The following is a 141,915-nucleotide window of genomic DNA, read 5'->3' on the forward strand; positions in this document are numbered from 1 at the left end:
ATTTCTTGTTCTGTGCTGTTTTCACACACATATATTATGAAGATGGATGAAGAGTGTTGAGTTTCTAAGTCATCATTCACTCCTGTAAATCTGGAATAGGATTTACAAGTCCAAGAAACAGAATAAAAAAAATAAAATATAATAAAAGATTTATACAATGAGACCAATGTATGTAAGTGTGCATAATGAGCATAAGCGTTTTGCTTGAGATTGCATGAATGTTATAACTCCAAACTGCTTATAGACAGAATCTACAACAAAAACAAGCCTTTCTTTTATGTGCCACACAGATCTGTCATGAGTACTAAATGTTTGCTCTTGGACTTTTTAAACTGGAATATTACAAGTTTTGCATTTCATATATATTTTAACACTGTACAATCACTTTAGAAACACATTCTTTAATTCTTATTTGATATGGATCAGTTTGTGAAAATTAATTTACACTAATCTGTATATACTAAGAATATTAACTGAATTTTCATTGTAGACTCCATAAAATAAAATATTCTGTGCTTCTGTAGACTATAGTGTAGACTATATATGTAGCTTAAAGTGAACACTATATTTAACATAATTATGTTTGCATCTTGAATGCATTCAATTAAATGCATCTTGATAGTCTGGGTTAATGACATTTAAAAATGTCTGGAAAAAAAATCAATGTGTTTTTTTGTTAAGGGTATAATTGTTTTTTATATGCAGGTGTTTGTACACTTTTGTTGTTGAGTTTTGTCACGTTTAGTAAATTATATGTCGGGAAGAGTTTGGTACTATTTAAAACGACCAGTATTAATGTAATCAATTAATTAATTTAAATAGCAAAGTATTACAATTACATGATTAAATGTCTATTAAATAGCCTACCATTTAGAAGTGTAACTAAATATTTGCAGTGAACTAAAATGTGACCTATCCATCCAAGGAGCTCATTTGATCAACTGGATGAAGGAAGGTTTTGGAGTGTGAAAGAAGTCGAATGAGGGGAGGAGTTCTTTGAGAGGGAGGGAGAAGGAGACAGTAGGAGGAACAGAAGTAGACCAAGCAAATTATGTTTAGTGCGCGCACCAGAGCAAAAAAAAAATACTGAGATATAACAGACAGAGAGCATGAGAATGACATTTAGACGCAGTTTTCTGTTTGATCTGAAAGCTGAACAGACAGGAACCCATTAAAAATGTGTAGGTAAAATTAGCTTAGCCTGACAGCACAGAATATTTTGGCAATATAATAATTTATTTTACATAATTGCCAAACAAAGTTACAATGGTAGACTGCAGATATCTAAAACTGATTCAGTGTCAACGCGGACGTGGCATGGACAGGGCATTATATGGATTAGTTCGTGAAGAAAACTGTGGATTACATCGCAAAGTGAAATACATACAGTGAAGAAACGGCGCTGGCTGATGGTGAGTGCTGCTAATCAATCTGCGCGTTCATATAGAGCTCTCCCTTCGCGCGCGCCACTGTCACTCACGTGCTCGCTACAATGCTTTAATATTGTTGCATACATGTATTGGATTACTGTTATATACTGAGTATTCAATAACTTACATAAATAGCGATCCTGCTTTCCCAATGTGTAAAAATAATCTAAACTAAAATGATAGCCTGTAGCTAAATATTATAGCATACCTTTTTCAAAGGACCTGAGGACCAGCTAGGTGAGTCGCAAATGTGTTTTTAAATTAACTCAAATGGATGTGTCGGTCCAGCAAAATACAAAAAGAAAAGTCACGTGGAGATCGAGTAGGCATGATTTCTGACTTTATGATTTTCTGATACTTTAAAATTTTCGTACTTTGGACAGAAAAATACTGTAATATACTATAGTAAAATAACTGGCAATTTACCTTAGCTTAAATGACTGTATAGGCTAATATATGTTTTTGTAGCAAAGTAAAATCAGTCACTTGATAGGCTAAACAGTAAAAGGACGTTTCGAATTCCCTGTCATGCGTCACATTTAATAACATTTTATTTAAAAGGGTTTAGGTAACAATAACATTTGAAACTGCTCAGTTGTTTATTGCATTATGACTGTCATGTGTTTGTGTGGGTAATACTATAGTAAATGCTCCTGTCTTCATGAGCTTTGTTTCATCGTCTAATGTTTTAATACCTCAAGTAGGCTGATATATTACTGTATTATACAGCCGCCACAATGCCATCTTGAAATGCCTGAAACACTGTCATCATTATTTGTGAATTTCTGGCAAACATATAGTTGCCAGGATTTGACAATATCTGAATTTTTTTTACATTGTAGAATATGGGCAGCATATGCATGAATGTAGCAGTCCATTAGAGTCAATGCAGTACAATGTTTAAATAATTAACTTTAGAACACAATATTTCATACAATTTTTGTGTTTCATTTCGAGGTAAATGTCCATTCAGAACTGTGTGTTTTGATGGCTGAGGTCAGCTGGAACAATCACAGTACATCTATCCATCATCTTCATGTACTCACACAGGAGCCTCTGTGTTTCAGAACGATGCTAACTGCACTTGATGTTTTTCATTTTCCTCTTAATTAAGATTCTAAAGTGCTTTACTGTCTTTCATATAAAGCTTTACTCATGAACAGCGGCTGAGTCACTAGACATTTGGTCTTTGTGATTATGTGGGGCAGTCACATTTATGATTGATTGACTTAGGAAGGATTTTGTGACATTACATGCATTAAACCAGAGAACAAAATCTTAATGCAGTGACTCTTGAGAGCATTGCATGCTTAATTGTTCAGGATTTAGAAAACAAAAGTAGCTATGCAATGGAACCTGTTAACACTGCAAAACTGGAATCACAGTCGTCTTAAGTAAACATGGTTGACCTGCTTTTGTTGAAACCTCACAAAGCTTTATAAATCTGTGAACTGAGACACAGCTGTTCCGAATCTCAATGGCGATTACCACAGTTGCATTAACGCAAACTGGGTGCAAGCCTCCCGAAGAACTTTGAAATCATGGACAGAATCCCCTTATAAGTAAACAATCACATAGCTTCTCACCGTGAACCTGAGAGGTTTCAAAGTCCACTGATGCCTGATGCATTCACTTATGCTTTCCTTGTGTATGACCCAGAATATTCACAGTAAAACAGGACAATAGGGTATATGGACTGTTTGCTCATATAGCTTTTTTTAGTTTCAGTTACTATAATTTTTTTCATGGTTTCAGTGTGCGTTTAAAAACTGCCAGACTGTGATCTGTTTGAACAGGAATATAAATGAGTTAATGAGTAAATGTGGGGTAGTCATGCATGAACCCGTTTCCAAGATCTGGGTGTCTTCATTCTCATACATACCCCTTCATATGTCATATATACAGTTTTCACCTACCTGAAAAGACTAATTAAAAATTAAATATCTGGGGAAAAAACACTGTCAGTGTTGGAGGAATACAGGTGCATTCTTGGGAGGGACCTGAGAACAGAACAGAGCTGAAACATGAAAAGACAGTGGTAATGGGTTAGAAAAACAAAAGCGTTCACAGATCCTTAACTCATCCTTCCTGTGGAGTGGAGTTTTCCTGTGATTGACAAGACGTAAAATAAAAGAGCGAGATGTAGTTGCAAGTGTTTTTTTTTTTCCTCCTTGGAAACAGTTAGAAATACTCAGTAAAAGCCACAGCTATGTAGAATTACTTTTTAGAAAGTTTTTTCTCAAAGTAAGATATGTGTACACTACATGATGTTTTAAACAACAAGTGAAAATGCTTCTATTTTGAATTATTTTCTAATATATATATATATATATATATATATATATATATATATATATATATATATATATATATATATACATACATACATACATTATCAGCATCACAAATTAAAAAAAGTTATCCAGCATACTTTGATCCAAAGAGCATCTTGAGCTTCATGAGTATATCTGACCATCTGTACAAACGGAGACATGTCACAAAAATATTTCTTTTTAATTGTACATCATAACTTTTCTTTGTTTATCATATTTTAATTACTTCCAGGCTTCACTGGGAAAATACAGATTTGAATGTGGTCTCAGACTTTCAGATATGCTGCACTACACAGCAGCTTCTCCTGCTGTGAGGTATTCCTGGGAGACGTTCATAAATTAGGGATTACTTTCCTTACACGTCTTTTCCACCTAGTCCACCAGACACGCACACACACAGATTCCAGTGTAGTCACATAATAACCTCTTCTGATGTGCTGACATACATTGATAAATTCCTTATCAGCACTTCTCCACTGCTCAGCGTGAGATCAGTTCACTCTTACTCAGTGGCAGATGGATAAAATAAACCAACCTGGTCAACCGTCTAAACCTTTTCATTTGAATATGTAACATAGTCTTTGCTGCACAATTAACTGTACATTAACTCCACATTTAAATTGTAAATTTAATTTATTAGGTCATAGTGATGTCTGTGCCTGGGGCAAGACTTGGGTTCCCAGCATTCACTGGGTCAAAATAAATCATTGCTTTACTGGTCACTGTTTACTTGTTGAGAGTAGTATTCTGTCTAAAAGCTCACAGACCAACTGACCCTTTTTTAAGCCCTGCATTAAAGACATTACTGACCAGTCCTACTTTAGAAACTGCAGTCATCTGCTATTTTCTCAGTCAAGCCTTTTCTCTGTTTTAATGTAGGTCTTTGAGGAGGATTTGTGTTTTACCAGTTTTAAGTGCAATTCTACCAAAATGCAGAAAACAGAAAATTGTTTTTGTATAGAAATAACAGACCATAAGTTAACATTAGAAACTCACTAGATAGTGCGGACCACAAAACCTAATCGAAAAACCGGCTGTGACCAATTTCAGCTATCATATCATAGTTTTTCCACATGAAATATAATACATTTCTGAAACTACATTTACAATACAAAGACAAAGATTCTTGCATGTACAGTATGGTTTAAGAAAATTTATTTTTTGAAATATATTTTGGACAATATAAATATATTCTGATACATTTTTGAGACATATAAATGGTCAGGGATCGGGCTGTCGAGGCCCCCGCCTCCGACTGCCGCCCGATTTTCTAAGCACCGGCCCCTTACGGTCCCTCCTGTAGGTGGTGAGCCCACGGGAAGGCGGCCCCACGTTGCTCCTTCGGGCTGAGCCCGGCCGGACCCCGTGGGGGGAGGCCCGGCCACCAGGCGCTCGCATACGAGCCCCAACCCCGGGCCTGGCTCCAGGGTGTGGCCCCGGCTGCGCCATACCGGGCGACGTCACGGTCCTATGATTTGGTCTCTTCATAAGGGTTTTCTGAACCGCTCTTAGTCTGACCCATCGCCTAGGACTTGTTTGCCTTGGGAGACCCTACCAGGGGCATATAGCCCCGGACAACATAGCTCCTAGGGTCATTCGGGTACTCAAACCCCTCCACCACGTTAAGGTGGCAGTTCAAGGAGGGGACTCCTCCACATCGAGAGGGGTCAGCTGAGGTGGCTCGGGCATCTGTTCCGGATGCCTCCTGGACGCCTTCCCGGGAAGGTGTTCCGGGCGCGTCCCACTGGGAGGAGACCACGGGGAAGACCTAGGACACGCTGGAGAGACTATGTCTCCCGGCTGGCCTGGGAACGCCTCGGTGTCCCCCCAGAAGAGCTGGAGGAAGTGTCTAGGGAGAGGGAAGTCTGGGGTTCTCTGCTTAGACTGCTCCCCTCGCGACCCGGCCCCGGATAAGCGGAAGAAGATAGATGGATGGATGGATAAATGGTCAAAAAAAGAGAAAAGAAAATTTTTATATTAAATTTCTATATTAGCCATTTTTGCCCATTTTACCATATTAAATTACCAAATACAATTTATTTTTTACTGTTAATTTAACCAATTATATAGTATTGTATATAAATATTTATATAAATTAAAAAATCATAAAAATATCTTGATTCAACATTTTGGATTTTTTAATTAATTCCATTTCCAATGCACATTTCTATGTATTCCCTCACAATTTCTAGTATTTCTTCTAAAATTTTTCACCATATATATTTATTTGATGGCAAAAGGCACCTTTAGAAAGAGCGCTTAAGGGTCATGGGCTCAAGTCCCAGTGCACCCCATTGCTGTGCCTTGAACCTTTCCTCCTGTCATATGACCCCGGGCTGGCACTGAGCATTTTGTGAAAGGCACAGGTCTGGGAAGCATCACTTTTAAAACCCATTCAGCAGATGAGATCTGAAAGGAAGTAATTACATCTGACCATTGTGAAGAACCAGGTTGAGTTTTGCTAAAACTGTTACTGCGCCATTGCTGGAATAGATTAGGATATATCAAGGACAGGCTGGTAAAGGGATCTGGTAAAAGGATGATATTTACATGGAAGTCAGATATTGTAAACAATAGTGGTGAACAGAGAGAGGACACTAACTGAGAGAGGAGCAAAGGAGCGAGAGAGATGGGTGAGTGCACTGCTGCTCTCCACAGTTGGCTTTCACGTCCTCCACTCTCATTTCCTCTTTCCACTGCCCCTTTGACCTCTAAGCAGAGCACCATGGGAAACGTGAAATACATTAGTTTCTAGGAGACATGTGACAAATGAAAACAATATGTGTTCTAAAGTGTATGATATCCTCCGACTAGATGGAATCAGATTCTGGAGCAGAGTCTGTGAACATCATACACTATGTGATTTTCTATTAAATCTGTCTGCTCAACGCTGCAGACTGGCTCTGATTTAAATAACTGGCTCTAACTGTAAATAAGCGGAAAATCGGGCCACAAATAGTGGACCATTTTTGATTCCCCAAAGATCCTTTTGGCGAACAGTTCTTAAAAGAGCCATTAACATTTAAAAAATCTGAAGAACCTTTTTCTACTATTAAGAACCTTTTGTAGAATGGAAAGTTTCAATGGATGCAAACAAACAAGTGTTATTAAAATCTCTGACATTTGATCGCAGATTCTGATATCTTGACAAATCTGACCACATCGTGTGAAAATATTGCAATTGCCTTTAAACCTTAGGAAAGACACATCTTCATGGATATTTCTGAAGATTTTCTTAGTAGAAAAATCGGAGATGGAGATTCTATTTGCTGTCCGTGTAATCTCAACATGAGAAACAAAAGAGATATGAATCCAATTTTTATACTTCACCTTGCGGGAAGACTTGGTTCAGCGCTCCATGCACACATGCCCAGCAGGGGCACATCACAGAGCCACTTTTAGCCTCTTGATGAATAGCCTATGTTAGCACACGTGCAGCAGACACATTTAAAAAAAAACAGAGCGTGTGAGGAGGCTCTTTCTCTAATTTCCCAGGAGGTATCAAAGTAGGTAATGGAAAGTAGTTGGGACATGCAAAGAGAGCAAACAGACCACAAACTGGACTGCAAGAGCAACTGAGGGGCTTTCCGCAGGCAACGTCAAAGGAAGACCTTGCCAGGCTTTGTGTTAAAAATTGGAAGGATTTCATTAGGACTCCAGCACAGCTCTGAAGTGGTTATTTCTGTTGTGAATTGATTATGCAAATGCAAGATGAAAACCACCACTCCAGATGGATGAAGAGAATTAGAGCAGGAAGAGTGAGTGAGGGAGTGAAATATGAATGAACTGAATGAAATATTGCAGGTCTCAAAGATTTGGACTTGAATCAAGAGCTAAATTTAAAATGAACCGGATACGAAAGCTTTCTGGTTCCATTCTTGCTAATCCTCGCATAAATCATTAACACACTGACAGGAATACACTCATGGAAGGCTAAACAGCACATATGAGCTAGAACAAAAACCAGAAGAATCAAAGAAAATATCAGGAAAAAAAAAAAAAACAGTTTTTTGTTTTCCAGTGCCCACAAGATTCTTTTAAATGTTTGAATGATTTACACTACCATTCAGAAGTTTCAGTTCAGTAAGACTTTTTAAATTTTTAAAAAATAAGTCTCTTATGCTCACCAAAGCTGCGGGATTTAAAATTGTTCCCATATCTCTTTCATATTTTTTTCCTCAGTGTTACCACAAATATGTTTAGGGTCTGGAGAGAGACAAAGGTTGAGTAAACACTCTCAGATTTATCTTTCAGATATTTGCTAAATAAATCTGCTTAAATTAGTTTTAGCAGCTGTTTATAACAATCCATGCAGCATCTCAATGAGGCAGATATAAAGAGATCGGAGGGGTTTCTAAATGTTTTATGTGGAGATTGCGGTGTTCAAAATTGAAAGACGATGATTCAAAGCTGTCTTTAATAAATTCATAAACAATTTAATTATTTATGTTTTCTCGTTTCCTTTTGTTCCAAATGTCAAAACTAACATCAAAACTCTGTTGAGTACATGTGTACATTTCTTGTTGTTTCAGCTAAAAAAAAAAAAATGGTGTTTTAAGAGCATTCTCTAAAAACATCCCCAAAAACAGAAGCAGAGATGGATAATTTAATTTGAGATGATATGGGAGACAACCTAATGACTTCATTTGATTTAGACGCCACCATTCCTTTACTGTTGCAGAAGAGCTACAGAAATAGCCAACAAAATAAAATGAATTTGAAACTTAATTTTATTACAATGATTTACAACTGTTTGTTCATCGATTGAGGCCAGAGAGGGATCAGTATTAGGATGTTTTGGTTTTGCCTCTCATTTCTGTCCTTCTCGTTGTAGGTCATGAGGATGGCCTCTTGGGAAGAGAATTTGGGTCAGCCCAGTCACTCTGTGCTGGAGATGGAGGGGTCACCAGACGTGTCCAGCTCCCTCTTCAATCTCAGCAGCAGTTATGGGGGCACGGAGGCTTTCCTCTGGCTGTATCCGTCAGAGAACATCACATGGACCACAGCGTGGCCCACAGTCCAGCCAGTTGCCCCTCCACGGGTACGGAACCAAGCCTTGGCCCAGGCAGAGATCGGGGTGCTGGGGTTGGTGCTTGCTCTCACTGCTCTGGGTAATGGATTCGTGCTGTGGGTGCTGCTGCGTAGGAAAAAACATCACGCTCCCATGCACCTCTTCATGGTCAATCTATGTGTAGCTGACCTAGTAGTGGCCTTCTTTCAGGTAACAGCCTCTTGAAAATATAAAAAATGATGAGTGCTTTGGAATGAGCTTATACGGTTAAGTAATCATTGACCTGAATGGAAAAATACAGTGAGACTACATTTATTAAAATGCAGTTGAAGTATCAGGTGTGGGAGTAATGTTGTGTCAGCAGGGAGGTTTTCTATATCATGAGAGTTGCATGGTTTATTGAAATAAAATTAAAATTGTGATAGGGCTTTGTGCAATTATCAAATCTCAATAACTGAAATATCATAATAATAAATAAATGTGCTGCATGTTTATGAGTATAGTGCAGCACTGTTTTCTTTTACATGATTTAACGTTTGAAAAAAATTAAGTTTAGACAGCCATAGATATTAATATTATAATTTTACAGTAAAATAAAAGTATTAGTTGTTGTTGTAGTAGTAGTAATTCATAGTAATATATTTTGTTTCTTATGTTTATTTAGTAATAATAATACCATCGAGATATAATCACAAACAATTTTGGCCAAATTGTACAGCCCTACAAACAAGCACAGGAAACATTATTTTCAACATACTGTACATTATTGTTTCTCCTCTATGCCCCAACTTTCTGAAACGCGTCGTTTTTTACAAAGCTCATCATTCTGAAAAGCAAGGTGTGCTCTGATTGGCCAGCTATCCAGTGCATGCTGACTGGCTGAATGCCTGAAGCTTGTGAGGGAAATGTAACGCCCCTCACCGTACTGTGATGCAGTGTCCCGGTCAGAACACCTGTGCCACAAGACGAAAATAATAAAGCCCATTACAAACGAGCCATCCAGTGGGGACATAATTATCTATTATAATGATCATCGCGCCGCGTAAAGATAAAACCATGTCTGCATTTGTGATCGGAGAAATGACAAACAACACGCGTTGGTCTACACTGCTCAAAACTCAGGTTTGAATCATCATTGCCAATTTCTTTAAATATGTAAACGTACTTACAAACTTTGAGTCAGAACAGCCGGCATTGTAGTCTTCTCTCCCAGGTTCAGGAAACAGTCCTCCATGAAATCCACTGCACACATCTGAATATTTTAAGTTGAACTGTTCTGGAACAGTGGTGTTAATACAAATTAACCACTGATTTCTATTTGTGTCCTCTTTTGTAAGGCCAAACAAAGTATTTTTGCAGCTTTCACAACGAAACAGCATCTCCACGACAACAGCGAGAATCAAAGTTTTCACCTTCTTTCCTTGCGTGGACATTTGGGCGATGTTATGCAAATCTTCCCACATCATGATGTAGACATGTGGGAGCGTGTTTAAATGAGGTGTTTTAGGAGGGTGAGGATGAGTTTTAACTTTTATAAAAAATATCTCTTTGGGTTTGAGACTTTAGTCTTTGCAACTTTACAGATCTTATTTATGCACCAAGAGCTTGTAACACTCCAAAGTGAAAGGAACACTTGAAATCATATGACCCCTTAAAAAAAAAACAAATTCTGCCGAGGGAGGTGTAGGGTTGTGACTTCATTGGTTGTAGAATCAGCAAAGGCCAATCAGCTTGTGCCATGTATTAAATGTCTTGACTGCATGTAAAAGGACCTATTAGCCTGCACCATCTAGACTTTTGTGCCTAAATTAGATATATGTCTTAATTTTGTCCAAGGTGCTGCCGCAGTTGGTATGGGACATCACAGAGCACTTCCAGGGGCCTGACGCTCTGTGTCGCTCTGTCAAGTATTTGCAGATCGTCGGGATGTTTGCATCCTCCTATATGATCGTTGCCATGACTGTGGATCGGCACTATGCCATCTGCTGCCCCCTTCAAGCATATCGTGGAGGTACGCCCTCCTGCTGGAACACCCCCATTATGGTTGCGTGGGGCCTGGCCCTACTGCTTAGTTTGCCACAGGTGAGGAGTAAACAATCTCAGATCATACCTGACTGATTTTTTTAATTGCATCACAACTATTTTTTCAGGCTCATGATTGTCTATTTGCTTGCACACAGGTGTTTATCTTTTCACGGTCAGAGGTGTCCCCTGGGGTGTTCGAATGCTGGGGCCACTTTGCTGAGCCATGGGGTCTTAAAGCATATGTCACCTGGATGACTGTGGCTGTATTCGTATTACCAGCCTTAATCATCACTGTCTGTCAGGTGTCTCCAGCTTTTTTCCCCTCAAGCTCTCACACATTTTTTTTATTATTAAATATTTGGTTTTGACAAATCTTGTCTAAAATTGTTTCATAGCATAAGAACATGGTGTATATTATCCAAATGTCAAAGATTTGGTATGTTCATTAGGAATTAGATGTACTGCGGGGTACAACCTGATGGATGTGCCAGTATTGGTTGAAATTCAGAATTTAATAATTGGCTTCTTTTCAATACATGCGTTGGACATGACTTTGAACAACAGGAAGAGCAATGTACTTAATTGCAATTCAAAGGAATTCACTGTAACACCACAGAGGAATTTCTGTAGTCCAGAACAAGTTTGCTAATAATTTTGATGGCTTTCTTTTTACTTATTTACTTAGTGTCATGTGACCCTGTGCACAATCTAAGAACACGATTTCCTCAACAGATTAGCCATATTTATCTGAATTAAGTTTATTTAAGGTTAATACGGTCAAAACAAGGATTTTAATTTTCCCATACAGCACCATAAAATGTCAACCACACGCTACTGCACTTAGCAAAAAAGTGTTAGTTCAATTCTAAATGGCACATGACTCTTGATCATTATAGGAATATTTTTACATTGATGTATCTCTTTCATCCCAGGTTCGCATCTTCAGAGAAATCCATGACAACATCTACCTGAAGTCTGAGCGGATGGTGACAGCAGAATTTAAGAGGAACTCTGTCTTCTTCCACTTTGCTCAGCGAGAGGGGGGCAGTGGACGAGGCAGGGAGAGAAACAGACAGAGCAGACACAGTCACCATGTTAACAGCAGTCTCAGTCAAGCTCACTGCAGCCCCTCACATCATGCAGGAGAGGAAGTGTGCTCCTCAAGTCTATATGATGACTATTCTCAGACTGTAACCTGTAAGAGCTCTATCTGCGAGCCCCGCCCAACTTCAGACAGCTCCTCCCCTTCCATCCAAACTCATCTGCAAAACACCCCCAAACATCTCTCAGACCTCTCTCATTCTCAGTCATTATCAGCCAATAGCATGTGTGCACTGGCTGGACACCCAAATAGCTCTGCAGCTTCTGAACTTTGGCCAGATGCTTTTCCCCTTCCGACCGATTATTCGCACCCACCGCCTCTCCCAGGTGTGACTAAGGCCATGTCTAAGACAGTGAGGATGACTCTTGTCATTGTGCTGGTCTACACCATCTGCTGGTCTCCTTTCTTCATTGTTCAGTTATGGGCAGCCTGGGACCCCAACCCACCAAACCAAGGTCAGACATTAGCAAACAGATGAATATACTGGTCCCGTACAGTAACACAATAATGCTTCTTGAAAGCTAAAAACACTATGATGTATTTTTAAATGGGTTCATATCATAATTGGCAATGTTCTGAAATAGGAAGTTGCTGTACTGTATTTCAAATAATTGCCCTTTCTAATCATCAGAAAATCCAGAAAAAATGTTTCCAGAATAAAATATGAAGCAAGTTTTTGACATTGAAAATAATAAGAGATGTTTCCTGAGCAACAAATCAGCATATTATAATTATTTCTGAAGGATTATTAGACACTGAAGACTGGAGTAATGATAGCTTTGCTGTCAGCAGGCTGGTGTTCATAACAAAACAAGCAACACATTCTCCAGGAATATCTCAAAAACAGTGATGCCTGTTCTCGGAAATCTACCTTCCAGCAGAGTTTAGTTCCAGGTACAAACAAAAACACTTGAATCTGTTCACCAGGATCTTCAAGGTTGCTTGGAAATTGTAGGCAGGTGTGTTAGAGCCTGACTGAAACTGAAGTATACAGGAGGGGAGATCTCCAGGAGCAGAAATAATCAATCATGTGTTCAATGTGTCCCCTTTTTTTGTTATTTCTCTCTTTATTTAACTGTCCCCTGCTTTCTTTCCGCTTAACACGTAAACAGACAAACACCTGCTCACTCACCTGAGTGTTGGGTAATCTCATTGGTATTTACACCTCTGTATTAGACTGGGCTTTCTGCACAGTTTGACCAGCCACCAGGCAACCAAATCATATGAAAATCTATATATGACCTATAATATATGATGAATATGGAAACTTCTTCAGACAGTGCTAGAATATATATATATATAAAATCCTCTGACTTTTTCTGCCACTATTATTATTTTCACTGATTGCAGTACAGGCTTTAATGCTAATACTTTACTTTCACCTGATAGATGATATTGTTGAGCTGTCAATGCAGTAATAAATGCAAATGTTATTTCCTGGCTTTGAGTTTGCCTTTCTCTCATGCAGGGGCTGCTTTCACTATCCTGATGCTTCTAGCCAGTCTAAACTCCTGCACTAACCCATGGATCTACACAGCCTTCTCCAACAGTGTGTCCCGTGAGCTGGTCACACTGCTGCACTGCCACACCGGATCCCCACGCAGAGGTTCACTGCCGGACGACTCAACCACAACTCACATGTCAACCAACACCAAGGACTCCACATACTGACCTCTGGCCTGACTCGACTACACACACGCACACACCATGGCGTTATGGGCTAGACTCTGTCCCAAATGCTACTCTTTGCCCACATGTTGATGAAATAATAGTGCATAAACTGTCAGCTGGGCTCGTAAACAGCTTTTTCAGAATTTAAAATGACAAATGATATACCCTACGGTCTTGTGAACTTCATGGACAAGTGCCAGCTGCACAAGCGTGCAAAAAGTGTGCCATTTGATACAGGGCTAGGAAATGTCCTGGCTACTTTAGATTCAGTTACACAATCTGAAAAGCAGATCTGTCATCAACACTGTTACACCAGTTACAAAGATAAAATCACATTACCATGCCCAGTGCATTTTACAGATAGCCGTCTACTCAGTTACATGAAAGCAGACTGGAGTGATGAAGGAAGAGGAAGAGGAGGCGGAGGGTCGGAGGTCCTCCATTCTTCTCCTTCTCTCTTTATGTCTCAGCCAAGTGTTTTCATAGATTAGGGTTGCAGGATTATATCAGACTTTACAGTACAAAGCAAGAGTGGAAGATGCAAGAAAAAAGGCATGTGATCAGTGCATACAGAATGGATGAAAAGGTTACCTGGCTGTACTCCGGACAGCTTCAGGAGACCAGTGGCAAGATGCTGTAAATGAGAGTGTCAGAAACTTAAAGGAACATATCCACCACCAGCAAGAATGCTATGAAAATTTCAGCCTGATTGTGGGAAACAAACACAGTGGCAGCTTTGTAACACAGTGACTTTCTGAATCATATTTAAACTATATATCAAATGTAAAGTGTTCAGAAGACACTGTGAGTTGAATTGGTCTACAGTATCAGCTATTAATAGATTAGAAGTGCTGGCAGTGGGCAGGAATCTATATTTGACTGCCGCTGGACACAAAAGCCAAGCAGAATGAAATTTCATTCTCTGTGTTGCTCATTTTAGTAGTTTAATGTACCAAAGCAAAGAAATAACACATTGTTTAGAAGCTGTTGATTGTGTATTGCATTTGAGTACAATCATTACCATGTACATATCCTCACAGTCCTGGGAAATCCTTGTGAAAATCATTGAGAAAAAAAAAAGCATTTAATTTTTTCCTTTTTGTATGCTTAAGGTGAGAAATAACTTTTTTTAACAGAAGAAATGATAATGGCAAATGAACAGCAATATACAAGTACATCTAAATATTTGTAGGTATCAAAATCTCTACGTTATGTATATATGTACACACACTAATCACACCGATTTCAGTCTCACTCATTAACTTGTCACTCTTTTAGCGCTACCTCTGGTATTTGCTTGTTTTTGTGTTACTTTTTTTTCTCATCTGGAATCGGGACCATTTACATGCTTCAGAGTAACTTATTTGTACAGAAAATATTCTAAACATTATAAATATAATAAACGTGTTGAAGGATTAAGAAACTAATTATTACATTACAACTTATTATATTATATACATATGCGTATCTTTGTATCGCACAGATTCTTGAGGTACAAGAATTCAGTAGTGTCTAGTTCAGTCTCACACTTTTGCTTGCTAATCCCAACCCTGCAAATTATTATTATAAACATGCATTTCAAACATAAATTCATTCTTGAAGTCCAAAACTCGCTTACTCTTAGTCTACACAGCTTGAGAAGAACTAAATTCCCATTTTAGGGACATTTTTTGAAGTTTTGAAACATATTGACCTATCATGTTTCACATTTCAAAAGGACTGAAATTTGGAAATGCATTAATATTTTTCCCCACTTAACAGAAAGGAATTTGCAACAAATCATGTAATATCCATGAACAGGCAGTTTTGATTTGGACAAATATACAATATGATGTTTATTGTCTAAGAGTATATCAGTGACTGTGGTTAACTGTAAATGACTAACCATTAGATATCAGTGAGATGATCAGATATTGGAAACATTGAGAAAACTAACTGCTAGTGAACTTTTTGTTATACTTAATGCATAATGACGGATAATCCAGTACCTAAAATATGATCAACATTGCAATAAATTATTTTCTTTTTTTATCAATTTAATTTTTGTTGTTGTTTATTTTGGTCCTTCTTAACTTCTTCATAAGGCAAACATTTGTTTATAGGATGAGCCAATAACGGCTGGAAACCTTGTTCACTTCCAATAACCAATAACAGTTAAAATCCTGGATATTTTGTGGCATGCGAATGGCCCTATGTTGTAGGAAGGGCTTATGAAACAATACAACTCCAAAAGGGCATGCATTAGATATGGATTCCAGTGCAGAGAGGACAGAAGAAACTGTCTGCTTGTGGATTTGCTTTCAGTTTACTCTGCCTCTTCTGACTGGCGTGCTTTATCTCACAGGAGATGAGGGGCAGATGGGTGCCGTGTCTGGGGTCAAAAGAGGGGGCCGCATGGACCTGTCTCTTTCCTTTATGCAAAGAAACCTCACATTATCTCTATTACATCTCTATTATATCTAAATCAAACAAACAACATGACTTTCTTTTCCAATCTCTGCATCTCAAACAAGAAAGCCACACTGCAGCTTGACTGTATAAGGAGATGCTTCTGTGTTTTAAGGGAAAATGTTTAATTCCATCTGACATTGCTGGCATAAGAGTATAAGAAAATGCGTACACTGTGGTTCCTCTATTAATCTAAAATCTTAGTTTGAGTGCTACTACAGGACACTCTACAAAGATGACGTGATCATCACCATCAGAGGACACTTAGAAAGAAAAGATTGACTGTAATGCACACCACATTCGTACATGTGTGTTAAACCCTGTTAACTGGTTATTCTAGCCTGCGTGTCAACTCTTAAAGAGCCACATGAGAAACTTAGAGTGAAATGGATGACTGGATATGTCCGTAATTACATACTAGCTTGCTTACTGAACACTGTGTAGTCGGGAAGTTGTGGCCTAGTGGTTAGAGAGCTTGACTCCTAACCCTAGGGTTGTGGGTTCGAATCCTGGGCCGGCAATAACATGACTTAGGTGCCCTTGAGCAAGGCATTGAACCCCCAACTGCTCCCTGGGCGCTGCAGCATAAATTGCTGCCCACTGCTCCGGGTGTGTGTTCATGGTTTGTGTGTGTGCACTTTGGATGGGTTAAATGCAGAGCACGAATTCTGAGTATGGGTCACCATACTTGGCTGAATGTCATGTTACTGTGTAGAGGTGCATACAGTATAATAATCATATAACACAAAAATGTTCAAAAGTTTAGGGTTGGTAAGATTTAAAATTGTTTTTGTTTTTTTTAAGTATCTTATGTTCATCAAAAACTGCATTTATTTGATCAAAAATACAGTAAAAACTGATTTTAATACTCTATTAAAACATTATTTGGTCCACTTTATCTTATGGTCCAATTCCCGTGATTAACAAACCATTAAATATGATTTTGCCTCAATAAACTCCCAATTTGCTGCTTATTAATTGTTAGTAAGGTAGTTGTTAAGTTTAGGTTTGGGGTAGGATTTGGAATGTAGAATATAGTCATGCAGAATAAGTGCTTTATAAGTACTAATAAACAACCTATATGTTAATAATAGACATGCTAATAAGCAACTAGGTAAAAGTGAGAATTGGCCACTAAAATAAAGTGTAACCCATTATTTTTTATGATTTATATAAAATTGAAAGTGTGAAATATAAAAAATCTTCTGTAACATAAATTTCTTTACTGTCACTTTTGATCAATTTAATGCATCCTTACTGAATACAGTCCATTTCTTCAGTTAATATATAGCAGCCTGCTATCTCACTTTGCCATCTCAACAAGACAAAAAGGTGATCTTTTCGAGTGTTAGACCACTCAGTCTTCATGTCTAGAAACTGAAAACGGCTGCAAAAGGTATTTTTGGAGATTGGCTGAAAAAAATGCAATTACATCAGAGGCAGTTGTTGTGTTCCATCTATGCAGACCCTTTGGGGCTCATGCTCTCCACACAGAACTCACAAACCATCATGTGTTATCCAACTTTACTCAAACTCACATGACATATTGTTACTACTCGTGCAACAGATTGCCAGATCACACACTTAAATCTCTATATCTATCTAAGGCTGAGTACACATTTTGATTCATTTGAAAAGTTGTAGTAAAGTAAACTTTGCTAACATAAAGAATCTTTTTTTTACCAGTCCTAATCAACACAGAAACATGTTATAAACAGTGATGAAAATGACCTTTATGTGCTATTTAATGCACAAACAGACAAGACTCTGCTGTACTGGGAGCTTTAGTACAGAAAGTAACACTGGTCCTACAAGGGTTCTGCTGAACAGGTTTAGACTGGGCATGGTGTCAGGGTCCGGGAACAGAAAATGAGTGGAATCACAAACTCTTAAAATATTTCCTCGCTGAGATCAGACTCTGCACCAAAAAAGACATTATGAAAAAGAAAAGGGGGGTTTCAGAATGTGAGAGGGAAAAACTAAATATGCACACATGAGCAATTATGAATCTTCCTCTTCCTCTGCTGTCATAAACAAACCAGATGATAGCGGGAGAAGATCTGGTAAACAAAATATTTTAGGTCAATTAAAATGACAGATGATGATTTATAATGGTCTAATTGCAGATTCAAGCAAGGAGAGTAGAAAAGGAGAACAAAAAAGGACAAAACCTAAAGGTGAAAACAAGGACGGTGTAGATGGAAGAATTCCACCTGCACAAATTCCTATATATTATCATATTGCACTGTTACACATACTTGAGCATTGGAATAGTCTTATTATTCTGAGGGAGACTTTTTACTTCTTTTTATGGATGGATACATAAAGCTGTCTAGATATTGATGTGGTGGTGTTGGCGCAGTGGATAAGACACATGCCTTTGGCGTGAGAGACCCGGGTTCAAATCCACTGTGTGACACCAATGTGTCAATGAGCAAGACACTTAACCCCTAGTTGCTCCAGAGGCATGCAACCTCTGACATATATAGCAATTAATTGTAAGTCGCTTTGGATAAAAGCGTCAGCTAAATGAATAAATGTAAATGTATATTTGGAGACATAGAGATCTAGAAGGTTTTTTGAGCTGGAGTGCACGAGGTGACAAACACAAATGTATTCTCCAGTACTAAACTTTTCTCTGTGTGAACCTACACAAAATGTGATTTAATATGTAAGTTAACTTAAAGAAAATAAAAATCTTCCTTCATATTATCTCAGATTTCATACAAATTCATAAATGAGTCAGCCTTAATCTGTTCATTGGCAGAAGATGAAAAAAATCTGTTTCTGATCATCATGTACATTTATGACCACTATGTTCATTTGTTTTGTTTTTTTCAGTTTTCCCTTTGCTCAAAAAACAACTGCCATACACTCAAAAATGCATTGTTTATCAAATACTCAATGTAGCCGTCATTTATTGCATCTGAGGTTGTTGTTTTTTTTTTTTTTAAAGTAATCTGAAACAGCATGATGCTGAGACAAGCCAATGCATAAAGAAAATAAAGCAAAGGATCTGTTGGCCATTTCCATCTTTCAATGTTGCACTCTGCTGACACATGGTGGTGAACCATGTGCAACACATCTAGACTTTCAAAGACCATGAATCAACCTTCAAAACAGCTTCAAAGATTAACAGAGTCAGTTTAGAGAAATTACAGGTTTATTGAGTCTCAATGTTTAATGAATGAAAACTGCAATGACAAAACCAGTGGCAAGTGAATGATCATGTCAGATCAGCCTATCCCTTCCTAACTAACATCAACCTCACCCGTCCCATGAGCTGGGGTTAAAGAGAGAGGTGTCATAAACAGGACTGTGGACACTGCTGTTCTATCCCAGCCATTCAATTGGCACAACAGGCCTTCTGGGCTCACCCGCTGGACCAGAGAAAGCTGCTCAACCCTTTCTCAGATACAAGAGGGAGAACCAGACTACCTTATCTTCTGCTCAAAGTCAACAGACTGAATGAGAGCGAAGAAAAAGAGTTTACGATGCACATCATCCATATGACTCAACACAAACATTCAGAATGAACTTCTGCTCCTAAAACCATGACACGTTGTCCATATTCTAATGAATAAAGAACCAGTCTAAGCTAATCTAACCATTTTGCCAGACATATGTCAATGTTACAACAATGTCCTACTAAGACAAGTGAAAAATTCAGACTTATGTGGACTACACAAGATCAACAACACATGAAAAACACTTGAAATTTGGATAATTGCATTTAAATCTTTGAGACAAAATAAATATTGATTGTACAATTAAATATCTTGATTAAACCAACAATTGAGATCCAGGCCCCAGGATGCATTTCTGTGAGTGTCTCCAGCTTTGACACATAAGTCAGATGGCTTAAAAGAAAACACTTTGATTGTCGTTTTAGGATCACTGCTGTTCAAAGTGTTTGATGGATCAGGAACTCATTGGAATGTTTTCTTAGTAAGCCTGGCTTTATTTTAATGTGAGGTCTCAAAGCCTCCACCTCATAAAGCCGAAAGAATTGAGCTCTGGATATAGTTTAAGCTTATTTATGGAAAATAAAAAGTCCCAAAAACTTTTTTTGGTCACACGTTTTCTAAAGAAAGGGATCCCCAATAATGTAAATTTTATTTCTTTATTTACTCAACCTCATGTTATTTTAAACCTGTATGTTGTTATTTTTTCAGAGGAACATGAAATGAGAATTTTGAGAACTTCATTTAACCATAATTACTTGTTGTTTACTGACAGAAAAACATGACTTTGTCACTCAGCATTTTTTTTATATTCCAGCTCAAATATCTATACATTCAATATTTCCCTAAGAAGCATTAAGGAAAGATTTTTTTTTGTTTCTGGAAAAAAAGGGTGATTTTAAACTTAAAACAAGTGGTAAGAAAAGTGATTGTAAGAAAAAAAAAACTTGATTTCCCCTTGAATTAAGCATGACCAACTCATTTTCAATAATTTTTTTAGAAACAAGATGTCATTTTGCTTCTCAGGTAAATGTTTCTTGATTGAAGAAAATGTAGATGTGTGCGCTTAAAAAAATCTATAAAAAAAAGTGGAGTAGACAAACCATTTTTTCCCCCAGTGTCTGGCCTCAAAAGGACCACTGTTGTGTCATTTCTTGATAGACACGGTCAATATGATCGGTTGTTCAGGAAACTAGCCTGTGTTCCACGAAAATGTAAAACAATTAACATACAGCAGCACACAGGTTTTTAGCAACATGAGGGGAAATAACTAGGCTGTTTCATGTTTGGGTGTTCTATTCTTTTAAAGAACAGCTGGTAAACATTGAAAAACAGCTCAATCAAAAAAGGCAAACAAAGTGGAGGTGTGTGTGTTTGAAAGAATGAGATGGAGAATGAGAGATGAAAATGTTGGCTTGTTGTCCATTCCATCTCCCACCAGGTAAATTAAAACATTTTTGGTCTGTTGCTCTCAACCCTTTGGTTGAACAGGGGGAGGAAATGGACAGCAGAAGTTACCACACATACTCTGTCCTTCACACAACACCATGTCTGTTATGACCACACGCATTCAAATCTATCAAGCCCTCTGAGGACATAGTAAGGGACAGGGTAAAGAACGTTGATCACTGAGAGACTCTCCGTGGCGCTGTGTAGCTGTTATGTCAGCTGCACCTCAGGAGGACTGGCATTATTGTTGCTCCCCTCCGATGCGCTGACCACAGAGCCACGGTACGGGACCTCGATGATCCGAGGTTTGTCAATGATGCGGGCGCAGCGATTGCCCTTCTCCACAATGCCAATGATCCAAGCCTGTTGCCCATCGCCTGCCCCTCCGTCCTGCCCCATTGCTCCCGACAAACCCACACGACTGGACTTCATCTCGGCACAAAACCGGGCTGCCTGCTCCCGCGGTAAGCAGATCAACAGACCACCTGAGAGAGAGGCAGGAAACAGATTTGTACCTACCCAAGAGCTTTACTGACAGGAATGTCCATTTTTAGGAATGTTTATAAATGATTAATTGATTATTCATTCATATTAATACTGCAAAACCTCTGGAAAATTGTTAATATTATGTGTATTTATTTTTATTCAACTTTAACCAAACAAATGTAAGTAGTGATATTGTTAGTCCACTGTATTTGAATATAATTAGGCTGTGCAAGGTAAAACAAAAAATTTTCTTTTAATTTATGATTAATTTATTAATAATAACATAAAAATAAAGATACAAATCTTTCTCTATTTAAACTTCATTTTGAACATTTCTTTTCACTTTGCCTTAAAGATTGTCGGTTGGGATGATGCAGGGAAACCAAAGGAGGAGAAGTGCTTTTTGTTAAAATATCTGAAGTGAAAGAAATTTTTATTTATGAGGAAATTATCCAAAACTGATCATGTTAAGGCACTTCAGGTTTTAGTGTAATTTCAAAGTTATAACAATTATTGGTTCACTTTAAAACAATTGTGTCTGTGCACTGAGCTGTGACTCTCACCTGATGTTTCAGAAGAGGTGCCCTGCAAAAGCCCAAACAGGTTACCACCAGCTTTGCTGATTGCAGCCATTTTGGAGATAATCGGAAGATTGTGAATGACAAAGGCAACGTCATTTTTCTGCTGCTGGGCGAGATTCCGTGCATGACCTATGATCCCAAAGCCTGTGACATCTGTGGCAGCGTGTGCATTAAATTTGTGCATTAAGGCAGCAGCTGGAGAAAGAGAGAGAGAAAATAACATTTGCAAACAACAAAAACAGTTGTATTTGGATTTTTTTTTTAAATCATTTAAACTGCTTAATTTACCCTACACTCAACAGCTCAAAAGTCAGCATTTTTTGTTTTTAAAAACTGTCATGCTCACAAAGGCTGCATTTATTGATCAAAAATATTCCAGAAACAGTAATATTATGAATTATTCCAATGTAATATTATCCTACTGAACCCAAAGTTTTGAACAGTGGTGAATATACCTAAAAGGGTCTTGTAGAAATGTTTTTCCTTTCTTTTTCCTCACCATTTGTCTGTGTAGTGAATATTGGTGCCACAGTTAAAATGAATCCGCACTAAGTTGCTTATACAATGACATACCAGTGCGATTGAGTGTGGCCATATTGAGCATAGCCTCTTGATAAGCTTGCTCCACCTCCTCCCTGGATATCACCAACTTTATCTTGTTCCATTTCTCAGGCTAAATAAATTAAGTAGAAACGTAAAAGAGATACATAAAGAAATGAGATGAGGTTACAGAGATGTAACGCAAACATGTTAAGTTGTGATCTCCTTGTAATGCCTACACAAAAAGGGGGAAGAACCACAAAAGCAATCATTCCAAAGATGTCAGTCATATTTGAGGCTGGTACAGAGAGGTACTCACTATATCCAGCCACTGATGGGCATTCACTGCTACTTGAGTTCCCAGAGGTTTAGTCAGAACTAACACATCTCCAGGTACAGCACTATCAGGCCTGCATGGAAACAAACATGTGTGACCATTTACAAAATTCAAAATGTGAAGTGTAACACAGCGTTTATACACAAATATAATTTCAGTAAATATCTATTAAGTGAAAAACTGGATCATTCAAAACCAAATGTACAGACACACAGTCTTTTGATTCATGAGAGAGCAGACAGGCACTCACATGATGAAATCATTGGGCTGGCACACCACAGAGGCCACGCCCCCGACGATGATCCAGGGATTGATGACTGTTTGTCCCCCGGTTACCGAAGTCCCAGCCTCCTCTGCTGCATCACGGAAGCCCTTCATCATCAGAGGCATCACCTGTTCTCTCTCCTGAGAGAACAACACCGAGTACAAAGAAAATGAACCATTTCACAATCAGCATCTTGAATTTGCAAAAACCTTTATATAGTAAATATCCAAATAAAACGTTAAAATTATTTTAAAAACTATACGTCTGAGAAAAATGAAAGCAGAGAGATCCCAGCTCACCTTCTCATTCATCTTCTGACTGACACTGAGAAGCATGAGCATGTTGTCACACTCAGTGATGCCCATGGCGTACAGATCACTCAGAACATTTGCACAGGCAATTCGTCCCTATAAACAAAAGGCTGTGAGTCCCACTTATTTGTAAGTTCTATGCTAGCATTTCCCAAATACTGATAGGGAGCACCCACCATCATGTAAGGATCCTCCACTAAAGGATAGAAGAAATCTGTGGTTTGGACCAGGGAAAGACTACCATGCCTCAGAGGGATCACACACGAGTCCATCCCAATACCTTAAACCAGGAAAGAACAGAGACCCTCTGTAATTTTATGCACAGTGTGCATGCATTTTTAAAGAAGCTTTGAATAACCTCATAATACAGGTTCTTAAATCTTCAGTTGGCAATGGTAAGAGGTATTTTAGTTAGATTACTTATGATCCATTTTGCAGGGTAACGCATTAACTTTTAGCCTGGGTCCATAGTTCACATCTCTTTAAAATGATTGCATTATAGTTCAAGTTCAAGTCTGCTTTTTTGTCAATTCTTCCAAATGTACAGTACATACATACAGAGAATCGAAATTGCGTTACTCTCAGACCCCCGGTGCATACAGATAACATTAACAGTAGAGCCTAAAAATCTAGATCAAAATATAAAATGTAGATACAACTATACAATAAAGGAATGTTAAAAAAAGACATAATACAATTAAAAATAAAGTTAAATAAAGCAGCGCAAGGCAAAAGGCAGATAGAGTGCAAATCAATGAAGTGAACAACAGTGCAGATAAAAGATTATTAAGTGCAAAAACAAAAGCTTATTAAGTCTGATTAAAGTGGCAAAGGGCTCAAGAGCAGTTATTTTATTTAATTGACTGATGAGGTAATGGAATGATGTCAGTTCCATGGAGAATGAGGTAGTGAGCAGATCAATGATGCACAAAGTGACTGGTGCATGTCATCGTATATGGGGGGGAGGGATCTGGGGGGGAAAGGGTTCATGGTTCAGTGGTGCCTGGGGCAGAAGAGGGGAGGGGGGGCAAGTTCGGGAGTGAGTTCAGCTTCCTGACAGCCTGGTGGATGAAGCTGTCCTTCAGTCTGCTGGTCCTGGCCTGGAGACTCCGCAGTCTCCTCAATGATGGCAGCAGACTGAAGAAGCTGTGTGATGGGTGGGTGGGATCACCTGCGATGCAGAGGGCTTTGCGGGTGAGACGGGTTCCATAAATGTCCTGGAGGGAGGGGAGAGAGACACCAATGATCTTCTCAACTGCTCTCACTATGCGTTGCAGAGTCTTTCGGCATGACGCGTTGCAGGCACCATACCACACAGTGATGCAACTCGATGCTCTTGACAGGATGCTCTCGATGGTGCCTCTGTAGAAGGTGCACATGATGGGGGGCGGGGCTCTGGCTCTCCTCAGTTTGCAGAGGAAGTAGAGACGCTGATTTGATTTCTTGGCCAGTGCTGCTGTTTTCAGTCCAAGAGATGTCCTCTGTGATGTGCACACCCAGGAACTTGGTGCTGCTCACTCTCTCCACAGTCGCACCGTTGATGGTCAGAGGAATGTGCTGAGTGTGTGTGCTCCTGAAGTCTACAACAATCTCCTTCGTCTTCTCCACGTTCAGAGAGATTGTTGACACTGCACCACCCGGCCATGCGGCTCACCTCGCTCCTGTAGTTTGTCTCATCTTTGTTGCTAATGAGACCCACCACAGTCGTGTCATCTGCAAACTTAATAAAAAGGTTGTAGTTGTGTGAAGGTGTGCAGTCATGGGTCAGCAGAGTGAAGAGGAGGGGGCTCAGCACACATCCTTGGGGGGCCCCAGTGTTCAGTGTGATGGTGCTGGATGTGTTGCTGCCGACCCGTACTGCCTGAGGTCTTCCAGTCAGAAAGTCCAACAGCCAGTTGCACAGCGTGTTGAGTCACAAGTGTTGAGTCCCAGTTGGATCAGTTTTTTTGTCCAGATGTGTGAGTGCTGAGTGGAGGGTAGTGGAGATGGCATCATCGGTCGAGTGGTTGGACCGATATGGAAACTGGAAGGGGTCCAGGGGGGGGGGGGGGGGCAGACTTGATGTGGTGCATGACTAGCCGTTCAAAGCACTTCATGAGGATGGGGGTAAGTGCAACCGGACGGTAGTCATTGAAGCAGGATGGAGATGGCTTCTTCGGGACTGGAATGATGGTGGTAGTTCCTAGTTCTTAACTATACTTCCTAGTTCTTAATTAACAGGATAAGCCAAAGGTTAAACAAAAAGTTTAATAACAAAATGTTACGCAATTTTTGAGATCGAGACTTATGAATAACATAAAAACAACAATATTTTGCAGTTCTGTGTTATACATAAATAGACGGCAACATGTAGCATGCTGAATAAAGTATATAATAATAATAGTAAATTAATATAGTCATTATACAGTCAGGTTAATCAGGGTATAAAGGACTGGTACAAGAAAACTATACAGTTTCTATTTTGGCAATTTTACGGCAAAAAAATGTTGCAATAAACAAGGCTTTCTTTGCAAAACCAGCTGGTTAACTATCAAGTACCTGCTGTCAGACCTGTCTATAAACACAGATAACATGAACGCATTCGTTATTTCAGTTTGGCATTTGGCAATGATAGGAAGTCCGACTAATTTCTGTGACTCAGTTCTTTTTAAACAGTTTGTTTCCTTGAATCGGTTCACAAAACCGATTCAATTATTATTATTATTATTATTATTATAATATCACAATACAGTTATGGACTCATAGCCAAAAGTTTTGGCAGTGACAAATTTTGTGTTTTGCAAAGTTGTATTATTTTTATAAAAGTTAATTTTTTTCTCACATGTTTCTATGGTATACTGAAAAATATTGATTAGCATATCATAAGTTTTAAAAGACTTTTAGGCTCTGCAATGCTGGATATCAGCCTCTGGGCCAAATCCTGACTGATGGCAATCTATTCTTTCCTTATTAGTTCTCAGAGTTGATCACAATTTGTGGGCACCCGCTTGTCCTCTCACCTTTTGAGGACTGACCCCAGGTTCTCTATGGGACTGAAATCCGGAGAGATGCCTGGCCATGGATCCAAAATTTCAATCTAAAGATCTTTGAGCCACTTCTTTATCTCTCTTTGGACATGGTGCTCATGCTGGAAAATGCATCACCAAATTGCTCATGGATCATTGGAAGAAGTCGCTCTTGCAGGACGTTTTGATACCATTCTTTATTCATGGCAGTGTTATGGGGCAGAATTATGAGAGTGCCCACTCCCTTGGTTTAAAAGCAACTCCACACATGGATGATCTCAGGATGCTTCACTGTTGGCATGTCACAGGACTCATGGCAGCGTTCACCTTTTCTTCTTGGAGAGAAAGGCTTCTTTTGCTGCCCTTCTTGACACCAGGCTGATATCCAAAATTCTTGGCCTCACTGTGTGTGCAGATGCTCTCACACCAACCTGCTTTCATTCCTGAGCAAGCTCTGCACTGGTGACATGATTCTGTAGCTGACTCATCAGGAGGAGACGGTCCTTACGCTTGCTGGACACTCTGGGACATCCTGAAGACTTCTTCACTGCAATCGAACCTCTCTCTGGAAGTCGTGACCTAGTGGTTAGAGAGTTTGACTCCTAACCCTAGGGTTGTGGGTTCGAGTCTCCGACCGGCAATACCATGACTGAGGTGCTCTTGAACAACGCACCGAACCCCCAACTGCTCCCTGGGCGCCGCAGCATAAATGTGTGTTCATGGTGTGTGTGTGTTCACTGCTGTATGTGTGCGCAATTTGTATGGGTTAAATGCAGAGCACAAATTCTGAGTATGGGTCACCATACTTGGCTGTATGTCATGTCACTGTCACTCTCCTTGAAGTTGTTGATGATCCGGTAAATGGTTATTTCAGATCCAATATTCTTTTTAGCAATTTTCTTGCATGTGAGGCAATTTCGATGCAAAGCGATGATGGCTGCATGTCTTTCTTTGGAGGTAACTATTGCCAACAAGAACACAATGATTGGAAGCACTGCTTCCCTCCTTTTATCAGTCTGCTCTAACGGTCTATATAGTTTGATAGTGATTTCACCTGATTAGTACTCATTCACACTTTCACATGTACTGCTGATATGATTGGTCAATTGTTAGCTGGTTTGTGTCAGGATCAAAAAACAACTAGTTTGTTTTTGTTTTTTGGCCAATTAAGCTGTTAGCAATTATTTAAAACGCAACTGATCACTATAGAAACAATGTAATAGAAAAACACAACAGCTTAAGCAGCAAACTTTTTAAAACACAAAATGTCACTGCCAAAACTTTTGGCCATGACTGTTGAGCATAAGTATTCAACATTTTACTGCTTATTAATGTTGTTGTTGTTTCTATCAACCAATGTTTGTCGTAATTAATTTATTAAATTCACTTTTTTTTAATTCCATCATATAATCAAGTCCAAAATATATTCCCATTATGTTTTATTCATACAATTGTGATTTTGGCTATTTAAGTAATCAGATTTCGCCCTATATGTCAAATGCACCAACTATCAGTAAAAGCAAACTCGCAGTTCAATTGCTGATTTTTGAAACGGTTCAACAGATTGAACAATGGAAAAGATCGGACTCAACAGAACGATATTTGACAGTGATGGTGTGACAGGTCACTTTACCTAGTCGAGGACCCTGAGCAAGTGAAACAAGTTGCCCGAATTCAGCGGTCTCGTCTCCAACACCCGTCCCCGAACCGCCGTCCTCTCCGGTTGGACGGTCCGGCTCTAGTCCCTGCAGGAGTTTGAGCAGAGTCTCCTGCGGGACTTTACACCCTCATCCTTTCATGTCAGAGAAGGCCGTGAGTCGGAAGCCGCGGTCTAGGCCGTGCTCCTCCGGGTTCAGCGCCTGGTATCCGGCCGGGTAAAAGGCTCCATACCCTCCCGCTCCGCCAGAGTCCACTGACGGTGACTCAGAAACTGACATGGCTATAGTGAACCTGTTTTATTCCGCAGTCAGGTAGTGAAACACGGAGAGATGGGACAGAAGTGTGAGTCGTTTCACGGGATAAATGGCTGACAGAGACAGAGAGCGTGGTTTACCTTCAGGACACGCTTGGTCATAGAAACTAGTGTGTACGCGGCGCGCTTGCGGACTAAACCATCTCACCTTGCAAAGGGGAGTTGAGAGTCACGTAATGACACAACTGAAGACAATTCATCGCTGACAGACAAATTACTGACAGACTACACTTACACCGGCACAGAAAGTGTAGGAAAATTAATCTTGCACAAAAATGAACCAACTCGAGGATTTTTGAATTTGACTGGTCACACTGAAACCCTCTCAGAAATACACATCGTATTGTGAGCTCCGCCTATTGATAGTTTTCACGTGACGTCACACACATAGGATTGCAAGTTGATTAATATGGATTGCAAATGGACAAAACTTGCATTTTGGTCACATACATTTGGTTTATTATTTTGAGAGGTTATCTAAATATTTGCGGCTGTGAAACAGATGGGAAATTGACCAGCTTGTGCTGCAGTCCTATGGATATTTTGCCCTCCAGGTCTTCGAGCCGGTCACGAGACTGAAAACTATCAGTTGTGTTTCTGCAATAAAGATGCAAATATACTGACATTCGCATATATACTCGAAGCAAATTATGTCCACGTTACATTTGCTTCCTAAAAAATATAGAAATTACTAAAAATAATGAAGTGTGTGTGATAACTGATGTCAGAATGTTAATGGGGTAGGTTGGTAAATTAAACAATCTTATATATATATGTGTATATATATATATATATATATATATATATATATATATGTATGTATATATAAATGTATGTATATATAAATGTATGTATATATAAATGTATGTATATATGTATGCATGTATATATATATATATATGTATGTATATATAAATGTATGTATATATAAATGTATGTATGCATGTATGTATGTATGTATGTATGTATGTATGTATGTATATATATATATATATATGTGTATGTATGTATATATGTGTGTATGTATGTATATATATGTGTATGTATGTGGGTGTGTGTGTGTGTGTGTGTGTGGGTGTGTGTGTGTGTGGGTGTGTATATATATATATATATATATATATATATATATATATATATATAGAAATAAATAAATAAAAAACAAGTCAGGAAAAGTTGTTTATTCCCATAGTCAATGAATTTCATCGATATTTGGGACCTTTCACAATACAGAACTGGACTATGATAAGTCACAGATAATCACCTTAGTGTTTGTCTTTCTAAGGTTTAATATTAATAGCACAAATGAAAACTTATTTCTTAAATTTGAGTTTGTAAAAAAAAAAAAAAAAAATTACATAACACCAACTTTGGCTGTTATAATTAATGTCCGTATTTATATTTTCACTCAAGCTCTACAACAAACCAGTCTCATGTTTGCATGAGCTGCAATCTGCATATTAAAATGTCAGAATACGGAATGACAAAAGAGCAGTATTAACAGTGTGGTGGAAAAAATCTCAAGCCTGGATTGCACTTTTAGTGCTGTAAGCCAGGTAGTAGACCAAAATGCCAATCAGAGCAGCCAAGACCTCCGTGGACACCCAGGGACCACTCCATGCACCCTGCAATTCACAAATACACGGATAAATAAACATACAGAGACAAATTATACAAAATCATAGAGAGGAAACAAGTAGTAGCACCACAATCCCATGTGGAGGTATATTTTTGTTAATATTGGTTTATAGGTTTTTCTATAAACGGGGAAGTCATGGCCTAATGGTTAGAGAGTCGGACTCCCAATCGAAAGGTTGTGAGTTCGAGTCCCGGGCAGGCAGGAATTGTGGGTGGGGGGAGTGCATGTACAGTTCTCTCTCCACCCTCAATACCACGACTTAGGTGCCCTTGAGCAAGGCATCGAACCCCCAACTGCTCCCCGGGCGCCGCAGCATAAATGGCTGCCCACTGCTCCGGGTGTGTGCTCACAGTGTGTGTGTGTGTTCACTGCTCTGTGTGTGTGCATTTTGGATGGGTTAAATGCAGAGCACAAATTCTGAGTATGGGTCACCATACTTGGCTGAATGTCACTTCACTTCACTCACTTCGGCCTAGTCATTACAAAAACAAGGTGATAGTTGACAATGAAGATTCGTATGCATATTTACCCTGTGATCCACATTGACCAAGAACAAAGGCTTGATGGCATCAACATCTTCATTGTTTCTCTGAGCCTGAAAGCATTAACATTTTCATCAGCACTGTTGAATATACAGTTCTCTTCAACAGTGACGGAGCCAGAAGGGTGTTCAGGGTCACACTGGCCACTCCGGGCGCCATCCCAAAATTTAATACACAACTCTTTCATTTTCTTTGTCTAATCGTACTGAAAGCAGCATTTATTTTAGCCTTGAACAGGAACGTACCTAGCTTCTGCTAACTCTCATACCATGCATTCATTTCTTATGTAGTGAAAAACATCACAGAGCCAAGAGGACACTGACAGACAAAACCGAGTAGGTCACTTTTAATAATAGAGGGGAAAAGTCTCAGCATTTAAATTTGGTCACATAACCTCAAAAACTCCATTCAGTGTCCATAAACTAGAGAACAATGTACTATAGAGAGGGGAATTTTGCACACAAAAAAAACTTTTACTCTTATAATTACTATTATAATTGATAAAAATGCATATCCTGTACATGACATTTGTATAAAAATGGTCTTGTATGAACTTGCATACAAATCTATTATTACATTTAACCTTAAAGGGTTAGTTCACCCAGATAGCAAAATTATGTTATTAATAACTTACCCTCATGTTGTTCCAAACCCGTAAGACCTCCGTTCATCTTTGGAACACAGTTTAAGATATTTTAGATTAAGTCCGAGAGCTCTCAGTCCCTCCATTGAAGCTGTGTATACGGTCTACTGTCCATGTCCAGAAAGGTAATAAAAACCATCAAAGTAGTCCATGTGACATCAGAGGGTCAGTTAGAATTTTTTGAAGCATCGAAAATACATTTTGGTCCAAAAATAGCAAAAACGACAACTTTATTCAGCATCGTCTTCTCTTCCGTGTCTGTTGTGTGAGAGAGAACTGAAGATGAACACCGAGCCAAGCCAGATAATTAACAAAAGACTGACTCGTTCACGAGTCAAGAACCGGTTGCATCGGTTTTCGGATCACCAGTAGTTCTTTCTGACAGTTCGATTCAATAAACCGGTTGAAGAAAACGGTTCACCGGTTCTTTTGCGGTCGACGTAAATGGCGTCATTTGCGATGATTGCCCTTGATTCAAGCCTTCGGTTTACCTGGGCTCATAACATTAGCACAGAATCAATTCAGAATCAATCACCAAAAGAATCAGTTCAGTTCCGCTGTGTGTCAGTCTGCTTCACGCTGAATCACACATGCGCTGTATCATCAGCTCCTCGATTCTTCTTATCTGGCTCGGTGTTCATCTTCAGTTCTATCTTCACAGCAGTTCAGTCAGTGTACTGTTTGAGTAAATGAATTACTCCGGGATATTGGTTTGTTTTAACTCAGAGGGAGTGTCAGCCACATTAAAAAAGTTAACAGCTTAAGTCATTTGCGGATTAATGCTTATTGGAGACGCGAACCGTTTCAAACGATTCAGTTCGATTTGGTGAACTGAATGATTCGTTCGCGAACCGGATATCCAGACTGCTTTGTTTTGAACTCTCTCACACAACAGACACGGAAGAGAAGACAATGCTGAATAAAGCCGTCGTTTTTGTTATTTTTGGACCAAAATGTATTTTCGATGCTTCAATAAATTCTAACCGACCCTCTGATGTCACAAGGAGTACTTTGATGATGTTTTTCTTACCTTTCTGGACATGGACAGTAGACCGTACACACAGTTTCAAAGGAGGGACTGAGAGCTCTCGGACTAAATCTAAAATATCTTAAACTGTGTTCCAAAGATACGGGTCTTACGGGTTTGAAACAACATGAGGGTAAGTTATTAATTACATAATTTTGCTATCTGGGTGAACTAACCCTTTAATAAACTTGACAGCCCTGTTTAAAGTAAGATGAAGTTTTAGGATTCCTGAACATTTACAAAATTCTGTGTAAGTTAATGTTAGATATTTTGCTTAAACTGCTGGTTAATCAGATGATTGAAATAAGTTAGACTAACATTTGAAGTTATGGTATGAATGTATAGGTAATGTGTGGTAATGTGAAGTAATGGTAGGATTTATTAATGATTTTTTTTAATGCCAGGTCATAGTTATACATGGTCTATGGACCCCTTGAATAAACCTCAGCCACCCCATGTATAAAACTCTAGCTCTGCCATTACTCACCAAGTATTTTAAATAGATAACTAACCCAGAAATGTAAACGGTCATTATTTACTCACCGACAAGTTATTCCAAACATGTACTCATTTCTTTCTTATGCAAAACACACAAAAAAACAATATTTTTAAGAGCACTGGTAACCAAACTATATTGGTGCACGTTGGACATCCTTCACAAAAGATGATATTTTATGCTCCACAGAAGTCATATAGGTTTGCAATAACATGTGGGTGCACAAATGATGACAGAACTTAATCTATGGAGGAATTATCCCAATCACTCCTTAATTTGACCAACCTTTCTTAGAGTACTGTAAGACTCCTCATCAAAGAATTTGACTTGATATGTGCCTGAGCTGGCCTGCTTATGAGGAACACTCCAGGAGACCTGGACAAACATAAACGAAGCAGTTGCTTAATGTTACACGGGGGAAATCTTGCATGTATGGCTTTGTTAGAAGAGCTTAAATCCTCTGTAACTGCACCTGGTATTTGCCAACATCTTGGCCTCTGGTCACAGGAAACTGCTTGCCATGGACGTCAGCATACAGAGCAACACTCTACAAACAAAACACAAGTCTGGTCAGCATACATTTCTGTACCAAAGAAACGTGAATATATGAGACGGGTTAAGAACCGTTCCTCCACTCACCTGAGCTCCGTTTGAGCAGACCAGACTCAGCTCGACGATGAAGACGGTCTCTGAGGAGATGAGCGCGTCTGTCGTCGTGTATGAAGACGGAGAAATGACTGGCTCTGTGCAAGTCTCAGCTGAGAAGAGAAAACACCGCTCACACTACAACCCGTGCGAATAAAATTTACACGTCACACAAGTTTGGTCGCTTTAGTAAATAAAGTGATCTATAAAGGTTTGTAATAGATAACTGTGATAAAACAAAACCAGTTTCACGTTAGCTTCAGACCTCTCGATGTTAGCCTGACGATCGGCGGAAAGATCGAAAGCCATGAATGAATGGTGTTGTATATCTATTTCTAATTAAAAGAGAATGACCAATTACGTTACCTGCACAAAGGCTCAGACAAAGAGCCAAAATAGCTGTTATAACTCGCATCATGTTGATCCCTTGGCAGTCGACTTTACCTGAACTCACTCAAACCTGAGGAAAAAGACAGACACGTCACCTCAGCGGAAGCATGACGTATATGAGCGCGAGAGCGGCCTCTGGTGGAAGCCGCCGGAACTGATCTCCAAAGCGGGGTGGGAGCTCCAAAATAGGGCGTGGCTTCCTCCCACAGACAGACGGGCACATGACACGCATGCGCAATCCCCCTCTCCTCTCCAGTTTCCCTCCCTTTCAGGATTTTATAAACTGTCTCTGGTTCAAGTGGATATAACTCCAGACCGGAGATCTCCAAAATGGGGCGTGAACTCCAAAATTGGGCAGAACCTCCAAAATGGGGCGGGGTCTCCTTTCGCAAATACTTTCACCATTGGCTGTGGCTTCAGCCAATTGTTACTGTTTCAATTGTTACTTTAATTTATAAAACTTTATAAATTAAACATTGTTTCTAGTTCATCTAAAATAAAATATGCTATATAAATAAATGTTCTCCTTGAGAGCAGAGCCCAAATCTAGTGGCCAGTGGTGTTTGAACCCAAGTCTGAACCTCTGCTTCATGATATAAACGGGAATCAGTCAGGAGTCGTCGCAGCGGAGGGGAAATATTTTACTCTATTGTTTTATTCCAAGCAATGGGGCCGTCCCGGGTCATGATATTCGCAGACTAGGAGGGGGTAGTGATGCTGGGTGTAACTAAAAAGGTGCCACTGTCCGGTGAGTCTCATATCGCATGATCTTATTAACTGTTTATCTCCTGAACAACTTTCTTTACCACACTATTCAGCGCCAATCCTGCCATTTAGTCAATTTCACTGGTTAAGGTAAGGTGTTAGGTAGGTTTAGGGGTTAGCGTTTTTTGTTGCATAGTGTAGGAAACACTTTAACTGACACAACCAATAAAAACTTCAGAATCAGCTGTGGGGCGGAGTTTGCACTGAAGTGGATTGGGGGGAAATTGTGCATGTGTAATTGAGTCATGCGCCTGTCTCTCAATGAGAGGAAGCCACGCCCTATTTTGGAGCTCCCACCCCGTTTTGGGGTTCCCGCCCCTATTTGAAGATCTGCAGGCAGCAGTTATACCCTTCTCCCCCAGTTCAGTGCAAACTCCACCCCACATCTGATTCTAAAGATTTTATTGGTCATGTCAACTACAGTGTTGATTTCCTACTCCATGCTTCCAAAAAGGCTAACCCCTAAACCTAGCCCACACCTGACCCAACTGACTGCTCGTGCAGAGCATGGGGCAGAAGTTCACACTCCAGTCCGAACACCACTAGTCTCCCAATAGTTCACGCCCATTTTTTAGATCTTGGGCCTGGAACCGTCTGGAGCCACTAGGGAGGACTTAGAAAGTTTCCAAGAGATTTCAGTGATTCACAATAATATATAACTATTAATATAATTGATGTTAATATAACTATTACATCTAAATAATCACACTTAACATGCTGAAAAAATGCATACAAATATTATTTAGGCTACTATTAATTTTTTTTCATATTAAACCAAATAAAAAGTGTTGGAAAGTGAGGGGACCACTAGTCCACTAGTCTATAAAATATCTGAAAGTTGAGGAGACACTTCAAAAGAAGTTGTAATCTCCAGAGAAATTTTAAAATGCATTTTAATTGCTAACGATTGCCACATCTGCATAATGTTTTTCCACATACCATCATTAATACTTTTAACAACTGGACAAGGTATTTTTTTTAAATTAAATGTTAGTATTATGCATTGCAATGTAATAAATATTTGATATTTACAGATACAAAAATATTTCAAATTCAACACACACACACACATAAAAACTCAAACATTTGTGAAATGTTCTGCTTGTCCAAATTAACAAAAACATAAAATAAATTTCACTTGGTTTGCTATTTGTAACTACTTCAGTGACAGAAAATATTAGTATGCAATTAGATAGGATTTCATTTGATCAATTAATTAGTGAATCAGAATTCAACTGGAATTTTTAATTAACATTTCTAGTAATATTGTAATAAAATAAAAATGTTATTCTATAATATTTGGTCTAAATAAGAAAAATAGATGTTTTGAGATTTGCTAAAGATTCCAGTTATTGGTTTTAAGTTATTTAAAAAAATATCCAAAACTGACCAAAACCAATGAAAACAAAATATAATAAAATAACTATTATTTCTATAAAATCTTGACGAGTGCCTTATTCAGCTACTGCTGCAACTCTTGCTTCTCATAAATGTACATGAATTTGAAAATACACAGTCGTATGCAGCACACACAGTATGTGCGGTCCAAAAGAAAAAAAAAAGTATTCATATTCATACTTTTATTTCATTAAATTTTCCATAACAATAGTCTGTACAAAGGTTTTTTTTTTTCATATTCACTTTGGCTGATAATACAACATATTAATACAGATGTACATCCAGAGAAACAAATACCACAAGAATAAAGGAAACATTGTCACTGTCAGATGTGTGCAGACATCAAGCAGACACAAACATTCACTCGTGCAGTACATTACACTACGCTGTCACAGAAAGGCAGTACAGATGAGCTTTTTTTTGTAAAGAGATACACCCACTAGGGTACAGAAACATGGTGGCTGCTCTAGAACCACATCATAAAAACATCTGCTATCAGTCTACTTCAAGTCAATCTGCAGCAGGGTTAAATGTTCAAAGTCCTTAGATACATCTTGTGTTCTTGATTTTCTCTTCTGATATTTAGTTTTTTTAGTTTGTTGTTATAGTTCACTTAGGTGTCAAGAGAACACCTGAACATCTCCTCTCACTGGATACAGTCCATGACGTGAATCTGCAGTGTGTCCATGTCTGGTGCCTTGTACATACATTTGGGACAGCGGTAGTCAGGCAGCTCGTCTTGATCATCATCTCTTCTGCGTGCAGATGGAGGTTGTGCTGGGTTGAACATGGCTGCTCCTGCGAAAGGTGCTTCAAAAGCAGAAATTTCCAAAACATGTTAAGGTGAAGATTAATATAAATGGACTATAAGACAGAAATCTTGCATTCGCCATGTAGTCAGTGAAACTAACAACAATTATTTAAAAAAAAAAGAAGGTGTTTTACCGGTTGGAGGAGGCGGGTGTGGACGAGGCCTGTAGTCCTCCAAGTGTCTCTGTTGCATCTCCTCAATGCGAGCTCTGTGAGGAAACAACATTCACACATGTAACTCTTGGACATCTGGAGGTTTTTATAAATGAAGGTGCATATCTATGTGATTCATTTCAATTGAATTTGATCAATTGGCATTATCATCTAATTATTTCAACTAAAATTTTCAATAGACATTTCTAATATGAACATGATAAAAAATTAGATACTTTTTGGTTTAAATAAAAATAAAATTCCATTATTGTAAATGCTCAGAAAAAAAATAAAAATTAGGTTTAAGATTTGTATTCAGATTAGTGTTGTCAAAATTAACGCGTTAAAGTATGCAATGCATTTTTTTCGGTTTAATGCAAAAAATATTAAAACGCAATTAATGCATGGGTGGAGCTATGGTTGGCCACCCAACTCATAACTGCTCCTTCCGTCTCTTTTTCCTTGACAAGAACTGCATTTATTGAGACGACAGAACGTCTTTACGACCACATCAAATTTTCCAGACGCGCACTCCATTTTCACCTCAGCACCAGGCCCGAGTCAAAAAAGTACTAACAAAATAAAAGGTACGGTGAGGAGGGAGCTTCAATAGAACATGTCTCTGAAATTGCAGTGGTTTTCAAAACTGTCCTGGAGCACCCTGCACGGTCTCCCTCATCTAACACCCGATTCAACTGGTCAGCTCATTAGTAGAGACTTAAAGAGCTGAAGAGAGTCAGCTAGAGAGCTATGAGAAAATATGATGCGTGTCAGATTAGCAAATCCAGCTGCTGTGATGTATGTTTATCAAAGATCAAAAGAAAATGAGGAGATCAACAACTTCTGTAGATTTAAGGATTTATCTATATTTCATTTAGAATTTGGTGATTGATAACTTTATACAATTTCTGTATATTTGAAGATTGAATGTGAAATTATTGCAATACATTTTAATGTAAAGTGGGAATAATCGCAATAAATCCGTGATACATTTCAGAAAAAATTATTAATTAGTTAAACTTTTTTAATCGATTGACAGCACTAATTCAGATTCAAATGTAAAAAAACATTTCATGTTATTTCAAGATTAATCTTTGTTAAATCTACTAAGTGAAGTAAAGAGCACTATTTTGTTATTTGATTAACATTAATGAAAGAAAGCAGCAGGTAAATTAGGCTCCTGTCACTTTAAGACCAAATGCAAGGATAGATATAATGTTACACATCTGATTTCCTTCTCAACTGTGTACGGTCACCTATGTCATAACCAACTGTGTTTACAAGGATACTCACCAAGATCATTTTGTGTCTGTTCAAGCACAAGAAGGCACAAAAGAGAATTTGGTGCTTGAATTTTAAATTGTGTTCTCTTTTGCACCTTCTTGCACTTGAATGGTTTAAAATCGGTGGAATGTTTGATTTTGCCAAGACTTAAAAACATGCGAAAATGATAAACATTTGCTCAGTGATAGTTAAACTTTGCAATTAATTCACGAGTCACATACTGAACATACAGATCATGGAATGACTGTGATCCATTACACCCCTATTAGTTAATCCTTAAAAAACAAGAATAATTTATTAAGTAACATTAAATGATAGGACAGGTCATCTAAATGTAAAAATAAAGGAAATTAGCAACTGAACATCCAATGTGATGGATACCAATAAATAAAAAATAAAAAAAAAACACACTCTAATAACATTCAATAACATAAATGATATAATAGTCACTCTGTCCATCTCTTTTCGTACCGTGAAGTTCCTTCTTGCTTGAGTCTGTCTATCTCAACTAATGCCTTACTTAGCTCCTCCTGCAACTCTTCCTTCTTTTGATTGAGTTTCTCTCTAGCTTCCCTCTCAGCCAGGAAGTCCATCTTATAGATCTCTGCCTGCAAAAATAAAATGTGCGATTGTGTTTGTGTTATTATATATGCAGCAAGTATGTAAAACGAGTATTTATAGCAGGCTTTGAATGCAGAGTAATGCCACTGTAACATGAGTGTGTAGGTCTTATTTTTACCTGAGCGTTCAGCACCGGTATAGTCTCTAATGTAGCTCTCAGCTGCTCCGTTTCATCCTTGAGTTTATCAATGAGATCCTGTTTCAAGGCCAGAGCTTTCTCAGCCTCTGCTAATCTGTTAGCTAGCGTGTCCGCCTCTCCACCCTGAAATGGAAATAACCACATGTACACTTTTCCGTTCACAAGTTTTAGTGCGAACCATGCACTGACCTATTTTCAAAAGTGCTTACCACATCCCTCAAACAGTCATTTTTTAGTTTTGTAGCATTTAAATGAAGACTAATGACTAATAAGGGTGTCCACCATAAAGGAAAGGAAAATATCTTAAAATCTAGTAAAAAAAAAAAAAAGTACCGTATTTTTCGGACTATAAGTCACATCAGTCCAAAAATACGTGATGACTAGGAAAAAAACATATATAAGTCGCACTGAACTATAAGTTGCATTTATTTAGAACCAAGAGAAAACATTACCATCTACAGCCGCGAGAGGGCGCTCTATGCTTTCAGTGTAGACTACAGGAGCACTGAGCAGCATCGCTGGCAGCATAGAGCGCCCTCTGGCGGCCGTAGACGGTAATGTTTTCTCTTGGTTCATTTCTCTCGGTTCATGTCAAATTAATTTTGAAAAATAAGGACCAGCCAAACTATGAAAAAAAGTGTGACTTATAGTCCGGAAAATACGGTATTTATTACAAATATTATGGATTATTAAAAATATTTAAGCTTATTGACTTTCACAAACAATCCCAAGTGTCCGCATGTGTTTTTATTGATATAAATGTACTATTTTATGTTTTTTTTAACAGTATTTTGGTTGCAAAATATCAGTCTTATTGTTAACTAAAACTAAAACTATTACAATTCGCTTTCGATAACTGTAGAAGTATATATACATTTTGATGAAAAACTTGAAAAAAAAATTCTTAACTGAAATAAAAATAAATCTCAACAAAAAAAAAACTATGATAGCACATAACAAAATTTTTTAAAAAATTACTATATTTTTAGTAAACAGATAATACAAAAATAAAACCATATGACTTTGCTTTAGCATTACTTTATCAAATATTAATAAACAACTGTGTAAATTTTATTTTTGCTAGAAAAACTATAAAAGATTTTTATGAGTCTTATTTTTCTTTAATATGTTATTTGGACGGTTGTGTGATTATCATTGACTCACACATTGAAATGCTGAAAATTCTTTATTAATAACCAAAAATAAATAAATAGATAAAAAACCACAAACAGCAAATACCTACCCTCAGATTGGCTTGCTTTTCACTTTTAAGCTTTTTATCGTAATCCTGAAACAGACATGTGTACGCATGCTGGAGTTGGGCCAGCTTCCTCCTAGGTGAGGAAGAGCAACAGGAATTGTGGGTTACTGATACAACCATAACAGTGAGGGAAAAAAAGGAAGCTGCGTTTGCTACAGGGCTCTCCAACCAGCTAAACTCACCTCTCCTCCACTATGACTAGCCTCTCGTTCTTCAGTGCTGTTTCTAGGTTCTGTGTCTGCAGTAAAAGATTGTCCACTGTCACACTGTGCTGCTTCTTCTGTTGCTCCAGCTCTCTCTCTAAAATCTGCAGGCGTTCGGTCTTCTTGCCCAACCTGAGAGATCAAACAGGTCTTGTACACATAGCTGCTGACTCTCATACACAAACACATGCACAAGGACTAAGAGATTCACTCACATATCCTCTAAAATTCTTCTCTCTGCTTCACTTTTCTCCAGCCAGTTTTGTCGTTCATTCAACTCTCCGAGGAGGGACGTGACCTGAGCTCTCAGAGCTTCACTATCCTTTGTCAGCTACAAACCCAAAGATGATGATTACTCATCCAAAGCTACTGCGAATACTGCCACAGCTCAGCATAGAGAGGAGTGGCATTCACCTACTGAATCACAGGTTGCATCTGTTTATGTACCTGAATAAAGTCCTTCTCTTTCTGTTTGAGTAGAGCCTCGGTTCTGTCTCTCTGCACAGAGTTCTTCTGAAGGCAGTCCAGCTTCTCCTGGAGCTCCCTGTACCTACGTCACAGCAAAGACACAAACTGGATTAACCGTCCATCCATCTCACTGCAGTTCACCACCAAATGCACTACCAGTTTGCACACCAATTGATTCCTTATTATAAGCATTTTCTACATTTCAGTAAGTTCATCAAAATTAAAAATTAAAAATAAATAAATGGAAGTGTGGGGGATATGAAATTACCAAAACACTAAAAAATTTTTTTACATATATATGCCAATAAATAAATAACAAAATAAATACATATAACATTATAAATTCTTTATTTCTAAAATATATGAATAAAAAAAAATATTATACACTACTGTTCAAAAGTTTGGGATTTGTAAGATTTTTTTTGTGTTTTCAAAGAGGTCTCTTATGGTCAACAAAAGGCTGCATTTATTTGATCAAAAACACAGTTAAAACAGTAAATAACTATAGTTTTAAAAATCATTGATGTCTCTACGGTCACTTTTAAACAATTTAATGGGTCCTTGATGAATAAAAGTATTCATTTCTTTATTTAAACTTCTGAACAGTAGTCTCATTCCAATCAGAGAGACCGTGTTCTGGGAATACCAACTGGGAGATGGACACTGGAGCACACGCACAGTGAGACATAGTTCCCCTCACCTGCCTTGTGTAGCCTGAAGCTGCTCAGTTAGTTTAGCCAAGTGAGAGCTAAGCAGACACATGGATCAAGACAGAAGACAGAAAAGAGAGATTCCAAACCATCCACATTAAAAGAGAGGAAGCCGAAGCACTTTGAGATTTTTTACAATAGAAACCAAGCATGCAGAGTTGATCTGAACTGCCTGCAGGGAGAAAGAGCAGTGTAAACTGAACATCTGAGACTACCTTTCTGCAGGAACGGTGAGAGCACATGTCTGCTGAACTGACTCTTCAGTAACACCTACATTCTGACAAAGAAAACAAAGAATCAATTACATAATTAATAAAGTTAGTTACCTCCTAAACTCATCCAAAGTGTAATAAAATATAAACAGGATTAGCTATTTAAATTTTTGTAATACAATAGTAACAATAGTGTCCTGTGGTAGGATGTGCTACAGACCCATTCAAAAGTTTGAGGTCAGTAAGATTTTTTTATTTTTTCCGCCAAGGATGCATTAAATCGATCAAAAGTGACATTAATAACATTTATAATGTTATAAAAGATTACCATTTCACATAAATGCTGTTGATTTGACATTTCTATTTAAAGAATCCTTTAAAAAAAAAAAATTATCAAAGTTTCCAGAAAAAGCATCACAAATGTTGATAACATTAAGAAATGTTTCTCGAGCAGCAAATCAGCACATCAGAATGATTTCTGAAGGATCATGTGACACTGAAGACTGGTTAAATGGCTGCTGAAAAGTCAACTTTGCCCTCACCTTCATAAATTACATTATAAAATATATTCACGTTATTTTGAATATTACTGTTTTACAGTATTTTAGACTAAATAAATAAAGCCTTGGTGAAAATAAGACATCTTTCAAAACAAATAAATCGTACCCACCCCAAACGTTCGAACACTACTGTATATCATTTAGAACTGATCCAAATAATAATAATTATTATACATGCAGTTATGACCTTGTTACAGTTGAGAAACTATTACACTGTAGTATTAACTCCAAAAAAGCCTAAAGAGAAAATTAATAAATAAAATAAAATAATACAAATTATTCAAGTGAAAGGTGTTGGACATGTTATCTGTAGACCCATGAGATGTGTCTAATTGTATCAATAAACAAATGGAAAATAAATGCTCTACCTGAGTGAGTTTGGAGCGTAACTGCTCCACAGTGGTGAGGAGATTTTCTCTCTCTTTCTTATTCTCGTACTTCTCCTTCTCCAGCTCCTCATTCCTCCTTCTCAGTGCCCTCATCCCTTCCTCCAGCTTCTCTTTGTGGCTTTTCAGCAATTTCAGAAATTCATTAGAGCCCTCAACAGGCTAAAGAGCAAAGAGATTTGTAAAGATGACCTTATGTTTAGCTACATTTGGTGTGTATTTTAATACAGTAAAAACGAGGAGGATAAAACACACCACACCCAAAAGAAGTCAAAGCAGATTAGATTAGCACTTAATGCTGATAAAGCTCTGTTGTTCAGACAAACTCATTGTTACATTGCACATATAGAATGGGGTAAATTACCAAACTTTGAGGCATTGTGTGTCTGTCAGCATCTCCTTCAGCTCGGTCTGTCAGTGTAGCTTCATTTAATACCTGTTGAATGAAACAAACAAGGGATGTTCATTTTTTATTCAATGATCTTACAACTTGCTGCAAGCTGCAAATGCTTCACAACAGAACCTACTTCTGGTGAGTCCATGAGGACAATCTTCTCTGCATTGGTGCACTTCAGCTCTTGGTCCTGGCTTTGATTTCCAGTCTCTTTACAGATGCCGACACTTGGACTCCCTGTTTGACTGATGCTGTGGTTGAGCTGTCCCAACAGGCTCTGGTTTTCCTGTGCCAGTCGCTGCACTAAAGTTCTGGCTTCACGAAATCTACAGCTCAGGAACTCGCGCTCCTCTCTCGACCTACGCTGCCACCCCTCCATCTCTTCACATCTCTCTTTGAGGGCATCATTGCTTCGCTTCAGCACCTCTGTGGAACGTTTAGAGTTGTTAATGCAGTTTTATGTTATCAATAGTCAATGTGTCTGGCATAGACCATCTCTTAAGTCTCACCTCGTAGCTGATGATTATCTGCTATGAGTCGATTAACCACTTCATTTCCCGCTAATTCAGGAGGGACCCTCATAGACCCCTGTGAATTGGCCATTAGTGACCCTTGACCCTCTGCACCTACAGTCTCCTCTCCAGTCAGCTCCCACTGCAGTGTGCAGCCACCTGACGGCTGCGGTTGGACCATGATCCTGAGAGACAAAAGACCAGCCAATAATAAACATCTGGAGCTCTGAAACGCCATTCATTTTACAGTTGTTTGTGATTGTTGGATAAGGATATTGAATCTGTTTGTAGCGACTGCTGCAGCAGATAATGAGCATTTATTAAGTGCATTTACAGTATTTATTCATCTTTGTCAGTCAATAAAAATACAACTATTTAATATTAGTTCATGTTATCTCAGGTTTATTAAATTATATTAAGAGATACAACTTTTGATTTTAAGAATGTATTAGTAAAAGTTGAAAAATACACCTAATTAATTTATTATTATTTTTATTATTATTATTATTATTATTGTGATTTACATCTGTGCCATTACATTTATGCAAAATTCTTCTGCATTCAAAATGCAAAAAGTTATTTTCATCTCCGTTCAGCTCACTTGAGAGTGAATGACTTTAAATGTATTATTATACAGCTCAGGTTCATATAAATAATATCCACAAGTACAACTTTTGATTTTAATATTTTTATTAAAAGCTGAATTTGACATTAACTAAGATTAATAAATTCTTAAGTATGACGTATTTTTCAGTTTTAATTGCAGATTTAGTTTAGATTAGTTTTAGATTTAGATGATTAGTTAACAACTTATATTCCCCAAAAGGTCATTATTATTATTTAACAAAATTATTAATTTCTAAGGCTTTTCAGTTACGGATTATACTGTATTATTGATTATGTTATTCTAAACCCTCACAATAAGTTTAAAATTGCAATAGATGGGGAAAAAATAAGATTTCTGCTGTTAACAACCCTACAGTTCATATGAAATAATCACTCCAAGCATTTTTAAGTTGACAAAAACTATAGTCTACAGAGTTTCATGATCCTTTCCCATTAAAACCCGGTTTACTGTTTCTCAGTTTGGAGTTGCTCTAAAACAAACACCTAAAAAACAACGGTTAAGTCTAATATTGAGCTGATAATTAGATCTTATTGACAAGTTTATTTTAAACAACTTCTCACACCTTCTGAAAAGCAAGATCCAATGTTTTGTTTACAGGTTCCTGACAGACGTCTTCAGCTAACAACACGACTAGCATCAGCGCATTTAAAACACTAAAACATTCAAAACCACAGACTGACACGAGTCAAATTCATTAGACATACATCAATTATGTGATAAACATATCGGAGGATGTAATAGGTAAGTAATTACTACCTTTTTAAGCCGTTCACGGTGTTTAACCTACTGCGCTAACACAGATCCACTGTGGTAGGTCGGTCTTCCGCCGAGGAAACACGGCCCGGTTTATACTCAACCACAGACGCTGAGCTCGGAAAACATCTTCAGCCTCACCGAGCTCAACAGTTAAAACTGAGTTTAATAAAGTAAATGAGCTAAAAACGTCCAGAAAAGCTCGGACGAGAGCAGAATGTCGAGGAATTCCCCCGCGACACTTCCGCGCTTCATCACTCTGTGTGCGCTGTTTCCGGGGAGAGGAATCATGGGAAGACACATACAGTAAAAACTCACAAGAAACTTCTTAGGCATGATTGTTTGTGGTACAAAATAAGTCTTTAAACCCTTTTAATATCTAAGGTCTTTTCTGACATGATTTCGATCAAGAATACGCAAGAGATCTCGCTCCCACCAATTTTTTTTCAGTACTAGTAAAGAGTAGCTATTTATGTTTTGACGCAATAAGAAAATAGGGGCCTATATGCATTAGAAATATTATTAATAATAATTATTATTAGATCTCTAGATGAGATTATTAGGTCTACTTTACCTATAAAGACAGTTGTTTTGTGTTAAACAAACACTTTCTTTAGAGATCCACTAAATAGGCTATTGGTAGTTCTGATATTAGAAAAATTATAACTGATTAAGTATAAAGGTGTTAATGTTGATTAAAAAAAAATATCAAACTGATACCCTTTCAGCATTGGGATTTCATCATGCTATGGGTATTTTTTAAAGGAATGGAATTGTTGCAATGGATGGGAATATTGACTTCCATTACAAAGATTTATTTGTTAAAAATGCAATTAAATATGTTCTCTTATTACCATACAGACACAGATACTATTATTATTATTATTATTATTATTATATTCAAAATAAAAGCTGTTCTTTTTAACTTTCTATTAATCAAATAATCCTGAAAAAACTTCATTGAGAAGCACAACTGTTTTCAACATTGATTATACTTAATAAATGTTTCTTGAGCAGCAAATCAGCATATTAGAATGGAGACAGGAGTAAATAAGAGAGTTTACAGCTTGTTTACAAAGATGCAGGCTACATGGTTTTAATCAAATACATGTATGACACGGCATTAAAGCAGACATTCATTATATCAAACATCTGGAAAAAGAAAAATCAACAGATTTTGTGTAAAAAGGTTATATTGTAATTTCGTATATAAGACAAACCTGTGCAGAGTTTGTTAGATTAAGATTAATTAAAAATAAATATAAAAGGTTATTAAATAAAAATCTATTTAATAACATGTAATCCTCTTCTTTGAATGTCTCATGGTTATTTAAACATAGCTTCAAAAAAAATAAAAAAAAATAAAATCCATTCAGGTATTCCAAGAATTCATGTTTTGTTTTGTTATTTAATTGAGAGAAATGCAGTTTGACAAGCTTCCTCAAATTCCTTCCTGTTTTTCATCACTCTTTGGAGAACACCACATATACGCCACTGCAACAGCGAGCCACAGATGTGCAGAACGGAGCGATGAAGATATTAACCGCACTCATCCACAGTGACCTCACACAGGGCAGGCAGCTATGACACACCTGGATACAGGGCATCACACACCTATGGCAAGACACAGTGACGTTACTTTTGACTGAAACCTTTCTTTTTTTCCTTTAAGTAACAGATTTCATAAATAACTGCCATAACAGCTTACCAGATGTGCATACAGGCCAGGAGGGCAAAGAGACAGCCACAGAGACAGGAGAGGGGAACCGCACACAGCGCTGTGAGGCAGCGGTAACCCCACAGCCGCGTGGACTCGAACCCAATGCCGCTGTACACCCACACGCGGTCGTAGCTGTGTGTGGACACGGGCTCCGCCAGAACATCGCTAAACTCTATCTGGTGTCACAGTGAACAGGAAGTTAGTGCCATTTTATTGCATGTTTATTTCACTTATAACCCCCCCATAAACGTATCCATCCTTGGGATAAGAAGTGAGTGTTGTATTCACCTTCAAATGTTTGTTGATGCCAAAGGGATCTCTGATCTCACCCCAAGTGAGGGACGGGGTGGAGGAGAACTGTGGAGGAGGAGGTGGAGACGGGTGCATCTCCTTCACATCATCATCTTTATCATCATCATCATCATCATCATCAATATTACACTCCACCAAATACTCGTCTGACATCATATTGACTGCAAAGCAGATCGCAGGGTTTGTGTGTGTGTGTGCAATGTCTCATTCACATCTCCAAATCAGTGCTGAACCAAACAGGACAGTATTAGTCTTTTCTATGATCGTTTAGTTTTTTAGCATATCTGTGGGTTAAATGGTTTAGTTAACAGTAGACAAACTACAGCAGTGGTTCTCAAACATTTTGATTGCAAGGCCCCCATTGTCAAATAAGATATTTGAAGACCTCCCAAGATATAACTGATACTTCTGGTATAATGACAAAGCTGCACATTTTCAAACTTTTCAGGATAATGAAATTCACTTGGGGTAGCAATGAATAAAATTAAATAATTCATTTTATATTCCCAATAACTGAGTATTCTTCATGATTTACACTTTTTATTAATTTACATGACTTTTCAAGTTGGTAAATACAGTGCGTTTTAATTACTTTTCACAAATATAAATTTTTAGCAATACAATAATATATGACATGAGAGGGCTTAATATAATTTCATAACAAAAAAATTTAAATGACCCTAGAGGGTCCTGGTCCCCTGGTTGAGAACCACTGAACTAACGTGACAAACATGTGACAAATACAACTCAGATCAGATGAGACACATCCTGGCAAATCTTGCTCACTATTTTGACTCATATGCCATACTGTAATATAACTGAGAAGTGATGAGATGAACTCATCAGTACTGGATGGATGTAAATGTCAACATCTGATATTTAATACATTTTTGCATTTTTTAAAATAAATAAATCACAAAAATATTTAGTAATTAAAACAATACACAGAAAGAACTGAAAGACATTGCGTTTCTTTTTTATAGAAAATAAATATGATGGTTATTATCATTACCAAATATTTATTAAGAGACTTTATTATTCAATTTAGGAATACCCATGAGTGCAAAATATTTGCCAATTACTAATATTTAATACTTACCTTATTCAATAGTCCTGGTCCAAAAATAAACTGTAATCCTGGTGCAGGTCAAAAAAGTAACTTTAGCAATAGCAACTATTTTGATCTATCTGAGAGACACTGCCAATCTTCAATCTCGTCATCCACATCTAACAGATGAATATGTGGCCTGTATCAAACTATAACTGTGCAGCAGCAGGCATGGAGGGGACTTACAGTATGGAGGTGCGACCTCACTCGTTCTGCCTGGTGTTTTTTGCCATAGTCTGGTGTGTGGAAGTGTCTGTACCCAGTGAAGAATTAGAGGGTGAGTGTAGAGTTATTTTGGGGAGAGGAGTGGAGAGGGCACCACTGATCAGGTTACTGGACAGACACACACAGCCTGTTTCCTCACAGATATTTAAAACAATTACCAGTTTTTTTTCTTTTTAGGAAACATGCATGCTTCAAAAATATTTAGAAACTTAAAAATGTATGTAATTGTATTACAGTGTTGTTACTGTATTGTTATAAATAATCTATGTATGATGAAACATCTGGCAAGCCGACAGTATTTTAGAATCAATATAATTTATTTTGATAATACTGTAATCCACACATCAATGGTGACATCATCTACAAGAGACACACACTGCTAAAGGGAATGCATGACGGGGGTGGAAGTCGAAGGAGACCAGTGACCGGGGGCACTAATGTGCAGCTAAAAGGAAGTGAGTGCCATTGTACTTCCTGCATGTGCTATTTCACAGTTTGAGCTTTTCTCCAGTCAGTTCTCTGTTGGACAGTTTCTGAGCTGCTCTGAGTGGCACTTGTCTTCACAGTTGTCTTTCCATTTTTCATATTTGACAGAGAGAACATGGAGCTGTAGGGGTAAAATGGGCTCCAGAGCTGTGCTTAATTTGGCCGCTCCACCTGTTCCCACACGAGACTATCCGCATCAGTGTGTTTGCATGCATGTGTGCTGCTTCCTTTATGATAGAATGTTTTTTAAAGAATAATCCATTGTAATGCAAATAATGGTAAAAATAGTAATGTAATTGAATGCAAAAAATAAAAATAAAAAATTAAATAGCAAATAAAAAATCCTAAATCAGTCTTCAAAAATGGAAAACTGGATCATTTTAATATTAATCATGTCGTACCTTGAACTATTTGAGCTATGCATAATATCAAAAAGCAATTTAAAAAAAAGCGTAAATCTGAGGGTAACATTTGCCTTCATAAATTCTGGGTGACGCTTCTATATCTAAAATAACAATGTGGACTCTGCCTGTCATGGATGTCATTCCCACAGTTCACTTGTCCATCCGAATCTATGTGCTTTGAGGGACTCAACACTTGTTTTCCTGGTACTCCATGAATATATCATCAGCAAATACTTATGTTTTGCCAAATGAACACAGTCTACACTACAGTCAAAAACACATTGGACATCACTGCGATGAATGATTAGATAGGAAGTGGGAGATTCTTGACTGATGGCCAGATTAACAGTTGATAAAGCTAAAACACAAATACAACCAATAATAGGATCAATGACAATGACAAAACCATATTAGCCACTGTCAACTGAAATATTTTAGAATACACTTTAGTTAATAAGGCGTAAAGAGAAACATATCGTGTATGTCTGGAAAAATATATTCATATCTGTGATGAGTTTGCTGTTCCCCCACAACACTCATATTCAGATTCACTCGTCTTTCGTCCCTTCATCTCCCTCAGTCCTGTTGGTCTTGGGTTTTGAAGAGAACTCTGCTGCGCAGGCCGAAGCCTCCCTTCTTCACCGGAGGTCGAGCAGCAGCAGAGGGTCCCGATGGGACAGATGTGGGAGGAGAGGAAGGAGGAGGGTTCGAACCCGAGGCTTCCAGAGGAGGCTGACGGGACAACAGCTCCTTAAACACGGAGTTCATCTGGCGACTGACCTCCTGTGAGAAACAGAGAATCATACATAAGGATATCCATTTCTATCTGATTAAATAGTTTAGAGTTAAAACTTAAAATTTTCATGATTTTCCAGGTCTAGAAATCACATTTTTACCTAGGTTTTGCAAAGACTTTGGGAACCCTGCTTCTTAAAAAAAAAAAAGACGGTTTTTGAGGTATATGAAATAAAATAAAAGAATATGACGTCAGTTTATATCTAGAGATTTAGCTTATATTAATGCACATCTTTTTAAGCCATCTTGCTGCCCCCATGGAATTGTGCCGAGGCCCCCTCGTGGGTCCCAGTCTCCAGGATGACAACCACTTTGACTTTACTTATTAGTGTAGAAATGTGGCCGAAGCGACAAAAGATTCTGAGATTTGAATATGGTTCAGTGGATAATTCGGCTTTCTAAGAATTCATGCAGAACAATTTAGATTCATTATATAAATTGCCATAACTGTTGAGATTTTAATTACATTTCCCTGACCTTCCCAAGCCTGGAAAAAATAATTTAGCAATTTCCTAGTGTATATCCAGATTGTCCATAAGTGGGGAATCCCTAGTGTGTGTTTAAATATGGCATGGCCAGTTCAGATTTGATGTCAACGATACAGAATGCCGTTGATTATGTGTCTTGTAATTGACTGATGTGCTTAATTTGACATATACAAATAACATTTGAAAGCTACAAGATTGTCAATGAATGATGATTCTGTTCATCTCATAAAGCTATTATATGGTGACATAACATGAATATAGACCATAAATCATACGGCTTATTTTTCTGGGGCTTTATGGTTATTCTACCGTTCTTTTTGTTATTTGTCAAGCTTGAAGGTCCTTGCTCACTCGTATGCTTTCACTGTATATGAAAGAGTTCTTTAAGACTCCTCATTCTCCTTATTAACGTTTGAGCAAACTATTCCTTCAGTGGAAATATGAGTAAAAGAATGAGACCTTGTCGATATGTACTGTCTGTTTGTCTGCTGGTCCCACTATTGGCCTCAGAGTGTCTAAAGTGTGTCTGCGCTCCTGATGACTGAAGAGAAAGAAAGACAGACAAATAAATAAAATGTTCAATTGCTTATAACAATACACACTACAGTTCAAAAGCTTGTGGTCAGTAAGATGTTCTTTAAAGAATGTTAAGGCTCAACAGGGCTGCACTTAAAAAAAGAAATTCCTGAAATAGTGAACTGTTACACTGAACAAGGCAGATACCGGAAACATTTTTGATACAGTTTTTATCCCCTGCTTTAAACATAATAAATATTTTAAGATTGCCGACTTTTTTTTTTTGATTAAAAATACAGTTAAAACAGAAATTGTGTCAAATATTATTATAATTTAAACTGTTTTCTATTTAAATATATTTTAAACTATAATTTATTCCTGTGATGACAAAGCAGGATTTTCAGCATCATTACTCCAGTGTCACATGATCCTTCAGAAATCATACTAATATGCTGCTTTATTGCTCAGGACTTACTTATGGTGAAAACATTTTAACTTTTACTGACACTTTTGAATAATGCATCCTTGCTAAATAAATGTATAAATTTCTTAAAAAACTAAAAAATACAAATTAGTTTTTGATTTTGCATAAACACTGTTTTGGTCATCTCCAGAATAATTCTGTATGCTCATTGAGATTAATGGTGGAAATACACTCGTCAACACATGACTTTCAGCAGCAGGTACCATCAAAACAACTTCTGTTCTCCTACCCTGAGAAATGCCGTGCAACTGCAGTTGTCTGAGGAGGAAGGATGAATCGTCCCTCGGGCACCTGCAGGATCTTCCGTATGGGGCTTACACTCCCATTGTTGCCTCCAACTATACTGCTGCCTCCGCTGCCTGTCCTTTGCCTGCCGGGCAAAGACGCGCTGTCACTGTTCACTCTCATACTGGGGAATGACAGCAGACACAGTACAGTTAAGATCTCACTGAGCCTGATATGAACATGCAAGGTGAATTATTATCAGCGGACTGAGTGAATGTACCGGGTGCTGGGTTCAGACAGCTGCTGTTCCTCAGATAGGTTTCCTGTGCTCCCTCTGCTGTCCTCTTTCTTCCCTCGTTCTTTTCGCTCTGCCCTGAGAATGAGAAGACAACAAGATGAGGACACCAAAGCTAGTAGTAAGGTTATGGCTGCCAAGATGTTGTTTAAGAAGTAAAACAGTATGTTTAGCTATTATGTGTTTTCCTAGTCACATGTCTCCGCAATAGATTTTGTAGACTTAAGTTAGTGTAGACACCATATTTGATTTGACACAACTAAAGACCGGGATGTGAGGAACGGAATTTAATGGGTCTGTTCAATAAGATATGATTTAAATATTGTTGTTGTTCTTGTGTTTCATGAATGGGGTCCATTATGTTTGCATACCTGGATGTCGACCTGCTACCAGAAAATTACATGTAACCTTGGACCTTATTTTCAGAATCACAGCTGTTTTGGTTAGCAAACTATACTCATTAGCTCTGTTGCAAAACCTAATGGGTTGCCCACAGAGGCAAGATTCATTACTGTGAGAATACTGATAATTCAGGTTAATTGATTATTTTACCCAGTGTTTGTGTATGCTATGCATTTGTGTCTATAAAGTGTATAGTGTTCTAAATCACTGTATTATTAAGTCAGGATCTTGTCTGTGTAGCCAGTAAGAAATAAGCTTTGAAACTTTAACTAACTGCAGTTAAAATTTATGGTGAAGTTTGTTTATGGTCTCACCCCTCTACCACACTGATGTAATTATGGGGGATCAGGCCTTTCACCCCTCCTGCTTCCCCTCTCCACCAATCAGCAGTGGCCTTGCTGTGTAGTAGGAGGTGGTCACCCTGCTTGAATGACAGCTCGGCTGCAGAACGTGCAACATAATCAAACATGGCCACAGCCTCCCATTCTGTACATACAATGCACATATACAAACACACAACACAAAGCATGGCAACAAAAATGCCACATATGCCAAAGTCCAACATTGAATGGCCACAATGCAACCACAGGACACAGAAACCCAACATGGAACACACATGGAAACATTTAGATAAGATTTTCATTAAAACTTCAAAGGTTTAAAAAAATTCATTGGCATAATGTATGTGTTGTGTTTTCTTACCATCTTCGCTGGGAAGATGTTCAGGGTCTCCCTCGCCCTCCTCTGCAATGGGTTCACTGGAAAAAGAGGTTGGAGTTACATAAAATGAGAAAAAAAAAAACACTAGAATAATTCTGACAAGAACTGATCAAAAGAATAGTTTGCTGGAAAGAAAACGCTAAAAATTTACTCACCTTCAGGCCATCCGACATGTAGATGAGTTTGTTCATCAAAACAGAGAAATTTAGCATTACATCACTTGCTCACCAATGGATCCTCTGTAGTGAATGGGTGCCGTCGAAATGAGAGTCCAAACAGCTGATAAAAACATGACAAGTAACCCACACCACTCCAGTCCATCAATTAACGCCTTGTGAGGTGAAAAGCTGCATGTTTTTAAGAAACAAATCCATCATTAAGAGCTTTTAACTTCAAACTGTTGCTTCTGGCTAAAATACTATAGTTCTCTATTCATAACATTGCTTTCTCCAGTGAAAAAGTCATCTGAAACAGTTCTGAACAAATATATCGGTTGATTTTGATGTGAGAGGACAACATAGGACGAACTTTTTCACTGGAGGAAGCATTATTATTGATTATGAATTTGTGTTTTGGCCAGAAGCAATGGTTTAAAGTTCAACACATTAATGATGGTTTTATTACAAACACGCAGTTTTTCAATTCAAAAGATGTTAATTCATATGGGCTGGAGGTGTGTGGATTATTGTAATGTGTTTATAAGCATGGACTCTCATTCCGACGGCACCCATTCACTACAGACGACTAATTGGTGAGTAAATGATGTAATGCAAAATTTACTGCAAAATGTATCTGTTCTTACAAACAAACAAACTATTTGATGGCCTGAAGGTGAGTAAGCTTTCAGCAAATTTTCATTTTTGGGTGAACAGTAAGATTTTTTGCAGGACACCCAAAAATTAGAGCAAAGGGGTTTGAAACAACATGAAATGATGACAGAATTGTCTTTTTTTGCTAAACTCTCCCTTTAAGGCTCACCAATACTGCTCTAGAGTCATGCATTTCTCATAGATGGGGCCCGGGAGTTCGGACGGCCCCGGGATAATGTTCTCATGATCGATGATCATGGTCTTAACAAGGTCATTGATCTGAGGTGCCAGTGTCACTTCATCACCACCCATTTCAGTCCCTCGGAGCAGACTGGGGCCGAAGCACACGGCCAGGTTATACGGCTGCATCATGTTCTCATCACTGTACTGAGAGACACTGAACAAACACAAACAAAACAGGTTACGGACTGTAACACTGCACACAGTTTTATCAGGTTTAAATGATTACGAGAGCCTTTAAAAAAAAATAGCAGGACTTACTGATGAAGGAAGGCGAAGAGATACCGTATCACTATGATGACGGGTCTGGGGAAGGACGAGACTACTGTCTTTAGCTGCGCTACTTTTTCTGTCATGTTTTCCATCTCTGAGAGAGACAGAGTTAACAGAATTTAGACAACAAGAATAGTACATTTATTAAAAATAACTAGTGATATACACTACCATTCATATGTTTGGTGGCAGCAAGCTTTTTTAATTAATTTGAAAGAGGTCTCTTATGCTTAATATGGCTGCATGTATTTAATAAAAAATACAGTAAAAGACAGCAATACTGTGAAATTTATTAACAATTAAAAATAACTGTTTTCCATTTTAATATATTTCAAAATATAATTTATTCCTTGTGATGTAAAGCTGAAATTTCCAGGCTTCAGTGTCACATGATCCTTCAAAAATCATTCAAATATGCTGATTGGTGCTCAAGAAACATTCATTATTATTATTATTATTATTATTTAAATGTTGAAAACATCTGTGCTGCTTAGTATTTTTTTTAAGAAACCAATTTTCTTTTTTTAGAATTTTTTAATGAATATAAAGTTCAAAAGAACATTTATTTCAAATTGATTTTTTTTTATAAATTGTAAATGTCTTTAAATGTCACATCTGATGAATATACATTATTGTACATGTGATTAATGTAAATTTAAATGTAGTCATTATTGAGTAAAAGTAATCATCATATTTGTCATATTTTATTTGACTCCATACATTTGAAACGTGTTAGCTTGTGACTATTTGGCTTAAATTCATTGTAAATGCCATAATTTTCTGAGAAATGCTCTATCATTATTCGCTTGCAGATGCCACTACGTTTGATATGTTGTTATCTAATGCAAATTAAATGTCAAAATACTTTTATGGGGGACTGAATGTGCACACAATCCCACAGAAGCAGAGAGAATACATGGCAAGGCATCTTACGGACACACTCCATCAGCTGGCTAAAGCTCTCCTCAGGGAACAGTGGTTTCTCCAGACCTCTGAAATAGAGCTTCAGAACCCCTGCCACTGAATCAATGTCACACTCGCTGTCGGTGAGCGGGTCCTCTCCTAAAAAACAAACAAAAAAACAGAGAAGAACAGTCAGAGAGAAGACAAAACAGACAAGAGACTGAAAGAAAGGCATATTTGTAAATAAACAGAAGGAAAAGAAAAAGAAGGATCTTATACTGACCGAGGCTGCAGTTATTAAAAATGCAGTAAAAACAGTAATATTGTGAAATATTATTACAATTTAAATGATCTCTTTTCTATTGTAATAGTTTTAAAATATACTATATTCCTGTGATGGCAAAGCTGAATATTCAGAAGCCATTACCCCAGGCTTCATTGTCACATGATCCTTCAGAAATCATTTTAATATGCTGATTTGCAAATGTACGTTATACTTCTTGTTACTTTATACAGTGCATTCATCAATATGAACATAACTGTACCTCTTTCAAAGGCATCCCTTATATGATTGACTTCAGTCTGGGATCCTGGAACTCTAAAAATGCCTTCATGATGCAGACCTGTTTAAAAACATTACAATCACATGCACACAACTACTCAGTCCAATACATTCATCCTACCTGCATTAAAGGTGCATACAGTAAATATTGCTTTTGACTACAGTCATCATCGTACATGAATGTACTTCATTTCATGTACATTTTAAAAAGTATTATGGTGTAATTTCAATACATTTGTGAAACCTTTTTTTTTTTTATAAGGAAAAATAACAGTGCAATTATAATAAGAGATTGTCTTACCGTGCAGGTTGATGAAGCGAATGCAGCTCTCCACCACCAGAGGGATCTGTTGCCCTGAGCTCTGACAAGAGAGAGAATGAAGGGAAATCGGAGAAAAAAACTAATAATTATGCACATCTGGATAGAACTATAGTTGTATAGAAATAATAAAAGGAATTTATTAAGTACAGTAAAAATAGTGCACCAAGAGAGAGTCAAAGAGAGCCGACAGCACAGAAATACATTAACCCACACAAACAGATGCCAGACAGATGCATGATTGACAGGGGAGACAGCTGTACCTGAGTCCTCGACATCCGCCTCCTCCTTCTACAGTCACAGCCAGCCAAGCAAGGAAAGAAAGAGACAGGAGGGACGTATAAAGGAGGAGCAGATTGTATGGCATGATCAGAAGGAGTGTAACATGAAAAATAGGGAGAACAGCAAACAAAAGGAAAAGCAGTCAGAAAAAGGGGAGAGAAATCAGGGTGAGGAGAAAAAGACAAAAGCAGAGAACAAGGAGTTTAGATGAAAAGCAACATGTCAGGGACGCTCTGTTTTAATTTAGATGTGGCTAGATATGAATAATGTGCTTAAAAACTGCATTCAATCAAAATTAGTTCATGTATTTAGTGTACTCTTGGACATTGATGAAATACACTTTTAGAAGATATATAAACTATTGTTCAAAAGTTTGAAGTCAGAAAGTTTTGTTTTTCAGAAATTAAGTTTTATTTAGCATGGATGCATAAAAATTGACCAAAAGCAACAGAAATGCTTTGTAACATTATAGATCCGGATCAGGTGACACTGAAGATTAAGTAATGACGCAATGAAAATACAGACTTGCCATCACAGGAATAAATTACATTTCTAAATATATTAAAACAGAAAACAGTCATTTTAAATTGTAATAGTATTTCACAATATTACTTCTTACTATATTTTTTATCAAATAAATGCATCTTTGGTGAGTATAAGAGACTGCTTTCAAAAACCCAAACTTTTGAAGGTTGTGTGCACTTTTTTCTTATAGGAAATGGATTGATGACTCATGCCGCACTACACAGATTTTTGTCCAATTAAATGCTCTCTAGAATGAGAACTACCCTCCCCCAAAACCACCTGCCACTGATTAGCAAATGGTGTTTCATGTCTGTTATTTAACTGAAGCCTATTTTGATTTATTTATTGAAAAAGGAGCAATTACTTAAATATATCCCAGCCATAAATCCTGTTTCAATGGGAAATATGTCAATATAGGACACAAAACTATCATCGTTATGAAATTTGTGATTGTGTCAGAAACAACATGTTATTCCAATCATGTTTCTAAATCAGATTTCAATCCACTTAGCCAGAAAAATGTCCATTTTCAACCAATCGAGACAAAAAAAAAAGTGTTGGTGGCAAAGCAGTTCTGTGGCTCTGACTGCATTATCCAATTATTAGCGGTGTAACGAGAGTGCAAATCTCATAGATTTACTGTCCACTTAAAATGAAGAGATGCACCAGCCATTACTAATGCAGGACACTCCACCACAATAGAATAAAAGTGTGAGAGAATGGAAGTGAGCGGATGAGAGAGGGAAGTCGTTTCTCATGGTGCAGAGAGCCAGATGGCAGAGCAGTGCTCTACAGGCCTGAGCTCCCAGGAATAGAGAGGGACAGAGAGAGACAAGGTGGGAATCTCAGAGAATAGAGTGCACCCTGCTGAAACCACTAGCATGACTGCTCACCAGCATAAGCTGTCTGGTTGATGCTGGCATCCCCAATAGTCTTCTAAAAATAGCTTAACCAGCGAGATTACCACCGCTGACCAGCTTCACCAGAATGACCATGCTGGTTGACCAATCTGACCTTCTATATTTGCTATACATACTCAAACCAACAATAATCACCCTAGACTAGCTTTGAAATGGAAAGTTGACATCAAAGTTCAGTGTCTTCTACTGCCCGAATGCATGCTGGCCAAGCTGGTCTTTCCAGCAGGGTGGACTGGTGTTGGTGGTCTTCTAAGGACACTGCTAATGAGCCAAGAACATCAAGTGTAGATAAGCAAGACAGCAAAAATGACACCTCTTAGATGGTGCAGAATTTAGTAGGTACAATGCACCCCTCTGCTTTAACAGCTAGGGTATAAACTCAAAAAACTGAAAGTGTGAAGTCTGGAGTTCCCCATGCAGCGCTATCAGAGGGCCACATCCTGAAACTGCTCTGAGTCTTATTCTTAGTTTCTGCAACACTTTGTAAGAAGAGTAAATGAGAGTTGAAATGAAAGCCATAAGTGTAATTTTAATTGTAACATTTTTAAAGCGGACATCGGATACACATTTTAAGTTGGTATGATTCTTTAGAGTCTTAATGAAATGTCTGCAACATATTTTGGTTAAAATTCCTCAGCGATCATGTACAACAACACCCTTTTACCTTGTCAAAAACAGCTTTGTTCACAGCGACCAGTTTCGGTGCATGTCTCTTTAAATGCTAATGAGCTCTGCTCACCCTACCCCTCTCTTATGTGGTATAAGCGATCTGCTTAAAATCTAAAGTGTGGGACTTACTTCTTTTGGAGGTGCAGCTGGATCACAAAAGATGGGTAATGATCCATCCTTGAGTTCTAACTTTTTTAGCAAAACCTGCCTTGAATTATCCCTCGTTCAGAAAGCTGGAGTAAAATGATTAGTACAGACATTACTGCATTTAGGTAGATCGGGGGGCGCATTCCCTTCAGAAACAAAAGTAATCCACTGTGTCTTCAGCGGCTCAGATGTCAGGAATGAATGACAACTGCTATGTTCATTCTTATATCCAACAACAAAACACATCAACTGCTTAGGAGCCATTCTTGTCTCCATCTGCTGTGGCATCGAAACAATGATGGGCTGTTTACAGCTCACTCAGGACGGGTCTATGCTAAAACACCTGTGTCCGTCAACAGTCGTGGGACGTCATCACTTTGCCAAGAATCTGTGAACGGCTTGTTCTGAGAAACTGCTTATGATTTGTGGTGATTTAAAAACAAGTACTGGCTGGATTTGTATTATTATAGGGTGGTTGTGTACATATACTGCCTACACACATTTAAGTTCAAACACTGTGTAAAAGTGAATTTTGCATCCGATGTCCCCTTTAAAGGGTTAGTTCATCGAAAAATGAAAATTATGTCATTAATGACTTACTCTTATGTCGTTTCAAACCTGTGAGACCTCCGTTCATCTTTGGAACACAGTTTAAGATATTTTAGATTTAGTCCGAGAGCTCTCAGTCCCTCCTTTGAAACTGTGTGAACGGTATACTGTCCATGTCCAGAAAGGTAAGAAAAACTGAACTGCTGTGAAGAGAGAACTGAAGATGAACAGCGAGCCGAGCCAGATAACGAACGAATGACTGATTGACTCGTTCATGAGTCAAGAACCGGTTGCATCGGTTTTCGGATCACCAGTAGTTCTTTCAGACAGTTTGATTCAATAAACCGGTTGAAGAAAACGGTTCACCGGCTCTTTTGCACTCGACGTAATGGCGTCATTGGCGATGATTGCCCTTGATTCAAGCCTTCGGTTTACCTGGGCTCATAAAATTAGCACAGAATCAGTTCTGAATCAATCACCAAAAGAATCAGTTCAGTTCAGATCCGCTGTGTGTCCGTCTGCTTCACGCTGAATCACACATGCGCAGTATCATCAGCTCCTCGGTTCTCGAATCAAACGCGTCCGACAGAAACGGTTCTTGATGAGTCGAGAACGAGTCAGTCTGTTGTTTGCTATCTGGCTCGGCTCGGTGTTCATCTTCAGTTCTCTCTTCACAGCAGCTCTCTTCAACAGTGTACTGTTTGAGTAAATGAATTACTCCGGGATATTGGTTTGTTTGAACTCAGAGGAAGTGTCAGCCACATTAAAAAAGTTAACAGCTTAAGTAATTTGTGGATTAATGCATATTGGAGACGCGAACCGTTTCAAACGATTCAGTTCAATTTGGTGAACTGGTTCAAGAAGATCCGGTTACATCGAGTGATTCGTTCGCGAACCGGATATCACTACACTGCAGTGAACGCACTCACAACAGACACGGAAGAGAAGACAATGATGAATAAAGTCGTAGTTTTTGCTATTTTTGGACCAAAATTTATCTTCGATGCTTCAAAAAATTCTAGCTGACCCTCTGATGTCACATGGACTACTTTGAAGATGTTTTTCTTACCTTTCTGGACATGGACAGTAGACCGTACACACAGCTTCAATGGAGGGACTGAGAGCTCTCGGACTAAATCTAAAATATCTTAAACTGTGTTCCAAAGATGAACGGAGGTCTCACATGTTTGAAACGACATGAGAGTAAGTCATTAATGACATAATTTTCATTTTTCGATGAACTAACCCTATTAGAGAAAATGTGTTTAACAGGTAAATTTCCCAGTGAAGAACTATAGTACCCATAAATACAGGGAGCTCCACCAATCACACAGAAGTAGAAATTGTGTCAAAAAGTAGCTCAAGAGCAACAACCCCCTCCCATTATGATTATATAAGATGTAATGAAGAAGTAAATTAATGATGCATTTACACACACAAACTAGTTATGGTTTTATAAATAAAATTAATTAATAAAATTAGTATTCTGCATTGTGTATGTTATAGCCTATGAAAACAATGCACCTTCTCATTGAAAGTAAAGCATAACATGGAAAAGGCAATAAATACAAGCATCACCAAGCATTTCACTGAGGAAGAGGCTTGGATAAGCACTGAAAAATGACTGCAGTATTCAGAGAACAGCGCAATTGATCTTATGAGCACGAACATGCATAAAAATTATGCATGACTTCACTCACACACACAAGTGAACACACATTTTTGTTGGCTAACATATGGATTGTTAGGCTGCACAGATGCCTGGAGAGGAAACTGTGAACACGTCTGTCTCATCCGATTTTATAAGCAGCCATGTCACTTCATGGAAATAACGAAGCATGACATTTCAAATAAGTCAAACCAAAAGGTAACGATTCACAAATAATCATAAACAGGCCACATTAATAAACCTGATGTGTTATTGTGTCACAGGCCATAATCAGACGAAGGGGTTGTCATGCTTAAAGCCATACCAGAAGTGTACAAATGCAACACACATGAGCAGAAACACAGGCACCAGTGTTAAGGAAGCCATGGCGGGAATGAAGTTATAGGAAGGAACACAGCAAGAACATTACAGAACTTTATCTGTAACGGATCAGAGGGCTGTCAGCCTCAGGGTTATACCTGAATGAATGAGAGCATATCTCCAGAGAAGAGTTTGTAGTGGTACTGGGAGCAGGGCCTGGCTTTCCGCACACGCACTGCCCTACCAGGTTGCGTTCTGGGAAATATATACACCAGCACTCTACTGTGACACTATGGCATCAGTGTACTCATGCAAACATGCTAACATAACAGTAATTCACACAGAACAGACAACAACACAACAGAAATGTACTGTAGAGCATGCACTAAGTTTTGGGTGAAAAAACACACTCTATTCATCCCACAATGAGATGTTTTAGCCTCATTATGAAACTGATTGTGATTCATTCGATCACTCGAGTCATTTAAACCGATGATTAAATTTCTCAATGGACCCGTCTACATTTCTGCTGAACACGCAAAGACCTCCGGCCAGGAAACAAGAGCAGATGTTTGCTGGACTGCGGCCAATGTTTTCAGCAGATAGTCACAGAGAGACAGATGGGATGGGAAACATACCTGGAGGGATCACTATTAATGGCCTCAGCTGCAAAAGAGACAGAAAGGGAAGATAAGGATAAAAAAAAACTTACAGTTAAGTTGACAGTTACACCATCACAAAGTTTCCACCAAAGATCTATAGTTACTAAAGTCACTGTTGCTACTTTAGTGTTGCAACTTTTATTGTGATAAGACATCTTACACCATCGTACCCAATATTTTATTAGAACACAGTGACAACCTTCTTTCACATATGCATTTTTTTTTTTCATTTCTTATTTACCTTCTTTCTTTCTTTTTATTATTATTTAAAGAGCTGGTTAGTTGTGGTTAGTTACCTTTCTGTATGGCCTCTTTAAGTAGGTCATGCTTGGCTTGGAGTTTCGAGACAAGAGAGCTGCCACTTACATGCTCCTTCACTTTCTGAAAAATAATAATAAAAAAATCCACTGAATACACGAATGCTTATGTTATTGTTAGTCATCAAGTAATTAACTTTTCTGCTCTAAGATTTGCATGGAAATAATATGCCCAAAAGTATAACTACTGTTCAAAAGTTTGAGGTTGGTAAGATTTTTAAAATGTTTTTGAAAGACGTTTTCTATGCCTGCCAAGGCTGCATTTATTTGATTAATTAACTTATTTGATTAATTAATATAGTTTGCAGATCTTTTTTCTATCATTTGATGTATCTTTTGATCTCTTGCACCTGGCCAAGACATTTTTGGATGTGCGTATTTTGATCCTTTCTTTATATTAATTAATAGACTAAAAATAGTGAAATATTATTACAATTTAAAATACCTGTTGTCCATTTAAATATATGTTAAATTATAATTTATTCCTGTGATGCAAATCTGTGTTTTCAGCATCATTACTCCGGTCTTCAGTGTCACATGATCCTTCAGAAATCATTCTAAAATGCTGATTTGCTTCTCAGAAACATTTCTTATTATTAATGTTAAAAACAGTTATGCTGCTTAATATTTCTGTGTAAACCATGATAAATTTGACGGATAGAAAGTTTAAAAGTATTTTTGGTCATAAAGCACATTAATTCTTGGACAAATGGAGGGTATCTTACTGTGAAGTAGAAGGTCTCTGTGTCCTGTTGATTGGCTCTGCGTTTGGCGAGGCTGGCTTTGGTTCCTGTGCCATCACCTGTGCTCTCCACTGATGGGGTGGCAGAGGCATCAGGGGTGGGGTTGCAGTCATCATCGCAGATGCTCTCCAGAAGATTTGAGAGTGTTGTCTTAAGTGTCTTACTGATCTGAAGGAATTCCACAAGTTTAAGATATATGAGTAGCAAAAAGGGGCTGTTCACAAATCCGCTTGAAAAACCAAAATAATAAGAGTCAGAGAAATGCACAGTACTGCTATGAGCAACTCTGAAGGAGTGCACAAAAATAAAGAGTGCTGCACAGATTTTACCTCCTCAGTTTCCAAGGTAACAGATGCCAGTCTGGACTGAAGCTGCTGGAATCTGGTCTCGAGCTCATACCTCACCTGACCTTCTGCGCTCACCTCACACACCTGTCACATACACCAGATATTTTAATTAGGGGTGCTCCAATCAGGATTTTGTATATTAATAATATACAATGTATATTAATAATTATTTAATAATTATTAATTTGTATGTTAATAATTGTAATTATTATTTTTACACAGTACAGTAATACAATCTTTATCAATCTCTATATATATATTAGAGGTGGGCATAGATAATTTTTTTTAATCTAGATTAATCTCACTGTGATCTTGAAATTAATCTAGATTAAAATGGCTCATTTGAATTCTGCCGAAGGCATTCAGAATATGTGTGTTACCCAAATAAAATTGACAAACAGTAAGTCTTTGAGAAGGGGTTTATCAAGCTAGGTGGTGCATTACAAAAGGGGCTCATCTCCTGTTTCCAAAATGCATCACAAAGTGCTTGAAAAAGCTGTAAACTGGTGTTTTTTAGTTCTTTTTTTTTGTTGCTTTTTGTTTTGGAGGCTTTGGGAGAAGGAAAAACTACATTTTATTTTATTATTATGTGATGGTACAAAAACTTGAAATATTGTCACTGAATGTAAACGGTCTTGGAAATGCAATCAAAAGAGCAAAGGTAATGACAAAAATAAAGAAAGAAAATAAGCACGTTATCTTTCTGCAGGAGACCCATTTGTCGCCACAAGAGCACAAGAAACTAAAAAAATTTGGATATGAGGAAATATACTACAGCTCTCACGTTCAAAGCCACAAAAGAGGTGTAGCCATCCTCATCTCGAAGTCATTGAAACTAGACGTATATAAAGAAATAAAAGACAAAGAGGGGCGCTTTGTTATAGTGAAGGGCAAAGTTGGAAATAGCATATTGACTTTAGTTTGTATATATGCACCTCCAAATAGTGATAGATCTTTTTTTAAAGACTTATTTGATGTGATCTCCCTAGAATCTGAGGGAATTTGTATTTGTGGTGGGGATTTCAATGTAATACTGAATTATAATCTGGACACAACTAGTCAAACCAGAAATAAAAAATCAATTGGAAAATTTGTAAACAATACACTTAAAGAAACTGGACTTGTAGATGTATGGAGGCTATTACACCCCACGCAAAGAGACTATACACATTACTCTATTCCGCACTCTGTACATACGCGGATTGATTATTTTCTAATGCAAAAGGAAACATGCTACAGAGTGTTGGATTGTAAAATTGGAGTCGCTGATATCTCTGATCATAATGCAATTTTCTTAACTATCCAAATAGACGTTGCACCCAAAAACTCTGTTTGGCGGCTCAATGTGGGTATTCTTAACAACGAAAGAATTGTGAATGATATTAAGCAGGAAATTGATACATTTCTTAGAGAAAATGATAATGGGGAAGTTGACCCTTTAATTCTTTGGGATGCGTTGAAGGCTGTGGTGCGGGGAAAACTAATAGCTATAAATGCACAACTCAAGAGAGTTAGAAAAGAGAAATATGAAAAATTGATGAATACTTTGAAAGAGTTAGAAAATAAATTTAAACATAATAGAGAATTAGATACACAAAAACAGATAATGGAAGTAAAAACACAAATAGAAGAATTACTTAATCAAGAAGTAGAAAAAAAGGCAAGATACGTCAAGCAAAGTTATTATGAACTTGGTCCCAAGTCAGCAAAGTTACTTGCTCGTAGATTGCGGAAACAACAAATGAATACTGCAATTCATAAAATTAAAAATCCAATATCACAGAAAATTGAAACTAAGCCTGAGGAGATTGAAAAGATTTTTAGAGATTACTATCAAAAACTTTATTCACAAGACGAGACCGTGAACAAGTGTTACATAAGGAATTTTCTCTATTCATTAGATTTACCTAGCATTGGGATGATACAGAACAAAACAATCACCAAAGAGATTTCACTAGAAGAATTAAATAAAGCGCTGGGTAAAATGAAGACTAATAAAACTCCGGGTGGTGATGGGTTTCCTGCGGAATGGTACAGAAAATTTCGTGACAATCTGAACCCAATTTTATTAAGATCTTTTAACTGGACGATAAAGGAAGGCCGCATTCCACCATCTTGGAAAGAGGCCATTGTGTCTCTGATTCCTAAAGAGGGGAAAGATAGAGATGATTGTGTTAATTACAGACCCATTTCCATTTTGAACGTGGACTATAAATTGTATACTTCAATTATTGCTAAAAGACTGGAATCATTTGTTACAGATTTGATCGATGAAGATCAGAGTGGGTTCATTCCAGGGAGACAAACACAGGATAATATTAGAAGAACCCTACACATACTCGGAAAAATCAAGAGAGATAAATTAAGTGCAGCTCTTATAAGTCTGGATGCTGAAAAGGCATTCGACAGGGTGGGGTGGGAATTTCTGTATCAGACGCTGGAAAGATTTGGATTCGATCAAGACTCAATAAAAATTATTAGGGCAATTTACCAACAGCCTACTGCCAGAATCAAGGTAAATGGGTCTCTAGCAGATCGTTTCTATTTGAGCAGAGGAACGAGGCAAGGCTGCTGTCTGAGCCCCATCCTCTTTGCTCTGTATATTGAGCCACTGGCGCAGGCTATCAGACAAGAGGAGGGATTAAAGGGTATCACCATGGGACATATGGAGCACAAAATAGGATTGTTTGCTGACGACGTTATGCTATACTTGCAGGACTTGGACACCTCTCTCCCTAAACTTTTAGAGGTGATTGAACAGTTTCATGCTTGCTCTGGTTATAAACTAAATATCACAAAAACTCAAATTATTCATTTTAATTACTGTCCAGGAGAAGAAATTAAAAATAAATTAAATGTAAATTGGAAAACAAAAACACTGAAATATTTAGGTGTAAACATAACAAAGAACCCTGAGCTGATATACAAAGCAAACTATAAGCCAATAAATAATAACATAAAAAAAGATTTGGAGAGATGGTCGACCTACCCGTTAGATTTTAGTAGCAGAATAAATGTAATTAAAATGAATATTATGCCAAGGCTCCTGTACCTGTTTCAGTCGCTCCCAGTCGAAATACCACTCCAACAATTTGCACAATGGGACAAAATGGTGTCAAGGTTCATATGGGGGGGGAAACGCCCCAGAATACGTCTCTCTACGTTGCATCTCCCAAAAGAGAAAGGTGGGATGGCTTTGCCAAACTTAAAACTGTACTTTCAAGCTGCACAACTACGACCTTTATGCCTTTGGTGTGATAACTCTTATATTGCAAGATGGAAAGATATTGAGATTTATAATGTACCAGACTATAATGTTCAAACCCTGTTGGGGGAGGAAGGCCTAGACGACAATCTAAGGAAGGGTCTGAATCCGATAGTTAAGTTTTCCCTTGAGATATGGTTCTCTCTGATTAAGCAATTTAAACCTAAAAATGATCAAAAAATACTGAGATGGATCGCAATGGACAATAGATTTAAGCCGGGTACTTATGACAGGACTTTTAAGGATTGGATGAATAGAGGCCTGACGGCTTTCTGCATAGCTATCAAAAACAACAAGATGAAGAGTTTCCAGGAGCTAAAGGATAGTTTTGATCTAAATAACCATGATCTATTCAGGTATTTTCAGTTGAGAGATTATTACTGCAAGGAAATTAAGGGGATTTCTTCCGACGTGGTAAACCCTCTTATTGAAACAATGTGTGGTGCTTATCAACAAAAGACTAACAAGATTGTGTCTAAACTCTATCGCAGTCTGCTGGAGAACTTGAAAAACACTACACTCTATGTAAAAGCAAAATGGGAGTGTGAATTAAAAACTGCTCTCACAGAGGAGGAATGGTATCAAACATGCAGTCTACTCCAGACCTCGACGAACTCCCAACAGTGGAGAGAGTTTAATTGGAAGTGTTGTATAAGGTTTTTCATCACTCCTTACCTGAAGAGTAAACAACTTGGGATACCTCAAGACTGCTGGAGGAACTGTGGTAGTAGTAAGGCAAATCACGCCCACATCTTTTGGACATGTCCTAAAATTCAACCATTTTGGACTATGGTTAACAATTCTTTACAGAAGGTGCTGGGATACACGATCCCAAAGGATTGTAAAGTTATGTTCCTTGGAAACATCACAGAAAGCGTGCGGAAGGAGGACCTTTATTTAACCAAGATTTTGTTATCTGCGGCACGAAAGGCTATTACTAGACTTTGGCTCAAACCAAACATCCCAGATCATCAGCAATGGACAAGCATAATTCAAAGCATTTTTATAATGGAAAAATTTACCTACACTATACAATTAAAGGATTCATTATTTAAAGAAAAATGGGAAAAGTGGTCCAATTTTCTGACATTAGAATCAGCTTAATTGTTTCTCCCAATATGACTGTATGGTGTGTTTTAAGTTTGTAAGACTCTACGGATGGTGATTGGGTAAACTTGCACAAAAGATGGTAGAACTCAGGTAGATGGGTGGTTCATTTATCAGTATTTCCAAAGACTACAAGTTGACTTATTTCTGTCTTCAATGTACTAGATACCTCCTCCTTGACCTCCTTTGATTTGGTTCAATGTATTATTGTTTATTTTATTTTATTCTTGTTATGGCTGTCATAAAACTCCAATAAAGATGAAAGTTGAAAAAAAAAAAAGAAAAAGCTGTAAACTGATTCCTCATTGCACAAGGTGCAAACAACCTTACGCCTGTTTCACACATACTCCGTCTGCAGTGTGTATGCGTTTTGTATTTTTTTACACACCCATGTTAACGGATTCCAGCGTTCATGCGGTTGCGGTCCGTCAGTGTGTTCCAGGAGCGTTGCGTCTGCAGCAGTGCAGCGATCGTTTACATACCGAGTAGCGAACTGCAAACGCGTCCTGTGTGAAAGCACATCGAGTCCATGCTGCACCACATACGTAACGCACACGGACTGTATACGCACTGTAGACGGAGTATATGTGAAACAGGCATGAGCAGGCCGTAGCTGGGGTCAGCGGGGACCCGGTGAAGGTTGTACCAGTGGGCCCTGTTTGAAATTGTTTAATTTGTATGTTCGTTTATTTTTATTTATTTGTGCTATTTACACAATGTTTAAGTTTTTTTTAAGTATTTCGGTGTCAAGGTACAGAAACCAAATAATTAAATGTAAAATAGGACTGGACAGTCTTCAATGTAAAAATGAAATATACAATCAAACCTACATTTATTCAGACACCTTCAACATTACAGTTTTGCTATATATATATATATAAAAAAATATATCTGTTGTCTGAATAATTTTTGGTTTGCCTGTTAAAACTACAAAGTAATTCAGTCAAGAGCAGTGAGTGATTTTCATTTTAATTTTCTTGGATTAAAATTACAGCAGCCAGTAGCTAAATTCGGCGCAGTCACTTTAAGAGACGATGAACGCATCCAATGTAATACACATCTCATTTTTTTCTTGTACTGTTTACTTTCACTTAAGAAATAACTGACAGTTTTTTCGAGCATAATTTCCAAGGTGGATATTTTGATATATTTTGTATGTATTTGTCGTCACAAGAGAAAAAATAAGCAAATTCGATCTTCAAGTGTTTTGAGACGCCTCTGCGTGAGCCCTGAGCACCAGAACACCGCGAATACTGAATTGGGCTCTTTCACATCTTTTCGTTTGTTCAAACTGCGATTTGTGTTTGTTCGTTCAGGTGCAGGAGGGACTTCGAGGAGAACTTCGCAAAAGAGAGCTCGATTCAGTGTCGCTGTCTGTGAGACGCGGCTTTCTCTCTCGTGCGCACCGAACACAACGCGCGAGTAACCAGCTTCTCTGTTCAGCTTTTCCGCATCTTGTGTTTGGATGCTTTAATGTTTAAATCGACAAGCGGTAAGGCTTAAAAACATGTGAAAAAGATACGTTTTCGTGATGATGGCTAGCAGTGGGCCGTCAACTGTCCGGAGCATCTTTTTAGGCTGGCCTCAGCCAGTCGGTTATATAAAATATGAAGGTGAAAATCATCATAGCTTGCTTAGTATAGACCCAGCTCCCAACCCAACTTTGAGAATAGATTAACGGCGATATTTTTTTTATCGGCCGATAAGAGTCTCACGTTAACGCAGCACATTAACGCCGATAACGGCCCACCACTAATATATATATATATATATATATATATATATATATATATATATATATATATATATATATATATATAAATAAATAAATATAAATAATTAAATATTAAATTAAATGTAATTTTTATATATATATACACACACACATTTTAAATTATGATTATACAAAATATAACACTAAAATATTTCAAGGATTTCATTAATTCAAGAGCTACTGAAAGCCCTACTAATGCAGACGGTCATTCTCATGCATTACCTGGTCTCCTTCATGGGGCTGGTACTGAAAGCGTAAGGGCAGACAGAAAACCATGTTGTGGGCCTGGAGCAGAGCATCTCTGTCCTGGCCCTGGTTGAGTCCAGTGACCGCTGTGTCTAGCTGCTGAAGGCCATTTTTCATATTCTGGACAGTTCGGTTTCTATTGGAGAGGTAACCGCGTATAACCCGAGACACAGACAGGTGGTACCCCAGATCTGTGCACTGCATTCAACATCAACCAGATGGCGAGACAAAGACAAAAAGAGAAAAATACAGTCATTGTTTGAGCAAACATGATGGTTCTACATTGTGCCTCAGGCAGTGAGAATAACAAACCATCAGACACTTTTAAGAACTGACTTGAAGGCTGAAGATATCAGTGCCACAAAAGATATACAGTACCAGCATAGGCACTATTTATACTTGTCTTTAAATAACATTAAAGTATAAATCTTTAATCAAAAGTTGTTTAAGACCATGAGAAACATAAATCAATGGAAGTGTATATGGTTTTCTCAAGAGCTCTCTCAATGGACAAACTCTGCAAACAGTAAATACATTAGATAAAATGATGTGCTATATTTTGGTCAGGGGTCAATTCTCATTTTTCAAGATGAAAAGGGAACTAAAACATGACATCAAATAGAGAGTGTCTAGACAGATGGTACTGGAACAGCAGTGTTTTAGACTCACATCAATCAGAGTGGAAATGTCCTGCAGATAGTACTTATTCATGGAGACATTAGCTGCGGCCAAGTTGAGCAAGTAGTCGTTGCGAGCTTTAGTGCACTTCAGCTGAGTTTCCTGTACTTTCCCTTGTCTCTGCAATGAAACACGCGTACAGTGGTAACCAGGGGGTTAGAGATAATGTGAGATATAGCTCTTCCTGTGCCATCTTCACAGAGCTAAGCTCCGGATGTCACCATCTTTCATTCTTACAAACCACTGATTTTACCTTCTCCATTAGTCGCTCTATTTTTTTCACAGAACTGCGCCTCTGCCCTCCTGATTGGCTGAGCCCCAGATCAGCTGATTTGCCCGTCTGTTTCTCCTCCAATCGTGTGGCCTCTTTGAGCTTACCTTCAGCAGCCAGACTGTCTATGTGGTACTGATGGTAAGTTTTCAAATCCTGTCAGAAATTAAACACTTTTACAATATGCACAGCAAAATGTAATTTTCTTTAATCAAATTCATTAATCAGTTTCCAGTATTACCTAAAAATCCTTAAAACACGGTAAACTTTATTTTTACTCCATGGGCAAATAAATTTTTTTTATTGTAACATAATGAGACAGATAATGTTTGTTATAATGTAATCCAGTAATTGTCATTTTATTGTTTTACTTATGAATAAAACAATATTTATGTAGTGACGTACTCAAATTCAAGCTCTATTTTTATGTTTTATGGTCAAGCTTAGCATATTTATTTTCAGCCTTGAGCCAAGACGCTTGCGGTAGGCACACTGTTGGTCTACTAGAGGGTAGAGAGCACACAGCTGCTGTCAGCCGGGGTCAGTGGCCTTAATCTTGCAGCTCTGACCCGAGCACAGCTAGAAATGATCTCTGGAAAGCAGGGGGCGCGTGGGCTTTTTGTGCTACAGGATGGACCAAAATGCAATGAAACTTAGGGGTCTATAGAAAGACATGCAGACATATTCCATCATGAATGCATGAGCAAATATTTGCATCAATTGGTGTTTAGTTAAGTTTTTATCATACAGTCTCAGCCCGCAGCGAGATGGTGTAATTCAAGTCAGAGGTCATTTGGTTCACTCGAGCGTGTGACTTTTAAGCATGTAAAATTAGCATGCTCACACCTCTAACCTACCGTCTGCAGCTCTGTGGTGACTTTCAAGAGTTCATCCTGCATCTGGAGTCCCACCTCCTTGCTCTGAAACAGAGAATAAGAAATAAGGAAGATGGTCTGGCTGTGTTTTGTGTGCGAGTGTTATGTCGGTTAGTAAGAGAGGAAGAGAAGAAAGGGGATTTAGATGTCAGATCTGGTAAAAGAGTGGAAGAGAGAGATTTCTGTACCCGTTTTGCCAGGCGGTATGTATCCTCTATGCAGTGTGAGAGCCGCTGCGTGAGTGTGTTGCAGCAAAGCTCACTCAGTGAACTGTGATCCCGGCTCTCCTGCCTGGTCTGGGTCAGCAGAACAGACCAGCACTGAGCCACCGACAGGTCCAACTGCTCCTTTCTACAGAGAGAGTGTGGTGAATCAAAGGTTTCAATGTAACAGAAATAGTGATAGATCTTTTCTTCTACATTGTGATAAATCTGAGTGAAACAGATTCTCAATTTGACTTCATCAGTGCTAAAAGCAGGATAAGTACCTCTTGGTCTTCACTGTGAACCTCTCGCTGAGTCTCTCCAGAGAGCGGGCATACTCTGCCTCAATCTCCCCCCGTCTGCGCAGGTAGTCGCTCAGATCCTGCAGCTGCTGTGTCTTGACCTCCACCTGCGCGTCTAGGATTTTGAGCTGCTCTGAAAGCTGACCCCGCACCTCTGAGCAAATAGACAGAAGGGAAAGAGACCACATATGGATGGGTTTCAGCACAAAAAGCGAGAGCTGATTGGATGAGGGAAGACAGCATCCCAAATATTACCTATAAATACTTTACAGTGCATGCCTACATCCCACACACAGAACAAACATTACATGTAGAGAAGTACATTAGTCTGAACTACCTAACCAAGTGAAAGAGACAGCATTAGATCACGTTTTTACCTTTGATTTGTGTCTCATACTCCGCCAGGCTCCCCTTTTCCTTTCTAAGTTTTCCATGCGATGCCATGTCCTCCTTCGTTGGTGTAGCGCTCCTGACTTGTTCAGAGTGACTCACAGTCTGAGATGATCACACACAAGCTTCGTTCCTCTTCACGAAAAAATAAATAAATAAAAAAAACTACACTAATTCAAGTTTCAAAGATTTGTTGTTTATATTTTGCAAAATGAGCTATATTTCCATTATAGCTAAGAAAGGCTTGCCACGTTCGGTCTGGAGTTCATACTAGGTTATTAAAGGAAAGCCTTTTCAGTCTTTCAATCTGTGCTCTTAGCAGAAACGGAACAGGGAAGTCTCTGTGTGCACGTGTGTGTTTGTGTGTGTGAGTGTTTGTGAACACGGAGGGAGTTCCAATCCAAGCAGTTCTCTCTCAGCACTGAGCTTGTGCATTTAAAGGTTCGTTTTCAAAGCTGAGAATGTTGCAGGGGTCTGATAGTTTTCTAGTTTTCTATTTTCTGAGACTGTGGTTACACGTGATTGCCCTTTCCTGGAAAACACAGAGAGAGACACAGGAAGAAGATTTTGGTGTGGATGACTGACAAAGTACAAGACAGAAACAAACCGTAAATGCTATATGGAAGTAAATACAAGTTAAAAGTGACAGGAGAGGAAGAGAGATTGAAAAAATGTTACTTCAGAATGACGTGTCTCTGGCACTTCCAGAAGACAAAAACGTTAAGCGAATAGAGTACACCTGCCCACATCCTGTTTGTCTTCTTTGGTGTGTGTGTGTGTGTGTGTGATTCAGAAAGATTCTCACATCAAGACACCCAGTCAATCCTAAATTAAATATCCACACTTTGTACTACTTCTAAAAACAAACTTCTCAAGTTCTCGACATGGTTTTCTTTATGGTTTTGCGCCTTCCACCAAGTGACAGATAGTCTTTGATATCAACAACAAACAATATAAGAACGGTTTCGTTCTTCCTTTTAAGGAAGTCTGTTTATATTGCTATCCTAACTATGAACAATTATATACCTGCATTTTATTATTTACATTATGCATCTTCAACGCTGCCTGCAATCCAATCAGACAAACCTGTGACCCAATTTTTAGTCCCAACCCACCAGCTGAGAATCACTGCTCTAAAGCATGAGCTAATAACTCAAGTTAAAGGCCTTAAACGCATCAGACAGGGAAGGGAGGAATTTTTAGAAGCTCTCACTTTTTGTTCATTCTAGGACGTTTCATTCTGAACTGCGCTAGAGTTTCTATGAGTTGCGCCAGTGATGGCCGTTGGTCTTGTGAGAGGGTGGAGGGACCTGAGTCATCATGGCTTTCCGCACAAACACACATTATCATAGTCAGATCAGAGAGTGCTGCTCTAGCAGTGCATTAAGAATTTAAGGTAGCACACATGTATGGTGAGTCACCTGAGAAACACACACAGAAATGTTCTGCACATTATGAGCTAATGCACAAACATTTACATACAAATAAAGAGGTTTCTTATCATAGTAGTTTGTCTCATGTATGCACTTAGATATTTTGTCAATGGTATGCATATATGTTTTAACTAGACGAAATGACTGGCAACATGGGCACTATTTTCTCTAATACATTAGAAGCTGTTGCCCCCATCAAATTGAAAAAGGTTAAAGAAAAATGTACTGTGCCATGGTATAACAGTAATACTCACTCTCTCAAGAAAGAAACTTGTAGTCTTGAACGCAAATGGAGAAAAACTAACTTGGACGTTTTTAGAATTGCATGGAAAAACAGTATGTCCAGCTATAGACAGGCTCTAAAAACTGCCAGGGTTGAGCATATCCACAAACTCATTGAAAATAACCAAAACAATCCAAGGTTTTTATTTAGCACAGTGGCTAAATTAACAAATTAGCAGACGCCACCTGATTCAAATATTCCACCAACGTTAAATAGTAATGACTTTATGAATTTCTGCACTGATAAAATAGATAACATTAGAAATACAATAGCGAATGTAGATTCTACAGCGTCTAACACTTCAGTTTCATCCATCGCACCCAAAGATAAACTGCAGTGCTTTACAAATATAGGACAGGAAGAGCTAAATAAACTTATCACTGCATCTAAACCAACAACATGTTTATTAGATCCTGTACCCACTAAATTACTGAAAGAGTTGTTACCTGTAGCCGAAGAACCGCTTCTCAATATTATTAACTCGTCGTTATCTTTAGGTCACGTCCAAAAACCATTTAAGCTGGCGGTTATTAAGCTTCTTATTAAGAAACCAAAACTAGATCCTAGTGTACTGGCAAATTATAGGCCTATTTCAAATCTTCCATTTATGTCTACAATTTTTGAAAAAGTTGTGTCTGCTCAATTGAGCTCCTTTCTGCAAATAAAATTATCTGCATGAAGAATTTCAGTCAGGTTTCAGGCCTTACCATAGCACAGAAACTGCACTTGTTAAAATTACAAATGACCTGCTTCTTGCGTCAGATCAAGGCTGCATCTCATTGCTAGTTTTACTTGATCTTAGTGCTGCGTTCGACACCATAGATCATGACATACTCATAGATCGATTACAAAACTATACAGGTATTCAAGGGCAGGCTCTAAGATGGCTTAGATCCTACCTGTCCGATCGCTACCATTTTGTTTATTTAAATGGGGAGTCATCTCATTTATCACCAGTAAAATATGGAGTGCCACAAGGATCCGTCCTAGGTTCTCTTCTATTTTTAATATACATGTTGCCCCTTGGTAATATTATTAGAAAATACGGAATTAGCTTCCACTGTTATGCTGATGATACTCCGCTATATATCTCAACGAGACCAGATGAAACTTCTAAATTATCTAAGCTAACAGAGTGTGTTAAAAATGTAAAAGATTGGATGACCAATAATTTTCTCCTATTAAATTCAGATAAGACAGAGATATTAATTATTGGACCAAAAAACAGTACACAGAATCTTGTAGATTACAATTTGCAACTAGACGGATGTACTGTTACTTCCTCTATAGTCAGAAATCTGGGTGTTATATTAGACAGCAACTTGTCTTTTGAAAATCATATTTCCCATATTACAAAAACTGCATTCTTCCATCTTAGAAACATTGCCAAGCTACGAAACATGTTATCTGTTTCTGATGCACAAAAGCTAGTTCATGCATTCTTGACCTCTAGACTGGACTATTGTAACGCACTGCTAGGTGGATGTCCTGCATCTTCAATAAACAAGCTACAGGTAGTACAAAATGCAGCAGCTAGAGTTCTTACCAGGTCAAGAAAATATGATCATATTACCCCAATTTTACAGTCTCTGCACTGGCTACCTATTAAGTTCCGTATCAGTTACAAATTATCATTACTTACCTATAAAGCCCTAAATGGTTTAGCTCCTGCGTACCTAACTAGCTTTCTGCCACATTACAATCCATGCTCCCTAAGGTCACAAAACACTGGATGTTTGGTAGTTCCTAATATAGCAAAGTCCACTAAAGGAGGTAGAGCTTTTTCACATTTGGCTCCCAAACTCTGGAATAGCCTTCCTGATAATGTTCGGGGGTTCAGACACACTCCCTCTGTTTAAATCTAGATTAAAAACGCATCTCTTTCGCCAAGCATTTGAATAATGCATCTCTCAAATTGTGACTGTAGTTGCATCTGATCAAATGCACATTCTTATTCTTTAGCTTGGGTTAAACTAATCAGAGGCGTCGTGCCCATTCGAAGTGAGGGGGCACGTGCCCCCTCAGATTTCTGAGCCAAGTGGATTTTAAATGCAGCTTCCAAACGAAAAAAAAAAAATTGCAGAATAATATTTTTTATATATTTGATACAATCACAGCGGTGTGATTAGATCGTTCAGTGCACAGCATCAGCTGCTAAATTCAAATCTGCGTTCGCTGGCTGGCGCTGAGCCAGAGACAGACGCGTTCGTACAACGCTTCATGATAACCAATCAGAAACTATTCTGTTGCGCTTATGGATGCAATGGCCAATCAGAGACGTCCAGAAGAGTCATCACTGAAACGCAGTGTTTTGTTCACTTGCTCGCTGACTGAATTATTTAGCGAATTCTCTCATCAGAAACAACAAAAAGTGCAGATGTGCGTACGAATGTAAGTAAGATATTCGTTTCATAATGTAAAGTGCTTCAGTAATTTTAATGGGAGTTTTTGAGAGTGCCTGAACTCTGGCTAGACTGAATGAAAATGTTTTTTGATAATGTAAATGTTCTTTACTCTCTGTAAAATGAAAGTGTTAAAATAAGTATCTTACAATATTGTTATTAAAATTTACATTAAATGTAAATTCAGTCGTATTAAAAATATTTTATGGCATGATATGGCACTTAAGTAAAAAGTCAGGTTTTTATGTGTAGTTAATAGATTACACTACATTTCCATATATTGATCAAATAGCAATCTACAAAGGTGCAAAACGCGTTTACCTACACATATTTGAGAAACGAGATATTTCCTGATATATTAAGCATGTTTGGAATTGTTTTGAATAAAAAGGAAAAAAAGTAATAAAAAAATAAGCCTATATCAGTTATACAGTGCTTTCGTAGAATGACTTATACCCCCCCCCCCCTCCCCCCCCAAAAAAAATGTACCCCCTCAAAAATCATGAATGCATGACGCCCCTGAAACTAATTAATTTCACTTGGTTGGAAAAGCAACTATACTAATGAAGTCTCTATTTGTTTCTCTGTTTTGTAATTAGGATTTACACAAGCTCCAGTCTGGAACCAGAACACCTGAGAAGAGATGATGCTGACCCTCAGAGGACCCCAGATGATGCTAACCCTGAATCAACAAACAGAACTAACAAATATTGCTACAAGTGTGGCTGCATCATATAATAATTGCTGTTAATAATGTTCATCGTCTGGCTGACTACGTCTTGTATTAATTTTTCTGAAAAATCCTGTCATACGTGCACAAACTTACAGTCACCACTTATAAGCTACTACTAAATATTGTAGAAACGTAATTTTCTGTAAAGTTGCTTTGTAACGATTTGTATTGTAAAAAGCGCTATACAAATAAACTTTAATTTAATTGAATTTAATTTTAGGTCAGGGATTCCCAAACTTTTGAAGCCTGACCTCTTGAGATTTTAAGTTCATATTTCAACAATTTATCAACACATTTGTATGTTCACGGTTCTCTGATGTTGTTTAATGCTCGCATGACATGCAAGTAAACAAATTATTTTGCATTATTTTGATTGCTATTATTTTACAATTATTTATTTATTTTGAATTGTAAATTAAGATTTACAGAATTATTCGATTTTGATCAGCTCTCAAACCCCTTGTGGTTAGCTCATGAATTCAAGTTTGGGAAACCCTGTTTTAGGCCTTTGGATGCTATATAGATATGACAAATTAAAAACTGTAAAAATAATTTTATGAAGTTGTAAATAAAACATAGATCATTGGAGTACATTTTACAAGAAAATACCATTTCAGTCTTTCTACTTCAAAATGTTTCTTTGTAAAAAAAATTGACCAGATTTTTTTCAACCCTGTCACATAAGCACAAAGCTTTTCATGTAACAAATAAACAAACAGTTATTGCATACCCATAATACTAATAGTTTAGCAACACATTTTCTTGTCAAATGATTATATGCAAAAGGCACATCGTGCACTCTTAGTCATTGAGCAGTCGTGGCAGTCTGGTCTTCACTTCCTTCATTTGACTGTTTAGAGGTCAAAAGCTGCAGCAAGCCAATCAGAACCCAGCAGAGACTTCATTATGATAATGCTATTATTGATTCACAAGAGTTGAATCGGATTTGTGCACTATGGGGTTGAATTCTATTGCATTAGTGTATGCCAGCACTGCTGAGTGTCAGTGCGTTTTTGATATATATACTCTTGGCAGTAGCTTCTTATTTTATAGAAAAGATTCAAACATTTTAACTGTGATCTATTTGCATTTCTATAAATAAAACCCCACATGGTGTTCACTCATCTAATTGCATAATCCACTTAGCAATCACAATTCAACATAATGGTGGTGGTGAATCCTATTTTTAAATATATGTATTTATACAGTATATTGCTGGCTACACATACGCAACCAAAGTACATGTATTGATCCAGCAGTGAAATGCCTGCGCGAAACCACTCCGGTGTCCTGACTGAGTGAATGTGCCTATTTAAACTTGATCTGTCTGCTGTATCGCGTTAAAAGAAGCTGAGGGGAATTGGAGATCCATGGGATCAATCCTGTTTTACGCTCCCAGTGGAGGCTGGGAAGAAGCTGAGCTCTGGTCTTATCTCTCAGAGCAGAGGACCATAGGGACCCTCACACACACACACACACACACACACTTTTACAGCCGCCTCTGCTGTGTTCTCTCATTGCCATGGAGTGATGCTCCCGCCACACAGACAAAGGCACAAATATTAAAGGCTGAAAGTGATGCATCACAAAATGTTTATTTAAGGGTAGCTAACCCCACTATGAAAGTTCAAGTTCATTTAATCACCCTCATGTCATTCCAAACCCATATGACTGTCTTTCTTCAGTGGAACGGACAATAATATGCTGAATGTCTAAGCAGGGGTTTATCATAAATATAACCATGGCTGTCAAATATGCACCATTTTCAGTTAATAATCATTCAAATTTCAGTCTGATGCTCCCACAAAGCTATAATATGGCTTCAAAAGATTTTCCTCATAAAATATGAGTTTTTTGGAGCATAACCTCTACTTTGACTGGATGGAAAATTGCAACTTGAACATTTTGTCTAATACCTCTTTTTATATTCCATGGAAAAAGGAAGTCATATGGCTTTGAAACAACACGTCAGCGAGACAGAATGACAACAGAATTTTGGGTGTGAAATACCAAAGCACATAAGCTGTGAAGGTGCACAAACACTAGTGCACACATGTTTGGGGTTGAAAAGATTCTTAAAGGTGCTGTATGTAGGATTGACACTGAGTGGCTAAACTAGGTATTGTAATCCAAATTCAAAATAGCGGAGAGGGGTTTTCACCCAGCCCACCTCCTCAGACTTGACGCACACTCAGGTTGCCAGATTCAGACACCAGCAGGAACGAGCGCACTTGACGATGAATTAAATGAAACACTCTGTGTTTTCCGCCAACTGGGAACCCAGGATGCCAAAATACAATTGGGTAAACTGGAAATGGGCAGGTTTCACAAACCAAAACAGAGACCGACATTCTGGCCCTGAACGCACATTTCCAAAAGAAGAATAACTGATTGTAACATAGTTAGTTCAGATAAACAAGTATGTTAACTTAGCATGTTTCTTAAATATCTGCAAGCATAGGGTATTTTTATGCTTTAGTAGAGTTACATTTACATACACCACCTTAAATGCTTTAGACCAAATTTGCATTTAAAAAAATATATACAAATTAAAAAGTAATATTGTAAAATATTATTACAATTTAATTTAGAACATTTCTTCTTTTCTATTTTAAAATGTAATTTGCTTCTGTGATGCAAAGCTGAAATTTCAGCAATATTATTCCAGTCTTCAGTGTCACATGATCCTTCAGAAATCATTCTAATATTCTGATTTACTGCTCAAGAAACATTTCCTATTATCAATATTGAAAACAGTTGTGCTGCTTAATATTTTTTTGTGTGTGGAAACTGTTATACATTTGTCAAGATTCTTTGATGAATATAAAGTTCAAACAGCATTTATCTGAAAATTAGTTAAAGGGGTCATATAATGCGATTAAAATCTTTAATTTCTCTTTGAAGTGTTACAAGCTCTTGGTGCATAAAGAAGATCTGTAAAGTTGCAAATACTAAAGTCTCAAATCCAAAGAGATATTCTTTCTAAAAGCTAAGACTCATCCACGCTCTTCTAAAATGGCTCATTTAAACACACCCCCACGTGTCTATGTCAAAATGTGGAAAGATTTGCATAACGCTGTCTGTTTCTATAAAGTTGGGCAGTTCCGACATCGCAAGGACAGTCTGTTGCTCTTGACTCACAGCCTGTATGTAACGTTACATTTTTTATATTTAAATAATTTGCCAATGATGATTCAAAGTTGAGTTGAGCAGTGTAGAGTAGGCCTGTTGTTACTTATTTTTAGAAAAGACAGTATAAGTAAATATTATCAGTAATTATGTCCCCACCGGATGCAACAAATGCCTCGTTTGTAATGGGTAGGGCTGTGCAAAAAATCGAATGCAATTTTCCAGCGCATCTCATCAGTAAAGATGCTCCTGTAATTAGAAGTATATCTCCAGCACGTGCGTTCAGATCAGGGTTGCCAGGTTTTCACAACAAATCCTGCCCAGTTGCTTATTAAAACTAGTCCAAAACTATCCCAATCGCGTTTCCGGGAGGCTCCCCGATAAAAATGGCTTCCCGGGGTTAAAATATACACTTTTTGGAAGGGTTGCCCTGGTAAAATTCGCATTTTAGGGGCTAAATATCACGTTATTGGTATTGGGGTTTAAACCGCGGACATGAAAAACAATTGCAGACTTGACAACACTGGTTCAGGTGGAGCGGCAGTTACTACACAGAGCCGTAGTCTACCGACAACTAACACAAAATCGTTTTCAAAATCGACAAAGAATCGCCTGCGATTTTAACATCGATTTTGTGTAGATTGTCAGTGAATTACAGCTCGGTGTAGTAAATGCCAACCGGTGTTGCCAAGTCTGTGGTTGTTTTTCATGTCCGAGGGTCAAAGCGACCCCAATAAAAATAACGTGATATTTAGCCCCTAAAATGCGAATTTTACCAAGGCAACCCTGCTAAAAACATATATTTTAACCCTGGGAAGCAATTTTTTATTGGGCAACCTTCTGGAAGCGCGATTGGGCTAGTTTTGAGAAGCAACTGGGCAGGATTTGTTGTGAAAACCTGGCAACCCTGATCTGAACGCACGTGCTGGAGATATACTTCTAATTACAGGAGCGTCTTTACCGATGAGATGTGCATGAAAATCGCATTCGATTTTTTGCACGGCCCTAGTAATGGGTTTTATTGGTTTCGTCTCGTTTAGTGATGTCCAGGTTGCGAACAAATCGTTCTATTTCGGTTGAACGGGTTGAACCAGTTCACCAAATCGAACATTTCCATCACACACTTGAGGCATTCAGCCAAATCACAATGCACAGGATAGCTGGCCAATTAGAGCACACCTCACTTTTCAGACCAATGAGCTTTGTAAAAATCGACGCATTTCAGAAAAGCAGGTCATAGAGGAGAAACAATAATATAGATTATTTGCAAAATAAAGATTTTTTTAACCTTAAACCACAAACACATTGCATTACACACAAAAAACATGATCTTTTTAGCAACGTCATATCACACCTTTAATATACAATGTAAAAGTTGTTACTGTTGCTTTTGCTCAATTTAATGCATCCCTACTGAAAAAGTGTATTAACCCTAAACTACGATACTGGAGATGCAAAATGGCTAAAACATACAACTTATATTTCCCACCAGCACCCTCAAACTCTTTCCTGACAATAATACTATACTGAAGTCACACAATTAAGTACAACATAACATCAAGTGTCATTCAAAATGGAAACACCAACACATCAAATTACACAACAGTAAACCACAACATCACTACCTACACAACAGTTCAGAAACTCATGATGTGTCCATTGATAAGGTATACCACATCCGTGAAACAGTAACTCCTCACTCCCCTGCTCTCATTTTCATCTTCAGAAGTGTGTCTGTCCACAAATCTTATTGCTAGCTAATGTTCATTATCTACAATAAATAATGAAACATCATCATAATTGCGCCAAGAGCAATTAAAGTGAGCATAATTCTGAACATGTTATGGACTATGTAAAAATGTATTTCTGCAAAAGCAATTAGCAAATATTGCCTGAAACTAGTAACTTAATTAAGATATGCTTTGCTCTGATGGCTGCCAACAGGAATTAAATATCACAAATGAGATCTTTGAAGCATCTCAATGTTTTTTCCTAGTCAGCAATGTTATTAAGTCCCCAGTGTCTCAGATTTGGCTCCAGAGGAATGGGTACAGTAATCTCAACAATGGCTACGCTACCATTCAACTGGTTGGGATCCGTAAGTCTCTTATGCTCACAATGGCTGCATTTATTTGATTAATGGCTTCATTAATTTGTGTAATCTTGTGAAATATTATTACAATTCAAAATAACTTATTTCTATTTGATTATGTTTTAAAATAATCAATAATCAGCAAAGCTGAATTTTCAGCAGCCATTACTCCAGTCTTCAGTGTCACTTGATCCTTCAGAAATCATTCTAAAATGTCTTTACTAACATTACTGAGATTTTCCTTAACTCACACATGCTAGGAAAGAGCAACTTCTGAGGTATAACCTTTTTAAGAAATAGCAAAGGCTTTGAGGGACAGCTCAGAGCAGTAAATAGGAGCTGAGTAGAGGTCATGCTGAGATGAGACTGCTCATCTGATATTCACGATTCCCTTTCCTGCACTGTCACGCCTTTTCTGCTTGTGTGAAAAAACACACTGTCAGACACACTCTCTCTCTCGCACACACACACACACACACACACACACACACACACACACAAACAAACAATCTCTCTAATCCCACATTAAGCAGCTTGAGTCACTGTAGTCTTTCCTCCACTTCCCCTGAAGTCTGACATTATGACATGCTCTGTGGGTATCAGGAGCACATCTCTCCTCTCCTGCGTTTCATCCCTGCTCATCTTCCAGGGTTTCCCTCTCATACATCTACCCTTCAAAACCTCTTTCTAAGGGATCATCTATCCCAGCTTCCCCATATCTGCCTTTTCAAGAGTTAGTTCACTCAAAAATGACAATTCTGTAATTGTTTACTCATATGTTGTTCTGAACCTGTATGATTATTTTATTCATTGGAACACAAATGGAGAAGTTTAGCAAAGTGATGACACTTCTCTTTTCCATAAAATGAAAGTGAATGATGACTACTGTCAAACTACAAAAATGACACTGCAAGTGGTTCATATGACCATCATTTCAAGTCTTCTAACCAATACATCCATTTTTTGTGAGCAGCAGACTGAAATGGAAGTAATTACAGTATAATATACACTCTACAAAATCCTGGGTTATTTTTTAACCCAAATGCTGGGTTGAGCCTTTTGGGTAATTTTTTTGGGTTATTTTTTCAGTGTTTGGGTAGTTTTTGCGTTACCCAGCTCCTGGGTCAAATGTAACAACCCAGTTTTTGGGTTGTTCTGCAGCTCCTGGGTCAAATGTAACAACCCAATGTTTGGGTAGTTTTTGTATTACTCAGATCTTGGGTCAGACATAACCCAGCGGATGAGTTATTTATCGTGGGGATTTTGCTTTTCTTCTGGAGAGAGCAGTTATAATTGATGTATTCGTTGGTAAAATACAGGTTTGTATACATTTTATTTTATCTATAAAATCGCTACTGTGTTGTATAATATATCGTTTAATTTTATGCAGAGCAACATGGAGCGCGGTATGAATCACCTTTAACGAGTGTTGCGGTCTTTTCGCCTGATGGAAAAGCCTGATGCTTTGAATAAAATAAACTATTTTATTCATAAAGATACAGAATACAAATACTTTGGATGTTAAAATATTTCCTCAGAGCTGTTTACTGTTTGTTTTTGGGCAGGTTATAAAAGGCAGTCGCAGTATATTTCGGCTATAACTGAAACGCAGGAGGGTGGTCTCAGCCGTGAGCAGTTCCCCGCCGGCCGCCGAACATGACTCTAGCTCGGGCACGAGAACAAGCACGACGCAGCACAGTTTAGGTGGAAACAGAATAACAGAGACTGGTTAATAACATGTAAATTACTTCTTTTTAACGTTTAGTTTTTACTTTTAATGTTTGTTTACATTTACATTTATTCATTTAGCAGACGCTTTTATCCAAAGCGACTTACAAATGAGGACAGTGGAAGCAATCAAAAACAACAAAAAGAGCAATGATATATAAGTGCTATAACAAATCACAGTTAGGTTAACACAGTACACGTAGCATGGGCTTTTAAATAATATAATAAATAAAAAGAAAACAGATAGAATAAAAAAAGAATAGAGCAAGCTAGTGTTAGAGGTCTTTACACACACACACACACATACAATTGCATAATAAATGAAAAGAAAATAGAATACAAAAAGATTAGAAAGGTAGTTAGATTTTTTTTAAAGAACAGAATTAGAATAGTGAATGTTAGAGTTAGAGGGTCAAATAAAGATGGAAGAGATGGGTTTCAAGCTGATTCTTAAAGATGGCTAAGGACTCAGCTGCTCGGATTGAGTTTGGGAGGTCATTCCACCAGGAGGGAACATTTAATTTAAAAGTCCGTAAAAGTGACTGTGCTTCTTTGGGATGGCACAATCAAGCGACGTCCACTTGCAGAACGCAAAGTTTCTAGAGGGCACATAAGTCTGAAGTAACAAATTTAGGTAAATGGGTGCAGAGCCAGTGGTAGTTTTGTAGGCAAACATCAATGCCTTGAATTTTATGCGAGCAGCTACTGGAAGCCAGTGCAAATTGATAAACAGAGGTGTGACGTGTATTCTTTTTGGCTCATTAAAAATTAATCTTGCTGCCACATTCTGGATTAATTGTAAAGGTTTGATAGAACTGGCTGGAAGACCTGCCAAGAGGGCATTGCAATAGTCCAGCCTGGACAAGAGCTTGAACAAGGAGTTGTGCAGCATGTTCCGATAGAAAGGGCTTGATCTTCTTGATGTTGAATAAAGCAAATCTGCAGGATCGGACAGTTTTAGCAATGTGGTCTGAGAAAGTCAGCTGATCATCAATCATAACTCCAAGGCTTCTAGCTGTTTTTGAAGGAGTTATGGTTGATGTGCCTAACTTGATGGTGAAATTGTGATGAAACGATGGGTTTGCTGGAATCACAAGCAGTTCTGTCTTGGCAAGGTTGAGCTGAAGGTAATGGTCCATCATCCAGCAAGAAATGTCTGTTAGACAAGCTGAGATGCGAATAGCTACCATAGGATCATTAGGATGGAATGAGAGGTAGAGTTGAGTGTCATCAGCATAGCAGTGATATGAAAAGCCATGTTTCTGAATGACAGAACCTATTGATGCCATGTAGACAGAGAAGAGAAGTGGTCCAAGAACTGAGCCCTGAGGCACCCTAGTAGTTAGATGTTGTGACTTGGACACCTCACATCTCCAAGATACTTTGAAGGACCTATCTGATAGGTAAGACTCAAAACATTGAAGTCTGGTTCCTGAGATGCCTTTTGCCAGTAGAGTTGATAGGTGGATCTGGTGGTTAACCGTGTCAAAAGCAGCGGACAGATCAAGCAGGATAAGTACTGAAGATTTGGATTCCACTCTTGTCAGTCTTAGAGCTTTAACAACTGAGAGCAAGGCAGTCCCAGTTGAATGTCCACTTCTGAAGCCAGATTGGTTGCTGTCAAAGAGGTTGTTGTGTGTGAGAAATGTAGAGACTTGGTGAACACAGCTCGTTCAAGTGTTTTTGCAATGAAAGGAAGAAGGGAAACTGGTCTGTAGTTCTCTAAAAGAGATGGGTTGAGGGTGGGTTTCTTAAGTAGTGGAGTTATATGAGCCTGTCTAAATGATGAGGGAAAAACACCAGTGTGGAGGGATGTGTTGATGATGTGAGTGAGTGCAGTTACAACTGCAGGAGAAATGGCTTGAAGTAGATGAGATGGAATAGGATCAAGTGGGCAAGTAGTAGGGTGATTAGAAAGGATGAGTTTTGAGACTTCTGCCTCAGAGAGTGAAGAGAAGGATGTAAATGAGTGTATGTTTGCTGGTGATATGAGCTTGACTGATTGTGGTGTGGAACATTGTGCACTAATGTGTTTAATTTTATTAATGAAAAACGTGGCAAAGTCGTCAGCTATTAGAGCTGAAGCAGGAGGGGGAGGAGGAGGACAAAGAAGTGAGGAAAATGTTTTAAAAAGCATGCAAGAGTTAAACGAATTGTTAATTTTGTTATGGTAGTATGTCATTTTAGCAGTGGAGACATTAGCAGAGAAGGAAGATAGGAATGACTGATACACATTAAGGTCAGTAGTATTTTTGGATTTGCACCACACCCTTTCAGCAGCTCTAAGCTTAGAACGGTGTTCGCGTAGAACATCAGATAACCAAGGGGCAGAAGGGGTGTTACGGGCTGGCCTGGAAGATAAGGGGCAAACAGTCTCTAAACAAGATGTAAGAGTGGAGCAGAAAGTATCAGTAGCACTGTTAGCATCCAAAGATGCAAACAGTTTAGGGGAAGGAAGTGAAGATGAAACCATTGCAGATAGCCGAGAGGGTGAAAGTGTGCGTAGGTTACGTCGAAAGATGACATGTGGAGGGGTAAGTGATGTGTCAGGGACCATGCTGAGGTTAAGAGTGAGGAGGAAGTGGTCCGACATGTGCAGTGGAGTAACCAGAACATGATCAGTAGAGCAGTGTCGCGTATAAATAAGGTCCAGTTGGTTGCCTTATTTCTGAGTAGCGGTAGTTGACACTCGGTTGAGATCAAAAGAGGCCAGCAGAGTGTGGAAATCATCATACAGAGGTTTATCTAGGTGGATGTTGAAATCTCCAAGCATAACTAGGGGAGTACCATCCTCAGAAAAGGTTGAGGTAACAGTAACTGAATGAAATTCAAAGGAGCTGTTGATACCCAAAGATGGTAAAGGATTACATTTCCAATTATTAGAGATGAGCAGACCAGTACCTCCACCTCTTCCAGTCAAATGGGGGGAGTTGGTAAATGATTATTGGAGAGTGCTGCAGGTGTAGCAGTGTCCTCTGGTTTGATCCAGGTCTCTGTTAGGGCCATGAGATTAAGGTTTGAATGACTAATAATAGAAGTAATGAAATCGGCTTTGTTTACAGCAGACTGGCAATTCCAGAGACCAATAGACAAAGAAAGTAGTGTATTAGCAGATATAGGCACCGTGTGCAGGTTGTTAAGATTGTGCTGCCTATATTGTGTGATGTGTGGTTTGCGAGTGGTAGTGATAGTAGGGATTTATATTCCCTGTTTAACAAGGTTAAATATGGGCAATATGTATAGCCTATTAAAACGATATAAACAATGCTGTAAATGTTAAATAAAGGAGAATAAAGGATGTTATCATGCAAACCAGTGGTTGTGTGGAGTATTTTAGAAAAATTTAAGAAAAAAAGGATTTAAGTTAATCTGTAAACATTATTTAATGTATGAAGTAAAAAATAAGCTAGTAGGCTAATATAGTAAAAATGTATAAACCATAGCTGGGTTAAATCAACCCATTAAGCTGGGCTAAATAAACTACCCAATTTGCTGGGTAAATTTAACCCAAGATGGGTTTTGTCCTATATTTACCCAGCCCTTGGGTTAATAACAACCCAAATTGGGTTAAAAAGTTATATATTAGTTAGAGTTATATATAATGAAAAAATGAAAATTAATTAATGAATTAATCATTTACTCGTGTTGTTTCAACCCTGTATGACATGTTGTCTTCTGTGGACCACAAAATAAAATATTTAGAAAAATGTCTCAGTGCTTATTTTGCCCATGCAGTGCCCATACAGTCTTGGTTTGGACTCCAATGACTTTCATTTTATCAACAATTTACGATGATCAAAACATCTTCAATTCAATTGAAGTTTATTTGTATAGCGCCTTTCACAATACAAATTATTGCAAAGCAGCTTTACAGACAATTACGTTTCTATAATATATTAAGTAGTAGCTTATCACTGGTACGGAAAAATCTATTAAAGACGATATCAAACAGACAATAAACACTATTAACAGCAATAATTATATGTTGCAATCAAACTTATAGCAAATTTTGGTAGTTCATTTTCTTTTGTGTTCCACAGTAGAAGGTCATACAGGTCTGGAATGACATGATGGTTAGTAAATGATGACAATTTTAATTTTTGGGTAAATTTCTCCTATTAAAACTAATTCATGTTTAAGTAGGTTTAATGATGCAAAATGCATTTTGATCTCGAATGTCTTAGAACCACTTGTGACAAATTGAAATATATGTAAAACTAAATATTTATTAACTGAACATGTATTTTATGATTATGCATTACCTATTTGAATATTTAAATCCCATTAAAGAGATCTGATAGGTAGAGGGGAAGAATTTTTCCAAAGATCAAAATAAATGCAGGTTTATTCCTCACATAGTTATATTATGACTTCAGATGACTGGGAATATAGTGCAAATTGACTCATTTTCGGATACTTTTTTCTCTTACTTAAAGCCTGACAACCATTCAATTTCATTGGAAAGGAGCAGCATGAACACTCTACCAAACATCTCCTTTTATGTTAGACAGAAGACAGACAATTCATACAGGTTGGGTAGGACATGAGGAAGAGTAAACAAGGACACCATTTTAAATTCAACTAATACTGTTCCTTTAAGGTTGAATAGAAGTGTGAAAATGAAAGAGAGGAGATTGTGCAAGAGGGAGAGAGAGAGACAGAGGGAAACCCTCCGCCAAATGACTACACCACATAGGTAGAGGAGGTGGGAGGGGAGGTGATGATAAGGTGGAAGAATGAAGAAAAGAGGTGGGACGGACAGCCTGATAACAATCAATGCTGAGACACACTGAAAGAGGAAGCAGTCCGTCAGTTAGCGGCTTTCTCTAGCTTTGTGGTATTCATGCGCACAAACAGTCACGTATGCAAAAGCACGCAGTCTATGCATGGATGTGATGGACGCATCAGCCAAAACCACGCGCACACACTCATCCTAATGAAAAGATAATACATGCATCTAAGAAATGCTCGCTGTCATACGCACACAAACATGTCAGTGTCAGCAGGAGGAGTGAGAACACATAAACATACAACCGGTCATGCTGAGAAGACTGCACAGTGAATTTATTGTCATAAATAATAAAGGAAACCAAGTCTTACCTCATTCTAGTAGGTTCAGTCTCTCTCTTTCCCTCCTGCTGGATACAGAGAACACTGTGTTTGAGTCACACAGATTTCATGCAACCAGTTTGATTTCACCCCCTCTGACACATTCTACACACATGACTCTCTCTCTCTCTCTCTCTCTCTCTCAGGGAGAGCATTCAAAATAAGGTTGAAGCATACACACACAGACATGCATGCCAGAAAACAGCTTCCCTTCTTTGGTTCAGGTTCACACACACACACACACACACACTCTCTCTCTCTCTCTCTCTCTCTCAGTCTCCTCCACTCTCAGGCTATCAGAGAATGGTATAACCGAAGCCACGCCTGCTCCGCCCCCCTCCCCGCAGGCTTACTATAAACACAGGGATGGATATGAATATGCTGTCTTGTTCTCTTAGACATAGCCCCCTCCTGCTTTGTTCCATCTCTCATTCCCAGTATTCCCTCTCTGTGGCCATGAAATGCTTCTCTGATGACCTTGCATTGTGCTCGCGGACTACCAGCCCCCCTTTCTCTACACACATACACACACACGTTCAGGTTTAATGTACAGTCATGAATCTATTTAATGTTCTTGCAGATGAGCTATAAAACTGATACTAATGCCAGTCCAAAGGGACTGAATGGGTAATAGCAAAGCTGGGCGATAAACAAACAAATGGCCGACTCGTCTGTACACACACACACACACCTGCTGGCACTGTAATGTGTCTGGGTTCACACAGAACGCGTTTTCTTCCGTCTCACTGCTTTATGTTTCTCTAGACAAACATGGACCGTTTAACTTTCCGCCGCTGCGCCTTGCTTTTAAACGCAACACGTTCTTTATGAATGGACTGCAGCTCATGCTCTAATCTGTCAAATCTTGTATGCAATGTATGTGCAAATATTCGTGTAGCTCATTATATCCATAATTGTTATGCACACAATAAGAGTTTTCAGATGAGTTCGCACCTCACAGGAAATGCCCACAAAACCGCCACAGACTCGTGACAGCAACAGCTTCAGAGGCTAAAAGTACACTGAGAAGTGTTTGTGTGTGGGTTGCGTGAAAGAAAGAAAGAAAATTCATGGTCTTGTTATGACATGAGGGTAGGCTAAATGGGGTGAGTAGGCTAAATTTTGAGTGAACTATCCCTTTAACATATAAAATGAGTAATGTAATGAAATGTAAAAGTAGCAGTGTAATCGTTTACATTTTGTGGTTTAATATCTAATAAATAATTCAATATTTCTGGCCGCCTGTACAGTACAATTCCTGTCCTGAGTTTTGTAAGGTGCAAAGAGAAGTTGAACCTCTTCACCTCCCCCTTCTTTCCTGTGCTTGTTTCCTTCCTCTTGTTAAGCCTGTGTTCGCTCTCTTTCTCTCACTGTAAAGTCTTTAAGATGAAATTAAGCCCCCTAAATCATATAATGTGAAGCAAACACACACACACACACGGTATATATATATATATATATATATATATATATATATACACATAAAACCAGACAGAAACACACACAGCTGAGCAAAACATCTACAGCTGCAGTGCCACCTAATCTCACCAGATATAAAAAGATTGATGATTATTGATCCCTAAAGAGAAATTCAGTGCACCAGCAGCACTGTTAAACTGAGTGCACATATAATGAAACCGTATATGCGTCCAGTGGGCATAAACAATATATATGTATATATGATCAGTAAGGACTCTCAAAATCGTTGATCTAATAGCTGTGACAAGGATTGTTGCAAGTGTTCCAGTTCCCTTGTGGCAAATGAATTGTCTACGGGAACCGTCACCCCACCCATGAGTGCTTGGAAAGGCGACTCCACTGTGAGGGTAGCTGGGGGGAAGCCATAATGTGACTTGGACATCAATGTGACATGAACATTATAGCAAGTTGTCAGATTTGTGCAATACGAGAAGCGATTTATAGGGCCCGGCAGGTAGCAAACATATAGGCAGTTTGTCTGCGCTGCCTCTGATACCATTGGTTCTACACTCGCCCCTCTTCCCGTATCACCCTTATTACCCCGGCCTGTCCTCCCTAGGGACAGTTCAGTTTCCACTTGGTCAGTCAGTCCTCACAGCTTTGACCTACTTCATGTCTCTGGCTTCATACGCGTACTCATAGACTCATACACTCCAAACTGCACATGCTGCTATGCAAATGAATGTTGAGTGGTGATTACAAATCTGATTTTACCTGCTGCGGTCTGATAAACACATCAACAAAGCTGCTGTTCAAAGATGCTGATGGACTGCAGAATGTAGCAGTGACATAAATAGACTTAGGCATGTGTGCATTGATCACGGGATTCAAAGTCTGAAACCACACTGTAAAAGCTGAGATTCAAAATCAGTTTTTTAACCAGGAAAACAAGAGGAAGTTCATTTGAAAAATGTGAACAAATAGGAAATATTTTAATATTTAAGCAAATTGTTGTCATTGCAGCACGTGACTCTTTGTACAGTTGATTTTTGCTTCCACTGAAGCTCAAAATGTTCTCTGGATCATTTTCAAATTTAAAGAACATGATGATCAGGTTTCACACATACCTGTAGAAGGCATGAAATTTGAGTGCTGCTGCCATTAAAGCAAATGAGGAACAAACCAATACTAGGATTATTTTTCAGTTCAATACAATACAATATGTATTAATATAGTTTGTGACAAAAAGTTAGAAAATTAAATGGGAAAACTGCAAACTATAAATATTATCACTAGTAGATTTGTCTCACACATTTTAGACCCCTTACATTTATATATATATGTGTCTAAAGACTGCATTCCAGAATATAGAGCATAGTACATACAACATTACAACAGCAAAATACATAATCTGGTGAACTTTTGACAGCTCCAGGGCTTCTGTGAAAACTACAGATTTTACAGTACTTAAAAAAAAAAAATTAATTCCAACTGCATAGATAGTTCACTTTATTAAAACTCCATCTTGCCAGCGAAGTACTACTTTAAACATAACAGATAGCAATGTTTCGTGCTACAAGAAACTGCTATAACGTAATTATTTGAACAATGATTTACTGAAAATGAGTAAAATCAATCATATGAGCTAGACTTGTCATAGAAAGACATCTTGAGTAATGGAGTTTCTGAAAGTCATGAATTCTCTGGAACTGTTTCCTTCAAGAAAGGGGAAGCTGAAATGAGAGTTAAAGTGAACTGCACTCTCATTTCATTATTGATGGGTGTTATGAAATGTTTCTAAATAGTAACATCGTGTAACACTTATTTATAGGTGATGTAAGACAATAAGTAAGCCACTCATAAAGTTCTCCGAAAAGTGTAAACACTTGTAGCTCTCTGCAACAATTTGGCAACTAATGGCGTGAGTTTGGGGTGGGACTGTCTGTTTGCTAACCAATGGCAGATAAGGGAATGTTAAGGGGGAAAAATAGATTTTTAGAATTGTGTACAGTGAAATAAGTTTCTCAGAAATTACACACTGTAGCTTTAAACTACAAGCCAAGATAAAGACTTGCTTGAAAAAGGGCAGCCTGGTAGCGAGACCCTGTGGCCATTCTAAGTACTGCAAGTGTGATGTGAATAAAACCTCAGGTTTGACACAAAATAATTGCCTTATATGCAAACTGCTGTTTATTAGTCAAACCAGCAATCACAATTTCTATTGTAAATATCTTTCATAAACAAATGGTGTACAATTCTCTTATGCAACTGTACATACATAATATTTTATTAATTTGCACATGCAAATTTTGTGTTCATATTAATGACAAATTAAATTGTAATGAGGAATAATTATTACAACATCCCAGAGTTGTGTTTATTTGCTCTAATGATGCACTAGTACCGTAGAACAGGAAATAATGATAAAAAAAATAAAAAATTGAAGTGAATTTAGGGTCAGGAATTGTTAGTAAATTTATGATAAACAGTTAAGGGCCATGTTAAACAGGTCTGATCCTCTGAGACACAGGATATCTACAGAGAGTCCATGCTGTACATTGCTGAATCAGAAACTGAGGGTAGAGTAGGGTGAGGACAAGAGGGAGTTTCTGCTGGCAATGGGAGGGTTGGGCTACTGATGTAGCTGTAGCCCAGGGGTGAAAAGGCACCGCTGTGTAAACTGATGTCAATGTGGATCACCACTGTGTGTGCGTCTCATCTGCTCAGCCTGTCTCACAGCCTTCTCCAGCTCCCCCTGGGACAACAGCCCGCAGCGCTGCAGGGCAGAGAGCAGCTGGGCCCAAGAGTTACTGATGAACGAGTGGGACAGGAAATAGGGGAGACCACCTCCATTCTTCAGGAAATAGAGCGGCACTCTGACCATACCTAATACCTGGAAACAGAAAAGAAAGTTACATTAGAAGAGTAAGTATATTTATGCACACAAGAAAATAATAAGGAAGAGCTTTAACCTCTAAACCATGGTCTGTGGCTGCAGCTACAGCTGCTCTCTCTATCTCTTTCAGCTCTGCCTCTGTCATCTTTTTGATGTAGAAGTGAGTGATGAGCTGAGGGCAGGATGGAGAAAGGGAGGTTGACACGTGATTGTCCACGCCCACAGGCACAGCCACGCCCACCTCTTCGTGTAGTTCTCTGCTAAGCCCCGCCTCCAGCGTCTCCTTAGAAGGGTTCACCAATCTACAGATTATAAAATAAAATACAGTCTTCATGAATAATGGCTGTTCATCTATGAACAACTTCTTTTCAAGGTTATTTACTTTTTTTTCGTGCTGAAAGTGAAAGATGAACTCACCCCCCTGGGAAACCCAGCAAGCCATCAAAACGCATCTGCATCTGAATGACAGTAATCTGAATTCAGGTTCGGGGCGTTCATTTGCATTTTATTTTTAACTTCCTGCTTTAATAGAGTGCACCTGTCGTAGTCGCACTCTTCAAATAAATGTAAAAAGATGTGCAGGTCACAGTAAGTGCACTCTTCCTTACCAGTACTATGTGTTTGATTGGGATTTTCCCGAAGAGTTTGGCACTAGAGTCTCCGTGCAGCATAATGTGACACGCATGTCTGGAGCCCTCCCGTGTCAACGCATCTTCTCTCGTGATCTGTTCCGACATTCCTGCACGAGCGATAAACAAACAAATGAATCAACTGTATATTTAATGAAGCGCACTGATAATTAGTGAATAACACATACTGTATATGTGTGTGTCACTACTGCGAGCCACTATAAGCACCTGACGTTTACTATTTCAAAATAATAGTCCACTGAGAACGCAGCTCTTCTAACATTATTATTATTATTATTTTAAAACCATAGTTACCACAATAAATATAAAACACAAAGTTATAAACAACAAAACTGTGTTGTGTTTGCTAAATCTGTCGAATAAAACAATAATAATTAAAGTTAAAAGAAAGAAAAATCCTGAAATACGTTTAAAATGTTCAAAAAGTGTTCCCAAATGCATCATTATTTAAAAGAAGCAAGAATAATTGTTTAAATTATAGTACTCTTTGGACAAAACTATTGATATCATGGCAATTTTTGGACACAATATTTTAAATAGACCTCAAATGAAAATTGTTGGCTTAAACAATAAATGGTAAAATTGGTAATATATTTATAGGCCTAACAATATTGCATAATATTTAAAGGTTATACATATTAAGAATTCATTGCGAAGTTTTTAATAACTTCTCAGACAACGTACTTTTGTTGTCCTATAGATGGCAGTAGCAACTAAATTGTGCTCCTGAAGATGTTAGCATTCACCCAAGAAAGAAAGAAAAGTATTCCTGTTGAAAGAAGCCAGAGGACAAAGACAGAATGGATACAGTGCTTCCCCTTTCTTTTATGTCACTCTGAATCTATACCACCTGTGCATGGCACTAGAAATAGCTTCTTATATCTAAATGCAGTGTGACTTCAAAAGCAAAGCCGATTCCACGGTCATGAGTGTTAATTCCACAAGTATGCACTGACTCTAGTTTCATATTGCCCAATTAGTTTGCAGACAACCAGTGAACTGCTATGGCCCTCATGTAACATTGCAATGTATCAGACAAGTCCTTTCAAAATTATGACAACTACAACAAAACTAAAGTTATTCTTGTACATATCCATATATAAATGTTTGTACATATCCTATATAGTAAAAATTTGTGGTTAAACAGAAAATGATTATTGTAGGATGGTCTCAGCCCAGAGGGAATGTGTGTTAGAAATCTCGAGGGTGTAAGACTACACTGGTAAATAAATTACAGTTAACACAGGCACAGATATACTAACTATAAGACGAAGGATGAGAACTGTGGGTAAATATGGTACTGGTGTGTGTGTGTGTGTGTGTGTGTGTGTGTGTGTGTGTGTGTGTGTGTGTGTGTGTGTGTGTGTGTGTGTGTGTGTGTGTGTGCATTCTCCAACCCAATAGGGCTAATGTGGCTTTTCTGAGTCAGCTGTGTGGATTTTTCCATCAATCCCTGGACACTGAATTGTTTTACATAGTAATAACTATGGGAGACTGACTGAAATAACCCATATTCACTTCTCATCCCAGTCTGTGAAATTTTCAATTGTCTCATGTAGTAGACAGTGAATGAATGTGGAGAAGTGCATGTGTATGTAAGTGGGGCTGAGAATTTTAATTGCAGGTTATATACACTATTTAAATAGCAATGATGATAGTGTGAGCCTAAATTGAGTATGTCAAGAGACAATGAGACAGGTGGAGCGATAAAGCGAGTTTATGAAGGTGTGACATTCATCACAGCTTTTGTTTTGCTCTTGATCACTGTAATTCTAAAGTAATTAGCTGGAAAGATATTACAGTTATTTACCTTTTTTTGCCAATTATAAATTAAATTAAATTAACCAACAATATGAACTACATTAATTCTTCTCATTATTATTATTATTAAATTATTATATTAGAAACAAAAATGTGTAAATTAAAGAAAAAAATTAATTAATCAATTAAATTATAAATTAAATAATTGAATAATTTATGATCAATTTAAATGTATTTTAGTTCTTATAGTAATGAGAAGAAATAATTGTTCAATCAATTAATGTAGTTCATTAGCATTACTGCGGACTGTTGGACAAACAACAAAGCAACTTGGAGCATTAATATATAAATCAACTGATGTGCAGCCACAGGTGAGTGTATATGCATGTTTTACAATGGCTTTAAACATCGTTAATCCAATCAGACTTTAGAATCAAATCTATCTGTTTTATAAACTGTAACTGAAACTTTGAGCATCTGCGCACATAGACTCGAATCAGGCTTCTTGTTGAAATCAATGTTGACTGTTAACTCTGTCCGTCCTCTCTGGGCTTACCATGTAGCAGGGGATTTCGCCAGAATGGCTGCGCTATTCTTGAGCCTGAGTGCTTTCTAAGTTTAAGAGGTTTATGTGAGCTGCTGCCTATTGTTCTGGTGAAGGCGTCAGGGATTGTTATGGGGGATCTTGGCGGGGGAGAGATATAGTGCTGTCAAAATCTAGACTAAAATAGGCAGACAGCTGTGGGTGCTCATATGTAGGTAATGTGTTTGACTGTGTGTGTGTGTGTGTGTGTGACTGATGGTGCAGCAATGGAGACCTAACACAATGCAGATGGCACTGGTTGTCTCCATCCAGTGAGTCACTCGCTAAAAGACTGATTAGCTCACATTATTGCTGATTTGCGGGGATGGGCTGGCTGGTAATCCTAAAATTTGGACATCTAGGATTTCCCAAACTCTCCTTCTCTTCATTCTCGCCCTCAATCACAAACACAGGTGCAGACATGTTGCTGCGTCCAAGGGACTTACGCTACTGTCAGAGGACAGATTTGTGAAATCCTGAATCCTGATTTGTGGAGGAGTCGAATGCTTCTCAGCTGGGATCTGGTTCACATATCTGCGTCTGGTGGATAGATCACAGGATTTAGAAGACCAGGAGATACTGTGTCTTTTGATTGGCAAGAGGAAAACATTTATTAAGAGGCTGTTTATGTGTATTTCTCTTGCCCCCATTGGGTGTGTGGGTATACAGAATGCAACCACCCTCCTCCACCTCTGACCTTTTAGTCTCTAAAGTAGAGCCTCTGGATGAGAGCTGATAATCTGAAACGACTGTTCACCATGTGTAGAACTTCAAACCCTGGTTCCTGGAAGCTTTGTTCAGGTGTGCCATGTCAGCCGCTCTTTTGATGACATTGTAATTATTTTTATAAAGTTGGAGAGAAACTAACTATAAGCTGCATCACTGTTTTTAAACGCTGAACTGAGGAAATAATCAAACGTGTTCATCTAAATTATTTTATTATACTATATACATTATACAATTACTTTATTATAATATAGCTTTGGAAAGTCTGATTCATTCTAGTGAATCTGTTAATCTTAAACGGTTATCCTAAGTAGCATTAGAAAGTCAAAAAGAATCAGTTCATCTTAAACTCTTCTCTCTGTCCTATGTAGCATTGAAAAGTCTGATTCTTTTTAATGAATCAGTCCTTCTTTAACAGTAGTCTCTGTCCAGTGTAGCGTTGGACAGTCCGATTTATTCTAATAAATCGATTCTTCCAAACAAACAGATTACAAAACAGTTCACAGATTCAAGTCCTTGCACCATATACTATTTTCTGATGATTATGTAAATAAGATATGTTTGATGGTTATTGGATATATAAATTGGTCTGTTCAATTTAATGCAACCATTCTAATTGATCATTCATTTAGAAGCCCTCATTGTTTTGGTGTAAGCTTTGACTAAATTATAAATTACATCACTGAATAGTTAGAGGTTTACACACGACTAAACATAAATGGTGACATCTGTCCACCTCTGACAGTATTTATAGGGTTTAGGTAATGTGTTCGCTCTTTCAGTGTTTGATCACTGCTGATCACTCTCAGTCATTTCTAAGTGAAACAGAACAGCACCGCCTCTTTAACCACAAACCCAAGCCAGACAGCACGACTATCTCTTCGCGGAATGCCGGCTATTGGGAACAGGAGTTGTATTCTCTTCTATTTTCGGACTACATAGTGTGCTCTGGACTCTGCTAGAGGACACTTATCTCAGCTTTACCCCTCAAGGTCGACAGCTTCTGAGGCGCCTATTTACTGAGGAGGATCTGGCTATCAGTAAACGATATGCAGATCTTGTGTGTACAGTTAATTACATTTAGTACATTAGTAGAGTACATTTAGCAAGTGATCATATAAATATAAATACGCCCTATATAAAATAACAAAATTAGATATGCATATAAAACTTATATTTATTATACGCGTTTGGTTCGATAATGTGGCTATCAGCACAAGTAAACGCGTCTCTGCTCCACGGTCAATTTTTAGCGATAATTTAACTTTTGTGGTTACAGAAATATTTTCTGAAAACGTCGTATGCACAAAATAACCCTCATCCCCCCACCAATCTTTTGTTTTTATGCCCTTATGAGAGTTCATGCCTTAGGGCCAGACCCTTCCACAGGCCACCACAATTCGCACCCTAAAATATATATAGCCTATTCATTTGTATTATTGTAATCACTTTTTGGTCAAATATAACATCACTTACGTCTTTAAAGAAACAGAAGGGTCACGTATTTTACCTCTGAACAGCAGTGTATAAATCACAACCAACAACAATGTCGTTTTAAAAATAACCCCTTACAGTACGGTTCCTCAAACCTGTTTGCCTTTTGTGAACGCGCAGGGCTGGACCGCACGGACGCGCAACCAATGAGCAGCTGACCCCACACGGACACATGAGGATATCTGACATATCTCTCCAATTCTGACCTTGAGGGAAACAATAAAAGAGGACCGGGCCACTTCTTTCGAGGCCAACCCGTTTAGACATTACTGAGGTTAGTATTCAAATGCATGTTTCCACAGCGCTGTTTGGACTGGGCGCCGTGCCTTGCATGTGACGAAACGTGTTTCGAAGAATTTAATTTTTTCATCTTCTATTTTTTTTTACACACAAATTCCAAGATTGTGGATTAGAGATGTTTTCCAGCACATGCCTATGACAAGCACAACAAAGTGGAGAAAACTTTTTCTAACAAAGTCTTTACGACATTACAGGTGTTTTGAGCGCAGGTCCGGGACCAGAAGGGTTAATCATGTCCCGCTTTATGGAATTGAGGGAATTCGGAGACGCGGCCACATTTCTGCGTAAAACCAACCTGGAACAACTCGCTGCGCAGTCCCATGCGTTTGATGGTACTGTCAAACGTCCTGTTTGTGTCCTGTGTGAAAACGAGATTATTTATTGGTGAACAAGCCTATCAGAATATTTAAAGAACTGATTTTAAATCATATCCGGTTTTGAATGGATGGGTTACTTATTGAAACGAGCATGCATTGTGCATGTAAACACTTCTAGAATATTGATATTTCCTAGATGTTTTGACGCCATACATGCTTTTTATTACATGCAAAACAAAAGAAAATACATTTGTATTATATAATGCAACAATTATAAAGGTGTTATGTTTAATTGGTGTAGCATGTGCATGGAAACCTACCATGTTATATAATATTATAATATAGTATTAGTTACCTGGCAATACATTTCAGAAGTACCATAGGCCTACATACTTCTGTGTGCAGGGAAGAAACGTGTCTGGATTCCAGATGAGAAACAAGCCTACACTGAGGTGGAGATCAAAGATACAGATGGGGACAAAGTCATGGTGGAGACCAAAGATGGAATGGTCAGTGAAGCTTCAATTGGCCTTGTTCTTTTCCGTGATCACACACAAAAAAGAAATAATAATACATATTATTATTATTATAACACTTGTCTTAATTACTGTTTTCCTAATTACTAGCATTATCACAACAAGATACATTTACTTGATAAGAAATTGCCTAAGACTTGCTTTAAGAGAAAAATCTGTAATTTATCTTTCTTACCTCACTGGCTATTTTTTTTTTCTTGTTTTAAACTAAAATCAAATAAAATATATATATGTGTTCATGCTTAAAAAACAAATCAAGAAAATTTACTATTTTTATTTACTATAGAAAAAATGTAGATTAAATAAATTATATTTTAATGCAGAGTACATCAAAGCAATGCTCATGTTATCTTGTGGGCTTCTGAAAAAGCTGTTTTGTTATGATGTGTGAATTGTATTTATAAGTGACTCAAAGATATGTAAGTTCAGCTTAAACGAAAAAAGACTTAAGTGAGGAAAAAAAACATTTTCTCAGTTTTGCATATCTTCATGCAAGTAACTACATTTGATCTGCAATGGAACTAGAAAACATATCACAAGGTGGTAACTAAATACTGCAATCTAATACTGACAGATGTTAACAGTGAAAGAGGAAGACATTCAGCAGATGAATCCCCCGAAGTTTGACATGATTGAAGACATGGCCATGCTTACACACCTCAACGAGGCCTCTGTTTTTTTCAATCTCAGCCGTCGCTACAGTTTCTGGATGATCTACGTGAGACATCACATTATCATTTACTGCTGAACAGCTGTCTGTAACTATAAGAGGATTAAGAACAACTGGAGAGTCAAGTTATCTGATTCTTGAATGTTCTTTGTTTTAGAGCTGTCTCAGTCTTCATGTTTGTTCTTTCGTCTGTCCGCAGACATATTCAGGGCTGTTTTGTGTGACAGTTAACCCGTATAAATGGCTTCCCGTCTATACTCCTGAAGTGGTTGCAGCATATAAGGGAAAGCGTCGCACAGATGTTCCACCTCACATCTATAACATAGCAGACAATGCCTACAATGACATGCTAAAAAGTATGCTTTGAAACCTTCTTCACTTTTGATCTCAGTTTCTACATCTTATATTTTGCATGTATTTTGATTCTTAATGGCATTTTACTGTAGGTCAAAACATAACTGATACATTTAATTGTCTTTATTCTTTAACATGTACTAATTAAGTGATCTCTCCTGTAGATCGTGAAAACCAGTCAATGCTTATCACGTAAGTGACCCTCCACTACCCTATTACATCTCTATTCTACAATTATCAGGTCAAAATGATCTGAAATCCTTTTTGCACATTATTTAATCATGAAGCGGTATAAAAAAAATCTTCTTCTTCTTTTATCTTCACTTCTTGTATTTAATATTGTTTCATGTATATTTCCCATAAATTTTGTCCATGCCTAGTGGAGAATCCGGTGCTGGCAAAACTGTCAACACGAAACGTGTAATTCAGTATTTTGCCATTATAGCTGCTCTTGGCGATGCAGGGGGCAAAAAAGGAGTAAGGGCAGAAACTTCACTTCTGTCTTTTTGTCTTCACCCGTCCTTATCCCTTCTTTTTGTTCCTCTAAATCTTGTTTTTGGGGATTTTTAATAATGTCTGAATGTTTATTCCTTTTGGATTCACAGACATCCTTTTAACCGATAAGGAGTGACCCTCAGAGTTTTGATACCCTAGTTATGTATTCCCGTTCCAGTATGTTTTTTTTAAAACCCTTTTTATACCAATCTTTACATTGCCCTTTTCCCTTTTTGCAATGTCTCTCCTTATTGTCTCTTGTTTTTAACATTATATGCTCCATTTTCATTCTTTGTCTTTTTGAAGAAACCCTGACAGCGTCTTTTCCCCCTCAATCATGACGTATAATATTTAATTTTCATTTCCATTAGATTGTTCTGTCCTACTCATCGATGTCATTTTGGTGTCGGATTAAAAACTCACACATTTCTCTCTTTTCAATGTAAATAGGGTACATTAGAGGATCAGATCATTGAGGCCAACCCAGCTATGGAAGCTTTTGGCAATGCAAAAACCCTGAGGAATGACAATTCGTCCCGTTTTGTGAGTGAAAATCATAAGAGGAGAATATCATCTAATTTTCTTTCAGTGTTGTTCTCCGTTTCACTTCCTTTCCTCTCTTTAACACAGGGCAAATTCATACGAATACATTTTGGTCCAACTGGGAAACTAGCATCTGCTGACATTGGCATCTGTAAGATGATCTGGAAAATATCACTGTGTCAACAGATTAAATATATTATATTTCCTGCAAATCCTTATCTTTTCACATTCTCTTTCGTTAAGATCTTCTGGAAAAATCCAGAGTGATTTTTCAGCAAGCTGGAGAGAGAAGCTACCACATCTACTACCAGATCCTCTCACACAGGAAACCAGAACTACAAGGTATTCAGAGTATACTGAAGTATGAGTATACTATATATAGATGAGTATACTATGTATAAATATCTATATGGCTGCAAAATTCCATCCATACTGCACTGTGTGACTTCAAAACCAAACCTCTTCCATCTTCCCTCACAGATATGCTGCTGGTGTCATCAAATCCCTTTGACTACCACTTCTGCTCGCAGGGTGTTACAACTGTGGACCACCTGGATGATGGAGATGAGCTGCTCGCGACTGACGTAAGTACTGTTGTATGATGGAGATCCCTGTAAAGAGATTCTTAGATACTAATTATTCCACATTAAACAATGTATGACCACTCACCTATAGGGAAACTTGCTTACCATCCTCTATAGCATGCAATGGACACCCTTGGCTTCACCCCCGAGGAGAAGTATGGCTGTTACAAGATAGTCGGTGCTATCATGCACTTTGGCAACATGAGGTTCAAAGTGAAGCAGAGAGAGGAGCAAGCAGAAGCGGACGGCACTGAAAGTAAGAGGGATTCTGTCATAAGCTAGGTTTTCAGTTTGTGGCTTTGTTTGGCTAAGCACTGTGGTTTTGTTACCCAGGTGCGGACAAAGCCTCCTATCTCATGGGGATCAGTTCAGCTGACCTCATAAAGGGACTGCTTCACCCCAGAGTGAAAGTGGGCAATGAGTACATTGTAAGAGGACAGACAGTTGAACAGGTCAGTTTGGTCAGTAAATGATGGATTAACATCCCTGCCATATAATTTCATCTAGCAATAAGAGTATTGGGGCTTTTGTGTCATGACAGGTGACCTATGCAGTTGGTGCTTTAGCCAAATCCACATATGACCGCATGTTTAAATGGCTGGTGAGCAGAATTAATAAAACCCTGTACACAGCCCTCCCTCGTCAGTTCTTTATAGGAGTGCTGGACATAGCAGGCTTTGAGATCTTTGAGGTAAGTCAGTTGATTATGTATGTATCATGTAGATCTTAAAAGATACAAAATATGGATTTTCCCATTAATCGCAAGCCTCATTTCATTGTCACAATTTCATTGTCACAATTACTTAAAATCTCAAGAATTTTTTTTTAAGCTTATGACAAGGTCTTCAGCACCACTTTTCAGTGATTCATGAAAAATGACACTTGTAAACTGGATCTTGCTAGTGAACCAAAAATATGCATTGCAAACAGTGTAGTCCAATTAAAGTAGTCAGTCATTTTAATGAATAATTTAAAAACACTGATGAACTCATCTAACCCAAATCATTCACTGAATGTGTTCTTTGAATCCTTGTTTCCTGAATCAACAAGTTATTATTGCAACTGAGGTACATTGATAGGGGCCCTGTTGTTAATTTACCAAAATATTTTTGCAGTGTACCAAGTTTACATGTACAAATAATTTACAGCAATAACTAAAAGAAAATGTATCTTACATAAGCGAATTGCAACTGATACATACCTAAATGAACTGAAATAAAATTGAATCAAAGTCAGATCAAACTGAGAACTTGTGAATCAAATTTGAATCAGGAAATGTGTATTGATACCCATCCCTATATATCATTCAGTTCTCATTGTACCTTAAACTCTTTTTCTTCTTTTTTCCTGAACAGTTCAACAACTTTGAGCAAATGTGCATCAACTTCACCAATGAGAAACTGCAACAGTATTTCAACCATCACATGTTCATCCTAGAGCAGGAAGAGTACAAGACCGAAGGCATAGAGTGGACTTTCATAGACTTCGGATTAGACCTGCAGGCCTGCATTGACCTCATTGAGAAGGTTGATACAGAATTACAAATAATAGTGTGAAAGCATGTGTATGTCTGTATACAATTACATTAAAACAATTATACAGAGTACACTATACAACTCTAGCTGTCACATCCGTCTTGTGTTGTTTGCAGCCATTGGGTATACTGTCTATTCTGGAGGAGGAGTGCATGTTCCCTAAAGCCACAGAGAGCAGCTTCAAAGCTAAACTCTATGATAATCACTTTGGCAAGTCTCCAAACTTCCTGAAACCGAGGCCAGACAAAAAGCGAAAATATGAGACTCACTTTGAGCTGGTGCACTATGCCGGAGTGGTGAGTGGAAATAACTTCATATTTATACACATATTTTAAGGCTATTTTTACCATAGCATACAATATAGTCTTTATAAGCCACATAACTGAGGCCAGTGGACTTTGTTAAGCAATTTACAGAATGCATTGCCGCCATAGAATGGCACCATTTAAGTAACAGAGATAGTCTGGAGCAAGCTGAAGTTAAGTGCCTAGCTCAGTGACACAATGGTGATAGCTCAAGCCTTGATCAAAATATTTCACTTAAAATATAATATCAATTCACATATATGCGTGTTGCCAGGTCCCATACAACATCAATGGATGGCTGGACAAAAACAGAGATCCTCTGAATGAAACTGTGGTGGGGATCTTCCAGAGGTCGTCTAATAAGCTAATGGCAAGCCTCTATGAGAACTTCATCAGCGTAGATTCAGGTGGATATTACAGTAAGTTACGTTGAAGGGTTGATACCAATGGACCTGATTGTACTAAGGTTTTTTTTTTCTTTCCATGTATACTTTTGGGAACAGAAGCAAAGCCAGGGAGCAAAGAGAAGAGAAGGAAAGGAGCATCTTTTCAAACAGTGTCCCAGCTGCATAAGGTGGGTCAAATTTTGTTATATCTAATTGGACCAGAAAACCCTCTTTTCACTTCTCTAAATATTTGCAAATGTTAAAACTATATAGATATTGGAAATGGTGTTGGAGAGTGAGCCATTTAAGACTTGCAGTGATGTTTAGGTAATCTGACCCATGAACATCACTTTAAGTCTGTGCTGGCTCAGCTTTCACCAGCTACAGATTGAAAGATGCAGGTAAGGTCTGACCCAGTAGTTAGAAGAACTTGTATAGAGACAATAAACTGAACGTGTAATATGGACTGCATGTTGAATGATCTTTCCTTCTCTATCACTCTAGGATAATCTAAACAAGCTGATGGCTAATTTGAGAAGCACTCAACCTCATTTTGTGAGATGCATTATCCCTAATGAGACAAAGACTCCAGGTACCAAAAAGAAAAAACTCTCCAGAAACCTACCGTAAACACACAATCGGTCTTCAGTTTTTATTCTTGTATATGATAGGGATGATGGAGCCATTTCTTGTTCTGCACCAGCTTCGCTGCAATGGAGTCCTGGAAGGCATTCGTATTTGCAGGAAGGGATTCCCCAATCGCATTCTTTATGCGGAGTTCAAACAGCGGTCAGTTTTTGTTCATGAATCACATTCGTGATCTCTATTATATTAATATCTATGATTTTCACTTTATTTGAATTCTACTTATTTTCAAATTCAACTTGCAATTCTCCATCTGGTTTACTGGCTCAATTCAAATTTAGCAACTTAAAAGTCCATTCTGAATGGCACACAACTCTAGACCTTCATGATTTACCAGTTACCGTATCCTGAACCCTTTGGCCATCCCAGAGGACACATACGTGGACAGCAGGAAAGCTGTAGAAAAGTTGCTTGGGTCTCTGGATATCGACCACACCCAGTACAAGTTTGGCCACAGCAAGGTTGGTTCATGAATTTGTCCTCTGTCACTCCCTTCATACCCACTATTTTCAGACCCTCAAATCCCATCGTTGTCTATACACTGACCTGCGAATCTGTGCTCTTCAGGTTTTCTTTAAGGCGGGACTTCTTGGCCAGCTGGAAGACATGAGGGACGAACGGCTATCTGAGATTCTCACCTTGCTGCAGGCCTTCTGCAGGGGCAAACTCATGAAGATGGAGCGCAGGAGGATGATGAAAGAGAAGTATGTGCTGTTTGGATGCCCAAACCATGACAATAGTCATACAGTGTCTAAATAACCCAGTGCAAATAGTTGCTATTACTCACTGACTAAAGAAAGTGTCAGATTGCAGATCTCGCTTCCTTGAGCCCGTTGCAAGCACTGCGATAAATTGTTGAGAATGTGCACAGGGCTGTGAGCCTGCAAATCAATGGGAGGAATGTCCAAAGTGTATGTGGACTATGTTGTGGCGTGTGTCTGGCGTGTGTCTGTATGTTTTGCATGTGTGTGTGTGCGGTCGCTACAGAAAAAGCCGGTTAAACCCCCTCCACCCCAAATGGCATTTACAAAAGCAGGTGTAGAGGTGGGTCATATATCCCGCAAACAGCACACATACCAGTTGTTGACAGTTCCTTACCAGAGTCCCCCCCTCCCGTCTTTATTATAAACAACCCTCTTTTGTCCAGAATGGATTTGGCTGGAAGCAGGCTGAAAATAGCTGAAATGCCATCCCAGGTGACAGGGGATTAAGTCCTCTTGTTTCTTCAAATGGATTCAGCTTTAGATAATCAACAACCTCTGCCTGACCTTTGACTGTCCCTGATTGTGTCGCCGCTTCAGCAATGCGGAATTGATTTACTCTTTAGGCATGTTCAGTATCACAGTGGGATTACTGATATAGCACATGAAACAATGGCGTGTGGCAGCCTGGCCCTATTTGGTGCTAGACATACTGAGCTAATTTAGAACAACAAGGGCAGGGAGTGTGAGGTGCAGGCCACAAAATGGATGGGGTTTCTTTTATTCTTGGACAAAAGAGCCAAGTTTGAGTAAGGCTTTATCTTGATACTCCTCAATTAGGCCTACACCAACATCTTTTGTTGAAACTTTGCAGTGTATTCTTCTGATGTTATATGTAGTCTATAAGACTTCCTAAACAACTCTGTTAGTACCAGTGTCAGTGACCTGATTCTCATATTGTCCTGGATCTGTTAATTTAAAAATAGTTTTGAAATGCACTTAATTCACACAGTGAATTTGAAGAGATGAAATTCATTTTGATATTAAGTAGAAATCCACCATCTGATTATCTTCACTCAGGGAAGCTCTGATGGTCATTCAGTGGAACATCCGTGCCTTTTACGCTGTCAAGAACTGGCCGTGGATGTGTCTGTTCTTCAAGATCAAACCCCTGCTGAGGAGCGCAGCTACAGAGAAGGAGCTGGCTACACTGAAGGAGGAGTTCCAGAAGCTAAAGGAGGCTCTCGAGAGGTCTGAGGTGAAGAGGAAAGAGTTTGAGGAGAGACAGATCTCTTTGGTGCAAGAGAAAAATGACCTCTCCCTGCAGCTTCAGGCGGTGAGTGTCAGAATGGATTCATACCAATGAAACAAGTCACAAATCAGAATCGCATAGTTACTAACATTATTATTTCTTGATGGCTTCATGATCATATCTTGATGCATCGTACATTGAGCCAAAGGCACGATGGGAAGAATTTTTTACATTCTGACCCCAGGAGCAGGATAACCTTGCAGATGCTGAGGACCGCTGTAACCTGCTGATCAAGGCTAAGATCCAGATGGAGGGGAAAATTAAGGAGCTGATGGAGAGGCTTGAGGACGAAGAAGAGGTTAATGCCACTCTCCTGGCCAAGAAACGCAAACTTGAGGATGAGTGTATTGAGCTGAAGAAAGACCTTGATGACCTTGAGATTACTTTGGCCAAGGTGGAGAAGGAAAAACATGCCACTGAGAACAAGGTATGCTATGGAAGAAGCATTCTTGTATGGGAAAATGTGGTTTGCACTAGATCCTCTAATGAAACGATTCTTTTTACTTGAATCTCAGGTGAAAAACTTGTTGGAGGAAATGGCTGCATTGGATGAAACCATCCTCAGGCTGACAAAAGAGAAGAAAGCCCTGCAGGATGCTCATCAGCAGGCTCTGGAAGACCTGCAGAATGAAGAAAACAAAGTGAACATGCTGTCCAAGACCAAGATCAAACTTGAGCAGCAGGTGGATGATGTGAGTATGAAGTGGACTCAGTTAAATCCTACGAGACAAACGTAAGACTCCATAACAATCCATAATTCCTTATCACAGCAAAGATTTACTGCATAGCAGGTTAAAGTAGAAATACAATGCTTATAAGCCTACAAAACAGACAAGTAATACAACTACAAATATGTTTATTATTATTTCCTAACAGTTAGAGGGCTCTTTGGTCCAAGAGAAGAAAGTGCGTATGGATCTGGAGCGAGTGAAGCGGAAGCTTGAGGGAGATCTAAAGATTTCCATGGAGTCATCCATGGATTTGGAGAACAACAAACAGCAGCTAGAGGAAAGACTGAAAAAGTGAGATTTTACAGCCATTATGCAGTCTTAATGTTGCAAATGGAAGCAATGTGCTATGCTGTATTATCAAATGAGATCTAGTTAAATCTTCATATGGTCTTTTTGAAGGAAAGACCTTGAAATGGTTCACATAGGTGCAAAGATTGAAGAGGAGCAAGCATTGGTTATTCAGCTGCAGAAGAGAATAAAAGAATTACAGGTAATCATTTGGCTAATGGCCGAGAATTAAATGTTGGCATAATGAGTTTACTATAATAGTATACTGTACTATAAGAGTATTATGGTAAACTCTTTACAGACACGTATAGAAGAGCTTGAGGAGGAACTTGAGGCTGAAAGAGCAGCTCGATCAAAATCAGACAAGCAGCGTGCTGAAGTGTCAAAGGAACTAGAAGAGTTAAGTGAACTTCTGGAGGAAGCAGGAGGTGCTACCACTGCCCAGATCGAGATGAACAAGAAGCGGGAGGCTGATTTCTTAAAGCTGCGGAGAGATCTGGAAGAAGCCTCACTGCATCATGAAACTACTATGGCCATGTTGAGAAGAAAGCATGCAGACACTGTGGCTGAGTTGGGGGAGCAACTGGACAACCTACAGAGGGTCAAGCAGAAGCTGGAGAAGGAAAAGGCAGAAATCAGAATGGAGTCTGAAGATCTGGCATCGAACCTTGAACATTTCTCCAGAGCCAAAGTAAGAAATCTCACTGCTTAATGTGGTTTCTGAGACTCATAATGCCACTGTCTGGAACTCATGGTTAAAACATATAGAGTAAACATGAATAACAAAGAGACTGTTGTTTGCAGGCCACGACAGAGAAAATGTGCCGGATGTATGAAGACCAGCTGAATGAGTCTAAAACCAAGGCAGAGGAACTCCAGAGGCAGCTAATGGATGTCACCTCTCAAAAAGCACGGGCCCAGACAGAGAGCGGTCAGTGTCCTGTGCTTTAAAACAGAATAAAGATCAGGAGCTGGAAATATAGTACACATTATGATTGGAAGTCTCCAATTAGAAATTCAGATTTATGTTTGTCCTAGAAACAAGTGGCATAATAGAGCTGAAATAATATGAGAAAAAGGTCACTTGGTAAAGGCTTTGTTCTCTCTTTTCGGTCTTACCAATTACAGCTGAGGTCAGTCGCAGGCTGGAAGAGAGAGAAGTTCTGGTTATGCAGCTGCAGCGGACAAAGAGTGCTCTCAGCCAGACCATGGAAGAGCTGAAGAAACAGCTAGAAGAGGAATGCAAAGTGAGCCAGGTTTTAGATCGATTGGATGCATTTGTGCCATATCTCTTAGGATCAATTAATTCAAATTTCTAAACACAATTATTCACACATCAATGTTTGATGCAGAAAGACACAAAACAATATTGTGGCAAACAAGAAAAGCATTTAAAAAAAAGGCTTTAGAAGTTTTAGAAGTAAAGTACTGTTCAAATGTTTGGGATCCCGCAAATAAAGACTTTTACCAAGATTCTAACAATGTTTCTTGAAGACCAAATTAGAATATTAGAATGATTTCTGCAGGAAATGCATATGACTGGAATTACGGCTGCTGAAAATTCAGTTTTACCATTACAGGAATAAATTACATTTTAATTATATTTAAATTGAAAACTTTGTTATTTGAAACTGTAATACTGTTTTACAATATTACAGTTTCACTTTTTCTTTGATCAAATAAATGCACCTTTAACGAGCAAAAGAGACTTTCTTCAGGAATATTAAAAAACCTTATTGACCCAAAACGTTTGAACCACAATGTTTCTATATTCAGTACATTAATCTCAAGGGCATCATATTTAATATTATACTGGGTTTGTGTTTATGTGCCAGGCAAAGAACAGTTTAGCTCATGCAGTACAGTCATCCAGGCATGATTGTGAACTTTTGAGAGAGCAGTTTGAGGAGGAGCAGGAGGCCAAATCCGAGTTGCAGCGTGCTTTGTCTAAAGCCAACACTGAGATTGCACAGTGGAGGACAAAATATGAGACAGATGCCATTCAGAGGACAGATGAACTAGAGGACGCCAAGTAAGATCACTCTGTTGTCAGTTGGTTTAACAGTTTGTCTTGTTCACTGATAAAACAGAATTGCTGCTTTATTTTATAAAACTGATTTATCTTCCTTCAGGAAGAAGCTGGTTGCACGGCTCCAAAGTTCTGAGGAGGCAGTGGAAGCCTCCAATGCCAAATGTGCCTCACTGGAGAAGACCAAGCACCGTCTGCAGACTGAGATCGAGGACTTGATGGTTGATTTGGAACGCTCTAATGCTGTGGCTGTTGCATTGGACAAAAAGCAACGCAATTTTGATAAGGTCAGGATGAACATATTTAAATATTTGATTTAACCACTAGCAGCAGATAGCCATTGTTCATAATTATTTTCTACTAACACCTATTATCATTATTATGTCCAGGTGCTCTCTGAATGGAGGCAGAAGTTTGAGGAGACACAGGCCGAGCTGGAAAGCTCTCAGAAAGAGTCCCGTAGTCTCAGCACAGAGCTCTTCAAGCTCAAAAACTCCTATGAAGAAGCCCTTGACCAGCTGGAGACAATCAAAAGGGAGAACAAGAACTTGCAAGGTACAAAGACTGTACATAGACTTCAGGACAGGGCATATCTGTGAAATTGCATAGATACGTAATAAACTAGGGAGATTATATTTTGGTCTAGAATGATTTTCCAAATGAATTCAACCAATATGTTTGTTTTGCAGAGGAAATTACTGACTTGACTGATCAGATTAGTCATGGCAACAAGACCATCCATGAGCTTGAACAGATGAAGAAGGTGTTGGACCATGAGAAGAGCGGCATCCAAGCAGCACTGGAGGAGGTGGAGGTGATGAATATGAGCTGAAATACCAGACAATACTCACCTGGAGACTTTATATACTTGGGTAAAAGCTAATGTGGACGCTAACTCTGTGTGACTCAGGGCACTCTGGAGCATGAAGAAAGCAAGACCATACGCATCCAGCTGGAGCTCAGCCAGACAAGAACTGAAATTGAAAAGAAACTGGCAGAGAAAGATGAAGAGATTGATAATCTCCGGTAAGAGAAATACAAGAAAACATACTAGCTATTGAAATACCAACATATAAATAAACCACATTAAGCTATTTATCAATGCAGTCGAAACCATCAGCGGACTCTGGACACCATGCAGACCACACTGGATGCAGAGATCAGGGCACGTAATGAGGCAGTCAGGGTTAAGAAAAAGATGGAGGGAGATATGAATGAGATGGAGATCCATCTGAACCATGCAAACAGACAAGCTGCTGAGTCTCAGAAAATGGCACGCAACCTACAGCTTCAAATTAAGGTGAGATAGAAGGACTGGTTGCATTAATTCAAAAAGATAATCAATTATATGGAAGAACTGAATTATCTTAAACAACTGGAAATAATCTTTGGGGATGCATAGTAGTGCTACTATATTAGTATGTGTTTTTTTTTTTATTATCGGTATCCACTGGTATTGAATATTTAATTATTCATGCTCATTTCCTCTTATTTTACATGTAGATTACTTTTGCTGTCATCTAATGTTCATTTAAAGTTAGTCTTAAAAAAAAACATGAATAATTTAATAACACTTCAAATGTAATCTCTTGCAGATCTCCAAATGAATGTCCATTTTCATAATGTACATCATAATGTTGTGATGACCAAAATCACTTCTAGCATTTAAAATAACGGATTTATTTTGTAATTATTTAGACAAAATCACATACATTTTAACATCAGACTTAACAAAAATAGTTGACATCTTATTTGTATCTGCCATCATTTTCATATCAATGCATGCCTATTGATTTGTATTACAAATCATTTCAATTTAGCATGTTAGTGCTCTTTTATCAAGGGCAGTTGGTTTGTCTTCTCAGGACCTGCAGTTAGAGTTAGATGAGTCTGTACATCAGTGTGAGGACCTGAAGGAGCAGGTGACGGTCACAGAAAGAAGAAACACCCTGCTAACAGCAGAGTTGGAGGAGCTGCGTCGAGTGATGGAGCAAACAGACCGTATACGTAAAGTCGCTGAGCACGAGCTTCTGGAGTCCACTGAGAGAGTGAACCTGCTGCACGCTCAGGTAAAACTCAATAATTAATGAAACAGCTAAGCAATAATTAAACATCATGATCAAACCTCTCAATCCATTGATCTTTACAGAACACGGTAGTGTTGAACCACAAGAAGAAGTTAGAGAGTGATCTGTCCACACTGTCCGGTGAGGTGGATGATGCTCTGCAGGAGTGTCGCAATGCTGATGAGAAGGCCAAGAAGGCCATAACTGATGTGAGTGCATTACAGCCTGCCCACTTTTTCACTAGTGTTGGTTGCAGAAGTTTTTTTTTTTCATTCATTTTTAAAGTAAAAAAAAAAAAAACTATTTAAAAAAATAAATAAATAAAAATGTGTTGAGGCATTGTAAGCCATGAATCAAGCCATCCACCTAAAAGGTGAATCACAACATTACAAACTGTTAATAAAAAATAAATTAAAAAAGGATTTGAAATTAAAATAAAAGACAAAGAAGACTTTAATGAGGGAAAGAACTACAGCCCTGTGAAGCACTGCGAGTGACAATCAATTTAAAAACAATGAAGTGAAATATAAAATTATTAATTTAAACTTCTTAATTATAACTATATTCATATATATATATACACAAGGTACATGCTTAATGGGGGATGTCAGAGCTCTTTTGGCAAGATTTTCTAGCCGCAACTTGAATTCACACAAATTAAACACATTTAACACAAATTCTACTGATAAACAATATTTATTTTAAAAACTAGGTAAAATAAGAAATGGCTTCAACCAAAGCATCAATTAACTACGTCAGGCCTCATAACCGGTTTGCCTTTAAATGTTTATTAGTTATTGTTAAAAATAACTAGTACTCGCATATGACTTTTACCAACAAAAAGTGTCTTAGAAAATTTAAATCAATATATTGTTTTCTGTGATTGAGTAAACAAGATGATTTTCACATCATTTAGAAAGAAAAATTCTAGGCTACAAGCTCCAGTTCTCAAAAATCCCGGGAACCAATGTTCTGTATGTGTTTTATTGCCTTATTCAAGTGTTTTAACATTTTTAGTTTTTCACTAACCACGCATAACATTTTTTTTCTCAAAAAATACAATCATGTACATACATGCATTTCACATATTATTATAGCCCAGTTTGTGCTGATAGACTTTACCCATTTAGATATTTATAAGAAACTGAAAAAAGCACAAATGTCAGGGCATGACAAAACTTCTCCAGGCCCCAAAAATACCCTTAGACTCCAGAGGGTTAACCAAAAGGAAACTACTCAAACAAACCATTTAGGACACCTTAGTGGCCTCACAGCAACACCCTACCAACCACCCGCAAAACTGTAGCATCATCACGGTGAGGTTCACATGGGCTGAAAATGCAATCATCTATTCTTATTACAACAATTAAGCACAACACTGAAACTTTTTGATGATATTATACCTTTTAACCGAATTTGTCCCTCTTTAGGCAGCCATGATGGCAGAGGAACTGAAGAAGGAGCAGGACACCAGCAGCCACCTGGAGAGGATGAAGAGGAACATGGAGCAGACGGTCAAAGACCTGCAGATACGTCTGGATGAGGCCGAGCAGACTGCTCTCAAGGGTGGAAAGAAGCAGATTCAGAAACTGGAGATTCGGGTAAGCAGATAAACATCTATTCCAGCTTTGGTCAAGACATGAATATAACATACTGTATTTTATGGATTAACCTGCATCTGTGGGAACATTTCAATCCTCAGGTGCGAGAGCTAGAGGGAGAGCTGGAGTGTGAGCAGAAGAAGAGTGGAGAAATTCAAAAAGTGGTACGAAAATATGAGAGGAGGATTAAAGAGCTCACTTACCAGGTATTACTCACAGGACACACGTGAAACAGCATGAAAAACTGTATGTGTCATCTTCAGTGCGTTTAAAAGGCCGTTCTGTCTGTAGACAGAGGAAGACAGGAAAACTCTCCTGAGGATGCAGGACCTGATTGACAAACTACAGGCAAAAGTAAAGGGCTTTAAGAGACAAACCGAGGATGCAGTACGTATCTCCTGTACATTTTGTGATAGCAACCCAGTAAATTTATTCTTTCAGTATATAATTGGGCCAAATTGGTGTTTGAAAATAAAATACATCACACGACCTGTTAAACAACATGGTGGTGTTGTCTATTTTAAGGCACACAGATTTCAGAGTTTTGTATCTTACTGTTGTACGGCAGGAGGAGCAGGCCAACTGCAATATGTCTCAGTTCAAGAGGATCCAGCATGAGCTGGATGAAGCTGAGGAGAGGGCAGATATAGCCGAATCTCAGGTCAACAAGCTGCGGGTGCGCAGCCGAGAGACTCATGTGGTCAAGGTACAAACTGTAAACTGATCTCAGATACTTAGATCGATCACCCAAAAAAGAGATTTTGGTCATCATTAACTCACCCTATTTCTTCTGTGGGACACATGAGAAGATATTATTATATTATATTATATGTAATCATACAGGTTTGGAATGATGAGAATAAAAATGACACAATTTTCATTTTTGGGTGAACTAACCCTTTAAGTGTGAAAAAATGTTAATTAAAAATAAAAGTGAGTCAAAACAAACATGCTTTTTTTGTTCACAGATCGTGGAGTGAAGACTGACTTAAGCCACATGACTTTTAAGAGTCATGTCTCGTGTGACAAGTACCTTTTCTTTCTTTTCGGTCTTTGTAAAATGCTGCAAGGCACAGGTTTTTGGAAATGTTTAATGTTTACTGATGGTCAAGGCAAACTGATTTTTTTTTTTCAAAGATAAAATGCTGATTTTAAGATGTCAAATAGTAGTCTTGATTTTTTTTTTTTTTTTTTTTTGTGTTTGTTCATATGTCCTTCTTGGGAAGGTCTGAGGCTGCAGAGCTCATAACGTGTGTGTTTTGTAAAATCACAGTTACAGTACAGCACAAGGAAACAGCTGCGTGCCTGTATCTTTCTGTAACAGCTGATTTGAAACTGGACTGAGTTTAAGGACCCAGGTATTTGAAAAGCTATTTGGACATGATAAATAATCAGTGCCTAAATGAAAATGCTTGCATGATCATGTCAAGTTGCACAGAAATTCATTTGGAATAAAAATGCTGAGAATGTGTTATTCTTGTCTTTATGGTCCAGCACAACCTGTATCAACAAATAATTTACCAAACCTGTGCTTCCAATTTCAACAAGGGGGGTTAATCGATCACTTTATGTTCCTTCTTCTAAGGATACAAAGTTATGAGGGTGAAAGTTGAGAAAGTCACAGTTGGTCTCCTAGAACTGATAATGCTGATTTAAAATGGAAAGAAAAAAAAAAGTAAAATGTAATATTATCTGGTAGCTAAGAGAGGTATGAGGAGCATTTCTTTCTTTTTCCACATCCTAGGAAGAAAAAAAAACTTTAAACCATGCAGCCTTAGGTGATCTGGTGGTCTTAGCTCGACCAGCAGGTCATCCAGCTTAACTCAACTAGTGTTTACCTGGTTTCTCCCTTACCAGCTTACACGAGCCAATAACTCACACTAGGCACAGTTGTCCTGAACCGAGCCCGAGAGATTATCCCCCGCTGGTCTGCACTCACACTTGCACTAAACTTTCCTGGTCGGAGCACGCTTACGTCATGTAGGCTATAATATAATGGAGAAAACCACATTCCTTAATGTTCTGCCTAATAATTAATAATTCACCTGTATGTATCAGAATATTATTATGGAGACAGCTGAGGTTGATGAAATAATTTGCAGCTTTACGAGAGCTTTTTTCGCAAACTACATTTCCTGTTCATCAATAAGGTAAGTACCAAAACATTTTTAAACCTAAATATACTTCACTGAATTAAATTTATTGAAAAGTGTAGTGTAGTAGTAGTAATAGAATATGTTTGCGGTCGTAATGATGACAGTAGTGCACACGAAAGGTCCTCCGTAGAAGAAAAGATAGCTAACTATAGTTAAACCATGGTAACCACAAATGAACCATGTTTTTTCTACACTAACCATAGTTTAAAACACTGCCTTTCTATGGAAGCACATGGGTAGCGATATTCAATTTGCAATGTAATATGCAAAATGACAATGCAATATGTAAAATGGCAATGCATTTCTGTATTTACATTTTCATTTTCCAATACCATTTGTGCAACGTTTGGTGCAAAATGAAAATGAAAATTAAATTACATAATTTTCATTTGCCATTTCATACACCAGTTTTAATATGGAAAATGAAAACTAATTTTAACGCTTTATAAGTTGCAAAATTAAAATGAAAATGTATTACAGAAATTATTAGATATGTATAACATGTTCAAGCAAAAACTGTGGCAAAATTATCATTTAAATGCTATTTTTCTTAATTGCATTAACACTCACAGTCAAGACACTTACGATTGCATTTTCATTCAGTGTCCCGCAATGAATGTAGCAAAATTCAATGTGCACATTGAAAATGCATTCCGAGCCGATCACGTCTCCGCCCCCTCCCGCCATGTCAATCACTGCGTGAACAAGGCGGGGCTTGCAAAAGGTCAGAGACTCAAATCTCAATTAGAGGATTCAAGTGAGAGAACATGAACAAGACAGTTGGCCCGTGTACGTTTTGATCATTTCGGTTTATGGCTTCAATATTACATTCGCACTTGTGGGCGGAGCTGAAACGCTGCTTTCATCTGATTGGTCGAATCGCTCCAGCTTCAGCTCGGTCTTTCGATTCTTTCAGGCAGAATAAAGTCAGTGTGAGTAAAGCACTGTAATGTCTGAAACCACCGCTCACTGTTAATTAGCATAATATTTGAATCAGATGTAGCTGGGCACATAATTCGTGCTGCTGAGACCTGCACATTATTTCTAGGTTGTAGTATTTTATGAATATTGTCCCACTGATAAATACAGTGCAAATAGTTCTCTCTCTTTGGATAAAAGTGAAGTGGAAATAAAAATCAATAATAGACTGAACAGTTCCATGTCTGTAACATTTACCACTCTCATCTTTTATATAATATATAATATATTTTATATATATATATATAATAAATAATTGTAAAAATTAATATTATTACATTTCTGAAATAAAAATATTAAAATTAGCTCTATGCTGCTCAGTGCTCCTGTAGCCTACCCCAGAGCGCCCTCTCGCGGCTGTAGACGGTAATGTTTTCTCTTGGTTCTGAATAGATGCGACTTATATATGTTTTTTTCCTCGTCATGACGTTTTTTTGGACTGATGCAGCTTATACTGAAAAATACGGGTAACATTATTATTATTATTTATTATGAGAGTAACTGACACAGACTAGAACTTTAATGTTTCACCGAATTCAGCTCAGATCTTCAGACTCGTCTGACTCGTGTTGCTGTATAACTGGCCAGACTTACCTTCCCAAGAAATCCTATTTTATTTTATTTCATAAATTTAACTATATTTATTTCCACTTCACTGTTATCCAAGGAGACAGAACTATTTGCACTGTTTTTATCAGTGGGACAATATTTATGCAATACTATAACCTAGAAATAATTTAACGGGGTCTCTTGCAAGTGCAGCACGAATTATGTGGCCAGCATCATCTGATTCAAATATTATGCTAATTAACAGTGAGTGTAGTTTCAGACATTACAGTGCTTCACTCGCACTGACTTTATACTGCTGAAAGACCGAGCTGAAACTGGAGCGATTCGACCAATCAGATGTAAGCAGCGTTTCAGCCCCGCCCACAAGTGCGAATGAAATATTGAAGTGATAAACCGAAATTATCAAAACGTACACGTGCCAACTGTCTTGTCCATGTTCTCTCACTTGAATCCTTCTTGAGATTTGAGTCTCAGACCTTCTGCAACTTCAAGCCCCGCCTTGTTCACGCAGTGATTGACATGGCGCGAGGGGGCGGACAAGTGATCGGCTCGGAATGCATTTTCAATGTGCACATTGAATTTTGCTACATTCATTTTCGGGACACTGAATGAAAATGCAATCGTAAGTGTCTTGACTGTGAGTGTTAATGCACAGAAAAATAGCATTTAAATGATCATTTTGCCACAGTTTTTGCTTGAACATGTTATACATGTCTAATCGTTTCTGTAATACATTTTCATTTTAATTTTGCAACTTATAAAGCGTAAAAATTAATATTCATTTTACATATTAAAACTGGTGTATGAAATGCCAAATGAAAATTATGTAATTTAATTTTCATTTTCATTTTGCACCAAATGTTGCACAAATGTATTGGAAAATGTAAATGTAAATACAGAAATGCATTGCCATTTTACATATTGCATTGTCATTTTGCATATTACATTGCAAATTGAATATCGCTACCCATGTGCTTCCATACCTTTCTGGTATGGGTGTTGTTTTTGAATTATGAAGAAAGAATAACTTGCTTAATTGTGTTGATCAGCTTAGAAAAAAAGTGTAATTACATGAAATATGAACTATGAAGTCAAATCTTATCTTTAAATAATCACAAAAAAGTTCAAAATTTTAAACCTGGCTCTAAATCCCTGCAGTACCACGAAAGACCTGATTTTAACCGATTACTTAGTCTACTACTGTAGACATACAGACAGAAACATGCTTGTGATAAAACGGCTTTATTTTCTTTTGATGCTTCTGTGTAACTCTGTGAATTTCGGGGCTGAAAAGTTTAATTTTTAGGTCAAGTGAGAACTACATACATAACATAAATATACAGGTAGTATGTAAACTACGCCAATCGCCAATATTAGACATTCGAATCTCCCTGAAATAGCCGGTTTTGTTGTTTTTTCACAGTAAGAAGCAGTGAGGCTCTTCCTGACTACCAGGAGTTTGTCATTTCTGGATGTGTAAAACAAGCCAACCTTCAGGGGGCGAGAGAGCTCAGCACTAGAGAACAAGACCACTGTAACTCTATGGACCATTTGAAAAACATCCACAACTCTTGTGCCACTGCAAACACAAACACACCTGCCATTACATATTCCCAAGAACATTAATTTCATATGTAATACTTTGAGCCAACACACATTCATGCTATTGCACACAAGCAGATCAATACCCTCGGCGCCATGAATACCCAGATACACTTGCACCCACACATACATACACCTATTCTGTAATGCATCTGAATGGACTAGGTCTTATAAACTTAGGCATGATGTAATTCTGATGTAAAGAGAGTCCTCTCAGTCTCTATAGTCACAGCTCCAGGAAGTCTCTGTCCAGGTCCCTGTAGGCTTCATCAATGTAGGACGCAATAGCACAGCATGAACTTCTACCAGAGCCTAGAAGCACTGAGACCGTCTCCTTCCAGTAGGTGAAGGGAATACAAGAGCTCTGTGTTTGGAAAGAGACAGAAAGGTAATGCATTAACAGCTCATAACAGTGACAGAATGTGTGTGTTTGGTCAATGGAGCCGAGCTCACGTTCTCCAGGCAGGTGCTGTCCTTGTCCTTGTTGAGGTAGTGGTGCTGCCAGAAGCGCAGCAGGTTGTGGAAGTTGTTGAGCAGGTAGCCGGGGTATTTCTCTGCATATTCCTTCTCTTGCAGTGCGCTCAGGTAGAAAGGCAACTTGGCCCTCCTCCGTTCCAGCATCAGAATCACCAGACTGGTGTTCAGGCAGCTCACGTTCTCCTATGATTGAATAAAACCAGGGCAATCAGTTTTAAAGGTGACATCAGGTGAAATGTTCATTTCGTTAAATTTCTGGCATGTCTTCCAGCTCAGAAAACTGAAATAAAAACATGCAGCAAGTTTGAGCCTGAAACTGTGTCATTAAGCGAGCTGCTTCAAATTTGCAGCCGGTTTCTACATAGATAGCTAGCTATTTGAATAAGACCTCCTCATAGCCATATACAGATATATTCACACATCTTGTGTCGACGCCCCACGGAAGAGAGGGGTGGGGTGAGCAGTAGCATCCGCTAGCATATGGGCATCTGCTGTCCCCTTTAATGGGCAATGATATATAATAAAAAAAATCTTAAAAATCAAGGTTTCAACACTTGCTCAAATGTAATCTTTGTATTAATGTTGGTTTTGATGAATCTAAAATTGTCATGTTTTGAAACTAGGGATGTCAACGATTAATCGACGACTAAGTAAGTGTCGATAAGAAATGTAATCGATTATAAATTATCATAATCACATCTATTTATTTTACAATCCTACTACTAGGCTTTTATTTAGACGAAAAACCCCTTTCATTCAGGTGAGAAAGCTGGTGTTTTGAGTGGCATTTGCACATCCCGTCATTGCCGGTGACTGTCACTGCAATAGATGCATTTTGCAGGATTAAGATTAACGATTAATTGATGAATTGAAATGATCAAAAATTGACATCTCTAGTTGAAACCAGTACTAACAAGACATATGAATGTACTGATCTTAAACATTATTTAGATTATATTATGGTTATTATAAAATATAATTTTTTTTCATTCAGAAATGAAAAACCTCACGTCACCCTACTTGCATGTATGCATTGCATTTTTGGCTTAGTCATTATACAGCTGTTTAACAAAGTAATGCAAAAATACTGTTGAAAGACACAGAAATCAAAATAATAGCCAAATAATTTAAAATATAGAGAGGAGCTCAGCTAAAACACGTCTACTCCTTATGATGCGTTAATATGTGGCCCTACTGAAGCTCACTGTTTATAATGTATATGATAAATCATATATTGCTGTAGTTGTGTGTTTATTAGTCGCACTGAATCAATGAAAGCAGTTAAATCTTTTGTTTAATCAGCTGCAGCGATAGGCATTTCCTGGATTTCTTCTTCTGGGCATATTTGGATTTTCAGCGTGAGAGTGCACTCTGTATTCGGATGGAGATTTACTAAATTTTAAATCAAATTAAATTTATGCATTTAGCAGACGCTTTTATCCAAAGCGATTTACAGTGCATTCAGGCTATCAATTTTTACCTATCATGTGAATATAGGTATAGGAACCCCCAACCTTGCGCTTGATAAAGCAATGCTCTACCAATTGAGCTACAAGAACACTGACCACAGAACTGTGCTTCACTGAAAGATACGCATGAAAATCACATCTTCAGCCTAATCGCAATTTATTGCCTTTGCGATTTAATTTCGAGTGTAGCCCTAGTATATAATGTATATAGTATGTGGTATATAGTATTTACTATGTATATAGTAGATAATATAAAACAAAAAAACTCCCAAACTGTTTCTGGTAACTACTTTTACACTGAAAGCTACAACTCTCAGAGGAACAAATACAGCAGAACTGTGAACTGTCATCCACTCAATTGCACAAGAATGATTACTTCAAAAAGTAGACTGACATACGGGTAAAAAGGATTTCAGCTAAAATGAAATGGATCTTTTTTGCTACTGCTCAAGTGCCTGTGATTAACCCTCCCTGTGTCAATGTTGGAAAAAACAAATGAAATCTTAAGACTTGCCTGAGTGAGGGTTTGGACATTGATGATGCTGGTCAGTCTAAAAAGGAAGGACAACCTGTTTTCCACTTGAGCCATGTAGGACAAGAGACGACACTCTGAAAACACTTCAGCCACTGAGAAAAGTAAATATATATTATTTATTTAACGGTCTCGTTTTTCATCCATCTCTCAATTAACTGTTCGATCACTTTCTTAATCAAACCTTTCATATCTTCAGTCTGGCTCTCAAAGTGGTCTAGAGACAGGACGATACATCGCACCAGCATGTTAGAGTCCACCAGAGAGCTGTTGATCTGAGTCAGGAACATCTGAAACTAAGGCGTCAAAAGATTTGAGATCTACTGGATCATTTCAGTGTGCCTGTCTGCCATAAGAAACATCAAAGGGTCTGACTGTAAACCCACCTTCTCCTCACTGTTGACATATTTGTTAAATCTTTTGAAAGCATCGATGTTGAACTTCATGATCTCACCAAGTAGGTCAAAGTAGCTCTGAAGGACGTCATGTGACTTGCAGCCACTGTCGACGATGCAATATAGAATATGCTGAAAGAAGAAAAATATGAGATAACTTAATAGTCCTATAACTGTTCAAAAGTTTTGTACGTTTTCGAAAGTTGTCTCATGCTCATCGACGCTGCATTTATTTGATTTAAAGTAAATAATATTGTGAAATATTATTACAATCTGAATCTGAACTGATTTCTCTTTTAATTTAAAATGTCATTTAGTCCTGTGATGAATTTTCTGCATCATTATCTAGTCTTCAGTGTCACATAATCCTTAAGAAATCTAAAATGCTGATTTGGTAAACAGGAAACATATTCTCATTATTATCAATGTAGAAAACAGTTGTGCTGCTTAGTATTTCTGTGGAAAACATTATATATATTTGTTCAGGATTTTCAAGCATTTTTATTTGAAACAGAATTCTGCTGTAACATCATAGATGTCTTGAATGTAACGTTTGATTAATTTAATGTATCCTTGCTAAAAAAAAAAAAAAAAAAAAACTTATAAAAGTGAAAGTGTGTGTTCACACAGACACACATTACACACATATTTTGCTCACCTCTAACAAGCCTCTTCTGAGAAGGAAAACTTGATCGGCATATGATGGCGTTCCTCTCAGAAAACTCTCCACTGCTCTTGCCTGCCAAAACCTGAAGCGAGTTGTGTCGAAGACATCGAGACAATTGGAACTGAACCAGTCAAAGTTGAAAGAAGACATTACAAACTGTAACTGAAGATCTTACCTGAAAGAAGAATCAATTGGCTCTTTCTTCATGACCGAGATTAACCGTGTAAGAAGACCTTTTTTACCATCACAGACAAGGTTTCTGTAAACCAATTAACCAAAGTTAATGTAAACCCTTAACAAAGTTAATGTAAAACCAAAGTAAAATTTAACAGCCTTTAAAAACTTGAGAATAAGGAAGTAATCAATTAATATGTAATATGTAAAGGGTCATCATGCCTGTCTGTGTTATTCAGTGCCTCCATTTCAATGATGTTTGCATTCAGGTAGATGTCACTCAGTTCATTCAGCTCCTGTCCACTTAGAAGAAGGTATTTATTCCTGTGAACAATAAAGAAAACTTTTAATATCAGTCCAGTTGATTTTTCTCTGTCTCTTATAATTTAGTGTCCCATCTCTTTGTGATACCCACTCATGGTGGTCACTGAAGCTCTGCAGCAGCCGAAGGAACTGGATCTTGAAAGAGATCTCCTGATGCAGAGGGGAAAAGAGCTGGATTCTCACACTGTAGCCAACCATATGAAAGTCAATGAAATAAGTCAGAGTGATTAAGGGCTGCTCCTTACTGGACTGCAGTCACAGTTCTGGTTCTGCCGATGTAGGACGTGACCAGAAGTCTGTCTTCTCCAGATCAGTTTATCAAACAGGTTATTGAGACCTGGAATTAACTTGAACTCTGCCAACATTCTGTGAACCTGAGTCACAAGAGTAAAAATCTGTTTCAAAATACTCTACCATTCAAAAGTTAAGGGTCACTACGATGTTTTTCTTTTTGAAAGACTTCACAATCCTTTTTAAACACTGATAAATATAAATAACGTTTCTTGAGCAAATTAGCATATTAGAAGGATGACACTGAAGACTGTATGAAGACATTTACAATCCAGCATCATAATAATGAAAATTCAGCTTTGAAACCACATTTATAATATACATTTAAATAGAAAACAGTTACTTTCATTTGTAATGTTCCATAATTAAAATGACTGTTTTACTATATTTTTTATCATCAATGACTTCTTTCAAAACTGCCAAAATAAATCGTACCAACCCCAAACTTCTGAAGGGTTAATTTTATATACATATACACACACATATACATACATATATATATATATATATATATATATATATATATACAACAATCACTTCAATCCCATCACATTACCTGATTTCTCTGTCGGCCCATAAGCAGCACACACAGCACGTAGAGAACCTCCACTTTGTACATGATCTCGTGCACGATCTTCATGGATTGGGGCAGCCGGTGTCTGAGTGGACTAGAGGACAGGGAGCTCTCATCAGATGACTCTGAAAGACAGCCAATCAGAGTGGGTGAGACCAAATAACAGCCAAGAATGTATGGAGAAGAATGCAGCTAATAGAAAAAAAAGCAAGAGAGAGAAGAGGATCTCACCTGTACTGCTCTGCTCTGCCTCCTCAATCGCTAACTGCATGAGAGCATCCATTACCAGTGCATTGTCAAGCCAGCTGTGCCAGTCCTCCAGCTCCAGCCGGGCAGAGGCATCTGCCGTCTCTGTAACTTTCCGTGTGGCGAGCTTACAAAGTCGCTCAATAAAGCCTGGGATATTCACCAGAGACACTGCAGAAAGATCAAAACAAATGTGTGATAACATGACACTGTAACGGTAAATTACTATTTTAAATGAGGGCATTTATAACACTGTCACCATCAATGTCAACATTAACTGCAGTTGTGTTTTCTAACCCTGGTTGCTCTCAGCGCGTGATGGGCATGTGCTGGTCTTTTGCTGGGTACTGCGGGCCAGTAGGGTGTGTTTGTCATCTACACCCACGTCTGGCTCTGATATGGTGACTGAGAGGATACGACAGAAGTTGGTCAGCTGCTGCTGGTTGAAGCTCTGGACCAGACTGGCCAAGTTGGGAACTTCTTCAAGCTGAATTATTTCCTATGGTTTAAACAGCAAAAAATGTGATTTAAGGTATGGATAAAAATTCAGAAAAAAATTAACACACAAAACACTTGCAATACAGGTTGAAATTAAATGTATTCCTGTGATGGCCAGGTTGAATTTTCTTTAAATGGTCTTACTATCACTTTTGATCCATTTTTAATTCACCCTTGCTGAATAAAAGTTTTCATTTCTTTCAGAACATAATTATACTGAACCCAAACTTTGGCTTTTACCTTCCGAACACTCAGAATGTCCTCAATAAGGGTGGCAGTTTGTAGGAAAACCTTTTTATTCGACATGAGACTGAAAAGGAACATGACGAAATCCTCCCTCGCTGCAAGGCTTTTTGTAACGCCCTCTGTCTGCCGGACAAAAGCAGATGTTACTCATAAAGAAACAAACTTAATAATTCATAATTATTATTTCTGTCCTTTCAGAGTCATGCACATTTCTTTATACTTACGCATATACAGCAGTTGTACAGGACGTTTAGACAATCCTTGATGAGATCATCACTCACTGAAAACAATGAAGCAAATCTTTAATGACTGGGACAGGATAGATTACTGAAAAAAACTAACATAATTTCTGTCATTAAATTATGGAAATAAAGAAACTTGAATTTAATATTTAAATTGGCTTACATATGGGTAGCTCTCCCTGTACTGTGAGCGTTGGCCGCATCAGAATCTCTACAAATAACTGTAGACGAATGACAAAAGCTTACTAAGTACCTCACAAATCTGCATTCTGCAATTATGATAATTATTATAGTTAGTACCAGTCAAACTGGTTTCTTTTCATTTCATATATTATGATTCCAAGCAGGTAAAGTGCTGGTTGTAATAATTTGTAAGAGTTCAGTTTCTGCTGTCTTTTCCACGCAGCGAGAGCGGAATACGAAGACAAAGCTAAGAACATGCAGCACAGAGCTTGGTGAGAAGATTTTGCCACTTAAGTTCTTGTGAGTATCAGTGTCATAAAAAAATACCAAGTGTTACAATATTTTACTGATGGATGAAAACAGAGCATGATGGCATGATGGGAAACTCAGTATATCAAAGTGACAACTTTGTCCATTTCTAAATCTACAGCTGTTTAATATCAGAAAATGACCGCAATAATATCCATTAACGTTCAAAGTCATTCTAATATGTCTTTTTGGTGCTCAAGAAACTCTTCTTACTATCTATGTTGAAAACAGTTGAGCGGTTTAATATTTTTTGTGGAAACTGATATTTGTTTTCAGGATTCTTTAAAGAACAGAAATTTAAAAGAACAGCATTTTGTTGAAACATAAATCTTTTATAATATTTTCAGTGTGTTTACTGTCCACTTTGATCAATTTAATGCATCCTTACTGACTAAAAGTATTAATTTAATAAAAAAAATTAAATCCTTCTGATCCCAAACTTTTTGCACAATACCGTACAGTTTTACAGACTCTCTGAGTTTTCGATCAAGCACAATTAAAAGCTAAAAACTCGAGAAATACGAATAATAACTTACAAGAATGTCTGAAAACAACATATTTGATCTCGATCAAGATGAAAGATTTACTCACATCGACTCCTCCGAACAAGTGAAATGTATGTGTATTGGGTGAAATCGACTCCTGTGGTGTTTTGCGTTCCTCTGTGACAAATGACATGGCCTCCATAGACAGCAAAGATGACAGTTCCTGCATCATAAATCACAAAACAACTCAATTAACATCTGATCACAAATTACACAAATAGGTTTCAGGCGATGCATTTTGTGCGAACAGACAAGGAAACCTTGAATACCATGACAATGCTGTGGATCTTGGAGAGCTCGCTGTTGGGATGGCTGTTCTCGTGAAGTCTCCTCAATAACACTGGTATCCCCTGCCATTGAGCTCTTTTATCTCTCTCTTCCAGCAGAGCCACAGGAAACTGTATTTGACAACACAATCACAACATTGAACACACACCGCAAACACACTTCAGATAAGATAAACGAGTCAGGCACTTTATTATTACTATTATTATCATATATTATTTTAGCACTAAGTACTTTGAGTAAGTAATACCGTAGAAATGCTATGTATTTTTGTCTGAGAGTTATTTTATTGATGACTCTTCAAGGCCTCGTATGTAAACAGTGTTTGAGAAACGCTTCGGAGGTTGTTTAGAGCTTCGTGTAATTTAAAATCTCACCTGGGATCCTCTAGTCAACCCAGCACCAGTGATTGGGCCCTGTCGGATTGTAATAAAAATGTTTTTGCATGAATTCCCTCTGCTTGCTTGGGTCCGTGGAAACCCAGAGCTCCTTGTCGCCATCGCTGTCCTCTCTGACGCTGTGACGCTGTGACGTTGAGAGGCTTCCACGAACGCAGCGGGGATGACAGAGTTAATGCTGCTCCCTACTGGACTGGCGTGGGAACTACAAGCAGCGGAAACCGCTGTCCATTTCATCTTGGCAAAATCTGTTTTTTATATTCAAATACTCAAAACAAAAGAAATAATATTCTTTCGATATATTTGGAAAGTCATAAAGACATAGTCAGTTATGCATATGTAATAAAGCTCATCCCGGGTTGGTTAAAAAACATATTCAAAAACATCCATTCTTTGTGATTTTTAACCCTGATGCATGTGCTATTAAAACACAAAATATATATGTAGAATATATATATATATATTCAAAATATATATATAAAACTACATACATATATATGTAGGCTACAGTAATGGAAGTCACTGATTATTTTTTGAAGCTAAACCATTACCATTATAATTTTCTATTATTTTTCATTATAATGATTTAAATATTATTTAAATTATTTAAATACGTTCGATTATTTGATATACTTTTTGAAATGCCAGATGAAAACAATGTTTACTTTCTAATTCTTGCTAACCAATACAATGGACAGATGTTTTTAGTTATGTTAAGATTGTGAATGCATAATAACAAATATACGGATAATATCAAATAGATTTTTTTTCCCTTGTCCATGACATTTACTGTTCACTGCATGACAAGTAAACATGGAGGTTCCTGTAGTTTTCCCAATTTAGGTAGCTTTCCCTTCCCTGTTAAATGACCATTACTCCATCTCTTGGGCAGTGATGAATGAAACCCACACACATGTAATCAGCATCATTAAAGCAGATTGAAGTTCTGATAGAAGCCCATAGGAGCTCAGTACACACCCTCTGAGATGATAAACGACTAGCAAGGAAAGAGAGACGTGTGCTCATGCTCATGCGTTTCCTGAACACACAAGAAGGATCTGATGGGACTGTGTGCAGGACAACAGCACTACTCAACGGCAAGGGAATGGGCGTTTGCTGAGGCTGACCCCCCAAAATATCCTCCAGTTTACTGGAGCTAAAAAAGGGAGGAGAGAAGCAACAGACCTGAAGAAACAAGGGAAGAGTCAACACATAGTGTATTTTCCTCTGCTGGATTTGGATCACATTTGGTGAGTTTACCTTTTGTTTGGTCTGCTTTTACTATTGTTTATGGTTTGAAATGGTAAAATATAGTTATAAAAACAAAACTTGAACTATAAAATACAACAGCATAACACTTTACCACATCACACTCTGCTGTGAAAATGACACGACTTTAACAAGGAATGAACTTGTGCTTGAACATAATCTTATAATTGTATAATAATCTAAAGTCTAAATGATGTTTTTTGTTAGTGTAACAATCTCACAGAATTATTAAAGGCAGGTTCTGGGAGTCTGACTTTGCCAAAGGCTATTCTTCTCTAGTTTTGACCTGAGGAAAAGCATGGCGTGTCTCAAGACTTAGAAAAGTCTGAATGAGTGCCTTCATTTCTCAGCTCTGGACTTCAGCCATAGACAGTTTACTTAGTATTCTTACTTCCTGCCCTTTTCCAGCTTGAAGTTTTAGCAAAAGCAGAACTGTTAAGCCTTATATATATATAACACTATTATATAATAAATCTAAAAATGATATTTTAAATATTTTTAAGCTAATATAATAAAACAACAATAATACATACATAAATTATATGTTTTTTAAATAACATAATATAAAAAAATATTTTAAACATTTTAAGTGAAATGTGTTTATAAACAATATAATAGTAATAATACATAAACTATACCTAAAACATTTGACCCGTTTTTTAAAAGTGAATTATGCGCCCTGATTTACGACACACAAGATGTTGACAGGTGCTGTTTATCACCATGGCGTCGCTTCTGATGTTTGTCACACTGCTTCATCTCATCACACTGGCGGTTCTCTTCATCGCCACCATGGAGAAGGCAAGTATTTGAAACTTTGCAACAAATAATCCCTAAAAACTATTTGATAATTTCTTCAGAATAATCTGCATATGTCTGAAATCATTAATGCATATTTAATCTTCTGCATGGTTCAGTCCTGGTGGGTTTGGGACGGCACAGAAAACTCAGACCTCTGGTACAACTGCAGATTTGACAATGAAACAGAGGCATGGTCCTGTGAATCATCAAAAGAGACGGGTAAAATAATACATCTAAGCACAAATGTACTCTTAACATACATCACCACTGTTTAAAGCAGAACAGTCTCTGTTTGGATTCCATCAGAGTGGCTTCAAGCTGTCCAGGTTCTGATGATCCTGTCTGTGGTTTTCTCCGCCATCTCATTCCTGATATTCCTGGGACAACTCTTCACCATATCTAAAGGAGGACTCTTTTACCTCACCGGCGTCTGCCAGGCATTTGCAGGTAAGTGCTTCAACTGAATGTGCTGTATTTCTCGAGGTTACCATCTTCAGCCCAAGCTAAATCACATAAACACTCGTTTCAGTTGCTCTGAAATAGATAATAGATTGTTCTGTCTTCTCAGGCCTCAATGCCTTCACCGCTGTGCTCATTTACACTCTGCACAATAAAGAAATCCTTCAGGACTCGCGGGAGTTGAGCTCGGGACACTTCGGGTACTGCTTTTACTTGGTGTGGGTTTGTGTACCTCTGCTCCTGTCCAGTGGAGTCATGTACATCCATCTGCGCAAAAGGGAATAGAAACGAGTCTCCTAAAAACAAATAGACAAGACATGCAAAGAATGTTTGCTGTTGACATACTCTACTGATTGATTATAGACTTTATGATAGCTTATTTAGACTGTATTTAGCCATATATAAATATACACAGCTGAAATATGGCCACAACACAGCCCATGCTGAGGACCAGCACAGCTTAGTTAACTTTTAAAGGGCAACCACGACTAATCTATCTGATTAGCTGAATTATATATAATTTAATAATAAAAGGGGCCGTGTAACTTAATCTTGTTTCATACTCATGGGATACTTGGATACATTATAGTGGTATCCATATGCTTAAGTTTTAAGGTGTATTTTTATAAATAAATTTGATTAAGACATTAATGTCTGATTTCAATTTCATTATCGTGTGAAAAAATTCTTTTTTCTAATTCTCTAATACACTTCAAGACGGTTGACTTCACAGACCTTGGGAGTGCATGACAAACTCATGACTCCAGTTTCTGAACTAATAGCTTCCATCACGCCGTCTAGCATGATCTTACAACAAACAAAGCTTTCAAAAACAAACCGTTTCCTGACATGCAAAGGTCACTTTTATGGGGGAAGTAAATGTAGGATATCAGCACCTGGTGGTGCCATACTCTGAAGCACTCCAAAAAACAACAACAACAAAGTGTTCTCCAATGCCAGACAAAGGGTTTTAATATCAGGTTCAGCACAGCTCACAATCACACTATATCTCCAGAATTCTAGTCAGTTTCTGCATAGAATACAAGAAGGCCACTGATATGTTCACCAGCAGCAGTGTCCAAAACAGGAGTTGGCTCTTAATTTTATTATTTTAGAATCAAGCTAAATATAATCATTAAAAAAAATCAAAATAGTGTGACACCCTAAATAACAAAAAGCCTAAAACATCATAAAATAAAGATTGTATTGTTTATATATAAAAAAAAAAAATAAAAAAATAAAAAAAAAGATTTGATCATTGACAGTTGAGGTTGATCTTGGTCAGTGTCACTGTATGGGGCTAGAATATAAGGCTACTTTAACTTTAATGACAGTTCTGAGAAATGGTAAGAGATGAATCACAGAAAGAGGAATAAAATTGAGGAGGAGGTAAAGCAAAGCAGCGTATAGCTGCAGGATAGACACAGAGGTAAAAGGATGTCAAAACTCTTCAGAAAGCTCTTTATTTCAATCTGAATGTGTTCAGCAGTTATTCTAAAACTGTAAAATTTGTTAGTTCTTCTCTTCGGTTCCTCCCTCTGTCCCTTTAACTGTATCACAGTGTGACTGCTTCACCTTCATTTCCATTTTTGCTTTATCAGAAACACCTACCACCCCAAAACTGTCACAGAGGAATAACATATCACTAAAGAAAACAAAATTAAGTAATCAGAAGTCCTTTCCAGTCCCCGTATCTTCAACTCCAGAGTGCTTTAATAAAGCTAGATCATCGGGTGACTGTCACTTTATCCGCTGCACAATGACGGCGTTCAGGAGGTTGGCTTCCTTCAGCGTCTGGCTCTCATCCGTCAGCTCCTTGTTGGGGAAAGTCGTCATGAGAACGAACTCGGTGGCAGCTAAAGCCGGGCGAGCGCTCGCCACAAACTGACGCACATCAGACACCCTGTGATGGACAAAGATGGAACAAGTCAGTCATGAGGAAGATTTTCATGGTATAGGGTTCCTCTCAAAGCATTTTCACAAAGCTTTTACCTGTGGGTGTGGTTGAACTTCTGCACCAGCCGGCCTCCGTCGGCCAGTCTGATCTGGATGCTAGTGACCGGTTGAGAGCTGTCCACACTGACGGAAGCACTGGCATCAGCTTCGCTGGTGGTCTGGTCCTGCGGGATTCTCGGGAGCGACACCAACTCTGGAGTGGCACTGAGGGAGGGTTGTGTGAAATAAGAACGGTTACGCTTGAAAAGTTCAACCACATGCAAATATATAACTTATAATGATGAAGCGATATGAAGATCACAATATACAATGAATTGTTGGAAACACAAAGTAGCCATCAATCTAAACAATCCACTATTTACTAGGTGCTGCATGATTAAAAACAAAGTTGTCAAGTTGCAATATGGATTAGTACAATGAACAAATCACAAAAGCTGCGATTAAATAAATCTATGCATCTTCTCAAATTTGCATCCTCTCAAACTAGAAGCCCCTGTAAACCCTGCAGTTTTAGGTCAAAATAAAAGCTTTGATGGTTTAAAAAAATAAAAAAATAAATTAAGAGCCATAAATATTAGTTTTGCAATTTCTTTAGTCATTCTGTAAAATTAAATGATCTTTTTTATAATATAATAATATCAACATTTTTATTTTAATATACAAGTAATAACATTGTTGTTGTTGTTATTATTACAATTATTATAGTCATACTGATATATAAATCACACAATTTTGGGCCAAATTGTGCAACCCTAAAAATAAGCACAGCAAACATGAAGTTTTAAAAAAATAAACATTTCCCCAAATGATGAGCCCTACTATTTCCCCAAAAGTAAATACACAGCACCAAACAAGTAAAGAGGAGACTAAAGGGTCTGCGGCCTATAGGCAATAAACTAACGCCCCCTTGTGGCAAAATAGATACACTGTACCTATTAAACAAGTCTGAAAAAGTTAATATGATTGACTAATTAACCACCAATACAAATCAACAAAATATTTGTTTGTTAACTTTATCCTTTATGTTTAATACTTAAGCAGTATTTTGTTTTTTTAAAAAAATGATCTATTGTCTACTTTGTATGTGGTGTATTTTTTCCCCTCTTTTGTATATTGTCACCAAAACAAAATCCTCGTATGTGTAAACATACCTGGCAATAAAGCTCTTTCTCATTTTTCTGATCGTTTTTAGATTTTTATAATTATTGTACAATAGCTGTCGCAATTAGCATCAAAGATCAAATTGGTTGCTATAAGCAATGCTCCTGTCATTATGTATAATAACATCTTTGTTGTTGTCAGGAGTATAAAGTTCCATGCAAAAGAAAATATTATAGAACACTTACACTACTGACAGTGTAGACAGACACTGTTAATCTTAAAGCAAATTAACCGTTTAACTTCAGAAAAAAAAAGATGTCAAGTTACAAAAGGCTGTCAGTGATTGGTTCATGCAGTCAATAAGTCTTCCTGTCTTACAACAAGGCTTAGGGCTGTGACGGTGGCTGATTTTTACCACCGCGGTAGTCATGGACCAACAACCGCCGGTGGCGCGGTGTTTGAAAAAAAATAAATAAAATAAAATAAAATAATAAATATATATATATATATAAAAAATTATAAATATATTAGTGTCAAAATTTGCTCGTTAACGAAGGCAATAATTTTTTTCCAGTTTAACGTATTCAAATTATTTTACGTAGGGGCGGGGATGGCCACCCACTCACAACTGCTGCTTCTGTCACTTTTTCTCAAGACAAGAAGTGAATTTATTCAGTCGCAGAATGACTGAACAGGAGACATTTCAGACACGCGCTCCACTTCACTTTATTATCAGGTGCAAGTTAAGCGAACGCGGACGGTCCTGTCCTCAAAGGCGGCGCGCGCTTACTTTGTGCGTATCCTTTCATATCAAACTGCGAAATAAACTATGTGCAAGCAGTGTCGTGGTCAGTTAATTCATGGAATTACCAAAAAAGGTGATTAAAGCTGACTTAAACTGTGCATGCATGTAATATATTTTATATATATTATATACAGGATATATTTATATGTATGCATATGTCTATAAAATCAGCCCAGCACTGTCTCACTCATCTAACACATCCTATTTAACTCGTCAGTTAGTGTTTATTTGAGCACTTCTGTCAGTGAACGCCGCATGCAAAACACTAAAATAAATATCAAAGAAATAATTCAGTTAAACAAGAAAGTAGCCTAAATAAGAAAGTTAAATACACCCTATCTAACGAACACGAGCGACGCAGCGCGACAAAATACTGATTATAATCAGTGATGCTACACTGGATGCAGCACAACACGACATGATAAATCCCCATCCGGTCTGTGATGTAGGCTACTGACACAGAGTTCATATGTCAGACTAGACAGACTAAACCTGTCGCGACGCGGTTGTGTTGCTTCCGTTTACTTTTCCGCCACCAAGCAAGCTCAATAACTAACTCTTCATCTGAACGCGCTCTCTTTGAAATAGGAATCGTTGCCATATTTCTTGTTACCATCGTTTATTCATCGCTGTCTCGTTTGTATTTGGCCAGTTTGGAGAAAGCCTCACCAAACCTGACCAGCCAGCGTTTGCGATCACGAGAACTTGTGCAAACGCTGATGGGTGACATGAATGCAGATGACTCCAGATCGGTGATGCGGTATTTGCTTTCCCAACAAGATCCATCGCCCAACACTAAATTAATTTGCTGAATGCATAAACTGTATTTTCCTGCGCTCAAATCTGCATATCTAAAGGAAACGCTGTGTTTGAGGTAATTTGTTAATTACCATAGACTTAGAATTTGCAACTATTACAGTTATTACACTTATATACAAAACTTTTTATTATGCTTGCTATAGAGTTTGTGACGTCACGTGCACTACCGCCGGTGGCAGTAGACAACCGCGGTAGCAACCGACCACCGCGGTGACGCGGTTGTCACGACAACCGTCACAGCCCTAATTAGCCACACATGTGTTTTAGCATTAGAAAAAGTGTACTTAAGCAATGCAGCAGCCTTCAGCTCAATAGTGAAAAGAAAATAAGGAATGAAGAAAGAGTTTTCTAACCTGCCAAGTTTCTGTCCTTCTCCAGTAAAAGCCTTGAAAGCATATTTGGGTTTGGTAAAGTCTTCATCCCGATGGTCCTCCATGTCTAGGTTTACCTGTCCACCCCGGAAGCGCTGTCTCAGTTCCAGAGGAATATCCCTGTGGAGAGAAAGAGAGAAAGAAAAGGGTTTTCTCGTCTAATTTGACAGCCAGTTAGAAGAGACTGTATAACAATGCTCAACAGGTAAGGGTTAGTCAAAGTTAATATCAAGAGGGCCCAACATAAAACAATTTACGTTCTTATGGGTGCAAAGAGCACAATGAAAAATGTCGGGTGATTTTGGAACTGACCTGAGGGAGAACTAGAACTTCTGTTGATTAAACTAAACTTCTGGAAACTGCCAAAACAACCAAATATCAGTGAATGGATCTGGAGCTCACCCTCTACGGACCGACTCCAGGAAGAGAGCGTTCCCGGGATCACTGTAGTTCCTCAGCTCTCCGTTATCAAGACTAAACCCCGTCTTCCAGAGCTTCAGCACCACATGCACCTGTTGACACAGTACAAATCACTGTAGCAGACCTCTAGGTCTCACTGACTTCAGCAAGCACAGGCTACTGACTCACATCTTGTGAGCCGCTGGACTGTCTCAACCCTCCTGCCACATAAGTCGACTCCTCCTCTGGTGCTGCGCCCAATCGATAACCACCACCCACAAACGGCTGTAGAATAAGCAGACAAAGTCAAACAATCACATGAGATATGAGGGCACAATAAGCAAGCATATTATCTCTGATTTACATGATAGTTCATTCAGTGGAGGAACTACCTTGCCGGATTTGCTGGATTCTCCGTGTCCTTTGCCTGCTTTGTCAACAGGAACCGCTCCATGCTCCTTAGCACCTTTAAACAAGTCCTCAACCACCTCATTTGGGCTCTTCTTTTTGGGAGGACCAACAATCTGCTGCCCACTGGTTTCTGAGCCACCGGCAAAGAACCTGCGAGAGGAAAAGTCAGACGATCTCACTAAAATAAAGCATTAGATGGTATTTGTGAGTAAACACTGAATTAAAAGAGTCTAAAGGCAGAAGTGAGAGTATTTGTTTCATTATCTAGCGATTGAGAAAGCACCATATTACAAGGTATATGTGTATACCACTGTATGGTACCAAGCACTTTTGAGGGCTTTTCCCACTGTGTATGGTACCTACTATGTGGTACTTTTTTTTAAGTACCGCCTCGGTTGAGGTTCCAAGTGAGCTGTACCGATACTAAACTGTGATGTGTAAACACTGCAGATCAGTGACTGGTCACAGAGAATGGTCACTACCAGTGTTATTGATTACAAGAATTGATTACCTCTGGCCTTCCTCATCACCCGTCTCGTCTTCATGCATCAGATCTCTGAAGGACGTCACTCGGTGCTCACTGAAATCAAGAGATTACATTAAAATGTTATAACTTCAACCATACAGCTGACACGGCAGAATTGAAAAACCCTAACTTGTGGCTTGTGTTACCTTGGCCCCGTGGATCGACTGACAGAGCCGGACTCTGGCGGAGGGAGGGTGGCGATATCATCATCTCCTCCATCCTCAAAGAAATTAGCTAAAGCAAGCTGAGGACACAAGAGGAGAGAGAGCTGTCAATCACACAGACACAGACAAAACAAACCGCCCACCATCTGCCTTCAGCAGTTAGCAAATTAATCTGTTTAATATATTAACGACTTCAAAATAGCTCGATTTAATATATTTCAGGACGAAAAACAGGAACAACGGATGTAAACAAAAGCATGAGATGAGGCTAGAGCTGCTAGCTTCAGGCTGAATTTCTGTGTAAATTATACCGGCACAGTTTAAAATCTTCTTATTCAAATTAATACTGACTACCAGATCATGAACCGTGAATCACATCATGTAGCGTTATGATTAACCAGATAATCCATTTTAAGACAATCCTGGTGATTTTAATGAAGAGTGACTTGCACATTTCGTTAGCCGGCTATACAGTTCACTGCTGCCAGTGGAGTCAGCTGAATCCTAGTCTGCAGTGTTTGTGCTTCACAGCATAATATTTAACTGATGAAGTGACCCGTGTGCTACTGACCTGTAGGTCCCAGCCGGCTGACTCGAGGAAGAAACGGGCTCTCTCTTCATCAACATCAGTCACAGCCACGAACCCCCTCACAGCTTCTTCATGCTCAGACATTTTGATGTGTCACGCTCAGGAAAGATCCGACCGGAAACGGGGAACCGAAAGCTTAGTTCCGCTGTTTTGGAGCACAACGATAATAGTGTATTTTTCTGTTTTCATTTCCGTCTTTTTGTTGGATCGATGTTAATGTGATGATGATTTTGTTTAAAGTTTTAAAAGTACTTTCAAGGCGCAAAAAATCGACCACATATTGATTTGCACATGTTTATTTAGTAGGCTATACGTTGGCATATATTTTTTAATGTATTTAAAACATATATAGTGCAGATATTACTATAATTGCCTGGGAAGAGTTTAGAATTCAAAGAAAGAGTCAGGATATATAATATTAATATTGACCAGCAGATGGCAGTACAGAGCCTTCTGTTAGTCACAAATGGGTCACTTCCACTACGCAGTAACCTTTTCAGGTCTACATCATGTATGTTTTGTTATTTTGGATAAAATGTGTTATATTCACAACATTTAAAGGTGTCGATTTTGGCTAATTACATTTAGGCGTAAGTGAAAAATTGATGCATCAAAAAAAAAAAAAAAAAAAAGGACAACCGTATTCTTGTGTCCTCGAATTCGCTTTCAATGCTGTTCGCCCTGTTAGTCTAGTACTAATGTATTAGCAGTTTTTTTCACATCCCAAAGAATTTCTTTCAGTTAGATAACAGTTAGATTACAGAAACACTTTCTGATATCAGAAACTCGAACAATAGCTACAAAATATCAAAATTATCTCAAGTTGACAATGACATGAAAGCTGAAAGCTTAATTTAACCCCATGCTTCCTATACCTATACTTCACAATATTATAGCATAGTAATAATAATAACAGTAATATGTTTCATAATATAAGCATGGTAATATTTTTATGGCTTCAATGTTTCATAGTGCATAGGAAATAGCCTACATTACAGTGCCTTTTTCCCCCCACGTACAACAATTTAGAAATAATACATATGCATCAATATTTTTTCAAAAATAAAAATCTAGGTTGTAAGATTATTCTCACATGTGATTTAAGGCCGCAGAGTTTTACACTTCAGTAGACAGTAACTTATTTATGGTGTGACCTGGATTTCTCTGGATCTTTTTCCTGAAATATCCATTCATTAGCAAATGCTGATTCAAAGGTCCCCGAACACTGGCAAAATTTGTGCTAAATTAGTTTGGGAGGATCCGATTTAGCACATATTGTTTCTAGAGAGAAACTTGGCAATGCTTTGTTTGTTTGCAAGTGCACCGGCTCGTTTGATCTTCACAGATAATCAGGTTCTGGTAGATGACTAAACACCAGAGCATTGCTGTCATCATTCACCCCCAAGCTTTCCTTCACTATCACACTCACTGCAGCTGCTGCAAGAGAGCAGTATGCCCTCAAATGTAAGAGCACGTTTTTAATCATCTTGCAGGCCCTTTAAGGGAAAGCAATTCTATTTTTATAAGTATTTCTGCTGCATGATCTTATTGATTTAAAAAAGTGTGTCCTCCTCTGCAATCAATTATACAGACATGTACCTGACATATATCCCCTGTTCCTAATAATAAATCCAAGATCAATGTGATTTTTTAAGTTGCATCAATCTGTCAGAATTATATGATTCTCTGACATTCCATTCTCAGGAATCTGAACAGATATCATGCAAAAAGTATGTCAAAATGTGCATCAAATGTTCCCTTATGAAATATGGATAAGCTACAGTTGTTGACAATGAAAATGTGTGGGTGTGTTCAGCGAAGGAGAAAGAGGAGAAAGAGGAAGAACCAGCCTTAATGCCGTCAGCCTGTTGCTGGCCTCCAGTCACTGTTGTGTTACAGAGCAGGGAAGTAGTTCACGACACACAATACAAAGAGCAGAGGCCTGCGACCTTCAACTGCAGACAGTATCCCAGGGCCAGAATGAGGAAGGACGTTCTGCTAACATATCAAAATAGCAATTTCCTCACTTGGTGTGATACTAGGGAAGACAGACAAGTGTGAAATAGCAAGATGGCTGTGAGCAATATGACTCATCTGAAACAGCGTATGTTCATATAAATCAATTTAAGAGAGGTTATATATTATGTACCACCAGCACAACTAGATAATCCTGAGTTCACAAGCTTCTATTACTATGATATGTGTGCTTGTTCTTACTGACAGATCAGGAAGAGCATCAGAGAGGAACAGGACGTTTAGGGTCAAAGGCTGCACCTGTGATGCTCAGAGTTCTAGAAATGTATATATATAACACAAGCACACATATACACAGACTTTAGAGGGCAAACAAATATGTATTCATTTTATGGATTAAAAATGTAAAAAATTTTAAGTTGCAATGCCTGCTGCGAATTAGGAAATGTAATTTTCATTTATTTCTGTTGTGTCAGATGTTCATATTTACAACATTGTTTTTATGCAAGTTCACCAATTAATCATTAATTAACTAATTCAGAAGTGGTTCTCCGCTTGTTTTCACGGAACACCATCACCATTTCAGATATGAGATACCAAGTCATAATTATGAAACTATAAAATCTAAATTATGAAATACTGAGTAACAATTACTAGATAAAAGTAGAAATTGTGAGATAGCCATATTTTTGAGACACAAAGTCAAATTTATAAGACATTATGTCTAAATTTTATCTCATAATCGTAATTGTTTTTGTCAAAATTGACAGTCTACAGATAGAATGTGGCTTAAAAATTTATTAGACCATTTTATAGTTTTCTCTGATGTCTAAACAGGAAAGTGGATCTATTCAGCGAGATGATATATACTGTTCATATAGCAGGATGGGAGTGATCAAAAGAAAGCGAGAGCTGCTTTTACGTGCGTCAGTTTCTGTGCTGATAAGACCATAATGCATCTCTTTTCTGGGTGGGGTTTTAATGGGCAACCTGGTCTTGTGAATGAAGGCTCAGTTACCACATTCCATCAGTCACTTGAGAAATAATTGCATCACTGTTGTGCAGATAGCATCTCTCCATCCCTCCCATCCATACCTCCACGCTTCCATCTGAAACTGAATGCTTGACCTTTGACCCATGACCCTATCAGAGCTTATGGCTTCCAAGCAGAACTCATTGTTTACTTCCTCTCCAATGATGGTCACCTTTACTAATCGATTCCCATGGGCACTATAGATGCATTGACAAAATCATGAATGATCTTCTATCCTAAGCAAGTAAAATACTTGGAGGATAGTTATACGTAAAATTTGGACACTGTAGACAAGGGAAATGGTTTCATAATTATAACAATAACAAATTATAGCAAGGCCACTTTCCCGTGCTATCTGTTCCTCTTCTAGGATTAGCTCTGTCTGTCTGTATGGAGCTCTAGGTTAGATGTGGAGATAAAGTCAACAGGAAGAGCTCTGCTCGTAGACCAGAGAGCCATGAGATTCTGCTTCTGTTTCTTGTCATCTTTCCTATTACAGACATCTTTTACAACACTTTTACCATTGTAATTGTCACTGAAGAACAATCACATGTATCTCTTTGCACTCTTAAAAAAATACAAATTTCTTTATTGGCATTCATGATTCCATAAAGCACCTTTAACCTTTAACCTTTCCATTGCACAAAGGTCCTTTATAGTGGAAAAAGGTTCTTTAGATTATAAAAATGTGCTTTTAAGAACTGCCCACTGAAAGTTTCTTTGAGAAACCAAAAATGTTTTTTCTATAGCACTGTTGCGAAAAAACATGTTTAGGAATCTTCTTTATTTTTAAGAGCATACTGTGATATCTAAAGAACCTTTCGTGCATTTAAAAAGTTCCATGGATTTATATAGTTCTATCTTGGAACTATGGCTGTCAATAGAGATCGATTATTTTTAAGAATGCTCTCTTTTTTAGTGTGTGTGTGGTATAGCATCTCAAACGCCCCTCTCTATGACCTACAATTTTTCACTCTGACAGTTTAATCAGAGTTCAACTTTACTACTGCAAGCTTCATTCATCCGGACCTCCTCCCCTCCCTTCTGTCCATCCGTTTCTCTCTTGACCCTCCCATTTTACATAAATCAGCTCCCATCTGTCTCTATCTGTGTTGGCTGTCAATCCACCTGTATGTATGCACGGATGGACTCAAAGTGGCTTCACTCCATTATGTTCTGAAAGTTGAGTCCTATTTATCAGCGGAGATCACAGGAGGAACATCAAACTCAAGAAACCTCCCAGAGTGAAATCATATCTTCTCAGAAAATGAGAAGAAAACTCACGGTGTGACCCACCCTGCTATTACAAGAGCCCACATATGAGATAACACAGAGTTTATAAAGCGGAGAGGACAGATTGATCGCCCCCTTGACAGAGTGATAGTAGTAAATCTACTACTGTAGCAGTGTACTGTAAATCTATCTATTTTTAGCACACTCTAGCAAGAGCTCTTTCTTCTAGCAACCTTACCCCAGACCTGTGAAAAACACCCGAGAGTTTACATCTAATAAGCATCTAACCATTCTCTTAATTGCTCTTAAAACTATTTATAATACTCCTCAGAAATAGAAATTCTCTCTTTGAGATTACTGGCATTTTTCTCTCATTTAAAAATCAGAAGACTCATGTAAAAGTCTCCATTTGCTC

The 141,915-nt window shown here is 38.1% G+C and overlaps 10 protein-coding genes and 1 pseudogene across 19 annotated transcripts; 3 read left to right on the plus strand and 8 right to left on the minus strand.

Annotated features, from left to right (window-relative positions):
* The first annotated feature begins 1,082 nt into the window (after positions 1–1,082).
* Positions 1,083–15,011, plus strand: LOC132129360 (vasopressin V2 receptor-like). Of its 2 annotated transcripts, XR_009428497.1 has the most exons (7): positions 1,083–1,412; positions 8,598–8,984; positions 10,611–10,856; positions 10,955–11,101; positions 11,732–12,356; positions 12,694–12,795; positions 13,370–13,480. XR_009428497.1 is itself a non-coding variant. In XM_059540921.1 (6 exons), exons 1-6 carry the CDS (start codon positions 1,410–1,412, stop codon positions 13,570–13,572), a joined length of 1,611 nt encoding a protein of 536 aa, XP_059396904.1. In that variant the 5' UTR covers positions 1,083–1,409; the 3' UTR covers positions 13,573–15,011. The 2 variants fall into 2 exon arrangements, 1 of the variants encoding a protein (XP_059396904.1); XM_059540921.1 differs by lacking the exon at positions 12,694–12,795 and having other exon boundaries at positions 13,370–15,011.
* A 5,558-nt stretch (positions 15,012–20,569) lies between these two features.
* On the minus strand, positions 20,570–28,664 carry LOC132129205 (selenide, water dikinase 3-like; annotated as a pseudogene).
* A 929-nt stretch (positions 28,665–29,593) lies between these two features.
* On the minus strand, positions 29,594–33,945 carry LOC132128877 (translocon-associated protein subunit delta-like). The gene is made up of 6 exons (XM_059540258.1): positions 33,786–33,945; positions 33,414–33,532; positions 33,247–33,321; positions 33,060–33,149; positions 30,596–30,661; positions 29,594–30,052 (listed from the first exon to the last, which is right to left on the minus strand). Exons 1-6 carry the CDS (start codon positions 33,835–33,837, stop codon positions 29,948–29,950), a joined length of 507 nt encoding a protein of 168 aa, XP_059396241.1. The 5' UTR covers positions 33,838–33,945; the 3' UTR covers positions 29,594–29,947.
* A 2,194-nt stretch (positions 33,946–36,139) lies between these two features.
* LOC132129197 (NF-kappa-B essential modulator-like) lies at positions 36,140–45,354 on the minus strand. Of its 2 annotated transcripts, XM_059540699.1 has the most exons (15): positions 45,070–45,354; positions 43,683–43,870; positions 43,307–43,599; positions 43,144–43,215; positions 42,762–42,941; positions 41,837–41,898; positions 41,612–41,659; positions 40,891–40,993; positions 40,659–40,774; positions 40,423–40,575; positions 40,223–40,313; positions 38,959–39,102; positions 38,691–38,827; positions 36,918–36,991; positions 36,140–36,782 (listed from the first exon to the last, which is right to left on the minus strand). In XM_059540699.1, exons 2-15 carry the CDS (start codon positions 43,864–43,866, stop codon positions 36,619–36,621), a joined length of 1,821 nt encoding a protein of 606 aa, XP_059396682.1. In that variant the 5' UTR covers positions 43,867–43,870; positions 45,070–45,354; the 3' UTR covers positions 36,140–36,618. The 2 variants fall into 2 exon arrangements, with proteins under 2 accessions (XP_059396682.1, XP_059396683.1); XM_059540700.1 differs by lacking the exon at positions 41,612–41,659.
* Positions 45,355–46,146: 792 nt separating this feature from the next.
* On the minus strand, positions 46,147–47,346 carry LOC132129276 (caveolin-2-like). Its single transcript, XM_059540805.1, has 3 exons — positions 47,075–47,346; positions 46,775–46,962; positions 46,147–46,680 (listed from the first exon to the last, which is right to left on the minus strand). Exons 1-3 carry the CDS (start codon positions 47,252–47,254, stop codon positions 46,530–46,532), a joined length of 519 nt encoding a protein of 172 aa, XP_059396788.1. The 5' UTR covers positions 47,255–47,346; the 3' UTR covers positions 46,147–46,529.
* A 1,380-nt stretch (positions 47,347–48,726) lies between these two features.
* On the minus strand, positions 48,727–89,754 carry LOC132129649 (SLIT-ROBO Rho GTPase-activating protein 3-like). Of its 4 annotated transcripts, none has more exons than XM_059541294.1 (24): positions 89,494–89,754; positions 72,581–73,125; positions 72,186–72,357; positions 71,887–72,049; positions 71,681–71,743; positions 70,806–70,979; positions 70,544–70,672; positions 69,851–70,072; positions 63,465–63,566; positions 63,118–63,303; positions 62,372–62,456; positions 62,052–62,079; positions 61,572–61,668; positions 56,335–56,395; positions 56,017–56,094; positions 55,502–55,630; positions 54,557–54,662; positions 54,225–54,452; positions 53,229–53,284; positions 52,841–52,967; positions 52,110–52,202; positions 51,834–52,013; positions 51,064–51,145; positions 48,727–50,104 (listed from the first exon to the last, which is right to left on the minus strand). In XM_059541294.1, exons 2-24 carry the CDS (start codon positions 72,645–72,647, stop codon positions 49,898–49,900), a joined length of 2,835 nt encoding a protein of 944 aa, XP_059397277.1. In that variant the 5' UTR covers positions 72,648–73,125; positions 89,494–89,754; the 3' UTR covers positions 48,727–49,897. The 4 variants fall into 4 exon arrangements, with proteins under 4 accessions (XP_059397277.1, XP_059397276.1, XP_059397278.1 ...); XM_059541293.1 differs by having other exon boundaries at positions 52,841–53,012; positions 72,581–72,728; positions 89,494–89,753; XM_059541295.1 differs by lacking the exon at positions 61,572–61,668 and adding an exon at positions 56,616–56,643 and having other exon boundaries at positions 52,841–53,012; positions 89,494–89,753.
* A 2,645-nt stretch (positions 89,755–92,399) lies between these two features.
* LOC132129084 (U8 snoRNA-decapping enzyme-like) lies at positions 92,400–94,605 on the minus strand. Its single transcript, XM_059540516.1, has 5 exons — positions 94,426–94,605; positions 94,235–94,275; positions 93,894–94,119; positions 93,125–93,814; positions 92,400–93,067 (listed from the first exon to the last, which is right to left on the minus strand). Exons 1-4 carry the CDS (start codon positions 94,552–94,554, stop codon positions 93,608–93,610), a joined length of 603 nt encoding a protein of 200 aa, XP_059396499.1. The 5' UTR covers positions 94,555–94,605; the 3' UTR covers positions 92,400–93,067; positions 93,125–93,607.
* A 4,553-nt stretch (positions 94,606–99,158) lies between these two features.
* On the plus strand, positions 99,159–115,903 carry LOC132129755 (myosin-7-like). 2 transcript variants are annotated; one of them, XM_059541488.1, is made up of 43 exons: positions 99,159–99,305; positions 99,526–99,663; positions 100,054–100,157; positions 100,759–100,902; positions 101,054–101,210; positions 101,373–101,400; positions 101,589–101,685; positions 102,154–102,246; positions 102,334–102,397; positions 102,490–102,588; positions 102,727–102,830; positions 102,948–103,086; positions 103,164–103,282; positions 103,372–103,521; positions 104,186–104,356; positions 104,482–104,661; positions 104,945–105,077; positions 105,174–105,244; positions 105,561–105,648; positions 105,728–105,845; positions 106,039–106,162; positions 106,269–106,405; positions 107,483–107,738; positions 107,899–108,141; positions 108,230–108,406; positions 108,591–108,736; positions 108,845–108,935; positions 109,035–109,424; positions 109,538–109,664; positions 109,862–109,980; positions 110,569–110,765; positions 110,866–111,049; positions 111,152–111,317; positions 111,452–111,576; positions 111,673–111,788; positions 111,870–112,062; positions 112,628–112,831; positions 112,912–113,037; positions 114,259–114,429; positions 114,531–114,635; positions 114,721–114,816; positions 114,998–115,135; positions 115,398–115,903. In XM_059541488.1, the coding sequence occupies exons 2-43, from the start codon at positions 99,564–99,566 to the stop codon at positions 115,407–115,409; spliced, it is 5,802 nt and encodes a 1,933-aa protein (XP_059397471.1). In that variant the 5' UTR covers positions 99,159–99,305; positions 99,526–99,563; the 3' UTR covers positions 115,410–115,903. The 2 variants fall into 2 exon arrangements, with proteins under 2 accessions (XP_059397471.1, XP_059397472.1); XM_059541489.1 differs by lacking the exons at positions 99,159–99,305; positions 99,526–99,663; positions 100,054–100,157; positions 100,759–100,902; positions 101,589–101,685 and having other exon boundaries at positions 101,087–101,210.
* A 3,456-nt stretch (positions 115,904–119,359) lies between these two features.
* Positions 119,360–127,721, minus strand: LOC132129756 (short transient receptor potential channel 4-associated protein-like). Of its 3 annotated transcripts, none has more exons than XM_059541490.1 (19): positions 127,570–127,721; positions 127,177–127,305; positions 126,954–127,070; positions 126,034–126,091; positions 125,853–125,908; positions 125,623–125,751; positions 125,182–125,383; positions 124,870–125,055; positions 124,621–124,763; positions 124,019–124,147; positions 123,865–123,944; positions 123,672–123,773; positions 123,451–123,534; positions 123,267–123,357; positions 122,600–122,740; positions 122,398–122,509; positions 122,196–122,308; positions 120,189–120,395; positions 119,360–120,099 (listed from the first exon to the last, which is right to left on the minus strand). In XM_059541490.1, the coding sequence occupies exons 1-19, from the start codon at positions 127,690–127,692 to the stop codon at positions 119,962–119,964; spliced, it is 2,340 nt and encodes a 779-aa protein (XP_059397473.1). In that variant the 5' UTR covers positions 127,693–127,721; the 3' UTR covers positions 119,360–119,961. The 3 variants fall into 3 exon arrangements, with proteins under 3 accessions (XP_059397473.1, XP_059397474.1, XP_059397475.1); XM_059541491.1 differs by having other exon boundaries at positions 120,189–120,389; positions 122,190–122,308; XM_059541492.1 differs by having other exon boundaries at positions 123,865–123,923; positions 127,570–127,720.
* Positions 127,722–128,569: 848 nt separating this feature from the next.
* Positions 128,570–130,764, plus strand: LOC132129118 (epithelial membrane protein 3-like). Of its 2 annotated transcripts, none has more exons than XM_059540580.1 (5): positions 128,570–128,840; positions 129,558–129,660; positions 129,777–129,879; positions 129,967–130,107; positions 130,229–130,764. In XM_059540580.1, the coding sequence occupies exons 2-5, from the start codon at positions 129,583–129,585 to the stop codon at positions 130,402–130,404; spliced, it is 498 nt and encodes a 165-aa protein (XP_059396563.1). In that variant the 5' UTR covers positions 128,570–128,840; positions 129,558–129,582; the 3' UTR covers positions 130,405–130,764. The 2 variants fall into 2 exon arrangements, with proteins under 2 accessions (XP_059396563.1, XP_059396562.1); XM_059540579.1 differs by having other exon boundaries at positions 128,589–128,840; positions 129,568–129,660.
* A 299-nt stretch (positions 130,765–131,063) lies between these two features.
* LOC132129117 (NSFL1 cofactor p47-like) lies at positions 131,064–137,401 on the minus strand. The gene is made up of 9 exons (XM_059540578.1): positions 137,243–137,401; positions 136,654–136,751; positions 136,493–136,561; positions 135,963–136,131; positions 135,760–135,855; positions 135,574–135,683; positions 135,154–135,291; positions 132,112–132,279; positions 131,064–132,022 (listed from the first exon to the last, which is right to left on the minus strand). Exons 1-9 carry the CDS (start codon positions 137,342–137,344, stop codon positions 131,860–131,862), a joined length of 1,113 nt encoding a protein of 370 aa, XP_059396561.1. The 5' UTR covers positions 137,345–137,401; the 3' UTR covers positions 131,064–131,859.
* Between the last annotated feature and the right edge of the window lie 4,514 nt (positions 137,402–141,915).

The sequence above is a fragment of the Carassius carassius genome, chromosome 46 (assembly GCF_963082965.1).
Source record: "Carassius carassius chromosome 46, fCarCar2.1, whole genome shotgun sequence".
In the NCBI taxonomy this organism is placed as follows: domain Eukaryota; kingdom Metazoa; phylum Chordata; class Actinopteri; order Cypriniformes; family Cyprinidae; genus Carassius; species Carassius carassius.

What these genes read in the sequence shown, in the direction of transcription:
- LOC132129756 (XM_059541490.1), bottom strand. Translation starts at nt 127,692, where the DNA reads ATGGCGACAAGGAGCTCTGGGTTTCCACGGACCCAAGCAAGCAGAGGG. An exon ending in ACTTGTTCGGAGGAGTCGAT is followed by an intron (nt 126,092 to 126,953) that starts GTGAGTAAATCT and finishes ATTCGTCTACAG; the next exon opens with TTATTTGTAGAGATTCTGAT. An exon ending in GCACTGAATAACACAGACAG is followed by an intron (nt 123,535 to 123,671) that starts GCATGATGACCC and finishes ATTGGTTTACAG; the next exon opens with AAACCTTGTCTGTGATGGTA.
- LOC132129118 (XM_059540580.1), top strand. Translation starts at nt 129,583, where the DNA reads ATGGCGTCGCTTCTGATGTTTGTCACACTGCTTCATCTCATCACACTG. An exon ending in TCATCGCCACCATGGAGAAG is followed by an intron (nt 129,661 to 129,776) that starts GCAAGTATTTGA and finishes TGCATGGTTCAG; the next exon opens with TCCTGGTGGGTTTGGGACGG. An exon ending in CGTCTGCCAGGCATTTGCAG is followed by an intron (nt 130,108 to 130,228) that starts GTAAGTGCTTCA and finishes CTGTCTTCTCAG; the next exon opens with GCCTCAATGCCTTCACCGCT.
- LOC132129649 (XM_059541293.1), bottom strand. Translation starts at nt 72,647, where the DNA reads ATGGCATCGCATGGAAAACTTAGAAAGGAAAAGGGGAGCCTGGCGGAG. An exon ending in TAAAGAGGCCATACAGAAAG is followed by an intron (nt 62,080 to 62,371) that starts GTAACTAACCAC and finishes TCTCTTTTGCAG; the next exon opens with CTGAGGCCATTAATAGTGAT. An exon ending in AAGGGATGCCTTTGAAAGAG is followed by an intron (nt 55,631 to 56,016) that starts GTACAGTTATGT and finishes TTTGTTTTTTAG; the next exon opens with GAGAGGACCCGCTCACCGAC.
- LOC132129197 (XM_059540699.1), bottom strand. Translation starts at nt 43,866, where the DNA reads ATGGTCCAACCGCAGCCGTCAGGTGGCTGCACACTGCAGTGGGAGCTG. An exon ending in TCCTCATGGACTCACCAGAA is followed by an intron (nt 43,216 to 43,306) that starts GTAGGTTCTGTT and finishes TTCATTCAACAG; the next exon opens with GTATTAAATGAAGCTACACT. An exon ending in CTCACCGTTCCTGCAGAAAG is followed by an intron (nt 41,660 to 41,836) that starts GTAGTCTCAGAT and finishes GTGTCTGCTTAG; the next exon opens with CTCTCACTTGGCTAAACTAA.
- LOC132129084 (XM_059540516.1), bottom strand. Translation starts at nt 94,554, where the DNA reads ATGTCGGAACAGATCACGAGAGAAGATGCGTTGACACGGGAGGGCTCC. An exon ending in TTGCTGGGTTTCCCAGGGGG is followed by an intron (nt 94,120 to 94,234) that starts GTGAGTTCATCT and finishes TATAATCTGTAG; the next exon opens with ATTGGTGAACCCTTCTAAGG. An exon ending in CCACAGACCATGGTTTAGAG is followed by an intron (nt 93,815 to 93,893) that starts GTTAAAGCTCTT and finishes TTCTGTTTCCAG; the next exon opens with GTATTAGGTATGGTCAGAGT.
- LOC132128877 (XM_059540258.1), bottom strand. Translation starts at nt 33,837, where the DNA reads ATGATGCGAGTTATAACAGCTATTTTGGCTCTTTGTCTGAGCCTTTGT. An exon ending in TTGTCTGAGCCTTTGTGCAG is followed by an intron (nt 33,533 to 33,785) that starts GTAACGTAATTG and finishes TTCTCTTCTCAG; the next exon opens with CTGAGACTTGCACAGAGCCA. An exon ending in AAGATGTTGGCAAATACCAG is followed by an intron (nt 33,150 to 33,246) that starts GTGCAGTTACAG and finishes ATGTTTGTCCAG; the next exon opens with GTCTCCTGGAGTGTTCCTCA.
- LOC132129360 (XM_059540921.1), top strand. An exon ending in TAATCATCACTGTCTGTCAG is followed by an intron (nt 11,102 to 11,731) that starts GTGTCTCCAGCT and finishes CTTTCATCCCAG; the next exon opens with GTTCGCATCTTCAGAGAAAT. An exon ending in CCCCAACCCACCAAACCAAG is followed by an intron (nt 12,357 to 13,369) that starts GTCAGACATTAG and finishes TCTCTCATGCAG; the next exon opens with GGGCTGCTTTCACTATCCTG.
- LOC132129755 (XM_059541488.1), top strand. Translation starts at nt 99,564, where the DNA reads ATGTCCCGCTTTATGGAATTGAGGGAATTCGGAGACGCGGCCACATTT. An exon ending in AGAAGCGGACGGCACTGAAA is followed by an intron (nt 103,087 to 103,163) that starts GTAAGAGGGATT and finishes TTTGTTACCCAG; the next exon opens with GTGCGGACAAAGCCTCCTAT. An exon ending in CAGGCTTTGAGATCTTTGAG is followed by an intron (nt 103,522 to 104,185) that starts GTAAGTCAGTTG and finishes TTTCCTGAACAG; the next exon opens with TTCAACAACTTTGAGCAAAT.
- LOC132129117 (XM_059540578.1), bottom strand. Translation starts at nt 137,344, where the DNA reads ATGTCTGAGCATGAAGAAGCTGTGAGGGGGTTCGTGGCTGTGACTGAT. An exon ending in AGTCCAGCGGCTCACAAGAT is followed by an intron (nt 135,684 to 135,759) that starts GTGAGTCAGTAG and finishes CTGTGTCAACAG; the next exon opens with GTGCATGTGGTGCTGAAGCT. An exon ending in AAGTTCAACCACACCCACAG is followed by an intron (nt 132,023 to 132,111) that starts GTAAAAGCTTTG and finishes TGTCCATCACAG; the next exon opens with GGTGTCTGATGTGCGTCAGT.
- LOC132129276 (XM_059540805.1), bottom strand. Translation starts at nt 47,254, where the DNA reads ATGATGTCAGACGAGTATTTGGTGGAGTGTAATATTGATGATGATGAT. An exon ending in GCATCAACAAACATTTGAAG is followed by an intron (nt 46,963 to 47,074) that starts GTGAATACAACA and finishes CTGTGACACCAG; the next exon opens with ATAGAGTTTAGCGATGTTCT. An exon ending in CTGGCCTGTATGCACATCTG is followed by an intron (nt 46,681 to 46,774) that starts GTAAGCTGTTAT and finishes GTCTTGCCATAG; the next exon opens with GTGTGTGATGCCCTGTATCC.